The sequence below is a fragment of the Chlorocebus sabaeus genome, chromosome 27, assembly GCF_047675955.1.
Source record: "Chlorocebus sabaeus isolate Y175 chromosome 27, mChlSab1.0.hap1, whole genome shotgun sequence".
Classification (NCBI taxonomy): domain Eukaryota; kingdom Metazoa; phylum Chordata; class Mammalia; order Primates; family Cercopithecidae; genus Chlorocebus; species Chlorocebus sabaeus.
This window is the reverse complement of record NC_132930.1, coordinates 49,403,866-49,508,164: the sequence shown is the minus strand read 5'-3', so window position 1 is coordinate 49,508,164 and position 104,299 is coordinate 49,403,866. Positions and strand designations below refer to the sequence as shown.

The 104,299-nt window shown below is 41.5% G+C and overlaps 1 protein-coding gene, 1 long non-coding RNA gene and 2 pseudogenes across 3 annotated transcripts; 2 read left to right on the top strand and 2 right to left on the bottom strand.

Moving 5' to 3' along the window:
- The first annotated feature begins 1,484 nt into the window (after positions 1–1,484).
- LOC103246525 (uncharacterized) lies at positions 1,485–37,619 on the top strand. Of its 2 annotated transcripts, none has more exons than XM_073012611.1 (4): positions 1,485–1,695; positions 8,461–8,587; positions 9,016–9,111; positions 35,884–37,619. In XM_073012611.1, the coding sequence occupies exons 1-4, from the start codon at positions 1,693–1,695 to the stop codon at positions 37,086–37,088; spliced, it is 1,431 nt and encodes a 476-aa protein (XP_072868712.1). In that variant the 5' UTR covers positions 1,485–1,692; the 3' UTR covers positions 37,089–37,619. The 2 variants fall into 2 exon arrangements, with proteins under 2 accessions (XP_072868712.1, XP_072868713.1); XM_073012612.1 differs by lacking the exon at positions 1,485–1,695 and adding an exon at positions 1,703–1,830.
- Positions 37,620–64,548: 26,929 nt separating this feature from the next.
- On the top strand, positions 64,549–74,513 carry LOC140710582 (uncharacterized). Its single transcript, XR_012091660.1, has 2 exons — positions 64,549–64,806; positions 72,412–74,513. It is a non-coding gene; the product is annotated as an uncharacterized lncRNA (long non-coding RNA).
- Positions 74,514–90,352: 15,839 nt separating this feature from the next.
- On the bottom strand, positions 90,353–95,537 carry LOC103246523 (ATP-binding cassette sub-family A member 10 pseudogene; annotated as a pseudogene).
- Positions 95,538–95,553: 16 nt separating this feature from the next.
- Positions 95,554–97,622, bottom strand: LOC103246555 (ATP-binding cassette sub-family A member 10 pseudogene; annotated as a pseudogene).
- Between the last annotated feature and the right edge of the window lie 6,677 nt (positions 97,623–104,299).

The window sequence follows — 104,299 nt, the reverse complement described above, 5'->3', positions numbered from 1 at the left end:
TCAACAGAGCCAGCCGGTCTTTTCTGATCACTTAACGCACCTATCCAGTCTCTCCACAGGCGGCCCCTGGGTCTGCCGGGGTGCTGGCGTCCGGGTGGCCCTGGCGCTGTCCCCAGCCCCATTCCCCAGCCCGGGCAGCACCATGAGGTGGGGCTCTTGGGCGCGTCCTGGGCTCTGGCCCACCCGCGAAGCCAGCTGCCTGCGGGGCCAGACCCAGCTCCACCCCTCCGGGCTCCGCGGCTCAGGGCGTCGCCCAGGGGCGCGGGCCCGGCTTCGTCCTCGACGCCCACAGTGTCCGCCCCGGCCCTGGCTTGGCCGACTGCGGCCGGGTCCGGGTGTGGCTCGGGCTTGGGGCGCGCCCCTCCCATCTCTCCAGGGTCCGCTTCCTCGCCGCTGTCGGGCCCCGCCGAGACCCCCGCTGGCCCCGGCTCCAGCGGCTGCAGCGTCGCCATCTCCGGCCAGACCCCGGCTGACATCAAAGCGACCGCGCGGTGGGGCCGGCTGGGACAGGGGCTGCGCAGCGCAGCCTGGGGTGGGGGCGGCGGGGCCCCTGGGGGCTGCTCGGAACCGAGGGTCCTGGGGCCGCCCGCCCAGCACAGCTTCGAGCGAACTTGGGGAGGGAGACACTCTAAGCCCATCTTGCCGCGCCCGACAGCGCTCCGAGTCCCGAGTCCCTTACCCCCATTCTACAGACACGAAGCTGAGGCCAAAGACGGGACGCTCACTCCTGAGTATTTGCTGCCTGTTGCGTGGACACCACCGACCTACTGTTTACAGCGGTCAGGGACCCGGCCCCCCAGACCCCCAGGACCCCCAGGACCCCGCTGCCGGGGGAGGAGGGTGTCCTCAGCAACGGTGACCCGCACCACAGCGCTGCTCACCCGGGGTCACTGCCCCAGCCGGTGCGAGGCCCGCAGGGCGCTGGGGATGCGCGACCGACTCCCGGGAACCTGCGCCTCCAGGTAAGGGAGGGCTGCGCACCCAACTCGGCTCTGTGAGGACCCACTGAGGTCGGCATGCGGGCTGCGGCTCCGAAGGCGGGGTTTCTGGAGAGGTGGTTCGAGAGCCTGGAGGAAGGATGGGCTGTGCGTGTGTGTGTGTGACTGTGTGTGTGTGAGACTGTATGTGTGGCTGTGCGTGACTGTGTGTGTGACTGTGTGTGTGAGACTGCGTACGTGGCGTGCGTCTGTGTGTGCGCGCGCGTATATGTCTGTGTGTGTACGTCTGTGTGTTCGTGCATGTATAATTTCTAAGTGGACATCACCTTACACATCACAAGGTTAAAAAATGACCCCTGGGCTGTGCCAGGCCAAGCGGGGAGAGAAAGCCCGGCTTGAAAGTGCCTGGAGGACCCAGGCTGTCACTCTCGCCATATTCCGTGGAGTGTGTGGTTGCAACTTCTGTCACTCAAGGCCTGAGGGCGGGGAGATTGGAGCCATATCCAATCAGGGCACTGGAATGAGAACTGCCCAGTCAGGCACGCAGCCAGAGAGGAGGCGGTGGCTTCCGGGATGTGGCGCGGTCTTTGCGTCTTGCTCCTGCCAGGCCTTGGGTTGGGGGCTTCATTTCTCTGCGTAGTCGGTTCTGGGAGTCCTCGGTGATTTGGCCACAGCCTCAGCCTCCGTTGCTCTGTGACCTGCGGGTATTGGATGATTCGTAGCTAAGACTCCTGGTTACCCCTGAAGTGGGGAAATGGTGAGTGTGCGGGGCGGGGCGTCCCAAGGCTGGGGAGATCTCATCGGAACCGGCGGGAAATGGCGGCGGCGGCACCGAGTCTGCGAACGGAGTCCCCGCTGCCGCCGCTCAGCCCTCGGTCCTCAATCCCCTCCGGTAAGGGACCCGCGCTCCTGTCTGTCCCCGCACGGCGGCTCTGCCCAGCCTGCAGCCCTCCTCGTTCAGCTCTGCGCCCGCAGCCCCGCACCTTCCCCGGGCTGTGGGGTAAGGAGCTCTCCAGGAAGACGCCGGAGAGGCGTGCGGGGGCACCGCGTGGGAGGAGCTGTGGTCCGGGGTCCTGTCCCTACTTTACCCTTTTCAGAATGAGATCGAGGCCCCGTCAAAAGAGAGTTCATGTGAGGAAACGGGGACTCATTAACGGGACAGCGCCCCCGTGGCTCGCGGTTTGGGGGATGCCAGCCGCTCTTGAAGGAAAGGCCTTTGTGAGGCGTGTGAGGAAGGGAAGCCATTCACCCGCCCGCCCCAACTTTCCCACCGGTCCCCTTGCCCTGAGCGCCTCCTCCGCGTGGCTGTACCTGAGTGGCATCTTTTAGAATACGCTGGTGGCGTGTGCACAGCGCTTCGCTGAGTTCCGTGAGTGGTTCTGCCACATTATGGAACTTGAGGAAGGTGTGGGCGCCCCTGGTTTGTTGGAGACGTTCAGAAATGAAGACGCGTGTCCAGAGGCAGGGACTGGCGTCTGCAGGGGGGCAGTTGCGGGAAGAGCGCTGAGCTTGTGGGTCTGCGCTGACTCTGAGTGGGGTCGTTAGTGAGTTGCTGGACAGCCCGTTGGGGTTGGAGCATTGACGGGTGTTGAGGAAACTCCTCAGGTTTTCTGTCAGAAGAAAGACATGGCTGAGCCTGGGCTGGAGGGAGTCGCCTGGTGTCTGCGGGAGGCGCGGCCGGGTTTTGCACATGCGCAGTCCCGCTGGGCACTGTCCTGTTCCTCCAGGTCTCCTCCCGGGGAGAGGGGACTGGGAACTTAGAGGAAAGGAGTTCTGAGAAACGTCCCTTCCCTGCACCCTGCTGCCGGCCCCCACCCAATGCTAACCCACTCCACTCCTGAGCACGCCCACTGGGCATTCGCATGCATGGCCACACTCGTCCCAGGACAGGGTTCTACCCTCAGGAATTGTGGCCATGGCAGCTTTGCTCCTAGCTTTTTCTGCCAAGAACACACACACTGCCCAGAAGACTCCTGGTTCATTTCAACCCCAGATCTGTAGCAAGAATCTGTTTTCTTCACCCACCTAGGCTTCTGGACCACCTGATCCTAATCTCCTCTGCCTTTATGGACTCAGGAATCAGTCAGAGCTTAGCCCTGCCTGGGCCTGAACTTGTAGCACAAACCAGTCCTTTCTTCAATCCTGCCTTGCCCCCACCCAAGGATCTTGATAGCACCTTTCTTCTGCGATTTTCTTCCCCACAAATCTTTCCTGTGCAGAGTTTGCCCGAGTGCATCCCTCATGTGCCACAAGAATTCAGACGTTAGTGAGTTCAAGACCATGCCTTTAGACCTGGCTATTATAGGACCAAATACAAATCAGAAGAGGCTTAATGCTTTCTCTTTAGAATGAGGGAAGAATTTTTGCTCTTCTCCCTTAAAGCATTTAGTTTGAAAATTTTTATATTTAAATATTTTCTCTGCTTATTTGAAATATATATAAATCATTTTAATCTGTTATCTAGGTGATTTGTCTTTTTTGACTCAAAATTGTCTTTAGGACATGGAAACTATTGCTTTGAAATATGAATAGCAAGAATATACACCTTATTCCACAATTTCTGTAGGAGAGTAGGAGGTTGCTTTCAGCAGGTACCTGCCTTCACGTTTCAAAATCTGCCTTCTGTCACTAAGCTGTGGGAAGTTTATTTTCCCTTTGAATATTACCAATTAGAAAACCCAGATGACCTCCCACATTACTAGGTGAAAGTGTAATAAACTGTGTATGATACATGGTACTGTCAAGTCTTCTACTTGAGAGCTAATTATGGTGTCTCTCTTTGTTTTGGCAATCTCTTAGTAGATTGCCTGTAATGCACATCACATTTTGTTTAATTCTATAACACGTTTTCTTGCAGTTCTATTTTTGTGGAGAGTATTTTAGGATTGTAGATGATTTTGCTGTTATATTTTCCACACACTGTCAAGAATTACTAGATCTTATACAAAAAGTGCCCACCAGGCTTCATCTTAGAGAAAAATCTCCTTTCTCAGGATTACGGTCACAACCCACAATTGTGCGACAAAGTGCAGCAAAGTGCTCCCCAAAGCTGCAAACGAAATGATCTCCCTATTTGGGATCTGCAGTCCCTTCTATAGCAGTTAGACTAGTTTTCTACAAAAATAACTTTTTAAGATAGCAATCAGTTTTCGACCTCTTTCAGTGCACCAGGCATCTTCAGATCTGACACTGAGTCAGAGATCATGGGGCCCATAAATCCAGCCAGGATCACACATGTGCATTGATTAAACCTGAGAACTTCAGTTCCCTTCTCCCCTTGCCCAAATGCCCACAAATGTGCGTAGCTTACCAGCCCTCCAAGTCTTAAATATGCAGTTCCAAATTCTGAGTTTATGTCCTGGGATTTGAGAGAAGAACAGAACTTTTATTTGAGAAATACAAGTTCTTTTAATTACGAAAACCAGTGATGTGTTAAAATGAGACCACAGTCCTACTGTTCCCCTCCTTGAACTGTTCGTCTTTTGAAATTACTTGCTATTGGCCGGGCGCGGTGGCTCAAGCCTGTAATCCCAGCACTTTGGGAGGCCGAGGCGGGTGGATCACGAGGTCAGGAGATCGAGACTATCCCGGCTAACATGGTGAAACCCCGTCTCTACTAAAAATACAAAAAACTAGCTGGGCGTGGTGGCGGGCGCCTGTAGTCCCAGCTACTTGGGAGGCTGAGGCGGGAGAATGGCGTGAACCTGGGAGGCAGAGCTTGCAGTGAGCCGAGATCGCGCCACTGCACTCCAGCCTGGGAGACACAGCGAGACTCCGTCTCAAAAGAAAAAAAAAAAAAAAAAGAAAGAAATTACTTGCTATTGCCACAAATGGATATAAATTAACCTAATAATGCCATACTGGACACTATAACCCACACCTTATAGCTTAACAACGTATATAACCAATCACTAACCAAAGTTACTTCTATAAACCAGTAAGAATTCCTGACAGCTTTCTGTCAGTTCCCCGTGCCTTTCTTTTTGTCTTTAAAAATATACTTGTAATGGCTTCTAATTGCAGTGTATATTCAGGGCAGCTTTATGGTCCAGGGTTGCAATCTTCAAGCTTTGGCTCAAATAAACTCTCTTCTTATATTATGTTTACCCCAACTTTTCACTTTTAGGTTAGAATCGTTTGTTTGTTTGTTTGTTTTTGAGACAGAATCTCACCCTGTTGCCAGGCGGGAGTGCAGTGGTACGATCTTGGCTCACTGCAACCTCCACCTCCCAAGTTCAAGTAATTCTCCTGCTGGGACAACAGGCACACGCCACCATGCCCAGCTGATTTTTATATTTTGTAGTAGACACGGGGTTTCACCATGTTGGCCAGGCTGGCCTCAAACTCCTGACCTTGTGATCTGCCTCCCAAAGTCCTGGGATTACAGGCGTGAGCCACCGCGCCCGGCCAAAATATTCTTTAGAAAGTGTTGAAGGAGTCTCCAGGAGGGCATCTCTCCTAGTTTTACTCTGCTTGCTATAACCCCTAAGAATGCTGAGGCACATTAATCCTACCTAGAATCTGCACATAAAAGCTGGCCTTTGCCTAGGATTCCCAAGACTGGGCCAGACTTTGGGCGAAAAACATACAGAAAACTCACAGAAGGCATTTTCTGCATCATGAGAGGTCAACATGGACATCATAAGCCCCACTTTCAGAGTGGAGCCCTTTGAGTTTTCCAGATCTTCTCCAATTACCTGGTATAGCTGTGTGCGAGACTTCCGGTGTAAACAGAATCCTGTGGTAGAATCTGTAAGTGTAAACAAGCACTTTAGCAGTGGGAGCTCAGGGCCACAAAATCTCCAGAGCCATAGTCACAACTATGCCTCCCTGTAGACTGTATTATTGGAGTAGAGTGCTTTTGTCCTTCCCCTTGCCCTAGAGTTAGTTGAAAAGGGACAGGGGCTTTCATATCTGGATCCAGGATCTGCAGCTCCACCACAGCTGTTCCATTTTCTGTTTGCACTCCACAAAGTCAGTCTGTCTCTCCTACCTGGATCACTATGGGGGTATAATCTGCCCAGGGTCGCTGGGGACACTCTCACCAGCATCTGTGAGTATTTGAGACATTTGACGATGTCCTTTGCAGACTGGGGTCAGTCTGACCCCAAGGTCTGATTCTGCTTCCATTTCAGAGAAAGAGAAATGATTCATCCAGGGTTTGTTCCTCGCCTCACAGAAAGAATCTCCTTGGTTTGTACCCAGATAAGAGTTGCTCCAGTTTTCTGATATTGGTGAAAAATGAGGAGTTCTGAAGACTCAAACTGATAATAAGCTATTGCTTCTATTTCAGATGTTCATTAGAAAAAGGCATGAAGCAGTCATGGTTGCTACCATCAAACTTGCAGTCTAGAGCACATGAATAAATGGTTGAATTCAGCATCATGTGTTCAGTACAAAGATGGAAACTGTACAGGCAACTTAAGCTTCCTTTGGGCTACTTCTCCTTTACTGTGTTTGTGAGTTTTGTTTTTTTTTTTTTTTTAAATAGACAGTATCGCTCTGTCACCCAAGCTGGAGTGCAGTGGTGCTATCCTGGCTCACTGCAACCTCCACCTCCCCGGTTCAAGCAATTCTCCTGCCTCAACCTCCTGAGTAGCTGGGACTATAGGCGCCTTCCACCACGTCGGCTAATTTTTTTTGTATTTTTAGTAGAGACAGGGTTTCACCATATTGGCCAGGCTGGTCTCGAACTCCTGACCTTGTGATCCACCGGTCTCAGCTTCCCAAAGTGCTGGGATTACAGGTGTGAGCCACCGCACCCAGTCTGTTTTGTGAGTTTTGATGCCACTACGTGAATGGCTATTCATTGACAGAAGAGAAATTGTTATTATTTGTATTGGGTTTACCTTGCTAAGAGTAAATATTTAACTTCTAATATAATTGCGCTAGAGAAACATAAGGGTTTTAGTTAAATTCCTTGTTACTGTATGTTATACAAAAGACAGAGAAGTGGCTAAAATAGATTAAAATTTCACAAATTCTGGGAATCAAATTTCTCTTGGGCAGGCTTAGAAAAGACAAAACCGAAAGTACTTAGTGACATAGAGAGCAGAAGCCTAGGGCCCACTTTCTGTCCCATCCCTGCCGAGATCCACCCTCTTCTGGTCCTTGTCCAGGTCTGAGGCCACACTGAAATCTCTCACAGAGCTGATTAGTAGAGGAGATCAGAGTTTCAGGTGGCTACTCCTACCTTCTCTCGAGAGCTGGTGCCCACAATTTTCTGAAACCCAAAAGCCAATAAATAGGGAAAAACTATTTACCTTGGGGCCTTAAATCTTTTCTATAAAATTAAAACTAGTGTTTCTAGAGACATCCCACCTAGCAACCTGTTCTTCATCCCTGCAGTTTCAGTGGCTTTTTCTTACAAGTCTCCAAGTAAATATAAACACAAAAATAAAAAATTCCTCTGAATTGTACTTAACACTTTCTTTCTGACTCTCTCCCATCTATTTATATTTAGCTATTATTCTATACATTAAAAAAAAAAATCAGTCAGGGGAAACAGAAAGGAAATGGAAATTCTGGACCCTGCATTTAAATCTGGGAAGTATGGGACACTTAGTGTCTTCCTCCCAGAATGTTATGAGAATTAACACACATAATGTGAGCTTCCCATCACAGTGCTCTGTGACATACGTCTGAGCACATATTACATGCCCCATAAAGATGGCATTAATGCAGGTGCACATGTTGTTTTTCAGATGCAGACTTAACTCAGGCATTGCCACCATTTCCAACTTCTGTAACCTTACAGGGTCTACAGAGGATGCCATGTTTCAGAATGATGATTGGTAGTCTTGTCTTGGGATAAAAAGTGTGTTGTGATAAGGGTGTTGGGGTAAGGGACTCTGTGTGCTGTGTCTGCTTTCTCTAACTGAGTGGTACTATAATGGATCTAGAGAGAGGAGCATCAACATTAACAGGAGGCTTGCTGTAAAAAGCTAATTCATGGACCCTTTTCAAACCTGCAGAATTTTGTTACTTACAGTGAGGCCTAGAATATCAAATAATTTATATGTACATTGAAGCTTGAGAGGCAGTGCTTAGCTCAGTGACCCTCGGCCCAGTCTTCCAGTAGGATCACATGGCCAGTTTGAAGAGAAACTGTCAGCTGTATCCTCTTCTCAGATCCTGTCTATTTTTCTGGGTGAAAACATCCTTATTTTTAAAATTCAGTTCCTTGCATGATTCTACAGTGAGGCCAGGGTCACGCATGAGGGCTTCCAGATACTTTACTGAAAGGTGAGTTCACCCTTTGTTCCAGGAGCTCACAGGGCCTACTCTGCTTGGTTTTGGTAGGGGCGTGTCAGTGTAGCCCATTATTTTTATTGCAGCAACAGAAACTTTTGGAATGCCTTCCTTTTTCTGCAGAGCTATAGAATACTTTAGAGAACATTACTGTGTTGGAAGTTATTTTGTCAGATAATCCCAGTCAGTCACATGTCAGAACTACTCTCTTAACTCATTTCACCTGTAGTCAAATTAAGAACTCTGTCACTTGATACGTATGTATTTTCAGGAACTCTTAACATTCAGGGATGTGGCCATAGAATTCTCTCCAGAAGAGTGGAAATGCCTGGACCCTGCCCAGCAGAATTTGTATAGAGATGTGATGTTGGAGAACTACAGGAACCTGGTCTCCCTGGGTGAGGATAACTTTAATACATAATTCCTAATTCATCTCAGAGCTTTATTTTATTCCTTTGAAGAATTTCTCCTGGGAACTTTTATGTTTTATCTTTACATAACCTTCTCTTTTCTTGAGTTAATTTGAGTCCTTCACTCTAGATTAGTGGTAATTCTAGAAATTCAATGACATGAAATATTGTTTTCCACATCTTAAAATCCAATTTGCACTAGTTATTTTTTATTCAGTAGTACTGGGTAGTGGAACTTAGAACCTGCAGATTTAAAATACTTAAATATTCTAAAGGTTCTGTCAGGAAACAATTTTTGGATTAATTTTCTAGAATCTTCCATAATATCTCTCTAGTCTGCTTAGCATAATACTAGGTTGGTAATTGGAGAATCCCCATCAATATTCATGTTATTCTTATTTTTTTTAATAAAACAGGTGTTGCTATCTCTAACCCAGACCTGGTCACCTGCCTGGAGCAAAGAAAAGAGCCCTACAATGTGAAGATACGTAAGATCGTAGCCAGATCCCCAGGTAGGTGAGAGTGAATGAAGCAGAGGACACAGGCAAGGGGACCAAAGGTCAAGAAGGAAGCCAGGCCTTAAAATGTGGTTTGGGGCCGGGTGCAGTGGCTAATGGCTGTAATCCAAGCACTTCGGGAGGCTGAGGCGGGTGCATCGTGAGGTCAAGAGATCGAGATCATGTTGGCCAGCATGGTGAAACCCCGTCTCTACTAAAAATACAAAAATTAGCTGGGTATGGTGGTGCGCACCTGGAGTCCCAGCTACTCAGGAGGCTAAAGCAGGAGAATCACTTGAACCCGGGAGGTGGTGGTTTCAGTGAGCCAAGATCACACCACTGCACTCCAGCCTGGTGACAGAGCTAGACTCCGTCTCAAAAAAAACAAAAAACAAACAAACAAACAAAACCAGGTAGTTTGGGAAGCTCTGCTCCAATGAAAATAATTTCTGAAAAAGCTGCATTTTTTCTGTCCCATGCTGTTAAATCTTCAAAGAATTCTCTTTTTGCTTTAGTGATCTCCCCTTAAGTTTACAGAGAGAGCTAATGTCCACTTCATCGCTTATAAGGGGCTGCATGATGTGACTGCTGTTCCATTGCTTTTGGAGACATTGGAATATTTGTGTTATTGAGGAGCTCTATGTCAAAGTATTTTTTTCAAATATTCTTTTTGTATCATATCTGAAATGTGTAACATGAGTAGTGGACGTACTGGGATTTGGTTCAGAAATCCCAGGAACACCAGGGACAGATGTTGTGTCTTTTCTACTTAGTGTTCCTTAATCCTATGGAGGTTGCAAATGTACTTCTACAAAAATTCTTATGCAGCAATTTTGTCAGAACAATAAGCACTTCCCAAATATGAAAAAAATGTAATGTTATTTTACTTCAAAATGTTACTGTTTTAGTATAAACTTATTTGTAATTTAAACTCTATATGGGCAAATATTGAAATTATAATATAGTTTAAAGTATGGGTTTCTAACATTTTGGCTTCCCTGGGCCACACTGGAAGAAGAATTGTCTTGGGCCACACATAAAATACACTAACACTAATGATAGCTGATGAGCTCGGATCACCTGAGATTGGGAGTAGGAGACCAGCCTGACCAACATGGAGAAACCCCGTCTCTACTAAAAATACAAAATTAGCTGGGTGTGGTGGCGCATTCCTGTAATCCCAGCTACTCGGGAGGCTGAGGCAGGAGAATTGCCTGAACCCGGGAGATGGAGGTTGCGGTTTGCTGAGGTTTCACCATGGCACTACAGCCTGGGCAATAAGAGTGAAACTGTCTCAAAAAAAAAAAAAAAGTTTTTGAAAAATTTTTGTGATATCCTCCACCACAGAAGATAAGCCAAAAAGTCCTTGCATTCAAAGGGTTGGACACCACTGGATTCAATATCTACTCACCTTCTGTATTTCTTAAATGCACTGTATCATTAACCAGCATAAATGTGCTATGTCATTTACCAGCGTAGAACATTGCTAAGTGTATGTTAAGCTCTCAGTTATTCTCTTGTTAATAACTTTTATAATTTTGTCTTAGTAGGAAGTCTGTTGAGATTCTGTCATTGAGATGTATCTCTCTGTAGTTATATAAAAATGTGTGTCTCACACACACACCTATATAACTTATTTAAGTGTGTAGTAAATTCTCACTTAACATTGTTGATCGGTTCTTGGAAACTGAGGGAAGCAACATATTGTTTAAGAAAACTAATTTTCCAGAGTTTAATTGATATAAATAAGAGTTATATTTGAATGGTATATAGCAACATTGTTTTATTTAGCAATGCAGTTTTTAAGAACCTAGTTTGAACATTAAGTGAGGACTTACTGTACATCTGTTTGTGTGACATAGATTTTTCTGATAAATAAAAACTACATAACTTTATATTTAATAGGTACAACATGATGATTTGATATGCATCTACATTGTGAAACAATATAGTCAAGTTCATGAAGAACTTTATTACTTCACCTGGATAACCGTTTTGTTTGGTAGTAAGAACACTTAAGGCCTACTGTTGTAGCAAATGTAAAGCATACATTATAATATTAACTATAAATATAATGCTATTTTGGTAATCTAATGCTAATATACATTAGATTTCTCAGATTTACTCAACTTACAACTAAAAATTTGTACTCTTGAACAATATCTCATATTCCCACCCTAGGCACTAACAACTACCATTCTGCTCTCTGCTTCCATGAGTTTACACTTTTAGATTTCCTGTCTAACTAAGAAAATTTAGTTTCTTGTCTTTCTGTGTTTGGCTTATTTCGTTTAGCATAATGTTCTCCAGGTATATCCATGTTGTAAATGGCTAGATTTCCTTCTCTCTTATGGTTGAATAGTATCCTCTGTGTGTGTGTGTGTATATACACACACACACATATATGTATGTACACATATATATACACACACACATATACGTATGTACACATATATGTACACACACACATACACACACACACCATATATTGGCTATTGTAAACAGTACTACAATAAACTTGGGGGGGAAGATATTTCTTTGAGGTACTAATTTTATTTCCTTTGGTAGTATGCCGAGAAGTGGTATTGCTGGATTATATGATACTTCTAGTTTATTCTTTTTTTTTTTTTTTTTTTTTTTTTTTTTGAGATGGAATTTCACTCTTGTTGCCCAGGCTAGAGTGCAATGGCACACTCTTGGCTCACCACAACCTCCGCCTCCTGGGTTCAAGCGATTCTCCTGCCTCAGCCTCCTGAGTAGCTGGAATTACAGTCATGTGCCACCATACCCGGCTAATTATGTATTTTTAGTAGAGACGGAGTTTCTCCATATTGGTCAGGCTAGTCTCGAACTCCCAACCTCAGGTGATCCACCCACCTCAGCCTCCCTAAGTGCTGGGATTACAGGAGTGAGCCACTGCGCCTGGCCTAGTTTATTTAATTTATTTATTTATTTATTTATTTTGAGACAAGAGTCTCACTCTGTCGCCCAAGCTGGAGTGCAGTGACTCGATATCGGCTCACTACAACCTCCGCCTCCCGGGTTCACACCATTTTCCTGCCTCAGCCTCCCGAGTAGCTGGGACTACGGGCGCCCACCACCACGCCTGGCTAATTTTTTGTATTTTTAGTAGACATGGGGTTTCACTGTGTTAGCCAGGATGGTCTTGATCTCCTGACCTTGTGATCCACCCACCTCAGCCTCCCAAAGTGCTGGGATTACAGGCATGAGCCACTGTGCCCGGCCTGTAGAGTTTTAAAAAATTTTGTTTTTATTTTTTCCTTTGATGTGCACAAGCTGTTTACTTTGATGCAGTCTCACTTGTTTATATTTTGTTTTGTTGTTCTGCTGTTGATGTCATTTCAAAAAAAGTTATCGCCAAGACCAATATCAACAAGGTTTTTCCATATGTTTTCTCCATGAGTTTTAAGATTTCATGTCTTACATTTCAGTCTTTCGTTTTGAAAGTTTGAAATTAGAAAGCATGATGCCTGCCAGACAAGGTGGCTCACACCTGCAATCCCAGCACCTTGGGAGACCGAGGTGGGCGGATCACTTGAGATCAGGAGTTCAAGACTAGCCTGGCCAATATGGTGAAACCTTGTCTCTACTAAAAATATACAAAAACTAGCCAGGCATGGTAGTGGACACTTGTAATCCCAGCTACTCGGGAGTCTGAGGCAGGAGAATCGCTTGAACCCAAGAGTCAGAGGTTGCAGTGAGCCTAGATCGTGCCACTGCTCTCCAGCCTGGGTGACAGAGCTGGACTCCATCTCAAAAAAAAAAAAAAAAAAAAAAAAGTATGATGCCCCCAGCTTTATTCTTTCTCAAGATTGCTCAGGTTATTACAAGTCGTTTAAGGTTACAGTTAAATTATACAATTGTGTTTTCTATTAGTGTGAAAAATGCCAATAAAATTTTGATAGGGATCACATTGAATCTATAGATCACTTTGGATAATATTCTTTGACAATATTAGTTATCCTAATGGAATATGTTTCCATTTATTTGTTTCTACTTCAATTTCTGTCATTGATAATCTTATTGTATTTAGTGTATAATATGTTTTATATGTCATTGGTTAAATTTATTTTGATTAACTTTCTTATTTTTATACTATTGCAAATGAAAATGGTTTCTATTTTTGGAAAGTTCGTTTTCACTCTATGGAAATGCAAGAAATATTTCTATGTGGTGCCAGGTGCAGTGGCTCATTTCTGTGATCCCAGCACTTTCAGAGCCCAAGGCAGTTGCATCATGGGAGTACAGGAGTTTGAGATAAGCCTGGGCAATAGAGTGAGACCCTGTCTCAAAAAAAAAAAAAAAAAAAAAAATCCCAACAAGCATCTCTATGTTGATTATGTATCCTGATACTTTAATGAATGCATTTATTAGTTCAATCAATTTTTCTTGTTTTACTCTAGGGTTTTATATATATGCATGATTATATTATCCACAAACAGTAACATTTTTATTTCTTTTCCAAGCTGGAGAGCTTTATTCTCCTTTTCTTTGTCTAATTATTCTGATACAAGTTTCCAGTAATATGTTAAGATAGAAGCTGTGGCCCTGGAGGCAGGCCTGCAGGTCTTGTCCCCAGCTATGGTCTCTGAAGCAGCCCTGTGTCTGTACATTTGACAACTTTTACAGTTTCTATAAACTCTTTTTGGCAGGTAAAGATCTCCTTTTGTTGAGTCCCCAGGCTGATGAGATTAACTCTGGGGTTACAGAGAAGAAGGATTGTAGCTGGGTCAGAAGGTTGCTGCTGGGTCTGCTGTGGGGTCTGCCTTTGATGGTTCTATTACCAGAGATTTGGAGAGTCATGGATTCTTTCTGGGCCCTGGAGAGATTAAATTTCCTTGAGGACATTAATCTATATGGCAGGCAGTAAACTAGGGTTTTGAAGTTTGCATATTATGGGCCAAATACCAGGTGTATGAATGGGTTTGGCTTCTACTGATTACCTGGGAACAGTTTCCACGCTTTTCTCTGTGAGTCCCTGATTGTGTACAACTGGCTATGAACTGTGACTGTGAGGGCTAGAACTGAGTCACAGGGCTGCTTCAGGGAGCACAGCTGAGGCCTAGATATACAGGCCTGTCTCCAGGACCATGGCTGGGTGTATCTCCCTGCAGGTCTCTTGATGGGAAGGACCACTTCTGGACTATAGCTGATATTGAATTTGAGAGAGGTTACAGAACTGCTTCAGAATCCTCAGTAAGACCAAGCTCAGTGTGCCATTTCCTTGTCTGTAGCCATGTGTATGTGCCCTTGAGTTGGCCATCTGAGTGAGGGCCTGCTTATTCCAAATAACCCTCGATCTCTGGCTCCACTGAGGTTTCACAACCCCAACCATAGGCAAGCACCTTTCTACTTCTGTTTTCTATGTGCTTACTACTTAAAATGTTGTATAAAAGTGGAATCATGCCTTGTCACTTCAGTGTCTTATTTCACTTAGAATAATGGCTTTAAGATTTATCCTTATTGTAGCATCTGACAAGACATTTTCATTTGAGGCTAAAGAATATTTCAATGCATGTATAAGCCACATCTTTTAAAATCTTTCATTCATTGGAGGATGTTTGAATTTTTTCACTTTTTCACTTTTGTAAATGATATGGTTTGGATCTATATCCCCATTCAAATCTCATGTCAAATGTAATCCCTAGTGTTGGAGGTGGGGCCTTGGGGGAGATGATTGGATCATAGAGTTGGCTTCTCATGAATAATTTAGCACCAGCCCCTTTGGTACTGTCTTTGCCGTAGTGAGTGAGTTCTCCTGAGATCTTATTTATTTATTTATTTTGAGATGGAGTCTCGCTCTGTGGCTCAGGCTGGAGTCCAGTGGCAAGATCTTGGCTCACTGCAAGCTCCACCTCCTGGGTTCATGCCATTTTCCTGCCTCAACCTCCAGAGTAGGTGGGACTACAGGTGCCTGCCACCACACCCGACTAATTTTTTTTTTTTTTTTTAAGTAGAGATGGTGTTTCACCATGTTAGCCAGGATGGTCTCGATCTCCTGACCTCGTGATCTGTCCGCCTCGGCCTCCCAAAGTGCTGGGATTACAGGTGTGAGCCACCGTGCCCAGTCTGAGATATTTTTTAAAAGCATATGGCACCTCCCCTCTCACTCTGTCTTGCTCCTGTTCCCACTGTGTGAGATGACTCACCCTCCCTTTGCTTTGTGCCATGACTGGAAGCTTTTTGAGGCCTCCCCAAAAGCAGAAGCTGCTGTGCTTCCTGTACAGCCTGCAGAACCATGAGCCAGTTAAACCTCTTTTGTCTTTTTTTGAGACGGAGTCTCACTGTGTCGCCCAGGCTGGAGTGCAGTGGCGCAATCTCGGCTCACTGCAGTCTCCGCCTCCTGGGTTCAAGTGATTCTCCTGCCTCAGCCTCCTGAGTAGCTGGAACTACAGGCGCCCACCACCACGCCTGGCTAATTTTTTTTAATTTTTAGTAGAGGTGGGGTTTTACCATGTTAGCTAGCATGGTCTCCTGACCTTGTGATCCAGCCACCTCGGCCTCCCAAACTGCTGAGATTACTGGCATGAGCAACCGTGCCCAGCCAGAGAAACATTTATACTTCCATATACTTGTTGAAGTATAAAATGTAAGTGCCTTACAATTTTCTTTCCTCCTAAAACATAAGCACTGAGTTTAAGGAGTTTTCCTGGATTCTTCAACCACTGAGTTCTTTTTATATAAAACTAAGTGAATAACCTTGACTGGGAATCAGAGACCTAAGCCCAATGACTGCAGGATAAGGTCAATCTTGATTCTACCAAAGCAGGTCATCAATAGCCCAGTAGTGTGTTGCTGGTGAACCTTTCCTTCAGGTGTCTCAGCCTGCTCAAATTAGACAGAGAAGGAGCCCTAGAAAGCTGGGTATCCACAGGCAGATGCAGTGAGGGTTTGGATGAGAGGAGGTTGTGATATCCTCTGAGAGGGTGTAATTGTTACTGTCATGGGGCTGTTTCTAGATATTGTCAAATAAAATAAAGTTCAATACAGGTAAGAAGTGAGATTATTCTAAGGAGTATTGCAGTGGGGAAAGCATCAAGCATAAGACCTGCAGGCATCTCCAAAATGAGGCAGAAAAAGGCTATTTTTTATATAGAGGAGCAAACAAGATTAGAAAGAAGGTGGGAGGGCTAGGTGTGGTGGCTCACGCCTGTAATCCCAGCACTTTGGGAGGCCGAGATGGGCGGATCACAAGGTCAAGAGATGGAGACGATCCTGGCCAACATGGTGAAACCCCATCTCTGCTAAAAATACAAAAAATTAGCCGGGCGTGGTGGCGGGCATCTGTAGGCCCAGCTACTCGGGAGACTGAGGCAGGAAAATCACTTGAACCCGGGAGGCAGGGATTGCAGTGAGCTGAGACTGTGCCACTGTACTCCAGCCTGGTGACAGAGCAAGACTCCGTCTCAAAAAAAAAAAAAAGGGGGAAGGTGGAGAGGGAGAAGGCAGAATGGAGAATGGCAAAATCAGATTTAAGATTAGAGAATGTTCACCCTGAAGTCAGCCTGTTCTTGGAAGGGGCATCAAGAGGGGTTGTATGCTAGCTCAGACTGAAGGCGGAGCAGAGTCCAGGGGCTGGGGGAATGTAGAGTCTGTGAATTTGTGATATCTAAGAGGGAGCATCATCAAAGTCATAATGAAAAGGGTATTTCTTTGCAATAAGCATTTCTTGCGGACCACAAAGGATTGGAGAGATCTCAGTCATAGCTATTTACCAAGATTCACTACCCACCTCATCTTTTCCCCTACTTTCCTTTGTCCTACACATTTTTTCCCTTTGGCTTTTACTGAGCTGTATTCAATATAATAACCTGGAAAACAGGTAAAGTGTTTTTGCTGAGTTCTGTGAGTAGTTTTATCAAATTATTAAATCTGAGGGAGGGAGTTATGGAAGCCCATGATTTATAGTCAGTTGCTCAGAAGTGTAGGTGGGCCCCTGGTGTTTGTGACTGGCATGTGCAGCAGAAGCAGTATTGTGGAACTGGGTCTGAACTTGTGGGGTCTATGCTGACGCTGGGTGTTGTCAGAATTGAGTTGTTGGACACCCAGTTTGTGTTGGAGGATTGGTTGGTGTTCAGCAAACTCCATATATTTGGTGTTGGAATAAAGATAATCAGGCTGGGTGTGGTGGCTCATGTCTGTAATCCCAGCACTTTGGGAGGCCAAGGATGCAGATGACTTGAGCTCAGGAATTCAGCACCAGCCTGGTCTACCTGGTGAAATCCCACCTCTACCAAAAATACAGAAAGTTAGCCGGGCATGGTGGCACGCATTTGTATTCCCAGCTACTTGGGGGACTGAGTCTGGAGGATTGCTTGAACCCTGGGAGGTCAAGGCTCCTGTGACCTGAGATCATGCCACTACACTCCAGCCTGAGTGACAAAGTGAGACCCTGTCTCAAAGAAAAAAGAATTCACAGCAGACTTGGTTGGAAGGAGATGGTGGGTCTGTTGAAGAATTGAGAGTTTATTTATTTATTTGTTTATTTATTTTTGAGACAGAGTCTCACTCTGTCACCGAGGCTGGAGTGCAGTGGAGCGATCTCGGCTCACTGTAAGCTCCACCTCCTGGGTTCACGCCATTCTCCTGCCTCAGCCTCCCAAGTAGCTGGGGCTACAGGCACCCGCCACCACACCTGGCTAATTTTGTTTTCGTATTCTTAGTAGAGACGGGGTTTCACTATGTTAGCCAGGATGGTCTCGATCTCTTGACCTCGTGATCTGCCCGCCTCAGCCTCCCAAAGTTTTGGGATTACAGGCGTGAGCCATTGTGCCCGGCTCTCTTTCTTTTTTATAACTGATTGTGTTCATGCATTGTTGCAAAAAAAATTAGTAATCTGTGTACTTTTGCATTTCATTTTTCTTTTGTTGTTTTTTTGTTTTTTGTTTTTTTTTTTGAGATGGAGCCTTGGTCTGTTGCCAGGCTGGAGTTCAGTGGTTCGATCTCGACTCACTGCAACCTCTGCCTCCTGGGTTCAAGCAATTCTCCTGCCTCAGCCTCCCAAATAGCTAGGATTACAGGAGTGTGCCACCACACCCAGCTAATTTTTGTATTTTTAGTAGAGATGGGTTTTCCCCGTGTTGACCAGGATGGTCTTGATCTCCTGACCTTCTGATCCATCTGCCTTGGCCTCCCAAGGTGCTGGGATTACAGGCATGAGCCACCGTGCCTGGCCTTTATTGAGATTTTTTAAGGTAATTACTTTGAATTCTCTGTTAGACATTTTCTAGATCTGTGTTTTATTGTTAGTCGTTCCTGGAACATTTTTAGTTTCCTTTTGTGCTCTTAGGTTTGCCTGATCCTTCATAATCTGTGAAGCCTTGTTTTGATGTTCTTGCATCAGAAGTAGTAAATACTTCTTTCAGTCATTATAGACTAGTTTGGGGAGGTAAATATCTTCTATTGGATTTCTGGGCTGATGAGGTTGTCACTAAGATCACAGTCAACTGAATTGGATCCTGGTCACATAACTACTACTGAGTCTACAGTGAAGTTCATGCTTGGTAGACCTGTTATTAAAGCATCAGACAGTTGAGGATTCTGTCTATTTTCTGAGGAGACTGGACTTTCTTTAAGATCTTGATCAATAAGACTCGTGCTGAGAAAAAAAACAAAGCCCAGTTAATATCTGCAAATGGAGATGCTGATAGAATAAATATGAGCAGGTGTGGCTCCTGCTGTTTGGCTCTTGCTGGATGTTTGGAAATGCTCTAACCTAGTCATTGGACAGGTTTCTAGATGAGTATTACTGACCCTTCATCACAGCTGAGAGGGTGTGAAACGGATTCATAGGGCTGCTTCAGGATACACAGCTGAGACCAAAGTCTTCAGGTTTGTTTTTGGGTTCATGACATTTCTCCCTCCAGATTTCTGGGTGAGCAGGACTTCTCCCAGACTCTAGCTGCCAGGGATTGGAGTTTGGTTGTAGGACTGCTTCACAATTCACAGTGGGAATAAAGTCAGCCAGCATGTCTACAGGGGCACATATAGCTGTGCTTTTTGGCAGATCACAGGTTAGGAAAAACTCCTCCTGGATTTTGGTTGCATGGACTTGGAGCCAAATTGTAGTGCCACGTCAAGATCCACCATCAAATGAATATTGTCAAGCCTACATCCAGGGGCACAGATGGATATTTCTGTCTGTGGGTCCCTGTGTGAGTAGGATTTCTTCCACATCATGACTGACATGTGCAAGGGGTGGATTTTGGGGTAATTCAGAGATCACAGACAGAACCAACATCTAAAGGCCTTTCACCTGAGACACAGGACATTATGAATCCTCCTAAGTGTCTTGGCAGATGGTGCTAGTGGCATAAACAAAACCAAATGATCTATAGCTATGTTTACAATGAGAATTAGTTACATTTCATTCTGTAGCTGGGACTGTTGTGGTCAAATATGCCACTCAAGCAAGGACATGCCCTCTCAATACAGCCCTCCTCAGTCTTCAGTTCGCAATCTTACAAATGGGTTCCAAAGTTCCCATAAAGGTTGTTTTGTCAGGGCTTAACTGCTGCATTTTTGTTACTGTAGAAAATGTGGGTAGAAAACCTATTCTGCCATCTTGCTATGTCACTCCCCTTGTATGTTTCACTTTCTGGTATGTTCTATGTCAAATTTATCTGATTACAAATTCAGAATTTCTGAAATAAAATACTCAGATTTACACATTGTGTAGTAACTAAACGTATTGAAATGCTTCATTCTCAGAGCATTTTATTAATTATTGAAATGCATTTGCTTTTGCTGTGGTACATTGCATGTCAAAGATTCAAAATGCCAGCTCTTCATACGTTCACAGTTGAAAACTAGTTATTTAAAGGATTGTTTTTATGATACGTCTATATTATATTTGGTATTTTGTAGGTCAGAATTTTTTTCTTGTTTTCAACTGTATTTTACTGCGGAGTCTCTTTTCATGTCGGTTTTCCTTGATCATTTACTTTTTTGTGTGTTTTTAATCTTCATATTTGTGTGGTAATTTTCAACTTTGTACCTTTTATGACCATGTATAAATCATTGGAGCAAATTTTTATATGTGTGTGTGTGTGTGTGTGTGTGTGTGTGTGTATGAATGACATTTCCGTTGCCTATAAAAGTTATCTATGTGGTATTTGCCTGTATAAATATTGCCCTACTTTGTTTATAAATTATTTATTTTCTTGGGTAATCATCAGTGTTTCCTTGTGTAGGTGAGTAGTCAAAGAAACCGTAAATTTACCATCTATTTATTGTTTGGTTATATGTTACTCTGTGAGAGAAACACTTGTTATTTGAAGGTGATTTTTTTAAAATGTAACCTTTTCAGGTAGATGTAAATATTTAATTGTAATGAAAAACATAAAATTGCCATCTTAAACATTTTCAAGTATACAGTCTAGTGGAGTTAAGTGCATTTACATTATTTTGCAATGGATCTTTTTTTTTTTTTTTTTTTTTGATACAGAGTGTCTTTCTCTTTCCCAGACTGGAGTGCAGTGGCCTGATCTCAGCTCACTGCAAGCTCCGCCTCCCGGGTTTACGCCATTCTCCTGCCTCAGCCTCCCGAGTAGCTGGGACTACAGGCGCCCGCCACCTCGCCCGGCTAGTTTTTTGTATTTTTTAGTAGAGACAGGGTTTCACCGGGTTAGCCAGGATGGTCTCAATCTCCTGACCTCGTGATCTGCCCGTCTCGGCCTCCCAAAGTGCTGGGATTACAGGCTTGAGCCACCGTGCCTGGCCTGCAATGGATCTTTAGATTAATTTTATCTTACAAAAGTAAAATGTAATACTCAATAAACAAACTGCCCTTTTCCTCTCTTTCTTCAGCTCTTGGAAAACACCATTTTACTTACTGTTTCTCTACTTTTGACTGATTTTTATATTGGTATCACTAATTAATATCTGTTTCTTTTTGACTGTTTTTTTTTAACATAATGATCTCAGTCTTTGTTTTTGTAAGATGTGTCAGAATATCTTTCTGGTTTGTTTGTTTTTTTTAATTTAAGTTCTAGGGTACGTATGCACAACATGCAGGCTCGTTACATAGGTATACATGTGCCATGCTGGCCTGCTGCACCCATCAACCCATCATTTACATTAGGTATTTCTCCTAATGCTCTCTCTCCCCCCACCCCACGACAAGCCCCAGTGTGTGATGTTCCCCACCCTGTGTTCGAGTATTCTCATTGTTCAGTTCCCACCTATGAGTGAGAACATGCGGTGTTTGGTTTTTTGTCCTTGTGATAGTTTGCTCAGAATGATGGTTTCCGTCTTCATCCATGTCACTGCAAAGGACATGAACCCATCCTTTTTTATGGCTGTATAGTATTCCATGTTGTATATGTGCCACATTTGCTTAATCCAGTCTATCATTGTGGACATTTGGGTTGGTTCCAAGTCTTTGCTATTGTGAATAGTGCCGCAATAAACCTACATGTGCATGTGTCTTTATAGCAGGATGATTTATAGTCCTTTGGATATATACCCAGTAATGGGATGGCTGGGTCAAATGGTATTTCTAATTGTAGATCCTTGAAGAATCGCCACACTGTCTTCCACAATGATTGAACTAGTTTACAGTCCCACTAACAGTGTAAAAGTGTTCCTATTTCTCCATATCCTCTCCAGCACCTGTTTTTTCCTGACTTTAATGATCGCCATTCTAACTGGTGTGAGATGGTATCTGATTATGGTTTTGATTTGCATTTCTCTGATGGCCAGTGATGATGACCATTTTTTCATGTGTCTGTTGGCTGCATAAATGTCTTCTTTTGATATCCTGTGCCCACTTTTTGATGGGGTTGTTTCATTTTTTTCTTGTAAATTTGTTTAAGTTCTTTGTAGATTCTGGATGTTAGCCCTTTGTCAGATGGGTAGATTGTAAAAATGTTCTCCCATTCTGTAGGTTGCCTGTTCACTCTGATGGTAGTTTCTTTTGATGCGCAGAAGCTCTTTAGTTTAATTAGATCCCATTTGTCCATTTTGACTTTTGTTGCCATTGCTTTTGGTGTTTTAGTCATGAAGTCCTTGCCCATGCCTATGTCCTGAATGGTATTGCCTAGGTTTTCTTCTAGAGTTTTTATGGTTTTAGGTCTAACATTTTCCATCTTGAATTAATTTTTGTCTAAGGTGTAAGGAAGGGATCCAGTTTCAGCTTTCTACATATGGCTAGCCAGTTTTCCCAGCACCAATTATTAAATTGGGAATCCTTTTGCCATTTCTTGTTTTTGTCAGGTTTGTCAAAGATCAGATGCTTGTAGATGTGTGGTATTATTTCTGAGGGCCCTGTTCTCTTCCATTGGTCTATATCTCTGTTTTGGTACCAGTACCATGCTGTTTTGGTTACTATAGCCTTGTAGTACAGTTTGAAGTCAGGTAGCGTGATACCTCCAGCTTTGTTCTTTTGGCTTAGGATTGTCTTGGCAATGGAGACTCCTTTTTGGTTCCATATGAACTTTAAAGTAGTTTTTTCCAATTCTGTGAAGAAAGTCATTGGTAGCTTGATGGGGATGGCATTGAATCTATGAATTACCTTGGGCAGTGTGGCCATTTTCACAATACTGATTCTTCCTATCCATGAGCATGGAATGTTGTTCCATTTGTTTGTGTCCTCTTTTATGTCATTGAGCAGTGGTTTGTAATTCTCCTTGAAGAGGTCCTTCACATCCCTTGTAAGTTGGATTCCTAGGTATTTTATTCTCTTTGAAGCAATGGTGAATGGGAGTTCACTCATGATTTGGCTCTCTGTTTGTCTGTTTTTGGTGTATAGGAATGCTTGTGATTTTTTCACGTTGATTTTGTATCCTGAGACTTTGCTGAAGTTGCTTATCAGCTTAAGGAGATTTTGGGCTGAGGCGCTGGGGTTTTCTAAATACACAATCATGTCATCTGCAAACAGGGACAATTTGGCTTCCTCTTTTCCTAGTTGAATACCCTTTATTTCTGTCTCCTACCTGATTGCCCTGGCCAGAACTTCTGACCCTATGTTGAACAGGAGTGGTGAGAGAGGGCATCCCTGTCTTGTGCCAGTTTTCAAAGGGAATGCTTCCTGGCCAGGTGCGGTGGCTCATGCCTGTAATCCCAGCACTTTGGGAGGCCAAGGCAGGCGGATCATGAGGTCAGGAGATAAAGACCATCCTGGCTAACACAGTGAAACCCCGTCTCTACTAAAAGAAAAAAAAAGAAAAAATTGGCCAGGTGTGGTGGTGGGCACTTGTAGTCCCAGCTACTCAGGAGGCTGAGACAGAAGAATGGCGTGAACCCAGGAGGCAGAGCTTGCAGTGAGCCAAGATCATGCCACTGCACTCCAGCCTGGGTGACAGAGCGAGACTCCATCTCAAAAAAAAAGGACAGGGGAATGCTTCCAGTTTTTGCCCATTCAGTATGATATTGGCTATGGGTTTGTCATAAATAGCTCTTATTATTTTGAGATACATCCCATCAATACCTAGTTTATTGAGAGTTTTTAGTATGAAGCGCTGTTCACTTTTGTCAGAGGCCTTTTCTGCATCTATTGAGATAATCATACAGTTTTTGTGTTTGATTCTGTTTATATGATGGATTACATTTATTGATTTGCATATATTGAACCAGCCTTGCCTCCCAGGGATGAAGCCAACTTGATCATGGTGGATAAGCTTTTTGATGTGCTGCTGGATTTGGTTTGCCATTATTTTATTGAGGATTTTTGCATTGATGTTCATCAGGGATATTGGTCTAAAATTCTCTTTTTTTGTTATGTCTCTGCCAGGCTTTGGTATCAGGATGATGCTGGCCTCATAAAATGAGTTAGGGAGGATTCCCAATTTCTCTATTGATTGGAATAGTTTCAGAAGGAATGGTACCAGCTCCTCTTTGTACCTCTGGTAGAATTCAGCTGTGAATCCGTCTGGTCCTGGACTGTTTTTGGTGGGTAGGCTATTTATTATTGCCGCAATTTCAGAACCTGTTATTGGTCTATTCAGGGATTCAACTTCTTCCTGGTTTAGTCTTGGGAGGGTGTATGTGTCCAGGAATTTATCCATTTCTTCTGGATTTTCTAATTTATTTGCGTGGAGGTCTTTATAGTATTCTCTGATGGGAGTTTGTATTTCTTTGGGATTGGTGGTAATATCCCCTTTATCACTTTTTATTCTGTCTATTTGATTCTTCTCTCTTTTCTTCTTTATTAGTCTTGCTAACGGTCTATCAATTTTGTTGATCTTTTCAAAAAACCAGCTCCTGGATTCGTTGATTTTTTTTTTTAAGGGTTTTTTGTGTCTCTATCTCCTTCAATTCTGCTCTGATCTTAGTTATTTCTTGCCATCTACTAGCTTTTGAATGTGTTTGCTGTTGCTTTTCTAGTTCTTTTAATTGTGATGTTAGGGTGTCAATTTTAGATCTTTCCAGCTTTCTCTTGTGGGCATTTAGTGGGCATTAATTTCCCTCTACACACTGTTTTAAATGTGTCCCAGAGATTTTGGTATGTTGTGTCTTTGTTCTCATTGATTTCAAAGAACATCTTTATTTCTGCCTTCATTTGGTTATGTACCCAGTAGTTATCCGGAGCAGGTTGTTCAGTTTCCATGTATTAGAGCAATTTTGAGTGAGTTTCTTAATCCTGAGTTCTAGTTTGCACTGTGGTCTGAGAGACAGTTTGTTATAATTTCTGTTCTTTTACATTTGCTGAGGAGTGCTTTACTTCCAACTATGTGGTCAATTTTGGAATAAGTGTGATGTGGTGCTAAGAAGAATGTATATTCTGTTGATTTGGGATGGAGAGTTCTGTAAATGTCTATTAGGTACGCTTGATGCAGAGCTGATTTCAATTCCTGGATATCTTTGTTAACTTTTGTCTCATGGATCTGTCTAATGTTGACTGTGGGGTGTTAAAATCTCCCATTATTATTGTGTGGGAGTGTAAGTCTCTTTGTATGTCTCTAAGGACTTGCTTTATGAATCTGGGTGCTCCTGTATTGGATGCATATATATTTAGGATAATTAGCTCTTCTTGTTGAATTGATCCCTTTACCATTATGTAATGACCTTCTTTATCTCTTTTGATCTTTGTTGGTTTAAAGTCTGTTTTATCAAAGACTAGGATTGCAACCCCTGCCTTTTTTTTTTTTTTCTTTCCATTTGCTTGGTAGATCTTCCTCCATCCCTTTATTTTGAGCCTATGTGTGTCTCTGCACGTGAGATGGGTCTCCTGAATACAGCACACTGATGGGTCTTGACTCTTTATCCAGTTTGCCAGTCTATGTCTTTTAATTGGAGCATTTAGCCCATTTACATTTAAGATTAATATTGTTATGTGTGAATTTGCTCCTGTCATTATGATGTTAGCTGGTTATTTTGCTCATTAGTTGATGCAGTTTCTTCCTAGCATTGATGGTCGTTACAATTGGCATGTTTTTGCAGTGACTGGTACCAGTTGTTCCTTTCCATGTTTAGTGCTTCCTTCAGAAGCTCTTGTAAGGCAGGCCTGGTGGTGACAAAATCTCTTAGCATTTGCCTGTCTGTAAAGGATTTTATTTCCCCTTCACTTATGGAGCTTAGCTTGGCTGCATATGAAATTCTGGGTTGAAAATTCTTTTCTTTAAGAATGTTGAGGCCGGGCGCGGTGGCTCAAACCTGTGATCCCAGCACTTTGGGAGGCCGAGTCGGGTGGATCACGAGGTCAGGAGATCGAGACCATCCTGGCTAACCCGGTGAAACCCCGTCTCTACTAAAAAATACAAAAAACTAGCCGGGTGAGGTGGCAGGCGCCTGTAGTCCCAGCTACTTGGGAGGCTGAGGCAGGAGAATGGCATAAATCTGGGAGGCAGAGCTTGCAGTGAGCTGAGATCCGGCCACTGCACTCCAGCCTGGGCGACAGAGCGAGACTCCATCTCAAAAAAAAAAAAAAAAAAAAAAACGAGAGAATGTTGAATATTGGCCCCCACTCTCTTCTGGTTTGTAGAATTTCTGCCAAGAGATCTGCTGTTAGTCTGATGGGCTTCCCTTTGTGGATAATCCGACCTTTCTCTCTGGCTGCTCTTAACATTTCTTCCTTCATTTCAACCTTGGTGAATCTGACAATTATGTGTCTTAGGGTTGCTCTTCTCAAGGAGTATCTTTCTGGTCCTCTCTGTATTTCCTGAATTTGAATGTTGACCTGCCATGCTAGGTTGGGGAAGTTCTCCTGGATAATTTCCTGAAGAGTGTTTTCCAGTTTGGTTCCATTCTCCTCATTACTTTCAGGTACACCAATCAAATGTAGATTTGGTCTTTTCACATAGTCCCATATTTCTTAGAGGCCTCGTTTGTTTCTTTTTTTTCTCTAAACTTCTTTTCTTGCTTCATTTCATTCACTTGATCTTCAATTTCTGATACCCTTTCTTCCACTTGATCGAATTGGCTAATGAAGCTTGTGCATGCATTACGTAGTTCTCGTGCCACAGTTTTCAGCTCCATCAGGTTATTTAAGGTCTGCTCTATGCCGTTTATTCTAGTTAGCCATTTGTCTAATCTTTTTTCAAGGTTTTTAGCTTCTTTGCAATGGATTCGAACATCCTCCTTTAGCTTGGAGAAGTTTGTTATTACCGATCGTGTGAAGCCCTCGTCTCTCAACTTGTCAAAGTCATTCTCCATCCAACTTTGGTCTGTATGCTGGTGAGGAGCTGCGTTCCTTTGGAGGAGAAGAGGCACTCTGATTTTTAGAATTTTCAACTTTTCTGCTCTGGTTTCTCCCCATCTTTGTGGTTTTATCTACCTTTGGTCTTTGATGATGGTGACATACAGATGGGGTTTGATATCGATGTCCTTTGTGTTTCTTAGTTTTCCTTCTAACAGTCAGGACCCTCAGCTGCAGATCTGTTGGAGTTTGCTGGAGGTCCACTCCAGACGCTGTTTGCCTGGGTATCACCAGCGGAGGCTGCAGGACAGCAAATATTGCACAACGGCAAATGTTGCCGCGTGATCCTTCTTCTGGAAACTTCATCTCAGAGGGGCACCCCGGCTGTATGAGGTGTCAGTCAGCCCCTACTGGGAGATGTCTCCCAGTTAGGCTACTCTGGGGTCAGTGACCCACTTGAGGAGGCAGACTGTCCGTTCTCAGATCTCAAACTCCATGCTCGGAGGACCACCACTCTCTTCAAAGCTGACAGGGATGTTTAAGTCTGCAGAAGTTTCTGCTGCCTTTTGTTCAGTTATGTCCTTCCCCCAGAGGTGGAGTCTACAGAGGCAGGCAGGCCTCCTTGAGCTACGGTGGGCTCCACCTAGTTCGAGCTTTCTGGCTGCTTTGTTTACCTACTCAAGCCTCAGCAATGGCAGACACCCCTCCACCAGCCTTGCTGCTGCCTTGCAGTTGATTTCAGACTGCTGTGCTAGCAGTGAGCGAGGCTCCGTGGGCGTGGGACCCTCCGAGCCAGGCATAGGATATAATCTCCTGGTGTGCCGTTTGCTAAGACCATTGGAAAAGCGCAGTATTAGGGTGAGAATGTCTTCTCTTGAGAAATGTCTGTTCATATCCTTTGCCCACTTTTTGATGGTGTTGTTTTTTTCTTTTAAATTTCTTTAAGTTCTTTATAGATTCTGGATATTAGCCTTTGTCAGATGGGTAGATTGCAAAAGTTTTTTCCCTTTCTGTAGGTTGCCTGTTCACTCTGATGGTAGTTTCTTTTGCTGTGCAGAAGCTCTTTAGTTTAATGAGATCCTATTTGTCTATTTTGGCTTTTCTTGCCATTGCTTTTGGTGTTTCAGTCATGAAGTCCTTGCCTATGCCCAAGTCCTGAATGGTATTTCCAGGTTTTCTTCTAGGGTTTTTATGGTTTTAGGTCTAACATTTAAGTTTTTAATCCATCTTGAAATAATTTTTGTATAAGATGTAAGGAAGGGATCCAGTTTCATCATTCTACATAGGACTAGCCAGTTTTCCCAGCACCATTTATTAAATTGGGAATCCTTTCCCCATTTCTTGTTTTTGTCAGGTTTGTCAAAGATCAGATGCTTGTAGATGGGTGGTATTATTTTTGAGGGCTCTGTTCTGTTCCATTGGTCTATATCTCTGTTTTGGTACCAGTACGATGCTGTTTTGGTTACTATAGCCTTGTAGTATAGTTTGAAGTCAGGTTAATATTGTTATGTGTGAATTTGCTCCTGTCATTATGATGTTAGCTGGTTATTTTGCCCGTTAGTTGATGCAGTTTCTTCCTAGCATCAATAGTCTCTACAATTTGGCATGGTTTTTGTAGTGGCTGGTACAAGTTGTCCCTTTCCATGTTTAATGCTTCCTTCAGGAGGTCTTGTAAGGCAGGTCTGATGGTGACAAAATCTCTCAGCATTTGCTTGCCTGTCTGTAAAGGATTTTATTTCTCCTTCACTTATGGAGCTTAGTGTGACTGGATATGAAATTCTAGGTTGAAAATTCTTTTCTTTAAGAATGTTGAATATTGGCCCCCATTCTCTTCAGCTTGTAGAGTTTCTGCCAAGAGGTCTGCTGTTAGTCTGATGGGCTTCCCTTTGTGGATAACCCGACCTTTCTCTCTGGCTGCCCTTAACATTTTTTCCTTCATTTCAACCTTGGTGAATCTGACAATTATGTGTCTTGGGGTTGCTCTTCTCGAGGAGTATCTCTGTGGTGTTCTTTGTATTTCCTGAATTTGAATGTTGGCCTGCCTTGCTAGGTTGGGGAAGTTCTCCTGGATATTATCCTGAAGAGTGTTTTCCAACTTGGTTCCGTTCTCCTCATCACTTTCAGGTACACTAATCAAACATAGATTTAGTCTTTTCACATGGTCCCATATTTCTTGGAGGCTTTGTTCATTTCTTTTTACTCTTTTTTCTCTAAACTTCTCTTTTTGCTTTATTTCATTTATTTGATCTTCAATCTCTGATACCCTTTCTTCCTCTTGATCAAATCAGCTGTTAAAGCTTGTGTATGTTTCACGTAGTTCTCGTGCCATGGTTTTCAGCCCCTTCAGGTCATTTAAGGTCTTCTCTACACTGTTTATTCTAGTTACCCATTCATCTAATCTTTTTTCAAGGTTTTTAGCTTCCTTGCAATGGGGTCCAACATCCTTCTTTAGCTCAGAGAAGTTTGTTTTTACCGACCCTCTGAAGCGTACTTCTGTCAGCTCATCAAAGTCATTCTCCATCTAGCTTTGTTCCAATGCTGGTGAGGAGCTGTGATCCTTTGGAGGAGAGGAGGTGCTCTAGGTTTTTGAATTTTCAGCTTTTCTGCTCTGTTTTCTCCCCATCTTTGTGGTTTTATCTACCTTTCTATCTACCTTTTATCTACCTTTTGATGTTGATGACCTACAGATGGGGTTTTGATGTGGATGTCCTTTTTGTTGATGTCGATGCTATTCCTTTCTGTTTGTTGTGTTTTTCTTCTAACAGGTCCCTCAGCTACAGGTCTGTTGGAGTTTGCTGGAGGTCTACTCCAGACCCTCTTTGCCTGGGTATCACCAGCGGAGGCTGCAGAACAGCAAATATTGCTGCCTGATCCTTCCTCTGGAAGCTTTGTCCCAGAGGGGCACCTGCCTCTATTAGGTGTCGGTTGACTCCTACTGGGAGGTGTCTCCCAGTTAGGCTACACGGGGGTCAGGGACCCACTTGAGGAGGCAGTCTGCCCGTTCTCAGATCTCAAACACCGTGCTGGGAGAACCACATCTCTCTTCAGAGCTGTCAGACAGGGACGATTAAATCTGCAGAAGTTTCTGCTGCCTTTTGTTCAGCTATACCCTGTCCCCAGAGGTGGAATCTATAGAGGCAACTGGCCTTGCTCAGCTGCAGTGGGCTCCACCCAATTTGAGCTTCCCCAGCTGCTTTGTTTACTTACTCAAGCCTCAGCAATGGTGGACGCTTCTCCCCCTGTCAGGCTGCTGCCTCGCAGGTCAATCTCAGACTGCTGCACTAGCAGTGAGCAAGGCTCCATGGTTGTGGGACCTGGCAGGCCAGGCAAAGGATATAATCTCCTGGTGTGCCGTTTGCTAAGACCATTGGAACAACACAGTATTTGGGCAGGAGTGTCCTGATTTTCCAGATACAGTCTGTCACAGCTTCCCTTGGCTAGGAGAGGGAAATCCCCCAACTCTTTGTGCTTCCCAGGTGAGGCGATGCCCCTCCCTGTTTTGGCTCACCCTCCATGGGCTGCACTGCACCCATTGTCCAACCAGTCCCAATGAGATGAACCAGGTACCTCAGTTGGAAATACAGAAATCACCTGTCTTCTATGTTGATCACGCTGGAAGCTGCAAACCAGAGCCATTCCTATTCAGCCATCTTGGAATGGGATGTCTCTGCTCTATTTTTAAATTGCGTGTTATTTTTGTTGTTAAGCTTGTTAAATATTCTATAAGTTTATCTTTTGTGTGCATTTCACAAATATTTTCTTTCACTCTGTAGATTATCTCTTCACTTTGTTAATGTTTTCTTTGCTGTGCAAAATGTTTTTAGTTTGTTGTAATCCCATTTGCATAATGTTGCTTCTTTTGCCTGTGCTTTTGAGGTCTTACTTAAAAATTCTTTGCTCTGTAATAAGTGGTAAAGCATTCCTCCGTATTTACCCAAATAGCTTTATAGGTTTGGGTTTCACATTTAAATCTTTATGTGCGATTGGGTTTTTTATATCATAAGAGCTAGGGGCCTACTTTCATTTTTTGATTATCATGTAGATAATCAATTTTCCTAGCACCATTTATTGAAAAGACTGTCTTTTTCCAAATGTCTGTTCTTGACATCTTTGTTGAAAATCACTTGCCTCTAGGTTCATGAATTTATTACTGAGCTCACTGGATAGTTTGATATGTCTGTTTTTATGCCAGTATCATGTTGTTTTGCTTATTATAGCTTTATAGGATATTTCGGAGTCAGGTAGTGTAATGCCTCCAACTTCATTCTTTTTGCCAAGGATTACCTTCGCTATTTGGGGGTCTGGTTGGTCCTGGTTAATTTTAAGCTTGTTTGTTCCATTTCTCTGAAAAAGTCATTGGTATTTTGATAGAGATGGTATTGAATCTGTGTATCACCTTGGGTAGTATGGCCACTTTCCTAATGTTTTTTCAGTTCATAAGGAAAAATATCTTTCAATTTTTATGTCTTTTTCAGTTTTTTATCAATTCTGTTGTTGTTTATTTTCTGAGACGAAGTCTCACTCTGTTGCCCAGGCTGGAGTGCAATGGTGCGATCTCAGTGCACCACAACCTCTGCTTCTCAGGTTAAATGATTCTCTTGCCTAAACCTCCTGAGTAGCTGGGGTGACAGGCGCATGCCACCACGCCCTGCTAATTTTTGTATTTTTAGTAGTGATGGGGTTTCACCATGTTGGTCAAGCTGCTCTCGAACTCCTGACCTCATGATCTGCCCACTTTGGCCTCCCAAAGTGCTAGGATTACAGGCATGAGCCACCACGCCCAGCATTATCAATGTTTTTAAATTATCAGTGTAGAGAGTGTTCGTCTTTTCAATTCAGTTTGCTGCTAGACATATTTTATTTTATTTTACTTTATTTTATTTGGGATGGAGTCCTGCTTTGTCACCCAGACTGGAGTGCACTGATGCGATCTCGGCTCACCACAATCTCTGCCTCCTAGGTTCAAGCAATTCTTCTGAGTAGCTGGGAGTAGCTGGACTGCATCCAGCTAATTTTTGTATTTTTAGTAGAGACAGGGTTTCGCCATGCTGACCAGGCTGGTCTTGAACTCCTAACCTCAGGTGATCCTCATGCCTCAACCTCCCAGAGTGCTAGGATTACAGGCATGAACCACCACACCTGGCCAGCACCTTTATTTTTTATTGTAGATACAAAAGAAACATTGCCAAAATTGAACATGCCTTTGTGATTTAAGCAACTCAACAAATTAGGTATAGATTATATATATACAGTAAAGACCATATATGATTAATAATGATCAGATTAATAGCTGATACCATACTGGATAGGAAAGAGGAGAAAACTTTTTATTTGAGATCTGGAACAAGACAAGGATGTTTTTATTTTATACTATAATTGACAGCATCCAACCATGTACACTGTAAGACTGGAGCACAAGTCAAATATGGATCACTGATATGTGTATTTCCAGTATGAGTCTGTGTTTATTTATCTGTATGCATATTGTTTTTGTTTTGTTTATGAGTTGTATACTTGTTTTGTTTGTGTATACAGTTGTGGTTTTGAGTAGTCATTGAAATCCTCCTAATTTTACTCTCTATTTATTTGTAAATCTATATTTATGTGTGGGAGAAACACTTTTGCGACTTGAAGATAAGTTCAAAAACTGTCATATGTCTGTATCTCAGATTTTAGATACTTTTTTTTTTTTTTTGAGGTGGAGTCTCGCTCTGTTGCCCAGGCCGGAGTGCAGTGGCCAGATCTCAACTCACTGCAAGCTCCGCCTCCCAGGTTTACGCCATTCTTCTGCCACAGCCTCCTGAGTAGCTGGGACTACAGGCGCCCGCCACCTTGCCCGGCTAGTTTTTTGTATTTTTTAGTAGAGACGGGGTTTCACCAGGTTAGCCAGAATGGTCTCGATCTGACCTTGTGATCCACCCGTCTCGGCCTCCCAAAGTGCTGGGATTGCAGGCTTGAGCCACCACGCCCGGCTAGATACTATTTTTAATTGTCAAAAACACATAAACTTTACAATCTTTTTTTTTTTTTTTTTTTTGACATGGAGTCTCAGTCTCCATTGCAATGCAATCAATCTCCATTCACTGCATCTTCCTCCCAGATTCAAGTGATTGTTTTGACTCAGCCTCCTGAGTAGCTGGGATTACAGGTGTGCATCACCACGCCCAACTAATTTTTGTATTTTTTGTAGAGATGGGGTTCCACCATATTGACCAGGCTGGTCTTGATCTCCTGACCTCGTTATCCGCCCACCTCAGCTTCCCAAAATGCTGAGATTACAGGTGTGAGCCACTGCACCCAGTCAAAACTTTACAATCTTAAATACCATTTTTTTCCAAATTTTGTTATTACAATTTAACTTCTGGGGTACATGTGGAAAACATGTTACATAGCTATATACACGTGCCATAAATACTTTGAAGTATTTACCTTAGTCATATTATATCAATATTGTTATGCACTCTATCTCTGGAATATGTTTATCTTGCAAGTCTTAACACTCATACACATTAAACAACTACGTACTTTTTCTGTTTTCTGGCGCTTTACAAAAACAATTCTGTTTTCTATTTTAGAGTCAGACTGCTTTAGATGTCTCATGTAAGTTGACTCGTGCAATTTTTGTCTCTTCTTGGCTGACTTATTTCATGTTACACAGTGCCATCAGTTGGGGGGTACGATGGCTCATGCCTGTAATCCCAGCACTTTGGGAGGCTGAGGCGGGCAGATCATAAAGTCAGGAGATTGAGATCATCCTGGCTAACACAGTGAAAACCTGTCTGTGCTAAAAATATAAAAAATATTGGCCAAGTGTGGTGGCAAGCATCTGTAGTCCCAGCTACTCTGGAGGCTGAGGCAGGAGAATGGTGTGAACCCAGGAGGCGGAGCTTGCAGTGAGCCGAGATGTCACCGCTGAACTGCAGCCTGAGAGACAGAGTGAGACTCTGTCTCAAAAAAAAAAAAAAAGAAAATTTCTCCGTCATTATTTTTGTATTTTTCACTCCTGTGATTTTTAATATTTTTAATGTTTTCATTTATATATATTTTTTAAATTATATTTCATTGTGTTTTGTTTATCTTCAGTTTTAATTATTGTTCTGAACTTTTGTTTTTGTTTTGTTTTGTTTTGAGATGGAGTCTCATTCTGTCACTCAGGCTGGAGTGCAATCGTGTGATCTTGGCTTACTGCAACCTCTACCTCCAGGGTTTAAGCAATTCTTCTGCCTCAGCCTCCTTAGTAGCTGGGACTACAGGTGTGTGCCACCATGCCCAGCTAATTTTTGTAGTTTTAGTAGAGACGGAGTTTCACCATTTTGGCCAGGATGTTTTTGATCTCTTGACCTCGTGATCTGCCCGCCCCAGCCTCCCAAAGTGCTGGGATTACAGACATGAGCCACTATGCCTGGTCTTTTCTAAAAATGTGTGTGTGTGTGTTTGTGTGTGTGTGTGTGTGTGTGTGTGTGTCAGAGTCTCACTCTGTCGCCCAGGCTGGAGTGCAGTGGCGTGATCTCAGCACAGTGCAAGCTTTGCCTCCTGTGTTTACACCATTCTCCTGCCTCAGCCTCCCATGTAGCTAGGACTACAGGTGCCTGTCACCACGTCGGGGTAGTTTTGGTTTTTTTTTTTTTTTTTTTGAGGCAGAGTCTTGCTCTGTCGCTCAGGCTGGAGTGCAGTGGTGCGATCTCGGCTCACTGCAAGCTCCGCCTTCTGGCTTCACACCATTCTCCTGCCTCAGCCTCCTGATTAGCTGGGACTACAGGCGCCCACCACCGCGCCCAGCTAATTTTTTGTATTTTTTAGTAGAGACGGGGTTTCACTGTGTTAGCCAGGATGGTCTCAATCTCCTGACCTTGTGATCCGCCCACCTCGGCCTCCCAGAGTGCTGAGATTACAGGCGTGAGCCACCGCGCCTGGTCGTCCGGTTAGTTTTTTTGTATTTTTAGTAGGGACGGGGTTTTACCATGTTAGCCAAGCAGTCTCTTATCTCCTGACCTTGTGATCCTCCCACCTCAGCCTGCCAAAGTGCTGGGATTACAGGCGTGAGCCACCACGCCCCGTCCCTTTTCTGAAAATGTTTAAATTGTTGGACCATGTTGTTCTAATATTTTGTATACATTGTAATGTTTGGTTGTTATTTGAACATTAACAAAAAGCTATTTGTCACAATCTTTACAATGTAGGTTTTTCTTGACATGGTCTGAAACCAATTGTCCTTGAAGGAGATTATGGTAACCTCTCATACATCTTCTAAGGATGTGTCTTCTCTGGAATTTTGTGTTTACTTTTCAGTTAAAAGTGTTTGTTCATGTTCTTTCCTAACAGTCTCTAGGGCCGGGCGCGGTGGCTCACGCCTGTAATCCCAGCATTTTGGGAGGCCGAGGCGGGCGGATCACGAGGTCACAAGATCGAGACCATCCTGGCTAACAAGGTGAAACCCCGTCTCCACTAAAAATACAAAATATTAGCCGGACATGGTGGCAGGCGCCTGTAGTCCCAGCTATTCGGGAGGCTGAGGCAGGAGAATGGCGTGAAACCGGGAGGCGGAGGTTGCAGTGAGCCGAGATCACACTAATGCACTCCAGCCTGGGTGACAGAGCGAGACTCTGTCTGTAAAAACAAAAAAAAAAACACAGTCTCTAATCACTTGTTCCACCTCTTGCCTGTATTTAGCACGGCAGGCTGCTCCTGAAACATTTACATTTGGTTTCAGCAGACCCAATCTTTACTCCCAAAGTATACCACCATTTCAGCACTCTGTGGTATTGGAGACAAAAACCAGGCTCTGTAAAGACACCCAAAAGCCAGAAGTAAGGATATCTGTATCAGTATTTTTCTTCTCTTTAAAGGAAGAAGCCAGGAGTTGATACTTCACTCCTAATGGCAAAGTGCTATTGGGGAGGAGGAAGAGCTGTTGGTGGGTAAATGTAGGAAACATTCCTTCCTGTTCAATGTGGCTCTTGGCATTTTGTTTACCTGAGGCCTTGCATACAATTAACTCATTTATAGGTTTCACAGAAAGGCATCTTTTTTAGTACATGTTTGCTACATGTATATGTCTGTGAAGAAATTATGGCCTGTGGGATTTTGTTATGCCATCTAACTAATGTAGTTTGAATAATTTCATAAGATTTACAAAGTATATTTATATGAATATACTAAGTGGGATAATTTGTAATTTTTATTCCTTTCAGCTGTGTGTTCTCATTTCACCCAAGACCGTTGGCCCGTGCAGGGCATAGAAGATTCATTCCACAATCTTATACTGAGAAGATATGAGAAATGTGGACATGAAAATTTACAATTAAGAAAAGGCTGTAAAAGTTTGAATGACTGTAAGTTGCAGAAAGGAGGTTATAATGAATTTAATGAATGCTTGTCAACTACCCAGAGCAAAATATTTCAGTGTAAAGCAAACGTCAAAGTTGTTAGTAAATTTTCAAAATCAAACAAACGTAAGACAAGACATACTGGAGAGAAACAATTTAAATGTAAAGAATGTGGCAAATCTTTTCCTAAGTTTTCACACCTAACTCAACATAAGGTAATTCATGCTGGAGAGAAACCCTACACATGTGAAGAATGTGGCAAAGCCTTTAAATGGTCTTTAATATTTAATGAACATAAGAGAATTCATACTGGAGAGAAACCTTTTACTTGTGAAGAATGTGGCAGCATCTTTACCACATCCTCACACTTTGCTAAGCATAAAATAATTCATACTGGAGAGAAACCCTATAAATGTGAAGAATGTGGCAAAGCCTTTAATAGGTTCACAACCCTTACTAAACATAAGAGAGTTCATGCTGGAGAGAAACCCATCACGTGTGAAGAATGTAGGAAAATCTTTACCTCATCTTCAAACTTTGCCAAACATAAGAGAATTCATACTGGAGAGAAACCCTACAAATGTGAAGAATGTGGCAAAGCCTTTAATAGGTCCACAACCCTTACTAAACATAAGAGAATTCATACTGGAGAGAAACCCTACACATGTGAAGAATGTGGCAAATCCTTTAGACAGTCCTCAAAACTGAATGAACATAAGAAAGTTCATACTGGAGAGAAGCCCTACAAATGTGATGAATGTGGCAAAGCCTTTGGACGGTCTAGGGTCCTAAATGAACATAAAAAAATTCATACTGGAGAGAAACCCTACAAATGTGAAGAATGTGGCAAAGCCTTTAGACGGTCCACAGATCGGAGTCAACATAAGAAAATTCATAGCACAGCTAAACCCTACAAATGCAAGGAATGTGACAAAGCCTTTAAACAGTTCTCACTCCTGAGTCAACATAAGAAAATTCATACTGTAGATAAACCCTACAAATGTAAAGATTGTGACAGAGCCTTTAAACGGTTCTCACACCTGAATAAACATAAGAAAATTCATACCTGAGAGAAATCCTACAAATTTAAAGCATGTGACAAACTTTTGGATAGTCCACAAACCTGAATGAACATGAGAAAATTTATACTGGAGAGAAACCCTGGAAATGTGAAGAACATGGCAAAGTTCTTTACCTCATTCTCAAAACTTGCTAAACGTTTATAAGAGAATTCATACCAGAGAGAAACTGTACAAATGTGAAGAATGTGGCAAAGCCTGTGGATGGTCCACAAACCTGAATGAGCAGAAGAAAATTATTACTGGAGATAAACCCTGCAAATGTAAAGAATGTGACAAAACCTTTAAATAGTCCTCACTGGTGAATAAACATAAGAAAAATCATGCTGGAGGGAAGCCCTACACATGTGGCAGAATGTGTCAAAGCATTTAATTGGTCCTCAATGCTTAATAAATATAAGATAATTCATGCTGGAGATGAACTTCACATGTGAACAGTGTGATAAAGCCTTTAAATGGTCCTCAATCCTTAATGAACATAAGCAAATTCATGCTGGAGCAAAATGCTTGACATGTGAAGAATGTTGCACAGTTTTTACCACATCCTCAAACTTTGTTAAACATAAGAGAATTTATACCAGAGTGAAATCCTACACATGTAAAGAATGTGGCAAAGCCTTTGATAGGTTCTCAACCCTTACTGTACACAAGAGAATTCATTCTGGGGAAAAAATGCTATAAATGTGAAGAATGTAGCAGAGCCTTCAGACCATCCACAAACCTTTATGAAAATTCACATTTGAGCATAGAAGATTCATTCCACAAACTTATCTTGAGAAGATATGAAAGATGAATATAAGAAAATTCATACTAGATATAAAAACATAGAAATGTAAATGATGTGGCAAAACCTTTAATCCATACTCCAGGCTTCTTAAACATACGAGAACTCATACTGGAGGAAAGTCTTACAAATGTGAAGAATGTTGCAGTCTTAATCTTCCTCAGATTTTTCTAATCATAAGATAATTCACATTGGAGAGAAAATGCAAACATGAAAAGTGTGACAAAGCTTGTAACCACACCTCAATCTATTCTAAATATAAGAGAAATGATACTGGTGAGAAGCCATAAAAATATGAAAAATGTGGCAAAGCCTTCAAATGCTTGTCATATCTTACTGTATATATATAATTTCTATTGAATAAATCCCCTGGAAATACAAAAAATGTGGCAAAACTTTTACCAATGCTCATCTTTTTGCACATGATAGCCTTTATACTCAAGAAAAGTTGTAGAAATATAAAAAATATAGAAAAGTCATATCTACTCACATTTTACTAACTAGCAAAGTTCATACATATTAAAAACATTATAAAAGTAATTTCTGGCCGGGCGCGGTGGCTCAAGCCTGTAATCCCAGCACTTTGGGAGGCCGAGACGGGCGGATCACGAGGTCAGGAGATCGAGACCATCCTGGCTAACACAGTGAAACCCCGTCTCTACTAAAAACACAAAAAACTAGCCGGGCGAGGTGGCGGGCGCCTGTAGTCCCCGCTACTCGGGAGGCTGAGGCAGGAGAATGGCGTAAACCCGGGAGGCGGAGCTTGCAGTGAGCTGAGATCTGGCCACTGCACTCCAGCCCGGGCAACAGAGCAAGACTCCGTCTCAAAAAAAAAATAATAATAAAATAAAAAGTAATTTCTGTTGAAAGACCTTTCAGAAAATTATAGGCCTTAAAAGTGAAGAAGAGTATTCTTAAGACAAGCAATACAAACATAAAGAGGGTTGTAGTACCTGTACTTCTATCATGGATTTTGTTATACACATTTTGTAATAGGGGAAAACCCTAAAGGAGACTTTCTTCAACATCAGAAAATTTATATTTGCGAGAAATCCTACAAATGTAGTAAATGTGGAAAAACATTTGTTCAAAAACTGCAGCTTTAAAAACAGAGAGTTTCTGCTAGAATATAATTTGTAGATGCAGTAAATGTGAAGATATACTTAGTCTAAAATTAAAGACTGTAAACATCAGAGGATTTACAGTAGAAAGAACTAAGGAGGCCGGGCACGGTGGCTCAAGCCTGTAATCCCAGCACTTTGGGAGGCCGAGACGGGCGGATCACCAGGTCAGGAGATCGAGACCATCCTGGCTAACACGGTGAAACCCCGTCTCTACTAAAAAATACAAAAAACTAGCCGGGCGAGGTGGCGGGCGCCTGTAGTCCCAGCTACTCCGGAGCCTGAGGCAGGAGAATGGCCTGAACCCGGGAGGCGGAGCTTGCAGTGAGCTGAGATCCGGCCATTGCACTCCAGCCTGGGCGACAGAGCAAGACTCTATCTCAGGAAAAAAAAAAAAAAAAAAAAAGAACTAAGGAACTAACACTTTGGACACTGCAGTAAATCAGAGTATTAAATATAAAAAATAATGCAAAGTTGAACCTGTTAGAGAATTTCTTTGTATATAAGTTGAAAAGATGATTTTTGAAGAGATACTACATTTAAAGTATATTTTTTCACTTGAAAAAAGTATAGATTTTTTGAAAAGCATATAATAGTTAATTCAACTCAAATTATTTCATACTATTTCAACACATTCCTGTTTATATGAAAGTGTGTGATGAATCGTTGCTGCGTCAGAGATAAGAGAGATTCTCTTTCATTCAGTGGGCATTATTCATGAATTTTTACAAGAAAGGGTAAGAACATAAATGAAAGATCCATGATGAAAATCTAAGCAGAGAGGCTTTTTTGTAGTTGACAATACTGAGTGATGCATGAGGTAGGTGTTCAGAGTAATATTCTTGTGCATTATAGTGAGAGAAAAACAATCTGTATTTTACTAGTAAATTGTTTTACCAATTATACATTTATGTAATAAAATACAGTACATTTTAAAATTATTTTAAGATTATGTGGGAACAATTTTTTAACTAAAGAAAATTGTTAACGTGTTGAAATGTTGCTTGAATGAAGTGTCATTATGCCACCAACTTAACACTTATCCCACCTTACTCAAGGGTGTAGGTAAAAGATGGTAACAATGGTAACATAGTTGAATGACATTTTTAGTATTCTCTTTTTCCAATGGCTTTAAATAGCAAATATATTGAAGAATATCTTTCCCATTTGTTGCATTTTTACTCTTGTTATTTTCTAAAATTTTTATGGGTACGTAGTATGCATATTTATCTATGGCATATATGGGTTATTTTCTTATACAGGTATACAACATGTAATATACCAGAGTAAATGAGTTATTCACCACCTCAAGCATTCATCCTTTGTATTACACACAATCCAATTATACACTTTAATTATTTCTAACTGTACAATTATGATTGTAGTATTAGAGTGTAATTATAATTCATACATTTATGCATCCTGAATACTTTTTTAAATGTTTTACATTTATCTTTGAACATGTGGCATCTTTTCCTGCAAACTTATACAAACATTAGTTCCCGTTACATGAAGTTAAGTATATAAATGTGTTACTCTAAAGATAAACCTTAGGTGTAAGAAAATTATGGAGCAATCAATTGTGTTTGTGTGAGTTTGTACCTATTTTCCAAAGAAAATAGCAATATTAGAACAAAGAAGATTACGTTAATACCATGGATAATTTACTGGAAATCTAGAAGCCTGAGACATTCTGAAACCACATTTATATTTTCATCTTTTTATTTAATTAATTACTCTAAAATCTAATGGATTGTTGTTGAGAATCTCCCCATATAAATTCTCTGTTTTTATTTGATGCTCATGCTAGAGCTATAATTTCTTTGATTCTCTTTTTTTTTTTTTTTTCACTTCATGAAGTATTTATTATGTGAGCTGGTTAGAAATTACAAGAATGATTTTTATAAAATTTAGTAGTGAACATAAAATTTTTAGATGTAATTTCATAATATATGTATTAAGTTATATTTTAGTTAGAACATTTCATTTTCTTTTAAGAACCCTATATAAGCTGTTTTGTTTAGTTATTGTTCCTTTCAGTTTTTATAATTGACATAAATTAGTTTATTTTACCAATTTGTTCAGGTAAGTACTGGGAAAACTTTGTCAATTATGGGGATGTTTTGATGTATTATTGTAGTGAACAAACAAAGTTCTGGGTGTTTAATAGTTGCTTCATGATTAGCCATAAATATTCCTGGAGTTAATTTGTAGCTCCAAGTAAGAGATTGATGGCATTAATTGTGTATGTGGAGAGGACATCTGTTCCCAGGCTGCAGAACCAACTCATTATGAATGTAAAGAGGATTTGTGTTCTTATTTTCTACTTATCTTCAGTTTTGTAATGTCTTTATGTATTTATGCCCAGGTATGTATGCCCCAGAGCCTTTCTTCATTTTTGTATTATGGCTAGTTTCTCACTGTTCTCTTCATGCCACATAATTTCACATGAACTTTAGGTTTTAATGATAAGTTTGAAGTTTTTACTATGGTAAATTGTTTTTAACTGGGGTGTTTGAGGTTATTTATAGGTTATCAGTGCAACATTTAGATCACGTAATTGAGATAAGAGTAATTCACTGTCCACAGGTAAGAGGATTAAGTCAGTCAGCATTGTTTTTCTGTGTTTGTAAAAGAAAAATTGTATGAGATTCTATGACAAAGTGTGTAAAATGTAACAAAAGTTAGAGCAAGTAAAGCATTAATATAAGTGGGTTGTATATTGTACCACCATATGAAGAAACACATCAGAATTTTGAAATTTCTTAAGAGGAAATATATCTTAGTAATAAAATTTTTAGGCCAGGCGTGGTGGCCTTAAAAAGTGCTGTAATCCCAGCACTTTGGGAGGCCGAGACAGGCAGGCCATGAGGTCAAGAGCCAAGATCATCCTGGCAAACATGATGAAACCCCATCTCTACTGAAAATACAAAAATTAGCCGGGCATGATGGCATGTGCCTGTAGTCCCAGCCACTCCGGAGGCTGAGGCAGGAGAATCGCTTGAACCCAGGATGCGAAGGTTGCAGTGAGCTGACGTTGTGCCACTGCAGTGCATCCTGCCAACAGAGCAAGACCCCATCTCAACAACAGCAACAAAAAGGAAGAAAATTCTTAGGAGACAATGGTAAGTGAAGAATTTTACATTTAATTTTCTGTGACATAGTAAAACTTATTTTTCCATACAAAATCTTCTATTTATTTATATATTTATTTATTTTAGATGGAGTCCCACTCTGTCACTAGGCTGGAGTGCAGTGGCTCAATCTTAGCTCACTGCAAGCTCTGCCTCCCAGGTTCAAGTGATTCTCCTGCCTCAACCTCCTGAGTAGCTGGGAATACAAGCACCCGCCACCACACTCGGTTAATTTTTGTATTTTTAACAGAGATGGAGTTTCGCCATGTTGGCCAGGATGGTCTCGATCTTTTGACCTCATGATCTGCCTGTCTCAGCCTCTCAAAAAGTGCTGGGATTACAGGCATGAGCCACCGTGCCAGGCCAGAATCTTATATTTTTGAGTGTGAATGTTAAATGGTGGAAAAACAATAGAATTATCTCTGTAGATTCAAAATCTGCAATGATCTTTTTTGTCCATATTCATATTACAATCTTGAGGAATTTCTCTTCCAATTTTTTGTTTTAGTGGATGCATTTCATGAGCTACAGTTTTCATTTTTAGTCACCTTACTTTATCCAAGTCCTTGGTCACTTTCTCTGCAAAAAAGTTTGAAGATTATGGCAGAAATTGAATTCAAATATTTTCTCAGTGATTTTTTGTTTTAATTTTTTTTTTTTTTTTTTTGGAGATGGAATCTTGCTCTGACACCCAGCTGGAGTGCAGTGGTATGATCTCAGCTCATTGCAACCTCCACCTCCCGGGTTCAAGTGATTCATTCTCCTACCTCAGCCTCCCGAGTAGCTGGGATGCAGGTGCCCAATACCATGCCCAGCTAATTTTTGTATTTTTAGTAGAGATAGGGTTTCACCAAGTTGGCCAGGCTAGTCTCAAACTCCTGACCTCGTGATCAACCCACGTCAGCCTCCCAAAGTGCTGGGATTAGTGGCATGAGCCACCGTGCCAAGCCTCTCAGTGATTTTTGATGAAAATTCATTTACTGTGTTCACAGAGTGGCCAATTATGGGACCTTTAGCATCACTCGCCCTTTTAGTGTCTGTCTTACATATGATTTCCATCAGCACTAGAAACTCCAGGTACTTCAAGCGTAAAAGTAAAAGCCCTAGAGTGCATTGTCTTGTATTATATATTGTTCTGGGTCTAAGACATGCTAGTAAATATTAGAGTTCCTATGATTATTTTCTTTTTTATTTTGTTTTTGAGACAGAGTCTCACTCTGTCGCCAGGCTGGAGTGCAGTGGTACAATCTCAGGTCACTGCAACCTCCGCCTCTTGGGTTCAGACGATTCTCCTGCATCAGCCTCCTTAGTAGCTGAGATTACAGGTGTGCACCACCACGCCTGGCTAATTTTTGTGGTGTTAGTAGAGATGGGTTTCACCATGTTGGCCAGGCTGGTCTCGAACTCCTGACCTTGTGATCCTCCCACCTCGGCCTCCCAAAGTCCTGGAATTACAAGTGTGAGCCACTGTGCCCAGTGTCTATGGTTATTATATTACAAAAACAGCACAAAATATACATTTTTGATAATATTCAAGTTGTTTGACAAAGAGACAGCATTTGCAACATTGTTCTGTAATTTTAAAATACATTTTTTAATTGACAGATAAAATATCCTCTAGAACATGGTGTTTTGCAGTATATATACATTGTCAAAAGCTTAATTCTAGCTACTTAACAAATACTTCACTGCACATAGTCATTACTTTCGTGATAAGAGCTCATAACATCGGCTGTCTTAGCATTTTCCAAAAATATATTATTAACTGTAGTCACCATGCTGTACAATAGATTTCTTGAATTTATTCCTCTGAGGCAACTATGTCTTATTTTACAGACATGTCTCCAGATGCCCTTTTCTTGTAAATTCCCAAGCATCTGGTAACCAGCATTCTACTGTCTTGCTTATTTCACTTAGCATAGTGTCCTCCACATTTATCCACATTGTTTCAAATGAAAAGATTTCCTCCCTTTTAATGTTGAATTGTATTTCCTTGTGTATACCACATTTTTGGAAAAATACATTCATTTATTGGTTGAAAAACTCATGTAATGAGAAGATATTTCTGTATTAAAGAATGTATTGTAATTCAGTATATACATGTTTTATTAATAGTTGATTTCTACTAAATGCTAACCATTATACTGTATATGTTTTAATAAATTTTATTTTTGGTCTGGCGCAGTGGCTCACACCTGTAATCCCAGCACTTTGGGAGCCCAAAGCAGGTGGATCATGAGGTCAGGAGTTCAAGACCAGCCTGGCCAACATGGTGAAACCCTGTCTCTACTAAAAATACAAAAGTTAGCCAGGTGTGATGTCGGGAGCCTGTAATCCCAGCTACTCAAGAGGCTGAGACAGTAGAATTGCTTGAACCTGGGAGGTGGAGATTGTAGTGAGCTGAGATCACACCATTGCACTCCAGCCTGGGCGACAAAAGTAAAACTCCATCTCAAAAAAAAAAAAAATTAATTTTCACAGATGATTAGTAGCATAGGTATTATTATTATCCTCATTTTACAGAGAAAGAAACAGAGCCATAGAGAAAAATGACTTGCTCACAACACAGGCAACTTTGACTCTAGAGTAACACTTATTACAGTAAAACCCCTCTTCAAACAAAAACATGATTATCTTCAACACATTCTTAATAAAAATTTAACAAAAATTGTTAAATGTTTCTTGTCATATTTGTATGTGCAAAATGTATAAAATATACAGAAAAGAGAAATGCTTCCTGTATTTAAATCACATAAACTCTAGAAATTGCCATTTGATACTGACGTACTTGTGAACAACTTTCCTTTCAACTGTCCTTCCCCACCCCTTTAGCAATTCAGAATACTTATAGCATAATTTTTACCTGTGTCTGTAGTCAGTAAATGCCGTAGTGTAATTAAATATTATTTTCTTCAAGCTGGGCATGGTGGCTCATGCCTGTAATCCCAGCACTTTGGGAGGCTGAGGCGGGCACATCACAAGGTCAGGAGATCAAGACCATCCTGGCTAACACGGTGAAACCCCGTCTCTACTAAAAATGCAAAAAATTAGCTGGGCGTGGTGGTGGGTGCCTGTAGTCCCAGCTACTCGGGAGGCTGAGGCAGGAAAATGGTGTGAACCCGGGAGGCAGAACTTGCAGTGAGCCAAGATCACGCCACTGCACTCCAGCCTGGGCGACAGAGTGAGACTCCATCTCAAAAAATAAAAATGTAAATAAATAAATAAATATTTACTACAAATGCACATAGTACAACTATGATTTTATTACTTTTATAAATACAAATTTATTTCTTGAGTTAAATATTGCACTCTATTAATTTAGTTTCCTTTGTGCCTATTTCTCAGTTTTGCCTAAATACTACCAATTATCTTACACTGGCTCCCCAAATAGGTTTTTATTTGTTTATAAAACTTTAAATTATCTCTAGGAACATTAGCCCAGCAGTCAAAACTCACAGCTCTGACCAAACCCCTAGAACTAAGAAAGAACCAAAAAGTTACTATTAATACAGACTTCAAATATGCCTTTTTTTTTTTTTTGGACGGAGTCCTACTCTGGTGCAATCTTGGCTCACTGCAACCTCCACCTCCAGGGTTATGCAGTTTGCCTGCCTCAGCCTCCCTGGTAGCTGGGACTGACAGGTGTGCTCCACCACGCCTGGCTAATTTTTGTATTTTTAGTACAGATGGGGTTTCACCATGTTAGCCAGACTGGTCTCAAACACCTGGCCTCAAGTGATTCACCCAGGTCAGCCTCCCAAAGTGCTGGGATTACAGGCGTGGGGCACCATGACCTCAAATATGCCTTCTTAGTACTCATGTTTATGCAGCCATCTGGAAAGAAAGGAGACTTTTGACAGCAGAGAATACCCCTATTAAATATGGCTCACAGATTTTTACCCTAGTCCAGCCCATCCACCTACCATAGAAAGTAGCTGTAGTTCATTGCTGGCGCCACCAGAAGGGTCAAGATGAAATTGCTCAGAGAAACAGGAGGGCTGACCAAGCAGCTAGGGCCACCACCATCTCTGGGAACTTTTTGTGGCCCTTATTCCACCTTTGCCTAACAACCTACCCACCCTGCAATATACTCAAGACAGAAATGGCGATCAAATGCAAATACACCCTATAACTTGAAAAATTGTAATAATTGGGCGAGGTTCTTTATCCTTCCCAGGCCCTCCAACAGAAAGTAATAAGGGCACTTTATAATTCTTGTCACTTTGGGAGAGACCATCTCCATCAAATGTAAAAAAAAAAAAAAAACTTTTTTGGAAAGTTTGTAAAGACTGTCCATTCTGTGTCTGCAATAATCCTCAAGGCCCTAAGCTGCTTCCCTTAATTCAGCCAGTTCAGCAACAAGAAACCTACCCAGCAGAAAGACTGGCAGATAGACTACTCAATTCCCAGCCTCTTGAGGCTATAAATACCTTCTGATTTTTGCGGACACATTTACTGGCTGGGTTGAAGCCTTTCATACTAGAAAAGACAAGACTCAAGTAGTTGCCAAGGCTCTCAAAGAAATTATCACCTGGTTTGGGCTTTCACAGTCTTCACAAAGTAATAATGGTCCATGTTTACTTTATAAACTATACTCAATTAGTGGCAAAAACCCTAGGGATAAAATACATTCTACACTTCTCCTTAAGGCCACAACCTTCCTGGAAGGTAGAATTAATGAAGCCATTAAAAGGACCCTGAGCAAATGATGCCAGGAAACCTCTTTACCATGTCTAGAACTGCCCATGGCACTTTTCCAGATCTGAACAGCCCCGAAATTACATCTATGCCTTAGTTCCTTTGGAATCCTATGTGAGAAACCCTTTCTACATGCAAACCTAATGTACCCAGTGGTTACCAAATTAAAATCCATGGCTTAATTTCACATGGCCATCCAGGCGTTGGGATAAATGATGCTGTCTGAGTGTGACTCCTGTAACAACCAACAACCCTTACACTAGGCAGGGTCACAGGTCCTCATTAAAATCTGGAGAGATGGGTCTCTGGGATCTCAACTAACCTGGTTACAAAATAAACCTTTTACTATCATACTTTACACCCCAATAGTTTTCAAAGTTCCTGGCATCCCTAGTTGAATACATCACTTCTGAATAAAACCCTGGAAAGATTTTTTTTTTTTTTTTTTTTTTTTTGAGATGGAATCTTACTCTGTTGCCTAGGCTGGAGTGCAGTGGCACAATCAGCTCACTGTAACCTCCACCTCCCGTGTTCTAGTGATTCTCCTGCCTCAGCCTCCTGAGTAGCTGGGATTACAGGCACACACCACCAGGCCCAGCTACTTTTTGTATTTTTAGTAGAGATGGGGTTTCACCATGTTGGTCAGGCTGGTCTCAAACTCCTGACCTCCTGATCTGCCCGCCTCAGGCTCCCAAAGTGTTGGGATTACACATGTGAGCCACCACACCTGGCCAACAAGACTTTAAGGAACCAACACTCAGCTACTCCTGTGAGCCACTAGAGGATTTAAAATTTTAAAAGAGAGGATAAGTAATGCTCCCACTCCTTTACCTCACAGTAGGGTAGTCCCAATATTGGCAATCTTATTTTCAAAGATACTGTTTATTCTTACTTTAACCCTAACTTGTGCACTGCCCAAAGTTTCAGTAAGAGCTACCTTTAGTACGATTTTTTTTTTTTTTTTTTTTTTTTTTTTTTGAGACAGAGTCTCGCTCTGTCGCCCAGGCTGGAGTTCAGTGGCCGGATCTCGGCTCACTGCAAGCTCCGCCTCCCGGGTTTACGCCATTCTCCTGCCTCAGCCTCCTGAGTAGCTGGGACTACAGGCGCCCACCACCTCGCCCGCCTAGTGTTTTTGCATTTTTTAGTAGAGACGGGGTTTCACCGGGTTAGCCAGGATGGTCTCAATCTCCTGACCTCGTGATCCGCCCGTCTCGGCCTCCCAAAGTGCTGGGATTACAGGCTTGAGCCACTGTGCCCGGCCCGAATTTTTTTTAGCCTAATGATTTAGTTATTTTACTTTTGACTGCCTTAGTTCATCATCAATTGTTAGTAATATTTTGGCCTTTATATTGCAAGTTGTAATACTCTATGCAGACTTACTAATAGGCCTTTTTTACTGTAAACCATCATGCTCTCCAGGGAAGTGTTTTGCTATGCCCCTCCTATATTTATACTTCAAAGTCATAATCTGAGTATTGATCTCTCTCTCTAATACTCATTGTGTTCACAGTATCTCTTAATCAGCAAGCTTCTCACTTTGGCCCTAATCTATTTTCCTTGGAACCATGCAACCTAATTCTCTATAGTCATCAATCTTACTTCTGGCTAAAATCACCTTCATGTGCACTGTCAACAGCCTTTTTTTTTTTTAGCACTCTATAGGCAGCTCCACAACCACTAAAGTCTGCCAGTTCTTCCTATGTCTCAACCTGTTAGCTACACATGAATTCCTCTTCATTCATGGTAGGAATGTCCTACTTGGTCGTAATACAAGAATGGCCAACTCCTTAGTCCCAACATGGCTTCAACTACCGTGGAGACCTCACTATACAAAAGCTTCCCCCTACTAATGTACTCTTTCTAACACAAACTAAAGTGGCTTTAAAGATTTTATTCCACCGCCTTAAGCCCCTTGTTCTCCCCTGTTACCCTTATTGACCTGACACCTCTATACATCTATGATACCATAAATTCCAGAACCCTTGTGGGTGAACTTGACTGAGCACAATGCAACACAAACAGCACCATTATTGATACCTCTCGAACTTTTTTTTTTTTTTTTTTTTTTTAAACCAAATGGGATTCTCTGGGCCCTTCAAATATTCTAACTCCTGGACCATTCATCCAAAATGATGCCACCGAATTCTGCTTCAGTCACCCTTCTTGCAGTCAATCCAACTCATGGTATTGACCAAGCTGGTATGGATTATGCAATAGGTTTCAACTCTGTAATTCCTTCCAGAAAACCCTTCTCCTTGATACTCCTTGAGCAGTTCATCTAATTTCTTTCTGCAATGAGCTTGGTACCACAAGTGCTACCACAGAAATAGCTGGCATTATTATTGCCTCCTCAACTTACCAACACCTGTCTCTGGAACTGACTCACAAAATAGAAACCACTGCTCCACTTCTCCTTGATACTATTAGACACATGCTCTTGTAAGAAAATATGACCCACTGTCCTATTCAAACTAATCACCCATGTCTGGCTCCCTGATAGCAGCAACTTTATTGGCAAAATATCCTATTTTGGGTAGCCAACAAAGCACACTGGTCAATGTTTGGATCTGACCTTACCTCCTACATTCATTCTTCGTTTTGTTTTTGTTTTTGTTTTTTTGAGATGGTGTCTCACTCTGTGGCCCAGCCTGGAGTGCAGTGGCGCGATCTCGACTCCCTGCAAGCTCCGCCTCCCAGGTTGATGCCATTCAACTGCCTCAGCCTACTGAGTAGCTGGGATTACAGGTGCTCGGCTAATTTTTTGTATTTTTAGTAGAAATGGCGTTTCACTGTGTTAGCCAGGATGGTCTCAATCTCCTGACCTCGTGATCCACCTGCCTCAGCCTCCCAAAGTGCTAGGATTACAGGTGTGAGCCACTGCACCTCGCCTCATTCTTGTTTCTCAACTGCAGAACTTTAATTCCTCTGGGAAATGCAAGTTTATCTCTGCCTCCCGGCAAACTGAACCAGAACATACATTCTGGCTTACCTCACCCCTTAAGTTTCCATTATCCCAGGTGATGCTTCTCTGCTATTACCCTTATTTACCACACCATTTAACACTTATTTACTCAACACCAGATCGACTGAGCAGTTCATCTAATTTCTTTCTGCAATGAGGTTGGCACTACAAGTGCCACCACAGAAATAACTGGCATTATTATTGCCTCCTCAACTTACCACCATCGGTCTCTGGAACTGACTCACAAAATAGAAACCACTGCTCCAACTCTGAGTCACAGCAACAAGTTCTCTCATGGTTGTAGTTCTCCAAAGTTGTAGAGGTCTTGACATACCGGCTGCAGCTCACAAAGGAATTTGCCTTATTCTAGGAGAAAAATGCTGTTTCTGGGTTAACAGAATAGGGAAAGGCCAGAATTAAGTTAGAGATTTTATAAACTAAGCCATCCTAAACATGCCACTGAGAGCTAGTTCTCCTAGGGTGCCACCTGGTTCCAATTCTCATGACATCTCATTTTCTTGGGATCTCTGGCCTTGTTCTTATCTGTTTGTTTGTTTGTTTGTTTTTCCCCCATCCTTTTTGGGCCTTGTTCACTAAATCTAGTAACCAGGTTTGTTTTCTCTCACCTCAGACTACAAGTGGTCCTGCAACAGGAACACTGATCTATCTTCTTCCCTTCTGGACAACCATGTTCCTCCACATTTCCTCTGGACACTGCAAGTTGAACCTTCTGGGAAAACATGGAAGGTATCTTTCCCTGAAAGGGAGCAAGAGAATGAGACACTGATGAGTTCTTTGTCTCGTATCAGCAGGAAGTAGTTACAGAAGACCCACAGTGCCCTTAGACTTGAAGATTTTTAGAGTCACAATCTATTGAGAAGGGAATGTTAGAGTAGGCCGATAGTTACAAATGACCAGAAAAAACAGCCCCTTAAGACCGATGAGGAAATTTTTTTTTTTAAGTGCAAGATAATAAAAACTGCAACATGGAACTCTCAGGGCAGTTTTCAATTGGGCCAGCCCACTCCTCTTGGAGTATACTTTATTTTCCTTTAATAAACTGCTTGTTTCACTAAATTACCTCTTGGCTGAATTATTTCTCTCAAGAAGACAAAAATTAAGGACCTTGCACTTCTTGGTAACACGTTCCTCCTCCCCCAGCTCTTGACAAACACCATTCTACTTTCTGTTTTTATGAGTGAACTACTAAAAATATCTCACATAAATGAAATTATATACTCCCTGTTACTTTGTTTTTTTGTGTATTTCTCTTTATGTAATGTTGTAAAGATTTAGTCCTTTTTGGTAGATATGCAGTCTCCCTGTGTTGTCCAGGTTGATCTTGAACTGTTTGCCTCAAGAAATTCTCTCTCTCTCTTTTATTTTACCTCCCCAATTATGTGGATTACAGGCATGAGTCATCACACCTAGCCCTCAAGGTTTATCTTTATAATAGCGTGTGACATAATTTCATTTTATAAAATAGAATTATTTCCCATTGCATGTATATTCCATTTTACAAACCCATTTATATGTCAAGGGTTATAGAAGTAGCTTCCAACTTTTGGTTTTGGAATAATACTGTTTATGAACATGGGTGTGCAAATGTCATTTCTAGTTCCTGCTATGCATACATAAATAGGTAAGTAATGTTTTGTACATTGTGCAAAGGAAAGGTCTAAGTTAATTTTTGAAAGTTTCAATATTGAGTTTTTTAATACCTTTTGTTGGAGAGTCAGTCCTTTCCCCGTTGTTTGGTCATGATAACAGCCATGCAACTCCAAGATGAAGCTGCTGCTGCTTCCATTTCTGTAGCACCCAGTCATGAATGTGTTTAGATCTCCCCCTGGCAACCCTGGTTAGAGTGTGGAGATGGAAACCATTGGATCTTCTGACTTCCTTGCCCAGGAAGCAGCCAGCCCTGCCTGCCCTACCACCCATGACATCATGCACATAGTGGTCCTGCCACCCCTCCTCTCAGCCAGCCACTGCCTCTGGCTCCCTCAAAACACCTCCTTCTTATTCTCATGGTTGGGCACATGGATCCTTAAAGGCACAGGAACAGCACAGATCCTTATATCTTGCACAGGTGAAATAAGAAGGTGTGGAGGCTGGAAGCAAAGCCATCTGCCTCCTGGAGAACAGGACCTTCAGGGACCAGGGAGCTGCAGGCACAGATTACAAAGTGACAGATGCAAGGGCCCTGATGAGAGTGGTGGTGGCCTGAGGGCTCCTTTTTTGGCATGCACCAGTGTGCCAGAGGCTGGGCCTACACTGGGGCCTGCAGTTGCCCTCTAAAACTCCAGAACCAGTGCTCCTGCTGTCCCACCCCATGTGCCACCAATGCTCCATGTGGCCTTGTGGTCTATTAAGCCAGAGGATTAAGCCACTGTCTTCCTGAGAGTGGAGGTGCTTGCTCTGGGGCAACTTTTTCAAACAGTTATGATTTAAAATATCTGCTCTTCACATTTACACATATCCATTTGAAAATCTATGGGGATTTTTTTTTCAGTAGTATGTCTAGGTTGTATACAGGATTGTTTGGGTGAATGCTTTTCTCATTCTTATTTGGTAATTTTGTATGTTGTTGTTTTTTTTTATGGTAGGTTTCTTGGTGTCAGTGTATGGTGTGTTTGGTTTTACCTGGGAGTGGTGATTTTGGATGTCAGTGATTCTGGATGTCAATTTGGAACTCTCTAGAAATACTTTAAGTCAGTGTGGGGCTTAGTAGGAATATGCCATATTCATCACCAATCAAATTATGCATGTATTTGTCTTCCTCTAAAATCATAACCCCAACTTTCTGCATGGCTTATCTTGTCTATTTGTGTTCTTGGCTTGTGCTGAAGGTTGTTTTACCCTGTTGAATCAAGTCATGAAAAAGAATATTAATTTCACTATGTGCTTTTGGATGAATCTAAGTGATTTTGTGGGAGCAAAACACTTTTGTAATTTGAAGATAATTTAGGAACACTGTATTATGCTGAATCTCTTTTAAGTACTTTTCACAAATTTTTAATTGTCAGGAAAACACATGACATTGACCACCTTATATTTTTAATGTGTACAGTTTAGCAGTGCTAAGTATATTTACATTGCTCTGCAACAAACCTCCAGAACTTTCTTTTTTTTTTTTTCTTTTGAGGCAGAGTCTTGCTCTATCACCCAGGCTAGAGTGCAGTGGCTCAGTCTTGGCTCACTGCAAACTCTGCCTCCCGGGTTCAAGTGATTAACCTGCCTAAGCCTCTCGAGTAACTGGGATTACAGGCACCCACCACCATGCCTGGCTAATTTTTGTATTTTTAGTAGAGATGGGGTTTCACCATGTTGGCCAGGCTGGTCTTAACTTCCTGACCTCATGATCCACCTGCCACAGCCTCCCAATGTGCTGGGATTACAGGTGTGAGCCACCGTGCCCAGCCAAGAATTTTCACATCTTAGAAAGCTGAAACTCAATACCCCTGAAGCATTAACTGCCCCTTTTACTCTCTCTCCACCTTATGAAATTACATCATTCTAATTTCTGTTTCTGTAAGTTTGACTACTTGAGATAGCTTATATAAATGGAATTATATGATCTTTGTCACTTTGTTTCTGGCATGTTTCACCAAATGTCCTAAAGTTTTATACTTTTTGTAGCACCTGTATAATTTGCTTTCAGAAGGTAGAGCCATATTCCATTGCATACATATGCTACATCTTTATCCATTTATCTATCAAGAAACTTTTAAGTAGTTTTCATCTTTTGCGGGGGGGAATGTTATTATACACATGTGTGTGCAAATGTCCATTCCAGCTCCTGCTTTGCATACATAGATAGATACCCAGAAATGGAATTGCTGGATTGTAGGATAATTTCATTTTTCTGAGATAGCATCTTAACATTGTCACCCTGGCTAGAGTGCTGTGGTGTAATAATGGTCACTGCAGCCTTAACATCCTGGGCTGAAACAATCCTCACACCTCAGCCATCCCAGTAGCTGAAACTACAGAAACATGCCACCACACCTGGTTAATTTTTGTAGAGATAGGGTATCACTATGTTGCTCAGGCTGGACTCAAACTCCTGAGCTCAAGTAATTATCCCTCCTCAACCTCCCAAAGTGTTTTAATTACAGGCAGGAGCCACCACACCAAGATGCATTTTATTTTTAATATTTTGAGAAATCTTCATCCAAATTTTCTTGGGAGCTGCATTATTCTTTCCCACCACAGTGCATGGGGGTTCTAAATGCTCTGCATCCTTGACAACATTGATTCCTTTTGTGCGTTGAATAGTGGCCATGCTAATGGGTGAGAGGTAAGAGCTCACTGGGATTGTGCTTTGCATTTCTCTCAAAAAGTAATTTTGAGGCCAGGCACAGTGGCTCACACCTGTAATCCCAGCACTTTGGGAGGCTAAGGTGGATGGATCGCAAGGTCAGGAGATCAAGATTTTCCTGGTTAACATGGTGAAACCCCGTCTCTACTAAAAATACAAAAAATTAGTCAGGCATGGTGGCAGGCGTCTGTAGTCCCAGTTACTCTGGAGGCTGAGGCAGGAGAGTGGTGTGAACCCAGGAGGTGGAGCTTGCATTGAGCTGAGACTGCGCCAGTGCACTCCAGCCTGGGCGACAGAGCAAGACTCTATCTCAAAAATAATAATAATAATTTTTATTATCTTTTCAAATATCTCTTGGCCATTTGCAAAGCTTCCTTTAGAAAATGTCTTTGAAGATCTTGGTCCATTTACTGAAACTGAACTTATTCACTTTTGGCTGTTGTGTTTCAGAAAACAAATCTTTGTATCTTTGTTCCTTTATTTTCTTCTTCTTCTTCTTTTTTTTTTTTTTTTTTTTTTTTTTTTGAGGCAGTCTTGCTCTGTTGCCCAGGCTGGAATCCAGTGGCATGATCTTGGCTCATTGCAACCTCTGCATAAGGAAGAAATTGCTAGTGATCTGTTTGACAGGAGTTAACATCCATTCTATTATCTTTTTAGATGTATCATCGTCAAGTCGGAATGGCAATAAAAATGCCTTTCGACAGTTGAACATAACGTCCACCTTTGGCTCAGTCACACAGACAAAGACCCAGAATCTGTGCTTCTCAGCTGTGGTGCCTGTGCAAATGCTGAAACTCAAAGAATATTCAGTGGTAGACACACAGACACTGCCTAATAAAATTATGTATGATTAAGTTTAATATAAATGGAATTTATATTTTCATGTAAAATGTTACTTAATTTTATAAGAAAACTGAGTTGATTTTCTAAAGGTATTAAATGCAATTTTAATAGGAAACCATAAAATATGTGTGCACTTGGTGTATAAATGACTGAATTTTCGGCAATTCAGTAAAGGTCATGTGAGGCCTCTGAGCCCAAGCCTATACGTATACATCCAGATGGCCTGAAGCAAGTAAAGAATCACAAAAGAATTGAAAATGGCCAGTTCCTGCCTTAACTGATGACATTCCACCATTGTGATTTGTTCCCCTCCTATCTTAACTGAGCGATTAACCTTGTGAAATTCCTTCTCCTGGCTCAGAACCTCCCCCATTGAGAACCTTGTGAGCCCCGCCCCTGCCCGTTAGAGAAAAACCCCCTTTGACTGTCATTTTCCACTACCCACCCAAATCCTATAAAACAGTCCCACCCCATCTCCCTGTGCTGACTCTCTTTTTGGACTCAGCCCACCTGCACCCAGGTGAAATAAACAGGCTTGTTGCTCACACAAAACCTGTTTGGTGGTCTCTTTACATGGACACATGTGACATTTGGTGCCAAAACCCATATTTTCTTATTTTCTGTTCCTCACCATGATCACAACTGCTTTATTGATGGCAGTTCCACCAGGCCTAATCGCCACTCACTAGCAAAGGCAGGCTATGCTATAGTATCTTCCACATCTATCATTGAGGCTACCACTCTGCCCCCCTCCACTACCTCTCAGCAAGCCGAATTCACTGCCTTAACTCGAACCCTCAGTCTTGCAAAGGAATTACGCATCAATATTTATACTGACTCTAAATATGCCTTCCATATCCTGCACCACCGTGCTGTAATATGGGCTGAAAGAGGTTTCATCACTACTCAAAAGTCCTCCATGATTAATGCCTCTTTAATAAAAACTCTTCTTAAGGCCACTTTACTTCCAAAGGAAGCTGGAGTCATTCACTGCAAGGGAGATCAAAAGGCATCAGGTCCCATAGCTCAGGGCAACACTTACGCTGATAAGGTAGCTAAAAAAGCAGCTAGCATTCCAACTTCTATCCTTCACAGCATTTTTCTCCTTCTTATTGGTCACTCCCACCTACTCCCCCACTGAAACTTCCACCTATCAGCCTTTCCACACAAGGCAGAGGGTTCTTGGACCAAGGAAAATACCTCATTCCAGCCTCACAGGCCCATTCCATTCTGTCATCATTTTATAACCTCTTCCATGTAGGTTACAAGCCACTAGCCCACCTCTTACAACCTCTCATTTCCTTTCCCTCATGGAAATCTATCCTGAAGGAAATCACTTCTCAGTGTTCCATCTGCTATTCTACTACTACTCAGGGATTGTTCAGGTCCCTTCCCTTCCCTATACATCAAGCTCGTTAATTTGCCCCCGCTCAGGACTGGCAAAGGGGCTTTACTCACATGCCCTGAGTCAGGAAACTAAAATACCTCTTGGTCTAGGTAGACACTTTCACTGGATAGGTAGAGGCCTTTCCCACAGGGTCTGAGAAGGCCACTGTGGTCATTTCTTCTCTTTTGTCAGACATGATTCCTCAGTTTGGCCTTCCTACCTCTGTATAGTCTGATAACAGATCGACCTTTACTAGTCAAATCACTCAAGCAGTTTCTCAGGCTCTTGGTATTCAGGGACACCTTCATACCCCTTACCGTCCTCAATCTTCAGGACAGGTAGAACAGACTAATGGTCTTTTAAAAACACATCTCACCAAGCTCAGCCTCCAACTTAAAAATAAGGACTCTGTCAAGAATAGAGCCCAAAAACTCACCAACCAAACAAGTAATTACACTGAACCCCCTTCGACACTCTCTAATTGGATGTCCTGCATCCTCCCAATTCTCAATCCTTTACTACCTGTTTTTCTTTTTCTCTTATTCAGACCTTATGTCTTTCATTTAGTTTCTCAATTCATGCAAAACCACATCTAGGCCATCACCAATAATTCTATATAACAAATGCACCTTCTAACAACCCCACAATATCACCCCTTACCCCAAAATGTTTCTTCAGTTGAATCTCTCCCGCTGTTGGTTCCCATGCTGCCCCTAATCCTGCTCGAAGCAGCCCTGAGAAATAGCACCCAATATCTCTCCATATCACCCCCAAAAATTTTCACTGCCCCAACACTTCCACACTGTTTTGTTTTATTTTTCTTATTAATGTAAGAAGACAGGAATGTCAGGCCTCTGAGCCCAAGCCTGCATGTATACATCCAGATGGCCTGAAGCAAGTGAAGAATCACAAAATAATTGAAAATGACCAGTTCCTGCCATAACTGATGACGTTCCAACATTGTGACTTGTTCCTGCCCCACCTTAACTGAGCAATTAACCTTGTGAAATTCCTTCTCCTGCCTCAGAACCTCCCCCACTGAGCACCTTGTGACCCCCGCCCATGCCCATTTGACTGTCATTTTCCACTACCCACCAAAATCCTATAAAATAGCCCCACCCCTATCTCCCTGTGCTGACTCTCTTTTCAGACCCAGCCCTCCTGCAGCCAGGTGAAATAAACAGACTTGTTCCTCAGACAAAGCCTATTTGGTGGTGTCTTTACATGGACGCGCGTGAAGGTCACATATGACTGTGAGTCGTTGACGAAATGCTCCTACAGATAGCATATTGCACATGCGTTTTGATTTCTTTTATCTGAGGTCAATTTTTCTTTTTTTTTTCTTTTTTTTTTTTTTTTGAGATACAGTTTTGCTCTTCTTGTCCAGGCTAGAGTGCAATGGCACAATCTCTGCTCACTGCAACCTCCGCCTCCCGGTTCAAGCAATTCTCCTGCCTCAGCCTCCCGAGTAGCTAGGATTACAAGCGTGTGCCACCACACTTGGCTAATCTTTTGTATTTTTAGTAAGGGATGAGATTATCCCTCGTATCTTGTTATGCCCAATTTCTGCCTCCAAAGAAAGAAGTTAAAACTAAAAGGCAGAAATGAAATCCACGGGCAGATATCCTGGCACCGCACCCTGGGCCTAGTAGTTAAAGATAGACCCCTGACCTATAATCAGTAATGTTATCTATAGATTACAGACATTGTATAGAAATGCACTGTGAAAATCCCTATCTTGTTTTGTTCCGATCTAATTACTGCGGCATGCAGCCCCCAGTCACGTACCCCCGGCTTGCTCAATCACAACCCTCTCACATGCACCCCCTTAGAGTTGTGAGCCCTTAAAAGGGACAGGAATTGCTCACTCGGGGGGCTTGGCTCTTGAGACAGGAGTCTTGTCGATGCCTCTGGCCGAATAAACCCCTTCCTTCTTTGGCCGGGGCGGTGGCTCAAGCCTGTAATCCCAGCACACTGGGAGGCCGAGACGGGCGGATCACGAGGTCAGGAGATCAAGACCATCCTGGCTAACATGGTGAAACCCCGTCTTTACTTAAAAAACACAAAAAACTAGCCGGGTGAGGTGGCGGGCGCCTGTAGTCCCAGCTACTCGGGAGGCTGAGGCAGGAGAATGGCGTAAACCCGGGAGGCGGAGCTTGCTGTGAGCTGAGATCTGGCCACTGCACTCCAGCCCAGGCGACAGAGCGAGACTCCGTCTCAAAAAAAAAAAAAAAACCCTTCCTTCTTTAACTCGGTGTCTGAGGAGTTTTGTCTGCCGCTCATCCTGCTACATTAGTAGAGATGAGGTTTCTCTATATTGGTCAGGCGGGTCTCAAACTCCTGACCTTAGGTGATTAGCCCACCTCGGCCTCCCGAAGTGCTGGGATTACATGTATGAGCCACCGTGCCCAGTCCAATTTTTCTTAATTTTATTCATCAAGTTTTATACATTTTAGACAAAGAGATCTTGTACTTATCATGTGCTCTACATGGTAGAAATACACATTTTCAGGCAAAACCCAGATATATTGTATCAAAATCTAAACTTCAAGTATTTCCAGGTGATTCACATGCACATTAATAATTGTTAAGTGACAGTAATTCTATATTTGAAAGGTAAAAAGATATAAGATGTATTGATTTGTCAGAAAGCTACAGTAAAGACTGTATGTTTCAATGCATATACATCTTACGGAAATTAAAAACAATAATAAAGTGGGGATGGGGAAGGAATTGAAGTAGAAATTAAACGAAAGTGAGACTTAATTAGTAGATGTTGAGGCTGAGCATCAGTCTATTATACTATTTTGGTTATTGCATGTAAAAATTTAAAAATTCTCTGATAAAACACTTAAAAAAAAAAACCCCATCTATAACACTAGCTCTTAAGCTTGTGGTTACATTTGGGGAGGAGGAAAAGAGGAAATAGTTTGTGGGCAAAAACAAGCCTAGTTCTATAGTTACACGAATGTATTAGCTTTGTTATAATTTATTGAGCACTACATTAATATTTTATTGCAGAAGTATTTCTGTATGCATGTTATACATCAATAAAAATTGAAATATTACATATTTAATCCTAAATTAATATTTCAGAATAATAGCAATGTTTGTTTTTTGAAACAGAGTCTCACTCTGTCACCAGGCTGGAGTGCAGTGGCATGATGTTGGCTCACTACAACCTCTACCTGCTGGGTTCAAGCAATTCTCCTGCCTCAACCTTCCGAGTAGCTGGGACTACAGGCACACACCAGCACACCTGGCTTTTTTTTTTTTTTTTTTTTTTTGAGACAGAGTCTCACTCTGTCGCCCAGGCTGGAGTGCAGTGGTGCTACCTCAGCTGACTGCAAGCTCCGCCTCCCAGGTTCACACCACTCTCCAGCCTCAGCCTGCCAAGTAGTTGGGACTACAGGCACCCACCACCATGCCCAGCTAATTTTCTGTATTTTTAGTAGAGACAGGGTTTCACCATGTAAGCCAGGATGGTCTCCATCTCCTATCTCGTGATCCACTTGCCTTGGCCTCCCAAAGTGCTGGGATTACAGGCGTCATAGTCTTCCATTTTTTACCTCAGTTGAGTAAGCAGCATGGTTTTAGTTTTGGGGAATGCAATTTCTTACAGCAAAGTCCTTCCTCCATAGTAATATTCACCACAGCCAGGCCATCTAGCACCGTGGGCTGCACATAGTGTGCACTCAGTGTTTGTGGAACTGGTTTGAATCAGGAACAAAACAAGTAGCAGAGGTCAGTTTTGCAAAGGATAGAATGTAGACAATACAGGTAGGACTGAAAAGCCACAACTCAACAGCAAACAATTTTTACACTATTTTGAGAAATATTTTCAACTGGTTCTCTGAAAGATGTTGGTTTACAGCAGACATTTGTGAATGTGGTTACATATTGTAATCACCTGGAGAGCTTTAAATCACACCGTTGCCTGGGTCTCACTCTAGAGATTCTGGCTTAATTAATCCCTTGCAACTTGGGTTTGGGAACTTTAAATACCACTATCCACATGCACAGCAGGCTAACATGCATCCAAGGGAAAGAAGCATTGCTTCAAGGTCAGAAATGTATTGGTTGTGTGTGATTTCTATGTGTGCTCCAGGCATTTGCCCTATAGCTGCTCATAAAAGTGGGGTCTTAGAAAACATCTTGGCCCTTCAAAGCATACTCTGCTGGTTGACTAAATAGCAGAGGGAAAAAATATCAGCAGCCCTATTGCTATGTCACTTGCCTTCAGAGCAAAAGTTGTTTCAGGAACAGTAATTTGACTTAGTCTATATTAAAAATCATAAATAGTCAACAAATAAAAAAATACAAAGAGTTTGCAGATATGATGAGTGCATTATAGGTGTTTTCAAATTTCTCCTATGATAAATTAAAAATATAATGTTGGGCATTAATTTCCTAAACCCAATGCTCAGCAATTTTCTCAAATTGTTTCCAGCTTTTCCAAGAGACTTCAGAACCATTCTCTGGAATGAATTATTTCCAATGGTGAAGAGTTAGGGGTGGATGGCATTAGATTCTCAAATAAAAAAAAAAAAAAACTTGCTTCTACTTCAGAAGTGTCACTCTTCAGCCCCTTGAAGGACCAGGAAACCTGGCTGAGTAGTGTGCTCTATGGAGGTGCATGGGCTTCAGAGTCAGGCTAACATTGATCCTGAGTCCCAGCCAGCTGCTTAGTAGCTGTGGGATAGTTATATAAGACACATCTGCAAGAAAAGTAATGATAAAATTGATTGCAGAAACAGCAATTTGAAAAATTTCTTATTCATGTCCTTGGAAATGGCTTTTATAGTCGTTCCTATCCAGAGACAGATTCTGTTTCCCAAACCTTGGATCTCTCTTGACTTACTTGCACTGGCACAGTGTGCCAGTTAGGGCCCCAGGTTTAAAGGTCCTAAATGCTTCTGTTATCTTTTTCAGAATTCTTCCATCTCTATGATAACAATCCCATTTTAGCTTTCTGGAGGATAAAATAGCATGCTGGGAAAAGCCAAAGTGCCTCAGTTTACAGACAGTTCACTCCCAGAAGCAGAGCCACCTAATTCACCAGCAGCTGACCACTCACACCTGAAGGAGCCAAACTGAACCCAGAAGAATGGTCCAGCTGAGCCCAGCCTAAATTTCTAAACAGCTCAATGATGAGCTAGTATGTTTTGGGATTGTTTGTTATGCAGTTATAACTTAGTCATATATACAACCATTAAAGACAGGATTCCAGGATGCCAGGACAGATTGATTACAAATAACCTGCAAATGCTTGGCACCCTGTAAGTATTGATTTTCTTTTTTCCTTTATTTAAAGTTAAATTTGTTGTAAGATGGTATTTACTTACACAGAAGTGAGGCAGGATAATGGGGTCTGGAGGCAGGGAACTTAAGGCCAATTCGTGCTGACTTCCTAAAAGAAAAAACACCAAGGTCTGGGAGCAGGGAACCTAAGGCCAATTAACGTGAACTTCCTACATGTAAACCAAAAGGAGAAACCTCATCTACACCTGAGTAGCAAAGGATCAAAGGCAACTGTTGCTACAACCCTCCCCCTGGCACCAGTTCTCTGATAGAAAAGGAGAGTGCCTTGGAGTGGCTGAGGGCCAAGCACAGGCCATGCCTTCATCTGCATAGGGTACCAATTCGCCTCAGCCTTTGATTAGCCACGGACCAAATCCTACATCCAAATAATGGGGTAGCTGATAGGGACCTCAAAAGGAGTACTTAAAACCCAGAAAACTTTGTAACCAGGTCCTCAGTCTGCCTGCTGGAACCCACACCCACCCTGTGGAGTGCTTTCTCATTTTCATAAATTCTTGCTTTTGCTGCATCCTTCTGTTTTTCGTTTCTTCATTTTGTTCAGTTTTTTTGTTCAAAATGACAAGGACCTGGACAGCTCACACTGAACAGCCTTCCTTCTGGGAACAGAAGTGCAGGTTGATGTGAACGCGTGTGATTGGTGCTTAAACTCACACAGTGCCCCACACCACAGGAGAAAAACACACAGTTACAGCCTGGTAATTAGGTCCAAAGATAAATAGCAAAACAAGAAGTTTGCTTTTAATCTATTCCCTCCATATCTAAACTCTAGAGGGCAAGGCTGTGAAGAGATCTGAAGACATGGTGCTCTCTCCTCCTGTGGCCCCATCATTCTTTGTTTACTGTCTGATATTTAAAAGAAAAAGGGGCCGGGCGCGGTGGCTCAAGCCTGTAATCCCAGCACTTTGGGAGGCCGAGACGGGCGGATCACGAGGTCAGGAGATCGAGACCATCCTGGCTAACATGGTGAAACGCCGTCTCTACTAAAAATACAAAAAACTAGCCAGGCGAGGTGGCGGGCGCCTGTAGTCCCAGCTAAGTGGGAGGCTGAGGCAGGAGAATGGCATGAACCTGGGAGGCGGAGCTTGCAGTGAGCTGAGATCCCGCCACTGCACTCTAGCCTGGGTGACAAAGGTAGACTCCGTCTCAAAAAAAAAAAAAAAAAAAAAAGTAAAAGGATCCCCTGAGAGAGGAGGTGGTCAGAGGCTGGTTAGGAAGATAGGGAGGGAAGGTCTCGGGAGATGAAAAACAACCACGGGACTGCACATGCACCACCCCTGTAGCTAGCAGGAAGAAATGGGGTTAAGAACTTCCTCTTATGCCAGGATGTTACTCAGAAGGGACTGTCCCAACTTAGGCTCAGGTGTAATAAATCAACCTAAATGTCATTAACTTGACCCAGTTCCTTATAATGTTACTAACATGACATAGCTATTTTGGTTTTAACTTCACTCTTTCCACCCGCTGTGGGTTTTGCTTGAGCACTCATGGGTAACAACCAAGATGGAGTCACTGTGGTCAACCCTACACATGCCCAGATACAACATCCTTAGTGGGGAACTTTACTCCTCTCGTTTGGGCAGAATCCACAGACGATTTCCTTGTTCTTGCCACATAAAAGACTCAGAACTCAGCCCCATTTTCTGGCAACCTGCTTTCATTGTCCCCTCTTGCTGCTGAGAGTTTTCCTTTTGCTTAATAAATCCTATTCTGCTTCATTCACTCTCTGGTGTCCGTGTGCCTTATTCTTCCTGGTCATGGAACGAGAGTTCACACCTGGCTGAACTGAGGATACCACGACACCGGCACCAAACAGTAACTGGGAGACCGTGGTCTTCCCGTGGACACTCAGCTTGCAGCCCCTGCTCTCTCTAGGAGGACTGTCCTACCCATCCTTGAGCCTGAGGAGAAAAGTTGGTAGAGAGGCTGTTCCCTCACTTCCAGCAGAAAAGAGGTGTTCAGGCCCTCACTTCCCTGAGGTCAGAGCCTTCATGGCTGCACTCAATGTGGCTGCCACCTGCCATATGTAGCTACTGGGTACCTGGAATGTGGCTGGTTTGAGGTAAAATGTGCTGCAAACATAAAATACACAGTGAGTTTAGAAGAATCAGATCAGAAATATACCTTATTTCTAATTACATATTGTTCACATATTAAAACAATATTTGGGGCTTTTAAATTTTATTTATTTATTTTTTGAGATGGAGTCTTGCTCTGTCACCAGGCTGGAGTGCAGTTGCACGATCTCAGATCACTGCAACCTCCGCCTCCCGGGTTCAAGCAATTTTCCTGCCTCAGCTTTCTGAGTAGCTGGGAATACAGGCACACACCACCATGCCTGGCTAATTTTTTGTATTTTAGTAGAGATGGGGTTTCACCATGTGGGCCAGGATGGTCTCGATCACCTGACCATGTGATCCACCCACATCGGCCTCCCAAAGTGCTGGGATTACAACCGTGAGCCACCGGGCCTGGCCAATATTTTGGATACAATAGGTTAAAATTATCACAAACAATTTCACTTGCTTCTTTTTCTTAGTTTTGATGTGGCTAATAAAAAATTGAAAATTCACAAACAGCTAACATTTTAGTTTTTGGAGGTTTGCTTTCCTCTTCAAATCTCAGGTATCCTACTCAAAAGACCACAGGTCAGAAAGGTTATGACATTTAAAATATTAAAATAATTGTCATGACATTGTTTCCATTTGTGAACAAGTGTGTGTGTGTGTGCGTGCACGTGTGTGCACAAGGTTAAAAACGAACCCTGTGCAGAGAGAAAGTCTCAAAGTGCCTAGAGGCCCGAATCTGTCATTCTTGCCTTAATCAGTACACCGTATTTTGGCAATTTCTGTCACTCCAAGCCGGAGGGCGTGAGGCCTGGAGCCATATCCAATCAGGGCGCTGGACTGAGAACCGTCCAATCAGGCGCGCAGCCGGAGAGGAGGGGGCGGCATCCGGCATCTTGGGCGGCCTTGGCCTCTTGCTTCAGCCAGAGCTGGGTTAGGGCCTGGCCTTCCTGCTTCCCCACCTCAGGGAGGCCTCGGTGATTCCTCCACAGCCTCAGCCTCCGTCGCTCTGTGACCAGCGGGTATTGGATGATTCTAGCTAAGACTTCGCGACACCCTCGAAGCCCTGAAATGGTGAGTGTGCGGGGCGGGGCGTCCCGAGGCTGGGGGGCGCCTCGTCGGCAGCGGCGGGAAATGGCGGCGGCGGGACCGAGTCTGCGAACAGAGTCCCCGCTGCCGCCGCTCAGCCCTCGGTCTTCAGTCCCCTCCGGTGAGGGTCCCGGGCTCCTGTCGGTCCCCGCACGGCGGCTCTGCCCAGCCTGCAGCCCTCCTTCTTCAGCTCTGCGCCCGCAGCCCCGCACCTTCCCCGGGCTGTGGGGTGAGGAGCTCAGCGGGAAGACGCCGGCGCGGCGTGCGGGGGCACCGCGTGGGAGGAGCTGTGGTCCGGGGTCCTGTCCCTTCTTTACCCTTTTCAGAATGAGATGGAGGCCCCGTCAAAACATAGAGTTAATGTGAGGAAACGGGGATTCATTAACGGGACAGCGCCGCCCGCGGCTCACGGTTTGGGGGCTGCCAGCGGGTCTTGAAGGAAAGGCCTTTGTGAGGTGTGTGAGGAAGGGAAGCCATTCACCCGCCCGCCCCAACTTTCCCACCGGTCCCATTGCCCTGAGCGCCTCCTCCGCGTGGCTGTTCCTGAGTGGCATCTTTTAGAATAGGCTGGTGGCGTGTGCACAGCGCTTCGCTGAGTTCTGTGAGTGGTTCTGCCACATTATGGAACTTGAGGAAGGTGTGGGCGCCCCTGGTTTGTTGCAGACGTTCAGAAATGAAGACGGGTGTCCAGAGGCAGGGACTGGCGTCTGCAGGGGGGCAGCTGCGGGAAGAGCGCTGAGCTTGTGGGTCTGCGCTGACTCTGGGTGGGGTCGTTAGTGTGTTGTTGGACAGCCCGTTGAGGTTGGAGCATTGACAGGTGTTGAGGAAACTCCGCAGGTTTTCTGTCAGAAGAAAGACATGGCTGAGCCTGGGCTGGAGGGAGTCGCCTGTTGTCTGCAGGAGGCGCCACCGGGTTCTGCACATGCGCGGTCCTGCTGGGCACTGTCCTGTTCCTCCAGGTCTCCTTGCGGGGAGAGAGGGGATTGAGAACTTGGAGGAAAGGAGTTCTGAGAAATATCCCTTCCCCACACCCTGCTGCCTGCCGCCACCCAATGCTAACCCACTCCTGAGGACACCCACCGGGCATTCGCATGGCCACACTCCTCCCAGGATAGTGCCCTATAGTTTTCTCCTGAGAACACACAAAGTGCCCAGAAGACTCCTAGCTCATGTCAACCCCACATCTGTAGTAGGAATCTGTTTTCTTCACCACCCAGTCTTCTAGACCACCTGATCCTAATCCGTTCTGCCCTTATGGACTCAGGAATCAGAGCGTAGCCCTGCTTCGGCCTGCACTTGTAACACAAACCAGTGCTTTAGTCAGTCCTGCCTTGCCCGTACCCGAGGCTCTTGATGGCACCTTTCTCTAGAACTCCTGCTCTTTCTTTCCCCACAAATCCGCTTTCCTGTGTACAGTGTGCCCAAGTCCTCCCTCAGGTGCCTACAAGAATTCGGACGTTAGTAAGTTCAAGACCATGTCTTTAGACCAGGCTGTTGTAGGACCAAATACAAATTAGAAAGAAGCTTAATGATTTCTCTTTGGAGTGTGGGAAGAATTTTTGCTCTTCTCCCTTTTCTTAAAGCATTTAATTGGAAAACTTTTATATTTAAATATTTTCTGTGTTTTTTTGAAAAATATATAAATCATTTTTATCAGTTAACTAGGTCATTTGTCTTTTTCGACTGAAAATTGTCTGTATCTAGGACCTAGAAACTATTGCCTTGAAATATAAATAGCAAGAATATACACCCTAAGGACACAATTTTTTTTGGAGAGTAGGGGGCTGCCTTCAGCAGGTACTTGGCGCGACATTTCAAAACTACCTCGTGTCAAGAAGATACAGGAAGTTTTGTTGTTGTTGAATGTTACCAATTAGAAAACCCAGATGACCTCCCAAATTACTAGGTGACATAGACTGTATGACAAATGGTGCTGTCATGTCTTGAGAACTAATTATGGTGATGTTCTTTCTGTATTTGCAACTATTAGTTGATTGCCTGTGATGCATACCATATTTTGGTATAATTAAATAACAGAACATTTTCTTGCTGTTCTGTTATTGTGGAGAGTATTTTAGGATCGGAGATGGTTTTGCTTTTAGTTATACTTACCACACTGTTCAGAATGACCATATTTATATACAAGGTGCCAACTAGGCTTCACTTGAGAGAAAACCTTTTTTCTAAGGAGTCCAGTCAGGATCCACAATTTTGTGGCAAAGTGCACAAAGTGCAGCAAAGTGCTCCCCAAAGCTGCAAACAAAATAGTCGCTCTAGCCGGGCACGGTGGCTCACGCCTGTAATCCCAGCACTTTGGGAGGCCGAGGCGGGCAGATCACGAGGTCAGGAGATTGAGACCATCCTGGCTAACACCGTGAAACCCCGTCTCTACTAAAAATACAACAAGTTAGCTGGGCGTGGTGGCGGGTTCCTGTAGTCTCAGCTACTAAGGAGGCTGAGGCAGGAGAATGGCGTGATCCCGGGAGGCGGAGCTTGCAGTGAGCCGAGGTCACGCGACTGCACTCCAGCCTTGGCGACACAGTGAGACACCATCTCAAAAAAGAAAAAAACCAACAAAAAAAAGAGTCTATTTAGAATCTACAGTCACTTCTAAAGCAGTTAGACTAGATTTCTACAAAAATAACTTTTCAGGACAGCAGTCAGTTATTCCATTTCCTTCAGTGCTCCTGGCATCTTCAGATCTGACGCTGGTTCAGACATCATGGGGTCCATAAACCCAACCAGGATCACATAAGTGCCTTAATTAAATCAGAGAACATCAATTCTCTCTCTTCTCCCCTTGCCCAAATGCCCACAAATGTGCATAGCTTACCAGCCTTCCAAGACCTAAGTGTGCAGTTCCAAATTCTGAATTTATGTCCTGGGATTTGAGAGAAGAGTGGCACTTTTGTCTGAGAGATAACAAGTTATTTTAATTATCAGACCCAGAGACTTGTTAAAATGAGACTGCAGTCCTACTCTTCCCCTCTTTGAACTATTTGTTTTTTGAAATTCCTTGCTATTGCCACCAGTGGCTATAAATTAACCTAATACCACAATGGACACTATAACCCACACTCTATGGCTTAACAATATATATAGCCAGCCACTAACTAATGTTACTTCTATAAACCAATAGGAAGGTCTGACAACTTTGTATCAGTCCCCTCTCTGCCTTCTTTTTTGCCTTTAAAAATACACTTGTAACTGCTTCTAATTGGAGTATATATTCAGGGCAGCTTTATACTGCAAGGTCGCAGTCTTCAAGCTTTGGCCCAAATAAACTCTCTACTTATGTTTACCCCAGCTTTTTCCTTTTAGGTCAAAATATTCTTCAGAATGTGTTGAAGGAGCCTCCATGAAAGGCTGTCTCTGGTTTTACTCTGTTTGCTGTAATCTCCAGGAATGCAGAGGCACATTGATCTCACCTAGAATCGCACATAAAAGCTGGCTTCTGCCTAGGATTCACAAGATAGGGCCAGACTTTGGGTTGAAGACATACAGAAAACTCACAGAAGGCATTTTCTGCATCATGAGAGGTCAACATAGACTTTTTAAACCCCACTTTCAGCGTGGAGCCCTTTGAGTTTTCCAGGTCTTGTCACCTGCTACAGCTGTGTGAGAAGCTTCCGGTGTGAACAGAATCCTGTGGCAAAATCTGTAAGTGTATAACAAGCACCTTAGCAGTGGGAGGTCAGGGCCACAAAATATCCAGAGCCGTAATCACAACCATAATCACTAGTATGTCATCTTGTATACTGGGGTACTGGAGAACTCTTGTCTCAGAGTTAGCCGATCAGGGACAGTGCATATCACATCTGGATCCAGAATCAGCAGCTCTACCAGGGCATTTCCATTTTCTGTTTGCACATCACAAAGTCAACCTAAGTCTCTCCTGTCTAGATCACTATGGGGGCTTCAACCCAGGGTCACTGAGGACACTCTCACCAGCATCAGTGAGTTATTTGAGATATTTGAGGATGTTCTGTGCAGACTGGGGTCAGTCTGACAACAAGGTCTAATTCTGGTTCCATTTCAGAGAAAGAGAAATGACTTATCCAGGGTTTGTTCCTCCCCTCACAGAAAGAATATCCTTGGTTCATAACAGAGAAGAGTTGTTCCAGTTTTTTTGGTTCTTTGATGAAAATGAGGCAATCTGGAGACCCAAACTGATGAAAAAGTAATTGCTTCTATTTTGTATGGTCATTAGAAAAAGAGATGAACCAGTCATGGTCCCTACCATCAAGTAACTTGCAGTCTGGAGCACAAAGACGGAAACTGTACAGGAGACTTAAGCTTCATTTGGGTTACTTCCCTTTTATTGTTTTGTGAGTTTTGATGCCTCCACCTGAAGGGCTATTCATGGACTGAAGAGAATTTGTTGTTATTATTATTATTTGTATTGTTTTTAGCTTGCTAATAATAAGTATTTGGCTTCTAATATAATTGGTCTAGAAAAAAATAAGGATTTTGGTTAAGTTCCTTCTTATTGTATGTTGTAATATAGACAGGGAAGTGGCGAAAGCAGATTAAAATTTCACAAACTCTGGGAATAAAATTTCTCTTGGGCAGGATTAGAAAAAACAAAACTGCAAATACTTAGTGGCCTAGAGAGCAGAAGCCTAAGGCCCACCTTCTATCCCAACCCTGCCCAGATCCACCCTCTGCTGAATCTTGTCCAGATCTGACCCCACATTGAAATCTCTCACAGAACTGCTTAGAGGAGATCAGAATTTGGGGTGGCTACTCCTGCCTCTGCAGAGCTGGTGCTCCCAATTTCCTGAAACCCAAAAGCAGATAAATGGAGAAAAGCAATATACTTTTGTGCCTTAATTTCTTTTTTATAAAATTAAAACCAGTGTTTCCAGAGACATCTTATCTAGCAATCTGTTCTCCAACCCTATAGTTTTAGTTTTTTTTCCCCACAATTCTCAAAGTAAATACAAATACAAAAATAAAAAATTCCTCTGAATTGCACTTAACACTTCTTTTCTGTTTCTCTCCCATCTGTCTATGTTGAACTCTTCTATACATTTCTAAAAAAATCAATCATAGGAAAACAAGAAGAAATAGAAATGCTGGACCCTGCATTTAAATCCTGGGAATTATGGGACACTTAGTACCCATCTCCCAGGATGTTATGAGAATTAACACACATAATGTGAGCTTCCCAGCACAGTGCTCTGTGACATACTCCTGCACACACAGTACATGCTCCGTAAAGATCACATTAATGCATGTGCATGTTTTCAAATGCAGACTTAGACATTGCCACCATCTCCAACCTCTGTAACCGTTGAAGGGCTTGCAGAGAATGCCCTGTTTCAGGAGATGACTGGTGGTCTTGTCTTCAGATGAAAAGTATTTGTGTTGGGGTAAGGGACCCTGTGTGCTGTGCCTGCTTTCTCTAGCTGAGTGGTACTATAATGGATCTAGGGGGAGGAATATCAGCATTAACAGGAGACTTGCTATAAAAATCTATATAATTCATGGACCCTTTTCAAACCTGCAGAATTTTGTTACTTACAGTAAGGCCTAGAATAGCAAATAATTTATACGCACATTGAAGTTTGAAAGCCTGTGCTTAGCTAAGTGACTCTCAGCCCAGTCTTCTAATAGGATCACATGGACTGTTTGAAGAGAAACAGTCACTTGTTCCCTCCCCACAGATCCTGTCTATTCTGGATGGAAACATTCCTGTTTTTTAAATTAAAACATGATTTGCCGGGGTCAGGCATGAAGGCTTCCAGATGCTTTAATGAGGGATGAGTACACCCTTTGTTCCAGGAGGTCACAGGACCTACTCTGCTTGGTTTTCATAAGGGCAGGTCAGTGTAGCCCGTATTTCCATTGTAGCAACAGAAATTGCTGGCATGCTGTAGAAAATCAAGTACAGCTTTCTCTTCAAAGGGACTTTCCTCCCAGTCTAATTGAGAATAAATAGTAACCTCTTTTAGAAGCAAAATTTACTCAAATACTTGTGCTAATATTCTTAAATATCTGCTAACCATAATAAAGAAATCAATGTACTTTGTATTCTTAGCTCCCACATTTTAGCCTAAGATATTTGCCCTGCCATGCCTAAGCAGGTCCAAGCAAGCATGAGTTTATAGCCTCTTCCTCTTCCTTATTTGGAGGTGTTTTTGGCCTTTCTTAGCATTCCACAAGTTACTTCCTCTTTTCCTTTATTCTCCTCTGCCTTCCCCTCTTTTGGAAAGTTCTAAATTGCTAGCCAATCAGGACAAGGACAAAGTGTAAGGTCCTGTTCCAGCCAATGGAAACTGGACAAAGCCATAGGGTGGATGCATCAGGTTATAAATGACCCTGCCTCCTTTTTTCGAGTGTGCGCTCAAGGCAAAGCAGCACCCTATCTACAGAAAGTAAATTAGCCTTGCTAAGAGATCCTTTGTCCCAGTGTTGTTTTTTGGTGACACCGAATACCCATTCCTGACAAATGCCATCCTTTTTCCTCAGAGTTATGGGACACTTTAGAGAACATTACTGTTTTGAGAGTTATTTTATCAGATAATTACAGTCAGTCCCATTAAGTCAGAACTAGCTCATATAACTCATTTCTCCTGTAGTCAATTTAAGAACTCTGTCCTTTGATATGTGTTTTCAGGAACTCTTAACATTCAGGGATATGGTCATAAAATTCTCCCCAGAAGAGTGGAAATGTCTGGACCCTGCCCAGCAGAATTTATATACAGATGTGATGTTGAAGAACTACAGAAACCTGATTCCCTGGATGAGGATAACTTTAATACATAATTACTAACACTCCCTCAGAGTTTTATTTTTTTCCTTTTTATGTCTCTTGGGAGCTTCTGCTTTGCGTGAATTAATTTCAGTTTGTTTCTTCATGAAAAAATTGGGAATTTTCTGGTGTAAAAAATAAAATCTTTAAGATGTTTCATCTTTACCTAAACCTTCTCTTGAGCTAATTTTGTGTTCTTCACTCTAGATTAGTGCTAATTCTAGAAATTCAGTTTTATTAAATACTGTTTTCCACATCTTTTTTTTTTTTTTTTTTTTTTTTTTAATTCTTTTTTTTTGAGACGGAGTCTCGCTCTGTCGCCCAGGCTGGAGTGCAGTGGCCGGATCTCGGCTCACAGCAAGCTCCGCCTCCCGGGTTCACGCCATTCTCCTGCCTTAGCCTCCCGAGTAGAGTAGCTGGGACTACAGACGCCCGCCACCTCGCCCGGCTAGTTTTTTGTATTTTTTTAGTAGAGACGGGGTTTCACCGTGTTAGCCAGGATGGTCTCGATCTCCTGACCTCGTGATCCGCCCGTCTTGGCCTCCCAAAGTGCTGGGATTACAGGCTTGAGCCACCGCGCCCGGCCTTTTTTCCACATCTTAAAATCCAATTTGCATCACTTATTTTTGATTCAGTAGTACTGGGTAGTGGAACTTAGAACCCACAGATTTAAAATACTTAAATATTCTGAAGATTCTTTAAGGAAACAATTTTTGGATTAGTTTTTTAGAATCTTCCATAATTTATCTTTTCTGCTTAGCATAGTACTAGGTTGGTAATTGGAGAATCCCCAGCAATAGTCATGTTAATTTTTTTTTTTTTTATTAAAACAGGTGTTGCTCTCTTTAACTCAGACCTGGTCATCTGTCTGGAGCAAAGGAAAGAGCCCTTTAATGGGGAGACTCATGAGACAGTAGCCAAAGCCCCAGGTAGGTGAGAGTGAATGAAGGAGATGACACAGGCAAGGGGACCAAAGGTGAAGAAGGAAGCCAGGCCTTAAAATGTAGTTTGAGAAGTTCTTCTCCAATCAAAATAATTTCTGACAAGGCTGCATTTTCTTCTCATGTTCACAAATAGGGGCATCTTCGGTCCCATGCTGTTAAATCTTCTAAGAATTCTCTTTTTAGTGATCTCCTTTCAAGATTACATGGAGAGACAATGTTCACTTTATCACTTATAAGGGCTGCACGATCTGACTGCTGTTTCATTGCTTTTGCAGACATAGGAATATTTGTGTTATTGAGGAGCTCTATGTTAATTTATTTTTTTCAGACATTGTTTTAGCATCATGTCTAAAATAACATATTTTTTTCAAATGTTGATTTTGTTTCATGCCTAAATGTGTAAGGCAAATAGTGGACATATTGGGATTTGGTTCAGAAATCCCAGGAACACCAGGGACAGATGTTGCAGATTTTCTGCTTACTGATTTTTAATCCTATTATAAATGTAATTCTACAAAAATTCTTTCCTAGCAATTTTTTCAGAACAATAAGCATTTTCCTTAAATATGAAAAATGTAATGTTGATTGTACTTTAAAATGTTATTGTTTTAGTATAAACTAAGATTTGTAATTTAAACTCTGTATGTGTAAATTTTCAAGTTATAATATAGTTTAAAGCATGGGTTTCCAACCTTTTGGCTTCCCTGGGCCACATTAGAAGCAGAATTGTCTTGGGTCACACATAAAATACATTAACACTAATGATACCTGATGAGCTTTACAAAAAAAAAGTTCATGAATAATTTTTATGATATCTACCACAACAGATAAGCAAAATGTTCTTACATTCATAGGGTTGGACACCACTTGATTAAAGTATCTACTCACCTTCTAGATTTCTTAAATGTACTGTCATAAACCAGCTTAGAACATTGTTAAGTATATATTATTCTTTAATAACTATTATCTTACAATTTTAGTAAGAAGCCTACTGGGATTCTGTTATTGAGATCTATCTATATATAAAAATGTGGGTCTCACACATACGCACATCTATATAAGTTATAGATGTGTATTGTAAATTCTCACGTAACATTGTTGATAGGTTCATGGAAACTGTAAATGAAGCAACATATTGTTTAAAAAAACTAATTTTGGCTGGGCGTGGTGGCTAACACCTGTAATCCCAGCACTTTGGGAGGCTGAGGTGGGCAAATCACAAGGTCAGGAGTTCAAGATCAGCCTGGCCAACATGGGGAAACCCCATCTCTACTAAAAATACAAAAAATTAGCTGGGTGTAGTGGCATGCACCTGTAATCCTAGCTACTCAGGAGGCTGAGGCAGGAGAATCACTTGAACCCAGGAGGTGGAATTATAGTTTACTTGATAGAAACAAGGGTTATGTTTGAATGGCATATGACAACATTGTTTTATTTAACGATGCAGTTTTCAAGAACCTATTTTGAACATTAAGTGAGGACTTACTGTACATCTGTGTTTGTGTGACATGGATTTTTCTGATACATAAAAATGGTATAACTATATGTTTAATGTGTACAATGTAATGATTTGATATGCATGTACATTGTGAAACAAAATACAGTCAAGTTGATGAACATATCTATTACCTCAAATTTTTTTTGTAGTGAGAACACTTAAGATCTACTGTTGTAGGCCAGACACAGTGGCTCACGCCTGTAATCCTACCACTTTGGGAGGCTGAGGTGGGTGGATCACGAGGTCAGAAGTTCAAGACCAGCCTGGCCAACATGGTGAAACCTGTCTCTATTAAAAATACAAAAATTAGCCGGGTGTGGTGACATGTACTGTAATCCTAGCTACTCAGGAGGCTGAGGCAGGAGAATTGCTTGAACCTGGCAGGCAGAGGTTGCAGTGAGCTGAGATCATGCCACTGCACTCCAGCCAGGGCAACAGAGTGAGACTCCATCTCAGGAAAGAAAAAAAAAAAGCAAATTCTAAGCATACATTACAGTATTACTAACTAAAGACACAATGCTATTTGGCTAATCTAATGCTAATCTAATGCTAATTTACATTAGATTTCTCAGACTTACTTAACTTATAACTAAAAATTTGTACTCTTTGAATAACATCTCCTCATATTTCCACCCTCAGACACTAACAGCCACCATTCTACACTCTGCTTCCATGAGTTGATTTTTTAGATTTCTCATCTAACTTAAAACAAGCAGTTTCTTCGTCTTTCTGTGTTTGGCTTATTTCATTTAGCATAATGTCCTCCAGGTCTGTCCATGTTGTAAATGGCTAGATTTCCTTTTGTTATGGCTGAATAGTATTCTACTCTGTATATACACACACACACCATATTTTGGCTATTGTAAACAATACTACAGTGAACATAGGGCTGAAGATATTTCTTCAAGATACAAATTTTATTTCCTTTGGTAGGATGCCCAGAAGTGGTATTGCTGGATTATATGATATTTCTATTTTTATTTTTTACTGTTTTTTATGATGACTTTATTTATTTACATCTCACCAACAGCATACAGATTTCCCTTGTATGTATGTCTTCAGTGGGAAAAAAAGTAACCTTTTGTCTAGTTTTGAATGGGTTGTTATTGTTTTGCTTTGAATTCTATAAGTTTTTTATGTTTTGGTTATTAACGTCTTGTTAGATATATGGCTTGCAAATATTTTCCTGTGTTGTAGGGTTTAAAAATTTTTTTTCTTTGCTGTGCAGAAGCTGTTGGATTTGATGCAGTCCCACTTGTTTGTATTATTTGTTGCTGTGCTTTCGATGTCATATCAAAACAGTTAATGCCAAGACCAATATCAACAAAGTTTTTTTTTTTTTTAATATGTTTTCTTCAGGAGTTTTAAGGTTTTATGTCTTACATTTAAGTCTTTCATTTTGAGTTAATTTTGGGGTATGGTGTAAGAAAATATTCTACTTTTATTCTTTCACTTGTGGGTACCCAGTTTTTCTGGCATCATGTATTGACAAGACAGTATTTTCTGCATTGGATATTCTTAGTGGCCTTGTCAAAGATTGGTTGACCTTGTATTCTGGTTTTGTTTCTGGGCCCCCTATTTTGTTCCATTGGTTTTTGTATTTGTCTTTATGCATATACCATATTCTTGATTATTATAACTTTTAAATAAAATTTGAAGTTAGAGAGTAGGATACCCCAGCATTGTTCTTTCTCAAGATTGCTCAGGTTATTTAAAGTTCTTTAAGGTTACACTTAAATTTTACAATTGTGTTTTCTATTACTGTGAAAAATGCCACTAAAACTTTGATAGGGATCACGTTGAATCTATAGATCATTTTGGGTAATATGATATCTTGACAGTGTTAGTTATCCTAATGGAATATGTTTCCATTTATTTATGTCTACTTCAATTTCTGTCATCAATCTTATTGTACTTAGTGTATAATTTTTTTATTGGTTAAATTTATTTTAATTAAATTTCTTATTTTTATACTATTGCAAGTGGAAATTGTTTCTTTTTTTGGAAAGTTTGTTGCTACTGTATGGAAATGCAAAAAAATTTGTATGTTGGGCCAGGTGCAGTGTCTCATTTCTGTAATCCCTGCCCTTTCAGAGTCCAAGGCAGGTGGATCACTTGAGGACTGGAGTTTGAGATAAGTCTGGACAACATAGTGAGACCTGTCTCAAAAAAAAAAAAAAAAACCACAAGTATTTGTATGTTGATTATGTATCTTGATACATTAATGAATGCATTTATTAGTTCAAACAGTTTTTGTTATTTTACTCTAGGGTTTTATAGATATATATGCATGATCATATTATCTACAAACAGTAACATTTTTACTTCTTTTTCAAGCTGGAGAGCTTTGCTCTCCTTTTCCTTGCCCAATTGTTTTGAAAGAAACTTCCAGTAATATATTAAGGAAGCTGTGACCCTGGAGGCAGGCCTGCAGATCTTGGCCTCAGCTGTGGTCTCTGAAGCAGCCCTGTGCCTGTACATTTGAAGAATCTAACAAGGATTACAGTTTCTATAAACTATCTTGACAGGTAAAGATTGTCCTGCATGTCCATGTGAATAGAGTCCAACAGGCTTTGTGTGAGCAACAAGGCTGTTTATTTCACCTGGGTATGGGTGAGCTGAGTCCAAAAAAGGAGTCAGCAAAGGGTGGTGGGATTATCATTAGTTCTTATGAGTTTGGGATAGGCATACAAACTACCTTCTTAAAGGTGGCGGGGTGGCGGGGGTTGTTGGGGAGAATATTACAAAGTACCTTCTTAAGGGCAGGGGAGAATATATGTATCAGGGTGGGGGCAGGAACAAATCACAATGGTGGAATGTCATCAATTAAGGCTATTTTCACTTTTTTTGTGGATCGTCAGTTTCTTCAGGCCATCTGGATATATACATGCAGGTTACAGGGGATGTGATGGCTTAGCTTGGGCTCAGAGGCCTGACATTCCTATCTTCTTATATTAATAAGAAAAGCAAAACAAAATAGTGTTGAAGTGTTGGGGCGGCAAAAAATTTTGGGGGTGGTATGGAGAGATAATGGGTGATGTTTCTCAGGGCTGCTTCGAGCGGGATTAGGGGCGGTGTGGGCACCTACAGTGGGAGATACTCAACTGAAGAAAGATTTTCGGGTAAGGGGTGATATTGTGGGGTTGTTAGAAGGAGTATTTGTTGTATAGAATTATTGGTAATGGTCTAGATGTGGTTTTGTATGAATTGAGAAACTAAATGAAAGACACAAGGTCTGAATAAAATAAGGAGAAAAATAGGTATTAAAGGACTAAGAATTAGGAATACCCAGGATGTCCAATTAGAGAGTGTCCAAGGGGTTCAACGTTACTGTTTGCTTGGTTGGCAAGTTTTTGGGCTCTATCCTTGGGTTTTTTTATGTTGTCATATACCAGGCCAGATTGATTTAGGTAAAAACAACACTCTTCATTTAAAAATATACAGAGTCCTCCTTTTCCAGCAGTGAAGAAGAGGCGTCAGTAGTTCTGGGGGACAACTGCAGCTAAAGAGTCAACCAGGGCTTGGAGAACAGATAAAGTTTGTGATATGTCTGTAATGCTAGCAGAGAAGTCATTAGGGAGGCTGCGGAATGTTGTGGCAGTGGTTGAGATGCCTGCTATTCCAGTTCCGAGTGCAATAGTGGAGGCAGAAAGCCCTAGACCCACAAGTAAAGGGATCAGTGGGATGACTCTTTTTTGTCATGTTGGTGTCATGAGAGGGACAGGCACTTGTTCATTCCCGTCTGCAAACTGGATTTTGGGGGTAAGACTACAGTACATGTGTCCATCCATTTGGCAGGTAGGCACAGGTTGGTGGAAGAGCCACATAAAAAGAAGAGACTTTGTGTCAGGCAGAACTGGAAATGTAAAGTGAAAAGGTGAGAGGGTGTACTGAAAGAGGAGTCCTGTACCCCAAATCCTAGAGCTTCAGCAAGGGCAGTAGCCGTTAGAGGTTGTAACGGGGATTGATGGTGCAACTGCATAGAGGGAGGGGTTCGGTTCTCATGGTGTATAAGAAAGCGCATAGTATCTATGAGTAGCCTTTCACTGCTATTCATGGGGCTGGGTACAAGCCAGCAAGAGGAGGGGCCAGGAGGAGACTGAGACGAGCAGGGGGAGGGTAGCCAAGGATGGAGTGAGATGCAGGGTACGTGTCTTCCTAAACAATAGTGACCGCCAGTGTTTTTGAGTTTGTCAGTAATGATAGAGGGCTTATCAGTCATGTGAAGCTGGAATGCCCCCATCTGTTTGGTAATGTGTGTGGCTGGGTTCTGGAGATAAAAAGGAACATTTGGACAGTGGAAGCTTGCCTAAAGGGATTCCAGCAGGCTGTTGTTGGGAGATGCATAAAGGAGCGGCAACAGGGATAGTTGTTTGTGTGGTTAGGGGTCCAAATATGGGGGGCGTGGAATTGACATAAGGAGAAAAGTGCCGTAAGTAGGTGCAGAGAAGTGTGGCAGCTTGTTGGTGTGAAATGTCTGGGGAGTTCTCACCAAATCTGTCTAGAAAGTAAAGAAGTGCCTCAGGCAGGTAAAGATGAGGGCTATTAAAGGAGGTTCTGGGGTGCAGGTTGACGGGAGAGGTAGCTCAGTCAGCCTGTAGAGCGAGGATGGCTGTGTAAGTGCAGGAAGAAAGGGAAACGCATAGCCAACAATTCTTTGCTAGAGAAGGATTGGAGGCAGTGAGGAGAGAGTGGGTGAGATTGATAGTATGCTGGAGGTAACTAGGGAGAGGTAGAGAGTGGCATAAGAATGTAAGAGTGAGTATGAAAGTAAAGAATATAACTTCATCAGGATGGAAGTATTGGAGGGTGCCCTGCCATCAAGGATCATCTGTCCACTCCAAGAGGGAGTCAAGAGTGGCAGTTTGGGGATAGCACCAGGAGATATCAGCTGTGATGGCTTGGAGAAACAATGTAAACCAGCATTGTAAACAAAACAAGAGCAGGTCATTTATGAGTAGTTGAGAATGGTGAATAGGAGTATGACTAGACAGAATAAAGTAGGGATGACAAGTTTTTGGGGTGTAGTCCAAGTAGTGGGGGCGACTGCGTAAAGCCCTGTCACAAAGAGTAGGGTAAGGATGAATAGACCTGATAGAATGAAGGGATGTATTAGGCTCGTAAGGGTTATTATTGTTCTTCAGAAATGTGAGTGAGTTTAAGGGAAGTAGGGGAGAGTACTTGTGACTTCCAGGAGGAAGAGGAGATATCAGGCTGTCTGTCTGATGGACACAGCTTTATTCTGGAATGGTGAACCCAATGGGGGAGGGTCCTGCAGGTGGACGGCGGTTGGGGTACTATAGATGACTAAGTAGTGTCCGGTCCATCGAGGCTGTAGAGTTTGAGGGGTCAGATTCTTGACAAGAACTGATGGTCCAGCTAGGGTGTCTATATGGCGGGGAATCTGGAGTAGGCAAGGGAAGATTAGCAGCATGGTGAATTTCCTGTCTAGCCTGCTGGAGGACTGGAAGATAGTTGCCTAGAGGAATGGTGTCTGGGACAAGGTTGGGGCTGAGTAAGAAAGTGTGTCCATATAAAAGTTCAAATGGACTGTATCCTATAGCATCTCAAGGACAGGCTCTAATTCTGAGAAGGGCAAAAGGTAAAAGTACTGTCCAGTCCTTTTTAAGTTGGAGTCTGAGCTTGGTGAGGTGTGTCTTTAAAAGACCGTTAGTCCGTTCTACCTTTCCTGAAGATTGAGGATGATAAGGGATATGAAGGTTCCACTGAATACCAAGAGCCTGAGAAAATGCTTGGGTGATTTGACTAGTAAAGGTCAATCTGTTATCAGACTGTATAGAGGTGAGAAGGCCAAATCAAGGAATCATGTCTGACAAAAGGGAAGAAATGACCACAGTGGCCTTCTCAGACCCTGTGGGAAAGGCCTCTGCCCATCCAGTGAAAGTGTCTACCCAGACCAAGAAGTATTTTAGTTTCCTGACTCGAGGCATGTGAGTAAAGTCAATTTGCTACTCCTGGGCGGGGGCAAATCCCTGAGCTTGATGTGTAGGGAAGGGAGGGGACCTGAACAATCCCTGAGGAGTAGTAGAATAGCAGATGGAACACTGAGAAGTGATTTCCTTCAGGATAGATTTCCACGAGGGAAAGGAAATGAGAGGTTCTAAGAGGCGGGCTAGTGGCTTGTAACCTACATGGAAGAGGTTATGAAATGACGATAGAATAGAATGGGCCTTTGAGGCTGGAAGGAGATATTTTCCTTGGTCCAAGAACCATTTGCATTGTGTGGGAAGAGATTGATAGGTGGAAGTTTTCAGTGGGAAGTTTTCAGTGGGGAAGAGATTGATAGGTGGAAGTTTTCAGTGGGAGTGGTAAGTTTCAGTGGGAGTGACCCATGAGGAGAAAAACTAGTCGTGAGGGACAGAAGTTGGAATGCTAGCTGCTTTTTTAGCTACCTTATCAGCATAAACGTTGCCCTGAGTGATGGGATCTGATGCCTTTTGATGTCCCTTGCAGTGAATGACTCCAGCTTCCTTTGGAAGTAAAGCGGCTTTGAGAAGAGTTTTTATTAAAGAGGCATTAATGATAGAGGGCCCCTGCTTAGTGAGGAAACCTTTTTCAGCCCATATAACAGCATGGTGCAGGATATGGAAGGCATATTTAGAGTCAGTATAAATATTGACGTGTAATTTCTTGGCAAGAGGGAGGGCTCGAGTTAAGGTGATGAGATTGGCTTGCTGAGAGGTGGTGGAGGGGGGCAGAGTGGTAGCCTCAATGATAGATGTGGAGGATGCTATAGCATAGCTTGCCTTTGCTAGTGAGTGACAATTAGGCCAGGTGGAACTGCCATCAATAAACCAAGTGTGATAAGGGCGAGGAACAGGAGAGAAGGAAATATGGGGAAATGGAGTGAATGTCAGGTGGATCAGAGAGATACAGTCATGGGGGTCAGGTGTGGTATCTGGAATAGTGTGGGAGGCCGGATTGAAGTCTGGGCCAGGAACAATGGTAATTGTGGGAGACTCAACAAAGACTGAGTATAGCTGAAAGAGCTGGGGAGCAGAAAGTGTATGCGTCAAGTAGGAGGAGGAAAATCGATTTTGAAAGTTATGGGGGCCGGGCGCGGTGGCTCAAGCCTGTAATCCCAGCACTTTGGGAGGCCGAGACGGACGGATCACAAAGTCAGGAGATCGAGACCATCCTGGCTAACCCGGTGAAACCCCATCTCTACTAAAAAATACAAAAAAAAAATAGCCAGGCGAGGTGGCAGGCGCCTGTAGTTCCAGCTACTCGGGAGGCTGAGGCAGGAGAATGGCGTAAACCTGGGAGGCGGAGCTTGCGGTGAGCTGAGATCCGGCCACTGCACTCCAGCCTGGGCGACAGAGCGAGACTCCGTCTCAAAACAAAAAAAAAAAGTTATGGGAACTGTAGCGAGTAAGTGGAGCATAGCTTGTGATTTTGAGGGCCTCTAAGAGTATTAAAGCAGCAGCAGCCACCGTACACAGACATGAGGGCTAGGCTGAAACAGTAAGGTCAACTTGTTTAGACAGAAAGGCTACAGGGCATGTTCCTGGCTCTCGTGTAAGAATTCCAACCACACATCCCTGCAGTTTGGCTGTGTGTAATGAAAAAGGTTGGGGTGAGTTAGGGAGAGCCATGTGGGAGCAGCTTTTAGGGCTGTTTTTTAAGGAATGGAATTGGGAGTGGGGAAAGAATTTATGATTTGTGGGGTCAGCTAGGTTTATCTAGAACAGAATAATGGGTTGTAGAGGGAGGTATTGAGGATAGGAGAGCATATGGGTTTGGCACCATGGGGTGGATAGGCAAGACAATTTGGTTGATAAGGTGCAGATCCTGAACTAACCTGTAAGACTTGTCTGGTTTTTGGACAGGTAAAATTAGAAAATTGTAAAGAGAGTTTATAGGCTTTAAAAGGCCAAGCTGTAACAGGCAAGTGGTAACAGGCTTTAATCTTTTTAAAGCGTGCTGTGGGATGGGACATTGGTGTTGAGCAGGGTAAGGGTGATTAGGTTTTAATGGGATGGTAACAGGCGTGTGATTGGTTGCCAGGGAGGGAGTGGAGGTGTCCCATACTTGTGGGTTAAGGTGGGGGGATATGAGAGGAAGACACAAAGGAGGCTTTAGGTTGGGAAGAAGGGTGGCAATGAGATGTGGCTGTAGTCCAGGAATAATCAGGGAAGCAGATAATTTGGTTAAAATGTCTCAGCCTAATAAGGGAACTGGGCAGATAGGGATAACTAAAAAAGAGTGCATAAAAGAATGTTGTCCACTGTGCTAGTCAGGATGGTCTCGATCTCCTGACGTCGTGATCCACCCGTTTCGGCCTCCCAAAGTGCTGGGATTACAGGCTTGAGCCACCACGCCCAGCCTCGCCTGGATTGTATCTGTAAACATAATAACCTCTAGTTCCATACATGTTGCAAATGACAGGATCTTATTCTTTATGATGGAAAAATATTCCATTGTGTATATGTACCCATTTGCTTTATCCATTCATGTGTTGATAGACACTTAGGTTGCTTCTAAATCTTGGACAATGTGAACACTGCTGCAATAAAAATGGAGGTACAAATATCTCTCTGAAGTCCTGATTTCTTTTCTTTTATGTACCTACTTAGCAGTGGGATTGCTGGATAATACAGTAGCTCTATTTTTCATTTTTTGAGGAACCTCTAAATTGTTCTCCATAGTGGTTGTACTAATTTACATTCCCACCAAGAGAGCACTAGAGTTCACTTTTCTCCACATCCTCATCAGCATTTGTTATTGCCTGACTTGGATAAAAGCCACTGTAATTGGAGTAAGATAATATCTCATTGTCATTTTGATTTGCATTTATCTGAAGATAAATGATCTTGAGCACCTTGTCATGTGTCTTTTTGTCATTTGACCTTTTGAGAAATGTCTATTCAAATTTTTGCCTATTTGTAATCAGATTATTCAATTTTATCCTATAGAGCTGTGTGTGCGCTTTACGTATTCTCGTTATTTTTTTTTTTCTAATGGGCAGTTTACACATTTTCTCTCGTTTTATGTGTTGTCTCTTTGTTAATTGTTTCATTTGCTCGTGAGAAGCTCTTTAACTTGATGGGATTCCATTAGTTCATTTTTGCTTTGGTTGCCTGTGCTTGTGGGGTATTATTCAAGACAACTTTGCCCAGTTTAATTTCCTGTAGAGCTTCAGCAATGTTTTCTTGTAGGAGTTTCATAGTTTGAGATCTTAGATTTGCCTCTAATCCATTTTGATTTAATTTTTTTTTATATGACAAGAGATGGGGTCTAGTTTCATTCTTCTGAATATGGATATTCAGTTTTTGTAGCACAATTTATTGAAGACTTTTTTCCCCAGTATATATTTTTGACACCTTTGTCAGACATAAGTTGGTTGTAGATATATGGATATTTCTCTGCATTCTCTTTACTGTTTCACTGATCAGTTTCATGCTGTTTTAATTACTGTAGCTCTACAGTATCATTTAAAGTCAAATACTATGATTCCTCCAGTTTCATTTTTCTTAAAAATGGCTTTGGCTATTCTGATTCTTTTATGGTTCTGTATATACTGTAGGATTGTTTTTTCTATTTCTGGCAAGAATGTCATTGATGTTTTTCTAGAGGTTGTATTAAATCTGTAGATTGCTTTGGGTAGTATGGACATTTAAAAAATGTTGATTCTTCCTATTCATGAACATAAAATATTATTCAGTTTTTTGTCTTTTTAAATTTCTTGCATCAGTGTTTTATAGTACTCATTGTAGAGACTTTTCATTTCTTTAATTTCTAGGTATTTACTTCTAATTTGTGGCTACTGTAAATGGGATTACTCTTGATTTCTTTTTTACATTGTTCACTGTTAGCATGTAGAAACACTACTAATTTTTTAAATCTTACATCTTTGCTAAATTCATCAATTCTAGTCATATTTTAGTGAATTTGGTTTTTCCAAATATAAGACCACATCATCTGCAAACAAAGATAATTTGGCTTCTTCCTTTCCAATTTGGATGGCCTTTATTTTTTTCTCTTGTCTCATTGCTCTAGCTAGCACTTCTAGTACTATGTTGAATAACAGTGGTAAAAGTGTGTATTTTTTGTGCCTCTTCTTTTGTCTTCTTCAGATACAGACACCTTATCAGCATGATTTGGGGTTTAGGTTCCCAACTTTACAAGGTAATTTGTCCTCAGCCATCCTGTTGTCCTTTCCTGGTCCTAGGCTTCAGAACTGTCTGGGGAAGATCCCAGATGCCCACAGTAGCCATGTGTCTTGGAGTATTTAGGGTATAAGTTACTGCATCATCTCCTCGTAGTGGACGGCCTGAGGTGTGGGGTAAACCCTCTCAGGAGCAGCTGGGTTCCCTGGTGCTCAGAGCACTCTTGTGGTTTACACTATTCAAAAAGCCATATCCTTGTGGCATTAAGATTTTCTTTCTCCCAGTCCAGTTTCCATTTTTTGGAGACACATTGCTGTTCGGCCAATGGAATTTTGATATTGAGGGGAAAGGCAGAAGTAATTTCTACCATCTGGATTTTTTCAGAATTGTGAAGGGAGAAAAAGATAGTATCCCCAAAGACAATTAAAGTCCATTCTAGTAAGATGGTGCATGGACCTGCATACATACACACACACACAAAACACTCCAGGCACACATGGGGATGCAGTCCACAGGCTCTTGGGAGGGTGGTCATTGAGTACTTCAGTGAGAATGATGAAGGTGGGAGGATGTACATCACACGACAGACAGCCCGACTTGACACTTGAGTCAGACATGTCATTATTCCAGCCAGTACTGCTACTCGTTGGGTTTGTCATCTTGAAAAAAATGTTTACTTATTTCACCTTCCATTTTATTAACTGTACAATGCATTTTATTGGTAGAGCTTGAAAGATAGGAGAATATTCTCAAAGAGGCATAAAAATGTAAATTTTAAAAATGTCTACTATTTGTTAAAAATTCTTTCGTTTTTCCCTTGACATATGTAATAAGTTTTTCAGATCTGTGTATTTTGGGGGTGGTTTCAAACGGAACCTCAGGGCTTAGTTATGGGACTATTACTAAGTTAAAAAAAAGTAGGAAACATTTCTTTTCCTCTATGGCTGCAGAGAACTGAATACATTTTTACAAGAAATTTTGGTAGATAAATTGGTGATTTAGAGATATGCCAATATATCAGTTTTTCTTTTCTGCATGGTGGGGAATTTGTAATAATGAATAAGTCTGCTCTTTATGCTGTTATCTGGGTGTCTGAATTTAATGTTAAATTGTATGGAATAGGACTTGACATTCCTGGTTAATATTCACCTATTTGTAATTAAGAAAATAATACCTAAATGATTATTGTCTGAAATTGATATATATTTTGGCTTTTCTTGTTGAAGTATAAAATGTAAGTACCTTACAATCTCCTTTCCTCCTATAAACATAAGCAATGAGTTTGAGGAATTTTGTTGGATTATTTAAACACTGAGTTCTTTTATGTAAAACTAAGTGAATAATCTTGACTGGAAATCAGAGACCTAAGCCTGTTAACTGCAGGGTAAGGCCAATCTTGACCCTGCCAAAGGAGGTCATCAGTAGCCCAGTAGTTTCTTCCTGGGAACCTTTTCTGCAGGTGCCCTAGCCTGGCTGAAAGTAGACGTGAAAGGAGCCTTTATACTGAGATGCTTCAGAGCCCTGGAAAGCTGAGGATCCACAGGCAGATGCAGTGAGATTTGGGATGGGAGGAGGGTTGTGATGTCCTCTGAGAGGGAGTAATTGTTATTGTCTTCGGGCTGTTTCTAGATACAATCAAATAAAATAAATTCTGATGTAGGTAAGAAGTAACTTTATTTTAAGGAGAATTGCAATGGAAAAAGCACCAAGCACAAGATCTGCGAGCATCTCCAAAATGAGACAGATAAGGGCGATTTTTCATATGGAGGAGCAATCAAGATTAGAAAGAAGATGGGAAGGAGAGGGCAGAATGGAGAACAGCAAAATCAGATTCGAGATTAGAGAATGTTTCACCCTGAAGTCAGCCTGTTCTTGGGAGGAACATCAAGAGGGTTGTATGCTGACTTAGACTGAAAGTGGAGCATAGTCCAGGGGCCTGGGGGAAGGAGAGAAACTTGAGCAGTTTGGTTAACAAGTATTCTGTTCTGAATACTGAGGACAAAATTATTTAATTGTTTATGAGGGAAAAATGAGAACGCAGAGTCTGTGAATTTGTGGTAACTAAAGAGAGAATATCATCAAAGTCATAATGAAAAGGGTATTTCTTTGCAGTAAGCTTTTCTTGCAGAACACAAAGGATTTGAGAGATAACTACCATGATTCGCGGCCCACCTCATGTTTCTCCTGCTTTCCTTTGTCCTATACATTTTTTCCTCTTGGCTTTTACTGAGTTGTATCCAATATCATAACCTGGTAAACATAGGTAAAGTGTTTTTGCCAAGTTCTGTGAGTAGTTTTATCAAATCCTTTAACTTGAGGGAGGGAGTTGTGGAAGCCCATAATTTATAGACAGTTCCTCAGAAGTATAGATGGGTCCCTGGGGCTTGTGACTGGCACGTGGAGTGGAAGCAGTATTGTGGGACTGAGCCCTGAGCCGGTGGGGTCTATGCTGACCCTGGTGTTTTCAGAATTGAGTTGTTGGACACCCAGTTTGTGTTGGAGGATTGGTTGGTGTTCAGCAAACTCCATATATTTGGTGTTAGAATAAAGATATGGCCGGGCGCAGTGGCTCACACCTGTTATCCCAGCACTTTGGGAGGCCGAGGCGGGTGGATCACGAGGTCAGGAGATCGAGACCATCCTGGCTAACACGATGAAACCCCGTCTCTACTAAAAATACAAAAAATTAGCTGGGCGTGGTGGTGGGTGCCTGTAGTCCCAGCTACGCGGGAGGCTGAGGCAGGAGAATGGCATGAATCCAGGAGGCGGACTGTGCAGTGAGCCAAGATTGCGCCACTGCACTCCAGCCTGGGCGACAGAGCGAGTCTCAGACTCATATATATATATATATACACACACACACACACACACACACACACACACATATTAGGCTGGGTACAGTGGCTCATGCCTGTAAACCTAGCACTTTGGGAGGCCGAGGAGGGCAGATTGCTTGAGCTCAGGAGTTCAACACCAGCCTGGGCAAATGATGAAATCCCATCTCTGCCAAAAATCCAAAAAAATTAGTTGGGCACGGTGGCACACACCTGTATTCCCAGCTACCTGGGGGTGTGCTGAGGCAGGAGGATCGCTTGAACCCTGGGTGGTTGATGCTGCCAAGAGCCAAGATCACACCACTGCATTCCAACCTATGTGACGAAGTGAGACCCTTTCTCAAAAAAATTAAGATATCATAGCAGCCTTGGTTGGAGGCAGACACTGGGTCTGTTGTAGAATGGAGAGGCTTTTTTGTTTTGTTGTTGTTGTGGTTTACACACAAGCTGTCACACAGTGAATTGTCCTGTGATTCTAGGTCTCCTCCAGGGGTCGAAGGGGACTGAGGACTTCAAGGGAAAGGGTTCTGAGGGCAGACTCTTCTCTCCACCCTGCTGCTACAATGTGATTTCTGCACATTCACACACATGCATGCTAAGCAGTGGTACGGCCATGCTTCTCTCATGACAAAGCTTCACTCAGGAATTGTGCTGAGAACACCTCTGCTTCTAGAGTTTTCCAATAATAGGACACGTAAGTGTCCAGAAGATTCATGGCTTCTTTTTACCTCCCAGATCTTGAATCTGCACCAGTAACCTCTTTCCTGCGGTAGCCTAGGCTTCTGGATCACCTGACCATCTTATCTCCCTGCACGCACACATTTATAAGTCAGAGCTGTCCTGCCTGGGTCAGTATCTGTAGCACTAACCAGACCTTTCATCAACTGTGCACCAACCCTCACCCATGGGTTCTTGATAGCACCTTTTCTATTCTGCATTTTCCCCCCGACAAACCCTCTTTCCTGTGAAGACAGTATGCCCAAGGTCACCCTACAGGTGCCTAAATCCAGGCCATGCTGGAAATCAGATGTTCACGAGTTCAAAGCAGAGTTTTCAGATGTGGTTATTGTAAATATAAGTGCAAAATGGAAATAAGAGACTTAGTCCTCCAACTGGAAAATAAAGGAATAGTATTTACTCTCCTCCCTTTTCTAAAAACCTTTAATTTTTTTTTTTTTTTTTTTTTTTTTTTTTTGAGACGGAGTCTCACTTTGTCACCCAGGCTGGAGTGCAATGGCGCAGTCTCAGCTCACTGCAACCTCTGCCTCCTGGGTTCAAGCCATTCTCCTGCCTCAGCTTCCCAAGTAGCTGGGATTACAGGCGCCCGCCACCACACCCAGCTAATTTTTTTGTATTTTTAATAGAGACAGGGTTTCACTGTGTTGGCCAGGCTGGTCTCAAACTCCTGACCCCATGATCTCCCCACCTCAACTTCCTAATGTGCTGCGATTACAGGCATGAGCCACCGCACCCGGCCTTAATTTAGGAAATTTTTATATGCAAATTCTCTCTCTGCCTTTTTTCTTTTTTGTTAAGTATCTAATTTATTTCTATTAGAGGTCTAATTTTTATTTTATTACGCTAACATTGAGATTAGTTATTTTTCAAGTGTTTTGAGGATTAAGGTTTCATTGAGATCTTTTTTCTTAGTATAAAAATATATTGCTATAAAATTCTTAGAACATCTTTTGTTACATTTCAGTTTTGATATGTCCTGTTTCTATTTTCAGTTTTCTCAAGATACTTTGTGATTTTTTTTCTTCTTTGACCCATTGGTTTTTCAGAGGCGTGTTGTTTAATATACACATATTTGTACATTTTTTACTTTTCCTTATATTGATTTCTAGTTTAATAAAATTGTGATTTAAATTTTTGATATGATTTCAGTATTTTTAAAAATGAATAGACTTGTTTGTTTTTGTTGTGGGCCAGATTTATGATGTGTCCTGGAGAATGTTCCATGTCTGTTTGAGAATAATATAAATTATACTGTTGGATGAAATGTTCTATACATGTTTGTTAGGTGTAGTTTTATAGTGCTATGCAAGTACTTGTTTTTTCACTAGCTTTCTGTCTGAATGATGTATTAAGTAGGGCAATATAGTCCCCTATCATATCTGTTTCTTTCTCCACTTTTCTTAATATGTGTTAATATATTTATGTGTTCCAGTGTTTCGTACATATATATATTTAATTATTTTTTGACAAATTAGACTCATCATTATATAATAAAGTTCTTTTATCATGACATATTTTTTCTAGAAGTCTATGTAGTCTGATATAAATATAGCCACTTCTACACTCTTTTAGTTATTATTGGCATGGAATATTTTTTCATCCTTGTACCATTAAGCTATGTATGTCCTTAAATCTAAAGTAAGTCTCTTCTGCACAGCATATTGTTGATTTTTTAAATCTATTCAGACATTCTATGGATGTTTTTGTTTATTTTTGGCTTCAATAACAGAATATCCCAGAGTAGGTAATTTATAAAGAATAGAAGTTTACTTAGCTCAGAATCCTGGATGCCGAGAAGTCCAAGAGCATGTCATTCCCATCTGATGAGAATCACATTTCTACATCACAGCATGACCCAAGGCTTAAGGATGACAGAAGGTGTGCACCAGAGCTCACTTTTATAATAGACCTACTCTCATGATGACTAATCCACTGTGGAAATACTGATACTAATCCTTTCATGAGAGTAGAGCTCTCATGACCTAATAACTTATTATGGACCTAATTTCTTAATTTTCTCACAATGGCAATTAAATCTTAACATGAATTTTGGAGAGGATGCTCACACTATAGCAATGTTTTCATTGAATAACTAAATCTTTATATATTTAAAGGAATTACTGATTGATAAGAACTTATTACTACCATTTTCTTTTCTTTGTTCTTTTTTTTTTTTTTTTTTTTTTTTTTTTTTTTTTTTTTTGGAGACAGAGTCTCACTCTTGCCCAGGCTGGAGTGCAGTGGCCTGATCTCAACTCACTGCAACCTCCGCCTCCCAAGTTTACGCAATTCTCCTGCCTCAGCCTCTCGAGTAGCTGGGACTACAGGCACCTGCCACCACACCCGGCTGATTTTTGGTATTTTTACTAGAGACGGATTTTCACCATGTTAGCCACGATAGTCTCAATCTCCTGACCTCGTGATCCGCCTGCCTCAGCCTCCCAAAGTGCTGGGATTACAGGAGTGAGCCACCACGCCCGGCCCTATTACTGCCATTTTCTTATTGTTTTCTGACTATTTAGTTTCTGTTTTTTAATTCTTTCATGCTGTCTTCCCTGGCGTTTTCTTGAATTTTTGTTTGTTTTTGTTGTTTTATGCCTTCTCTTTCTTTTGTATTTACCCACTACAGGTTTGTTTTTTTTTTTTTTTTTTGTAATTTCCAAGAAACTTATGTAAAACATCTCATAGTTATAAAATCTAGCTTCAGATAACAAATTAACTTTTCGTTTTGTACAGATAGGGTCTGGCATTGTTACCCAGGTCAGATAGGCCCTTGCTTTGTTACCCAGGCTGTAGTGCAGTGGTGCATTCATAGCTCAGTGCAGACTCAGCTTCCCCAGGTCCAAGCAATCCTCCTATCTCAGCCTCCCAAGTAGCTGGGACTACAAGAACATGCAGCCATGTCTGGCTATTTTTTTACTATTTTTTGTAGAGACAGGGTTTTGCCATGTTGCTTAGGCTGGTCTTGAACTCCTGGGCTCAAGCAGTCCACCTGCCTTGGCCTCCCAAAATGCTAGGATTACAGGCATGAGCCATCAGGCCCAGCTGCTGCTTGTTTAAAAAGAATAAACAGCTTTCTGAGATCTTTAATTTTAGTTATGTACTTATTTAAGAGACAGGGTCCTTCCATATTGACCAGACTGGTTTTGAACTCCTGGCCTCAAGCAAAAGTTAGCTTCTATATACTGAAAAATTAAAGTCTTACTCCCTTCAACACAGTATTTATGTCACACTCTGCATCTTTTTATATTGTATACCCATTAACAATTTATTGAAGCTATATTTAATAATTTTTTTCTTGTAGCTTTTACACCAGCATTAAGTGATTTCTGACCATAATTACAGTTTTATAGCCCTCTAAATTTGACCAGGTGTATATGATTTTCAATAATATTTATATTTTTGTTGTAAGTTAGGATTCCATTACAACTTGAAAAATTCTCATTAGCATTTTTTTGTAAGTCAGGTCTAGTGATGAAAAATTTCCTCAACATTTTTTAAATCTGAGATTTTGATTGATACATCATTTCTAAAGAACAGCTTTGTCAGGGATAGTCTTCTTAATTGTCAAGGTTTTTTCTTTTTCTCTCTTCATTTGCACTTCAAATATATGGTTTCACTTCCATGTGGCTTGCATGGTTTTTGTTGGGCATGTGCTGATAACCTTATAGGAGTTCCCTTGTATGTGAGGAATCTCTTTCTCTTGCTTCTTTTAAGAATCTCTCGTTGTCTTTGAATTTTGGCTTAATTATAATGTGTTATGGACAATTTTTGTTAGATTCTTCTTGCTATAGACATTTTGAGCTTTTTAATTTAATATCCATATTTCTTCCAAGATTGGGAAAAATTTAAGACATTATATCTTTAAACAATTTTTTAAAATTTTTCTCTCTCATGAACCTCCTAAAATATGTACATTCTTACTGTTTATTATGCAGTATGGGGCCCAAATGCTTTATTCACTCTTACATTCTTTTTTAAAATTCTAATTAGAAACTTTCAAATGACTTACTTTTACGTTTGCTTTTTTTTTTTTAACCCCCCTGTGTAATGAAGTCTCCTGTTAAAGCTCTCTCTTTAATATTTTAGATCTCCTATTGTGTACTTCAGCTCCAGCATATCTATTTGGTTCTCTTTTAATAGGTTCTCTTTATTATAATTGTGATTTTGTTCATACATTGTTGTAAAAAAAATTTAGTAATGTGTGGCTTTTTGCATCTCATTGAGATTCTTTAAGATAATTATTTGAATTATTAGCCATTTTTTAGATCTGTGTTTTATTGTAAGTGGTTACTGGAGCATTTTTAATTTCCTTTGGTGATGTTATGTTTGCCTGATCCTTCATGATCTGTGATACCTTGTTTTGATGTCCCTGTATCTGAAGGAGTATATACCTCTTTCAGTCATTATAGATTAGTTTGGGGAGGTAAATATTTTCTCCTATTGGATTTCTGTGCTGATGAGATTGCAGTAAGGTGCATTGGATCTGGATCACAGTGAAGTTCATGCTTGGTAGACCTGTTATTAGGGCATCAGACCGTTGTGGATTCTATTTTCTGGAAAGACTGAACTTTCTTCAGGATCTTGATCAATAAGACTGGTGCTGGGGAAAAAAAGTCTCCAGTTTTATATGCAGATGACAGAGCTGATACAATCCATGTGAGCAGGCATGGCTTCTGCTGTGTGGCTCCTGCTGGGTGTTTGGAAATCCTCTAACCCCGTCATTGGACAGGTTCCTAGATGAGCAGTACTGACCCTTGATCACAGCTGAGAGGGTGTGGAACTGATTCATAGGGCTGTTTCGGCATACACAGCTGAGACCAAAGTCTTCAGGTTTGTTTCCGGGTTCATGGCATTTCTCCCTGTAGGTTCCTGGGTGAACAGGACTCTTCCCAGACTTTAGCTGACAGGGACTGGAGGTAGGTTTTAGGACTGCTTCAAAATTCACAGTGGGAATAAAGTCAGCCAGCATGCCTAGAGGGGCACATATAGTGTGCTTTTTGGCAGGTCCCAGGTTAGGAAAAACTGTTTCTGGACTTTGGTTTTATGGACTTGGAGCCAGATTATAGTGCCACATCAAGATCCACCATTAAATAAATGTTGGCAAGCCTACATCCAGGGGCACAGAAGGATGTTTCTGTCTGTGGGTTCCTGCATGTGCAGGATTTCTTCCACACCATGATAGATGTGTGCAAGGGGCTAATTCAGAGATCACAGAGAGGATCAACATCTAAAGTCCTTTCACCTGAGACACAGGACACTTGGTGTCTTGGCAGATGGTGCTAGTGGCATAAACAAAACCAAATGGTCTACAGCTGTATTTACAGTGAGAATTAGTCATATTTTATTTTGTAGTTGGGACTGTGATGGGCAAGCATGCCACTCAAGCAAGGTCATGCCTTCTCAATACAGCCCTCCTCAGTCTTGGGTTTACACCCTTTGACATGGATTCCAAAGTTCCCATAAAGTTTCTTTTGCCAGGGCATAACTGCTCCTTTTTTTTGAGATGGAATCTCACTCTTGTCACCCAGGCTGGCGTGCAGTGGCACCATCTTAGCTCATTGCAACCTCCGCCTCCCAGGCTCAAGCAATTCCCCTGCCTCAGCCTCTCGAGTAACTGGGATTACAGGTGCCCACCACCATGCCCAGCCAATTTTTGTATTTTTAGTGTTGATGGAGTTTTACCATATTGGCCAAGCTGGTCTCGAAGTCCTGACCTCAGGTGTTCCACCCGCCTCAGCCTCCCAAAGTGCTGTGATCACAGGCGTGAGCCACCGTACCTGGCTTGCCACATTTTTTTAAGTCTATCAAAGTTTCATTTCTAAGAAATACATTTGCATATGACCCAAATATAACAACTCTGGTATTATATCAATACAGCTATAACATTAATGCAGCAATTATATAACACAAAAGTGTTATAATGACCTGGGAAATGTTCATGAATTGTGAGGTGAAAAGATGTAGAAAATGACTGTGCCTACTGATATTACCTTTGAAAAAGAACCCATAAAAAATACATTGAATATAAGTTGGCTAAATAAAATATTAACTGTGGTACTTTCTTACAGATTATGGTTATCTTCTTGCATATAATTTCAATATGTACCAATATTCACATGTATTTATTTTATAATCAGAATGTCATTATAATTAAATGTTATGTTGTGCCATTTCATCAGATCATCTTATAGTCAGTGTCACATTAAATTATAATCTGAGTAACTAATGTTTAAAAATAGCTGATACATTTGAAATTTAGGCTAGAAAATTTTTTTATTTGTAAAATGTGCTCAGTGTTAACTTTATTGATAATAACCAAAAACCAACCTAATATATGATTTTTAAAATTATTTTTAAGCACAAAATAGACCCATATTGGGGATGAATAACATGTCTGATTTTGTTAATTTTGTCTACTACTTTTCCCTGTATTTCCTTGTTTCCTTCATCCTAAAATTTTTAAAAATGAAAACTTTAATCATTATTGAATGTTTAAACTACTGAATTTTTTTTTGTTGTTGTTAACTGAAGTAAAAGGAAACATTCTTGTAGAATTATGGAAACTAACAATGTAGTAGGACTTAAAATTGAATGTTAGGAGGTTCTTCGTTTTAAGAGTCTTCCTGTGGGAGAAGTTTCCATCAAACTGCTGTACTTCTATCATCAACATTTCCCAGCGCCTGCTCTGTACGGAGTTCTAAGAATACCTGCTCCAAGGTGTCCTGAGAGAGGCTGTATTCCTCCACATTGAAGGTCTGTTTCACTGCCTCTACTTTGAAAAAGGCCTGAGACAGAGGGTGGACATCCTCCACAGGTAACTTATACGGCATTAAAGAGGAATGTCTTTCCTGCCGAGCAGCCTGTGGGAAAAGCTTCAAAATCTCTGTGTGGAGAGCTTCCACCTGAGTAGGTTCTTTCATTTTTTAATTTCTAGTAAAAACCTTTACCAAACTTGTTTTTCAGATGTTGAATAGAACCAGTACAACTTAGCGTTCCTGACACCATGATGGCCACACACAGCTTTAGCCTCTGACATGTAATGGGTGGTCAAGACGGCGCCCCTCTCCTTGTTTTTAACGGTAGCCTGAAGTATCTGCCACATTTGCTGCTGCCCCTCGGGGTACATCCTGGTGAACAGCTCATCTAGAAGCACCACTGATGGGTTCCCCAGGATGCTCAGCACAAAGCATAGCTTTCTCTTTTATCTCTCTGATAGAGTTTTCACGGGAGCCTTAAGTTGCTCCTGGAGCTTAAGAGCTTCCACCAATCATGAAATACTAAGAGCAGCATATTCTTTGCCCAGTCCTTTCACAGCTGCATACAACTCCAGGTGCTCTTTCATTGTAAGCTTGGGCCACAGTGAGTTCTCCTGAGGGCAGTACCCCAAGAACTTGAGGCTGTTGTCACGCTGTTGCTTTACTGATGCTCTGTTGCCTTGTAACACCACCGCTTCTGCAGTTGGCTTTGTGAACCCAGCTGTCATTTTAATGGAAGTACTTTTACCAGATCCACTGTGTCCTACTCATCCCAAAACTTCACCTTTTTAACACAAAAGGAAACATTTCTGATGGCTATTTTCTTCTTTCTTGTTGAAAAGCAACTTTTCTTTGCCTCATAATATTCCTTGTGTAAACAGCTTGCAGTTATGACTGGCTCCTCCAAGTTTGGAGTAGTGAGTGCATTTGCTGCTTGGACTCTTTCAGCTTGAACATCTTCTTCTTCAGGCTCTTCTGGATTGGGATGAGTTTCTCTACGTCATGGAGAGACTCTGAAAACTGGGTCTTTATTCATTATTTCAATTCCGTACTTCATGTCCAGACACCTTATGACAAAAAGGAAAATAACACTCTGAAGGTATGGTATTAAGGTTGTTAAAAGAATGGTTTTATTGACTTCATTTATTCTATCGTCCAGACTGTCCAAGTTTCTCATATACATAAAGTTGAGCTGGATCAATAACATGACATATCCCAGCAAAGTGAAGGAAGGTATGAAAATCATGCACAAAATTAAGTTGGGTTTTTCTTTTTTTTTTTTTTGAGACGGAGTCTCGCTCTGTCGCCCAGGCTGGAGTGCAGTGGCCGGATCTCAGCTCACTGCAAGCTCCGCCTCCCGGGTTCACGCCATTCTCCTGCCTCAGCCTCCCGAGTAGCTGGGACTACAGGCGCCCGCCACCTCGCCCAGCTAGTTTTTTGTATTTCTTAATAGAGACGGGGTTTCACCGTGTTAGCCAGGATAGTCTCGATCTCCTGACCTCGTGATCCGCCCGTCTCGGCCTCCCAAAGTGCTGGGATTACAGGCTTGAGCCACCGCGCCCGGCGAGTTTTTCATACTTAGTTGATACCAGAATTGTGAATACACATATTAAGATAATAAAAAAGCCAAAAGACCAAAAGCCATTATTTTTTCACCACTTGCAAAAGATGAATGAAAGCACATACGTGAGGAATATAAGAGAAGCCGCACAACGAATTATGCATACCGCCAAAACAAACATGAGTTCCCATGGAAGCTGGAATCCCAGAAATATGAGGTAGTAAATTAAATGTATTGAAAGGAGAATCAAGGAGTATAATGGAATGTCCACCAGAGCCTGTCCACACCAGTATCCTGAAGGCCAGAGGCTGAAATCCATAACTGGGATTCAACTTTATTTTTTATAATCACTGATACTGCTCATGCTGATATAAGGAGAAATGCAGTTTGTGATCAACAACAAAAATATGGACCCATCTATAAAACAAAGTTCCAGCACTATGTCATCACGAGAAAATGAGGTGCTCTTCGTTTGAATAAGCTCCATGAAGTTAAAAATTTCAATAAGGGCTTTGGTAACAATTCCCATAAGAACAGGAAAACAATTCAATTTCTTGGTATTACATGCAACTGAAAATCTAATCCTTCTGGTCATCAGACACTATGATGCCTCCATTGTAGGAGTGATCATCTGAGCCATTTCTGTTGCTGAAGTCATCCATTTCCAAAACTATATTCTGACACTTCGGTGAATGCACAAAGTCTTCAATATTTGATCCCGGAGCAAAGATTAATAGAAAGCCAAGCAAAATATAGGGGTAGAGGAAGCAGTGGGAAGAACCCTGTGGGCACTCTCAGCCCCCAGTGAAGCCATTTTCTTGCCACATTTTTTTATAACTGTAGAAGATGTGGGTAGAGAACCTCCTATTCTGCCATCTTGCTGTGTCATTCCCCTTGTATATTTTACTTTCTCATATGTTCTGTCAAATATTTTTTATTTTGAATTCAAAATGTCTGAAATAAAATGCTCAAATTTTCCAATTGTAGAATAAATGTATTCAAATACCTCATTCTCATCAGGGCATTTTATTAATTATTGAGTTTTCTTTTACTGCTGTACTTTGAATGCCAAAGATTCAAAATGCCAGCTCTTTGTAAGTACACACAGTTGAAAACTGTAGTTATTTATAAGATTGTCTTTGATACATCTATATTAGATTCAATATTTTGTAGGTCAGAATTTTTTATTCTAGTTTTCAACTCCATTTTAGTGGTTTTTAATCTTCATATTTTATTTTTATTTTTTTTTATTTTGAGACAGAGTTTTGCTCTTGTTGCCCAGGCTGGAGAGCAATGGCACGATTTTGGCTCACCACAACATCTGCCTCATAGGGAGGCAATTCTGCTACTTCAGCCTCCCAAGTAGCTGGGATTACAGGCATGCACCACCACGCCCAGCTAATTTTTTGAATTTTTAGTAGAGCCAGAGTTTCTCCATATTGGCCAGTCTGGTCTCGAAGTCCCAACCTCAGGTAATCCACCTGCCTTGGCCTCCCAAAGTGCTGGGATTACAGGTATCAGCCACTGTGCCTGGCCTAGTCTTCATATTTGGTAATTTTAACCTGTACCTTTTATGACCATGTGGTGTTTAATTCACATAAACATCATGGGGTTTCAATTGGAGCAAATTAAAATACATATATATATAAATCAGACATTTATCTTGGCAAGAAAGTTATCTATGTGGTATTTGCCTATATAAATATTGCCCTAGGTGTTCATACATTTTTTATTTGAGTGCTCATCATTGTTTTCTTGTATAGGTGAGTAGTCAGAGAAACAGTATAAAATTACCATCTATTTATGTTTGATTATGTTGCTCTGTGAGAGAAACACTTCTTATTTGAAGGTGATTTTTAAAGAATGTAACCGTTTTAGATAGATGTACATATTTAGTTGATGAAAAACATGTAATTGCCATCTTAAATATTTTCTAGTGTACAGTCTAGTGGTATTAAGTACGTTTACTTTATTTTGCAATGGATCTCTAATTTTATCTTAGAAAAGTACCTTATAAACAATAAACTGCCCTTTTTTCCTTTTTCTTCAGCTCCTGAAGAATACCATTTTACTTACTGTTTCTATAATTTTGACTGGTTTCCATATTCTTATCAGTGTAATTATATAATGTCTGTTTCTTTTTGACTATTATATGTAACATAATCTTGTTTGTTTTCATTTGTTTTAAAATGAAATAATATTCTATGTATATGTCACATTTTTAAAATTTGATACTGATCTCTAAAGGAACATTTGTATTCTTTCCAGGAATCATCTTTTGTAAATAATAATGAAGAACATGCATGTGTAAATATCTATTTAAAGTCCTGCCTTTTTTTTTTTTTTTTTTTTTTTTTTAAGATGGAGTCTTGCTCTGTTACCCAGGCTGGAGTGCAATGGCACGATCTCGGCTCACTGCAACCTCCGCCTCCTGGGTTCATGCCATTCTCCTGCCTTAGCCTCCTGGTACCTGGGACTACAGGCGCCTACCACCACACCCAGCTTTTTTTTGTTTTTTTTTTTTTCTCCTTTTGTATTTTTAGTAGAGACGGGGTTTCACAGTGTTAGCCAGGATGGTCTCGATCTCCTGACATCATGATCCGCCCACCTCGGCCTCCCAAAGTGCTAGGATTACAGGCGTGAGCCACTGCGCCCGGCCTAAAGTCCTGCTTTAAATGTTCTTGGAATAGTTTGGATACAGTGATGTAGTACTACATGTATGTCCGTATTTTTATTTCCCGAGCCTTTGATGTTATATCCAAAAAGTGATTGCTAAGACCAGTTGCATGAAGTCTTCACCATCTGTTTTTATTAGATTCCACATATGTATAAGATCATGTGGTATTTGTCTCAGTGTATCTTGTTTCTTTCCGTAACATATGATCCAGCAATTTGAATTTTTTCTTGCATGGTCATAAATGTTTATTGTCTTAGAATCAAAAGAGCCATCTTAAATTACAATGTTGTTTAAATATATGTCACCTTGTGATTTTTTTTTTTTCTATAATGGCTGTACTTAGTCTTACCAACTGAATATGTTAACTTTTCTATACCTTCTCATAATTTTTTTCTTTCTAATTACAATTATTTTAACTGCAGTGAAGTCACATCTTGTTGTGGCTTTGATTTGCATATCTCTGATAGTGATGCTGAGCATCTTTGCATATTCTTTTTGGCCATTTGTATTTCTTCTTTTGAAAAATGTATCTTAGCTGGGTGCAGTGGTTTGGGAGGCCGAGGCGGGTGGATCACCTGAGGTCAGGAGTTTAGCCAACATGATGAAACCCCATCTCTACTAAAAGTACAAAAATTAGCCGGGTGTGGTGGCACACACCCATAATCCCAGCTACTCAGGAGGATGAGGTGGAAGAATTGCATGAGCCCAGGAGGCGGAGGTTGCAGTGAACTGAAGTCGGGCCACTGAACTCCAGCCTGGGTGACAGAGTGACACCCTGTCTCAAAAAGAAAAAGAAAAATGTATCTTAAGGTCTCTTGCCTATTTTCAAATTATGTATTATATATGTTTGTTAAGTTATATATTCTGTAAGTTTATCTTGTCATATCTATATTTTGCAAATATTTTCTTTCATTTTGTAGATTATCTCCAGTCTGTTTTCTTTGCTGTCCAAAATATTCTTTGTTGTAATCCTATTTGCGTATTTTTGTGTGTCTTTTGAGGTCTTAAAAATTCTTCGTTCTGCAATACGTGGTAAAGTATTCCTCTATGTTTACTTCAAATAGCTTTATAGGTTTGGGTTTCCTATTTAAATATTTATTTGTGATTGAGTTTTTTATGTTGTAAAAGGTAGGGGCCTAGGTTCATTTTTTTAATTATCATGTAGATAATCAATTTTTCTAGCACCATTTATTGAAAAGACTGTCTTTTTCCAGCTGGGTGTTCTGGACATCTTTGTTGAAAATCACTTGGCTCTAGGTTCATGAATTTATTACTGGGCTTAACTGGATACTTTGACCTGTTTATCTGTTTTTATGTCAGTATCATCCTGTTTTGCTCATTATAGCTTTATAGTATGTTTTGGAGCCAGGAAGTGTGATGTTCCTAGATTTGTTCTTTTTGCTCAGGATTACTTGTGCCGTTCATGGGTCTTTGGTGGTTCCCTATAAATTTTAAGCTTGTTTTTTCCATTTCTATGAAAAGAGTCATTCGCATTTTGATAGAGATTGCATTGAACCTGTAGATCACCTTCGGTAGTATAGCCACTTTTATATTATTTCAGTTCATGAGCAAAAAATATCAATTTTTCATGTCTTTTTCAGTTTTTTATCAATGTTATATAATTCTCAGAGTAGAGAGTATTTACCTTTTTAATTAAGTTTGCTGCTAGACATCTAGACACCTTTCTTTTTATTGTGTATGCAGAAGGAGTATTTGGCAAAATTCAACATGCCTCTGTGGTTTAAGAAACTCAACAAATTAGTTATAGATGGTATGTACCTCAACACAATAAAAGCCATGTATGACAAATCCATGACTGATAACATCCTAAACAGGAAAGAGCAGAGCACTTTTTATCTGAGCTCTCAGACAAGGATGTATTCATTTTACATTATAATTGTGTATTACAATATTCAGCTGTGGACACTCTTAAGACTGTGGAGCATGGCCGGGCGTGGTGGCTCATTATCCCAGCCTGTAATCCCAGCACTTTGGGAGGCTGAGGCAGGTGGATCATTCCTGGGGCTACCAGAAATGCCAAGATGAGATTGCCTAGAGAAACAGGCAGGTTGGCCAAGCAGCTGGGGGCACCACCCTTCCTGGGGAACTCCTTATGGCCCTTACCACAAATTTGCCTAACAACCTGCTCCCCTGCAATATGCTCAAGAGAAAAAGAAATGGGGTATCAAATGTGAATATACCCTAGGACTTGAAAGATTGTGTAAATTGAGAGAGATTTTTAAATTTTCTCCAGGTCCTGCAGCAGAAAGCAAAAAAGGGCACTCCATAATTCTTGTCTCTGTGAGAGAGACCATCTCTATCAGTTATAAACAAACAAAACCAAAACTCTCTGACAAGTTTGTAAACTGTCCATCTGTGTCTATAATAATCCTCCAGGCCTAAGCCACTCGCCTTAATTCAGCCAGTTCAGCAACAAGAAACCTACCTAGGCTTCAAATACCTTCTGATTTTGGGGGACCCCCTTACTTGCCTGGGTTGAAACCTCTCATACTAGAAAAGATTCAGGTACTTGCCAAGATCATTCTGAAAGAAATTATCTCTTTAGATTTCCATGGTCTTCACAAAGTAACAATGATCCATATTTTATTTTACAAACTACCCAAGCAGTGGCAAAAGCCCTAGGGACCATCCTGGCTAACATGGTGAAACCCTGTCTCTACTAAAAAAAAATACGAAAATTAGCTGGCTGTGGTGCTGCGCACCTGTAGTCCCAGCTACTAGGGAGGCTGAGGCAGGAGAATAGCTTGAACCCGGGAGGCGAAGGTTGCAGTGAGCTGAGACCACGCCACTGCACTCTAGCCTGAGACTCCATCTCAAAAAGTAATAATAATAAAAAGTTTCTTAACAACTCCTACAACATTCACCCCTGTGGAGGAGTCACCCTAACCGCTGTTAAGGGGCTTGGAGGACGACTCTTTCTGGCTACTTCCTGCTGATTTAATAGGGGTATCCTCTGCTATCAAAGATCCTCTTTCCAGATGGCTGCATATGCATGGAGTACTAAAAGGCATATTTGAAGTCTATATTAATAGTAACTTTTTGGTCCTTTCTTAGTTCTAGGGCTCTGAGTTTTGACTGCAGAGCTGAGGTTCCCAGAGATAATTAAAAGTTTTATAAACAAACAACTTGGGGAGCAACTGTATGATAATTGGTAGCATTTAGGCAAAACTGAAAAACAGGCACAAAGGAAACTAATACAGAGTGAAATAATTATGTGACTCAATACAACTGTATTTTAAAAGGTAAATCATAGTGTATTATGTTTCTAGTAAATTAAAAAAATTTTTTTTGAGATGGATTCTTGCTCTGTTGCCCAGGCTGGAGTGCAGTGGTGCGATACCAGCTCACTGCAACCCCTGCCTCCCAGTTCAAGCGATTCTCCTGCCTCAGCGTCCGCAGCAGCGGGGACTATAGGCGCACGCTGTTATGCCTGGCTAATTTTTTTTTGTATTTTAGTAGAGATGGGGTTTCACCACATTAGCCAGGATGGTCCCAATCTGACCTCGTGATCCACTCTTGTTGGCCTCCCAAAGTGCTGGGATTACAGATGTGAGCCTCCACGCCCAGCCGTAAATAGTATGTAATAACAATACAGCATTTGCTGGCTACAGGTTTAGGTAAAAGAAAAAAGCTGTATTAATTGCTGGAGGGGTGGGGAAGCACAGTTGAAAGCTGTTCCCAAGTACATATCAGTATCAAAGAGCAATTTCTAGAGTTTATATGGCTTAAATTGAAGTATTTCTCTTTTCTGTATTATAATGTGCACATTTACACATATATAGAGACATGTATCTTTTTTTTTTTTTTTTTTTTTTTTTTGAGATGGAGTCTTGCTCTGTCGCCCAGGCTAGAGTGTGTGGTGCAATCTCAGCTTACTGCCTTCAGGGTTCACGCCATTCTTCTGCCTCAGCGTCCCGAGTAGCTGGGACTACAGGCGCCCAGATAATTTTTTTGTATTTTTAGTAGAGACAGAGTTTCCTGTGTTAGCCAGGTTGGTCTTGATGTCCTGACCTCGTGATCCAAAGTGCTGAGATTACAGGCGTAAGCCACCACGCCCGGCCCAATGTTTGTTAATTTTTTATTAAGAATGGGTGTTGAAGATAATACGTATTTTCTGTTTGAAGAGGGTGTTTACTGTAGTAGTTAAGAGTGTTATCTCTGAAGTCAAAGTTGCCTGTTTTACTACTGGCTCTTCTGTTGTGAGCAAGTCATTTTTCTCTGTGTCTCTGTTCCTTCCTCTGTAAAATAAGGATAATAATAATACCTATGCATTGAGTTTCTGTGAAAATTAACACCTATACAGGGTTATGGTTAGTATTTATTATTTATATGCTGAATTACATTAATGTGATTAATGAACGTTTGAATTCAATAGCTGCCATAATCTGATTTTCCAGAGAAGGTAACAAAGGACTTGGATAAAGTGACTAAAAATGAAAACTATACCCCATGAACTGCATCCACTAAAACAAAAAATCATAACAAATTCAAGGCGATAACATGAATCGCAACAAAAAAGATCATTGCAGATTTTGAATCTTGAATCAACACAGATCATTCTATTTTTCCAACACTTTCTTACACTCAGAAGGTTCAGCATAAAAAAAAAAGTTTTGCTATGTCGTAGAAAATTATATGTAAAATTCTTCACCTAGCATTAAATCTCTTAACAATTTTAAGAGGGCCGGGTGCGGTGGCTCACACCTGTAATCCCAGCACTTTGGGAGGCTGAGGTGGGCGGACCATGAGGTCGGGAGATTGAGACCATCCTGGTTAATACAGTGAAACCCTGTCTCTACTAAAAATACAAAAAATTAGCCGGGCGTGGGGGTGGGTGCCTGTAGTCCCAGCTACTTGGGAGGCTTAGGCAGGTGAATGTTGTGAACCCACGAGGCAGAGGTTGCAGTGAGCTGAGATCGTGCCACTGCAGGTTAGCCTAGGTGACAGAGCAAGATTCTGTCTCAAAAAAAAAAAAAATAATTTCTAAGATATATTTTAAGAGATTTCAAAATTCTGATGAGTTTCTTCATATGGTGCTTACAATATGCAACCCACTTATAAACCTATTCTAACTTATGTTTAACACACGTTTTGTTAGAATCTCATACAATTTTTCCTTTACCAATACAGAGAAACAATGCTGACTTAATCCTCTTACCTGTGGACACTGAATTACTCTTACCTCAATTAAGTGATCTGAATGTTGCATTGATAAATTATAAATAATCTCAACCCAGTTAAAAACAATAACTTACATTAAAAATTATAAACTTCTCATCTGAACCTTGAAAGTCTATGTGAAATTACATGGCATGAAGAGAACAGTGAGGAAACTACCCATAACACAAAGGAAAAGAAGACCTCTGAGGAGGCATACAGAGCTGGGGATAAACACATGAAGACCTCTGAGGCATCCACAGCTGGGGATAAACACTTGAAGACATCACAAAACTAAAGATAATTAGAAAATAAAAACAGAAATCCTCTTTAAATTCAGAATTAGTCAGTTTTGCAGCCTGGGAACAGATGTCCTCTCCACATGCACAATTAGTGCCATTTC

Excerpts from the sequence above, each read along its gene's own strand:
- LOC103246525 (XM_073012611.1), top strand. Across the intron at positions 8,588-9,015 it reads CAGGAACCTGGTCTCCCTGG|GTGTTGCTATCTCTAACCCA; the intron begins GTGAGGATAACT and ends TTAATAAAACAG. Across the intron at positions 9,112-35,883 it reads GATCGTAGCCAGATCCCCAG|CTGTGTGTTCTCATTTCACC; the intron begins GTAGGTGAGAGT and ends TATTCCTTTCAG.